Source organism: Anser cygnoides, chromosome 7, assembly GCF_040182565.1.
Source record: "Anser cygnoides isolate HZ-2024a breed goose chromosome 7, Taihu_goose_T2T_genome, whole genome shotgun sequence".
NCBI classification, from domain to species: Eukaryota; Metazoa; Chordata; class Aves; order Anseriformes; family Anatidae; genus Anser; species Anser cygnoides.
In genome coordinates this window covers 21,701,617-21,822,774 of record NC_089879.1, presented here as the reverse complement: position 1 = coordinate 21,822,774, position 121,158 = coordinate 21,701,617, and the positions used below count along the sequence as shown (strand labels likewise).

The 121,158-nt window shown below is 43.0% G+C and overlaps 2 protein-coding genes across 9 annotated transcripts; one reads left to right on the top strand and one right to left on the bottom strand.

Moving 5' to 3' along the window:
- Nucleotides 1–652: 652 nt before the first annotated feature.
- RNLS (renalase, FAD dependent amine oxidase) lies at nucleotides 653–105,818 on the bottom strand. 7 transcript variants are annotated; one of them, XM_067000336.1, is made up of 12 exons: nucleotides 105,678–105,816; nucleotides 105,480–105,585; nucleotides 104,233–104,375; nucleotides 102,909–103,067; nucleotides 44,325–44,498; nucleotides 30,424–30,599; nucleotides 26,211–26,289; nucleotides 24,408–25,349; nucleotides 23,134–23,341; nucleotides 19,688–21,401; nucleotides 18,094–18,241; nucleotides 653–17,847 (listed from the first exon to the last, which is right to left on the bottom strand). In XM_067000336.1, exons 1-8 carry the CDS (start codon nucleotides 105,787–105,789, stop codon nucleotides 25,252–25,254), a joined length of 1,047 nt encoding a protein of 348 aa, XP_066856437.1. In that variant the 5' UTR covers nucleotides 105,790–105,816; the 3' UTR covers nucleotides 653–17,847; nucleotides 18,094–18,241; nucleotides 19,688–21,401; nucleotides 23,134–23,341; nucleotides 24,408–25,251. The 7 variants fall into 7 exon arrangements, with proteins under 7 accessions (XP_066856437.1, XP_066856438.1, XP_066856439.1 ...); XM_067000337.1 differs by having other exon boundaries at nucleotides 653–15,801; XM_067000338.1 differs by having other exon boundaries at nucleotides 653–15,481.
- A 2-nt stretch (nucleotides 105,819–105,820) lies between these two features.
- Nucleotides 105,821–120,943, top strand: LOC106030180 (lipase member K-like). Of its 2 annotated transcripts, XM_067000344.1 has the most exons (10): nucleotides 105,821–110,036; nucleotides 111,780–111,894; nucleotides 112,058–112,176; nucleotides 113,864–114,062; nucleotides 114,585–114,694; nucleotides 115,321–115,457; nucleotides 115,965–116,102; nucleotides 116,221–116,292; nucleotides 118,360–118,428; nucleotides 119,184–120,942. In XM_067000344.1, exons 2-10 carry the CDS (start codon nucleotides 111,791–111,793, stop codon nucleotides 119,412–119,414), a joined length of 1,179 nt encoding a protein of 392 aa, XP_066856445.1. In that variant the 5' UTR covers nucleotides 105,821–110,036; nucleotides 111,780–111,790; the 3' UTR covers nucleotides 119,415–120,942. The 2 variants fall into 2 exon arrangements, with proteins under 2 accessions (XP_066856445.1, XP_066856444.1); XM_067000343.1 differs by lacking the exons at nucleotides 105,821–110,036; nucleotides 111,780–111,894 and having other exon boundaries at nucleotides 112,005–112,176; nucleotides 119,184–120,943.
- Nucleotides 120,944–121,158: the final 215 nt, after the last annotated feature.

Here is a 121,158-nt window from a genome sequence, read left to right as displayed (position 1 = left end):
GGATAGAGTTGCTCCTGCACTGGGGTAAGCATTTGGTGAGAGTTTTTCCCACCCCAGGTTGTACTCCCCTTTCTAGTAAATTGTACTGGTGCTTGCCAGGCACAGCAATGTTTGTTGTTTTTTGTTTGTTTGTTTGTTTTGTTTTGTTCTTGTTTTTGTTTTTCAGGTAGGCAGGCAAGGTGAACTGCACTAGGGGTCAGCACCCACGTTTTCAGGTGTGTGGGAGCATCCACCCACCCATCCACACACCCAGGGCATGCAGTAATATAGTGCTTAAAGACAATGGCAGGGGACCAGCTGGGGTAGTGGATCACAGAGATAAGGAAAGTTTTTTTTTTTTTTTTCTCTTTATTCTTTCTTTATTAAAAAAAAATACTGAAAAGAGCAGAAAACAAAAGAATTAACAAGTGGTGAAGATATAAGAACAACACATTCCCAGTGATTCTTCCCACCTTCAGACATCTTGGAAACATTTTCCTTTTAAATTGCAATTTACAAATCATACTCTTTATTGGTCGATAAGGTGACAGCATCGGATCTTGCCCTTTAGATCCTGCTTAAAGAATATCTCTTTCCATTTGCTGCAAAAGCTTTGGGTCAGGTCAAACCTTAGAGCCTCAAAAGTCCAGTGGCAAATAGAATAAAACACTCCTTTTTTTTTTTTTTTTTTATGTGAGTTTAATTAAAATTTTAAAATAGAAAACATATTTCTGTATTTATTTTCTAAATTTATTTTACCTATCCCATGTATGAAGCTTTGTACCTTGAGTTGGGATATGGTCATGCTTGAATTGTGCTGATATGCAGCACAGAAGATGAGCAGGATGGGCAGAGTATTGTGCATTTTACACTGAAGACCTAGTAAGAAAGCATGTGCAATATTAAATTCCCATCTCACAACTCATTCCACATCTACAGCAAGATCAGAATTCCTGGACAGAAAAAAAAAAAAAATAATAATCTCTAACATTTTACTTTATTTTTTTTATTTTATTTTATTTTATTTTACTTTATTTTACTTTATTTTACTTTATTTTATTTCAGTATGTAACAATATATTTATTTAAGACAACATTTTAAAACACGTTCTCCTCTCTAAATCATTCTATAGAGTGGTGACCACTGTAGGAATCTGCTCTTATCATTGAATTAAAACTCAGTTATTAACAACATAAGCATTGTAATAAATAATATTATTTGGAAAAAATAATACTAATTGAAGTGTCCTGAGGAGGAGGTCCAGTGTGCAGCTTGCAGAATAAACAGTTCCTTTGCAGCCCTCTTTCCCGATGCCTCCTTCCCTCCTGGAGTCAGCCTCCCAGTGCATCCCCATGGCTAAATGCCCAGGGAAGACAGCAGCTCCGGGGCGGATTCTTCCATTGCTGCAGGAGAGTGCAGGATTCATGTCCATGAAGTACACCAGCAGGCCTGAGGTGTCTGAATTACTTTATTAAACCTGTATCTTATCTCCATCCAAGCCATCAGACCCATAGAAACAATCCTCAATGTTCGCACCAGCGGAAGAAGGCAACAGAAGGAAATATTTAGCAGCTTCTTGTCATTAGCAAAAGGCTGATGCTGTCCATACCTTCATAGAATCACAGAACGGTTTGGATTGGAAGGGACCATAAAGGTCATCCATCCAATTCCATCCCCCCTGCAATGGGCAGGGACACCTCCCACCAGCGCAGGCTGCCCCCAGCCCCATCCAGCCTGGCCTTGGGCACTGCCAGGGATGGGGCACCCACAGCTCCTCGGGGCAGCCTGGGACAGGGCCTCACCATCCTTGATCTCACTGCCCATGTCACAGACAAATACATTAAACAGTGCCAGCCCCAATACTGACCCCTGAGGAACATCACCTGTCACTGGTCTCCACCTGGACATTGAGGTGTTGACCACAACTCAAAAAAACAAACACTATCTTATGCAAACAGATGAACTTCAATGGGGAACAGCCTTGGCACTTCCATGTTGTTTTACATTTTTAAAGAGTAAGGTTAATCAAGAAATCCCTGTAACAGTTCTTTGAAGTGTACACAGCCAGGCTGAATCCTTCCTTCCCTTCAGCTGTACAAGCACCCACAGCAGGACAGGTGGGACTGGAGGCTGGGGAAAGAGGATGTCACAAAATGGATGGGAGCCCCAGCAAAGGGAACAGCATTTGCTGGGCTGGCACACATGGCTGGCAGCCATCCTGCCAGAGGAGGCAGGTGAATCCGTGCTGAAACTGCTGGAGACCTCAGGAAGTCCTGGGAGCAAGAACTGTTTACTATGGCTGAAGATGGACAGGTTTTCTTGTGTTGCATTTGCTTTTTCTTGGGATTTCAAAAAGGCTCTTTGCTAAAATGTCTTCTGTTAAATATGAAGCAGTGGCTAACAAATGAAGTACTAGGATTTCAGTTTCCATTTGCTGAACTTCAACATATTCTCAGCCATGTTTCCAGAAAAGCACAATAATAGAGAGGTTAAACCCATATACTCTACTATAAATGTCTCACTGCCCAATATTGGATACGAGGATGTATCTGTTTCAGCATGCTAGCTATAAAATACTGGTCTAATCTCCCCGGGCTGATATTGCCTCAGTTTAGTTCTAACAGGTTTATCGCCACCTGAGGAATGGAGACCAAACACATGGGCTCCTTAATCCAGGAAGAATGAAGTGTCCAAACTCAGCATGACCTAACAGGTAGAAGTTTCCAACTGCCATTGCAGTTGAATAATTGTTAGGAATGTTCATAAAAAAAGGCTTGGACAAGGACATGTCCCTGGCTTAAAGGGGTCTAGGAGATGCTGGGGCCAGACCCTGCTCCCAGAGGCACTGAAAGAGCACTGGAGGCACTAGCACAAGCTGCAACACAGAAATCAGTCGTTATTAGGATCCAGGCTTTTCAAAAGTCATTAGCAACCTGGAAGAGAAGAATTTTGCTGCTGATGCTCTGTTTTGCATGATACCAATGCTGGAGGACAAGGGTGAAGGACTGTAGATCCAACAAGGAGGTGCAAAGTGATGCACACAGGAAAAATAACCTGAATGCCACATACGAGATAACAGGGTCTAGCAGATTATTGGCATTCCAGAATGAGATCCCAGTGCTTTTATAGATGGTCCTGTGAAAACACCAGTAGCATCAGAAAAGCCAACAAAGCTTAGGAAATCACCAGGAAAGGAAAAAATAATATGACACTGCACCATAAATCCTCCATGCTCCTACGTCTTGGATGCTGGGTAAGGTTTTGGTCTTCCCCATCTCAGAAGGGGTAAAACAGAACTGGAAAAGCTTCAGGGAGGATGAAGGATGTGGAATGGTTTCTGTAGGAGTGACTGCATATGCCAGTTCTGTTTGTCGTACGTGTCGTACATGATCTCTCCTGCCATAAAAATTAGAGAGCATCAGATGATGCTGACTTCAACTGATAGTAGGTTCAGACCAGAAAAGAGGAGTGGTTCCTCTCCAGACTCATGATTCCCCTGCAGGGTTCCTTGATGCAGAGTTTTAAGAATGTGATAAGTTTTTGTGAATATAAGGGGGGGTGGGTATATATATATATATATATACCTGTATATATATATATATATATATATACCTGGTACCCTGAGCTAGTGGAAGGGGATGGGGAGCAGGATGTGGCCCTCACTATCCATGAGGAAATGGTTGGCGACCTGCTACAGCACTTGGATGTACGCAAGTCGATGGGGCCGGATGGGATCCACCCGAGGGTACTGAGAGAACTGGCGGAGGAGCTGGCCAAGCCGCTTTCCATTATTTATCGGCAGTCCTGGCTATCAGGGGAGGTCCCAGTCAACTGGCGGCTAGCAAATGTGACGCCCATCTACAAGAAGGGCCGGAGGGTAGACCCGGGGAACTATAGGCCTGTTAGCTTGACCTCAGTGCCAGGGAAGCTCATGGAGCAGATTATCTTGAGTGTCATCACACGGCACTTGCAGGGCAACCAGGCGATCAGGCCCAGTCAGCATGGGTTTATGAAAGGTAGGTCCTGCTTGACGAACCTGATCTCCTTCTATGACCAAGTGACGCGCTTGGTAGATGAGGGGAAGGCTGTGGATGTGGTCTACCTTGACTTCAGTAGGGCTTTTGACACCGTTCCCCACAACATTCTCCTCAAGAAACTGGCTGCTCGTGGCTTGGACTGGCGTACGCTTCGCTGGGTTAAAAACTGGCTGGATGGCCGGGCCCAAAGAGTTGTGGTAAATGGAGCCAAATCCATTTGGAGGCCGGTTACCAGTGGAGTCCCCCAGGGCTCAGTGCTGGGGCCGGTCCTCTTTAATATCTTTATCAATGACCTGGATGAGGGGATTGAGTGCACCCTCAGTAAGTTTGCAGATGACACCAAGTTAGGTGCATGTGTCGATCTGCTCGAGGGAAGGAAGGCTCTGCAGGAGGATCTGGATAGGCTGGACCAATGGGCTGAGGTCAACTGTATGAAGTTCAACAAGGCCAAGTGCCGGGTCCTGCACCTGGGGCGTAACAACCCCAAGCAGCACTACAGGCTGGGAGAAGAGTGGTTGGAAAGCTGCCTGGCGGAGAAGGACCTGGGAGTATTGGTTGATAGGCAGCTGAATATGAGCCAGCAGTGTGCTCAGGTGGCCAAGAAGGCCAACAGCATCCTGGCTTGCATAAGAAGCAGTGTGGCCAGCAGGTCTAGGGAAGTGATTGTCCCTTGTACTTGGCTCTGGTGAGGCCGCACCTCGAGTACTGTGTTCAGTTTTGGGCCCCTCGCTACAAGAAGGACATGGAGGTGCTCGAGAGAGTCCAGAGAAGGGCAACTAAGCTGGTGAGGGGTCTGGAGAACAAGTCTTACGAGGAGCGGCTGAGGGAGCTGGGGTTGTTTAGCCTCGAGAAGAGGAGGCTCAGGGGAGACCTCATCGCTCTCTATAGGTACCTTAAAGGAGGCTGTAGAGAGGTGGGGGTTGGTCTGTTCTCCCACGTGCCTGGTGACAGGACGAGGGGGAATGGGCTAAAGTTGCGCCAGGGGAGGTTTAGGTTGGATGTTAGGACAAATTTCTTTACTGAAAGGGTTGTTAGGCGTTGGAATGGGCTGCCCAGGGAGGTGGTTGAGTCACCATCCCTGGAGGTCTTTAAAAGACGTTTAGATGTAGCCCTTAGTGATATGGTTTAGTGTAGGACTTGTTAGTGTTAGGGCTGAGGCTGGACTAGATGATCTTGGAGGTCTCTTCCAACCTAGACGATTCTGTGATTCTGTGATTCTGTGGGGGGTGGGAGGGGTGAGCAAGTTCATGGATGAGGAATTTGCTGAAGGATACTGATCATTCTTCAAATGACCTATTTCATAAAATCCCTGAACATCAAAGTACCAGAAGCTGTGAGAGCACCCTGTGCTCTTCCATGGGGAAAATCCCCTGTGTGCTTTTCTTATTCTTATGCTCTTCCCCATATTTTTGGCCACAGTTCAAGACAGTATCCTGGGTTTAGTGGATTTGAGCCAATACAGCCATTTTCATGTTCTTCTGACACAGGAAATCAAAGAGACGTTCCCTTGTGAAGACGGATGTAATGAGCAAGGCATTGTGCATGAGTGATTTCTGTTTTACATCCTGATTCAAGCTAAACATTTAAAGATGAAGCCCAGAGTTCAAAGACTGAAGGATGGAAAAATTAATTGTGTGGAAGTGTAAGTAAAGTATAAGTAAGCACTACGTTTCAGAAAACTTGTGTTATTAGGTTTCTCAGTAAAGAAAAAAAAAAAAGGATATCTCACATCCAATCATTTATGAACTGAATCAGTAAGCAATACTGACAAGACAAAAGCCACTTGCACCAAAATGCTGAATAAGCAAAGAAACGCATGCAATTTTGTAGTGTGTTCACAGCATATTTTGCCAGCAGAAAAGGGTCTCAGTCTTCTGGGTGATTCACTTGCTGCAATTTGGCTTCACTTCAGGGGTGAGGGTTTCAGAATTACTCACAGCCATGCTAACGAATCGGAAGTCGTGTAACGCTATTGAAATATGTTGCAGCTTTGCCCCCTTTGAACCCACAGACATTCTGAGCAGATGACTTAAAAACGAGACCTTGCCACTATTTTTTTTCCAGCTTGATTCAAGTTTCATTCCAGTTTCGCACTAGTCCTTACTTTAAACTTATTTGTTTGCTCATGGCTGATATGAACGATGACTCAATAAAACAATCTCAGTGCTTCACTGTGAAGAGACAAGTGGGCTTTAATTATTGATGATACAGTGCTCTTAGTCACTACCCAAGCCTTGCCAGCAGCCACAGAGATTTTTCCGTAATACCTTAATGCAGAGTGTTGGGGGCATGGCCTGAATGGGACACAGCAGAGCAAACCAGAGGGAAGCATTTTCTCTAGATCAGTGCTGCTCAAACTTCTAACAGGTGTAACTCCCTGACGCATTTGGATAATGCTCTCAGACACATGGTCCGTTTTTTTTTGGGTGGTCCTTTGGGAATCAGGAGTTGAACTCAATGGTCCTTGTGGGTCCCTTCCAACGCGGGATATTCTATGATTCCCATTTGAGTCTACAGATGCTTTTCCCTCCCTAACTTGACTTCCTACCTAAGGAAGAGGTACGGTAAATGAGAAGGACATGTATTTGTTGGTAAGAGATGGGAAAAAGTGATGGTCCTGTCCTGAACTGCCTGGCTGGTGTGAACACTTGCAGCTGGAAACTTCTCACTGCTTTGCTGCAGAGGAGTTTGGTTGCTGGCCAAACCCAAGAGTACTAGAAACACATCTCCAAGAGATCTTACTCTCAAGGGAACATCATCATCAAGGTCATCATTGTTGCAGTGGGAGAAAACAGTGGAAAACCATTCCATTAAATTTGCTCTAACTGTACAGAAATGCGTTCCTCAATGTGCTTTTAGTTCATCTTTTCCTTATATACTTAGCTAGCTCTGACTTTTACAGTCCTGAGACAACTACAGAGAGCCAAGTGGTGCTACTTTTCTTATGATCTTGAGTGTTTTCAGTACAAGCTCAATGCACATTTGTTGTTAGAACTACATATATATGTGTGGAAGCATACTGCCTTTCCTGAAACTAGACTCTAACACAAGAAAGCAGAAAAACAAAACAAAACAAAATAAACAAAAAAGCCCTCAGGCAGTCTGTATATCTAAAACACTTATGAAAGGAAGGATTTTAGAGCCAAATTCAATTAATTTTAAAACCCCTGAATGTGTTCTTTTTCCTTCCACACCTCTGTCATTAAACAGCTACTATGCAGCCTGCATAGAGATGGACAGTTTCCTAAAGGAGTAAAATCTTTGCCCACCAAATCCTCCAGCAGAAGCTGGAGAGGTCAAAGGAGAGACTGCCTACACTATGGTAGGGATCCTATTGGCGTAGTTGCCTCAGTCTTGCAGGGCTGGGACCTGTGGTAGGAAATACCTGCTGGGATCTAGTTCAGTGCAGATGGGCTTGCAGGATAACTGTAGCTATGAAGCCACACAAAGCTTCTCTGCCTCACCAAATTCTGCTTCCAGGGGTAGAGGCTGAGCCCCAGGGCATATCACATGAAGTCACCAGCCTGGTGCATCTCTCCTGCAATGGGAAGGTGTGGTGACAGCAAAGCAGCCATGTAAGGTTTCCTCCTGTAAGGTTTCCTCCAACTGACTTATGCTTCACTATAAGTGAAATGGAAACGAGGCTTTAGGATGGGCTGAAAAAGGTTGCCGCTCCCCTGTACCTGCCAATTCCGAGGCACTGCTTCCAGATCGCAGCACAGATGTCACATCTTCATGCTGCCTTCATGGATGGTGCCTCCTCATTAGATCTGGCTAGAGCTCTGCAGGCACCAAGGCCTCATTTTTGTGAGGCTCCTCATTTGTGAGGCTCATTTTTGCTGTGGGTTGTTTTTCTCAGCATTGCAGTCATCTCTTTGTGGGTACTGAGGAGGAAGAGCAGCTCTTGCATGGGAATGTAGTTTTCTCCTTGTCCCTCACAGGACCACTAGTGACAGCCTCTCAAGTCCTCATGTTTTCTGAGATGGGGAGGCTTGGCATATTTTTCTCCAGTTTTCAACTACATGACCACCTTTGTTTGTTCCATGGAGCCTCCTTGGCCAAACAAATATTTTTATTAATACTCATCAGCAAAAATATAAACAGATACTGAATTATGTCCACAGGCTCTGTTCTGATTATTTGACCTTTAGTTTCTATTGACAACAGCAAAGTAAACAATATCTGTAGTGTCTCAATGCTGATTTCAGCCAGGAAAAAACAAGAACACAAAATGCATACAGTGAGCTATAAGCTATTAAACCAGAGACCTAAAGCCATCAAAACTGGCAGCTGCACTAAAAGTATTGATGCCAAGGGAGCAATGATTGTCCCTTGCAAAACGCTGCTCTTTGCTCATCCAGGAGGCAGGGATGGGATTGACTAGCATGGATCTACCTAGTGGTTATAGACTTGAAACATTTTTTAAAAGTGCTAAACTGAACTTGAGACAAGCATCTTCCCTCCTGTCCATCAGGTCAGGTTTTCAGATGAACTCGGGAGCCAGCAGTTACTTTTAGGAGAGTAAATGGGAAGTGAAGCCTGTGAATGCGCCTTCTGGGTATCTACATAGATGAGTATCTTCATCTGAACACTTGGGCAGACCTCTTGGGCTCTGAGGCTGTCATCTACAATCTCTGAGGGCAAGACAACACTGTTAAATGTGTACAGTCGATTCACTGATGTCCCAGCACTAGCACTATAGTCACACGAGGTCAGGCTCTGTCCCTGGGTCTCCCCAGCATGCCCAAAGACAAGTGGTGATCCCAGGCTAAGAGCTGAAGACACAGCCTAACCAATGATCAGAGAACCTCTAACAGGATAAATCAGAAGGTGCAAAGCTAATTTTCCAAAAACGTTTGTTGTGGAGGATCGCTTTGACAGACCAGAGGTTGAATGTTAATGGAAGTTGGGGCTCTGATAAAATAAAATAAAACAAAACAAAATAAAATAAAATAAAATAAAATAACCTTGTTAAGAAAAATGACCTGTGATTGAACTAAAACAGGATGACAAAAAGTATGAAGGCCTTTGTTATAGCTGCAATAAAGTAGCCAGCAATTTATTGGAATGTTTTGATTTCACCATTGTGAATGTTTTTTTTAAGAAACTGATGTCTGTTGCTGATCAGATTTAGCTCTGCTTTGGGCAACAGGTTGGACTAGAGACCTCCAGAGGCCATCTAGCATTAAATGATGATTATTAGGCAAGTGTTTTGCCTACAGGACTGGGCTGGCCCACAGAGGACTACAGACTCAGCAACTGCTCTCTGCCACCTTGTTTAGTTACATATCATAATTTAGGGAACTTGAAGCTACAGCTTTTCATAGAATCACAGAATCATTAAGGTTGGAAAAGATCTCCAAAATCATCTGGTCCAACCATCCCCCTACCACCAATGTCACCCACTAAACCATGTCCCTGGGCACCACGTCCAACCTTTCCTTAAACACCCCCAGGGATGGTGACTCAACCACCTCCCTGGGCAACCTGTCCCCTGACTACTCTTTCTGAGAAGAAATGTCTCTTAATTTCCAACCTGAACCTCCCCTGGCGTAACTTGAGGCCATTCCCTCTAGTCCTATCACTAGTTACCTCTGAGAAGAGGCTGACCCCCAGCTCCCCACAGCTTCCTTTCAGGTAGCTGGAGAGAGCAATAAGATCTCCCCTGAGCCTCCTCTTCTCCAGACTAAACAACCCCAGTGCCCTCAGCCGCTCCTCACAGGACTTGTGTGCCAGGCCCTTCACCAGCTTCGTAGCCCTTCTCTGGACACGCTCCAGGGCCTCGATGGCCTTCTTGTACTGAGGGGCCCAAAGCTGAACACAGCACTCGAGGTGCGGCCTCACCAGAGCAGAGTACAGGAGGACGATCACCTCCCTGGTCCTGCTGGCTGCACTAGTCCTGACACAAGCCAGGATGCCGTTGGCCTTCTTGGCCACCTGGGCACACTGCCGGCTCATGTTCAGGTGAGCATCGACCAACACCCCCAGGTCCTTTTCCTCTGCACAGCTTTCCAGCCACCCTGCCCCAAGCCTGTAGTGTTGCATGGGGTTGTTGTGACTGAAGTGCAGGACCCGGCACTTAGCCGTGTTGAACATCATCCCCTTGGCCTCTGTCCATCGACCCATCCTGTCCAGGTCCCTCTGCAGGGCCTCCCTACCCTCTGGCAGACTGACACTTCCCCCCAACTTGGTGTTCTCTGCAAACTCATTGAGGGTGCACTCAATTCCCTCGTTTCCCAATGTTGAGCTTCTTGAGTGAAGTGCTGTATGCCTGCCATAGAATTTATGGGAGAGAGCTGTCTTTGGCTGTTGCTCTGAAGAAACCACAGCTCCAAATTCAGCTCCTTCAGTGGATAAATGCAGAGCTTGTCAAAATACCAAGTGAGTGACCATCCTTGTGCTGGCTGGTTATGGTGGTCCACTGAACTCATACAGCACTTCCGAGTTTACAGTAAGAGTCTATGCCTCGGGTCTTGTTTAATTTTCTGACATCTCAAGACAGCAATGTTTGCAATACTTCACAGTTTTGCTACAATAAACAGACACTTCTAATGCTGGAATGAGAAAAAAGACTTGTGGGAGGTGAGGGTTGGAAGCCCAGAGCTCATCTGCCAGCACCACCCATGGAGAGCTCATTGTGTAGGAGCCGTAATCCTCTCAACCAACTGGTCCTCGAAGGAGCTAGGCCAGTAATGGACTGAAGTGGGATGACCAAGAAACAAGCTGGGGCCTTCTTTGCGCCGCAGAGTGGCCTCTCCAAAAACACTCTGTCCACAGAGACATTACTCAGGATCTCCCTACCAGGAGACCTTTGAGGCAGGATGGTATAACCTCCTCCTGATGGCCAGCTCCTGAGGAAATCACCCCTCCTGTGTCTGAAATGAAGGGTGCTCCAGCACCTGATTACACCCACCTTCCTGAAATGCAGCATTCAAGGTCTGTGCCCCAAGCTGGGCCAAAGATTCCCTGTGATTCTTGTGAGCTGCCTGAGGAAAAAAAAAATACTTTTTGGTTGGGTCAAAGTGGCCAGTTTTCACTCGTGGCATCATAAGCACAGGCCACTCTACTCTTTCTTTTTGAAATGAAATAACCAATATTAGTTTTTAAAGAGTAATTGTTAAGGTTGATATGCTGTCTTGCTGCACATGCATTGCTTTCTGAGTTCATGTTCCCCAGGAGTTTGTTCCATATATTTTTTTCCTCTGCCTTTTCAGGCCTTTGTGTCAAGCAGAGGCAAAATAAGCAGAGTTGGGTTTCAGGGTATTCTTTAGAGCTGATCAGAAATTTTCCAGTAGAAGCAATTTCCATGCAATAAATAAATATATGTCTATTTGATAAACTTGAAAAAATTTTCAGAGGGTAAGTCCCAATGGATCTTGCACTGGAGCAGTGGCTGGCTGCCCAACCACCCCAGCAGGTGGGTTTCCACCAGAACTCCCCAAATTCCCTTCAGCCCCTGGGACCCAATTGGGCAAGAAGGACCTCAGTCCCCAGTTTTGGAGCAAAGCCAAGGGAATCAGTGATCCAAGAGGCTGGGGAAGGAGCTGGGATGGCAGCTGGGAAATAAGTTCTTGACTGCTCCGGGGTGGACAGCCAAGGTGTTACCCACTGCAGGCAGTAGCCCCAGGGGATCTTGGGGTGCATATTTCACAACATGCTTCAGGGTTTCAGAAGGGAGCTATTTCAGGATTTCTGCTCTGAAAAAAAGAAAAATTAAAGAATTAAACAAAACAATCGGTAGTTTTGACTTTTCTACCTAATTGCAAGTCCAGCTGTGTGTTTCAAAATACTGTTGGTGGGTATCCAACAATGTCTGTGCTGAGACTGAGCAGAATTCATCTCACCTTGATGGTTTTGGTGGAGCCATGTTTTCCTGAGGCTGCTGCAATCAGCCTTGATTGATGCAGAACAACAGTAAGTGCCTCAGGTTGTTATACGTTTTGATGCAGATGTTTCTTAGGAATAAGTCTTGGGGCACTACATATTTGCAGACTCCTCTGTCCAAATCCCACTCTAAACATTCACACAAAGATTTGCTGGCATTTCCCAAAAGCCCTTAGCAGGGAGCTGAGGGATCCACAGGTTTGAAGGTGCTGTTAGATAAATAAATGTCTCCTGAGAGCCTTCACCTTCCCCCAAACCCACCCACCATATGTCTTGGGTGAGACTGCTGTGTCCCAGGCATTTTCCCCCATGGAGGGGTTATTTGAAAGAGGAATGTGGGCAAAGGATGTTTGTGCCTCTGAAAGCCAAGGTCTGTCGTGGTACATGTTATACGCATCTCCAAGAAGAGCTGCCCAAACCAAGAGGAACAGCCCTCGCCATGTCTCACAACCTGGAAAGGGCAGCGGCAAAACTCAGTGTTCTGTGTCAGAGGTTTGTACTGCATTTCAAGAAATGGCTTGGATTGGTTTTAGTAGTATTTTAGCCTGCTTGGACAGTGTTACCTCTTTCTCTGGGCTTTCTTCCTCTCTGTGTGGGAAACTTTTCTGCTTTCACTCCCACCTAACCTGTCTCACATCTCTCCTTAAAACACACCTCTGTGACTGCATGCAGAGCAGGGAGGTAGAATTCCAGATCCCATTGCTTTATAACCAGGGAGAATAATAATTCACAGCTAGTCCAAAGAACCCTCAAATGCCAAAGAACCCACAACTAAAGTGAATATCTTTGAAGACTGTGCAAAGAGCCCTGATTTTATTATAATGATTCCTATTATCAAAGAATAATATGCACATCTCAGTTAAATGTTCCTATCTGAACCAGGGAAGACTAATTAACAGGCAACTCCATGGCTGATATAGTCGGAGGGTTACGGTAGCTGCCTGTGCCGCACTGACCTTTTGGTAGATGTGAACTGGCTGGCTCTCCCGTCCCTCCCCCACAGGCTGGGACAGCTGTAAACATCCCCATAATAATGAGACAATTGTAATATCCTATTTATTTTCCATTAAGAACCAGCTCAGTGCAGACCTAAATGGCCTGAGGGGCTGGGCAAGCGGAGCCTGTCCCTGCCCTCCTGCCACCACCCACTGCTGCTTACCCTGGGACTGGAGACACCCTGGGGTGGAGATCTCCTGTCCAAGCCCCTTCCCAAAGCCCAGCCGACACCACAGCTCCTCGGGGCTGTGTCCCAGCACACTGGGGCTATTCCTGAAGACAGAGATTCCCAGCCCACATGGGAAATGCTGTTTCCTCAGGGCCGTGTCCTGTGTTGCAGCTTGTGCTGGTGCCTCCAGTGCTCTCGCTGTGCCCCTGGGAGCAGGGTCTGGCCCCAGCATCTCCAAGACCCCTTCTGCACCATATTGCCTCTTTGCCTCTCACTAGCTTTTCCCATCCAGATTTTCCCCTGGGCACAGGAGCAAAGTGTGGGGAGGAGGACAGGAAGATGCTGACGCGTGTGGTTGGATTTCAGTTTGGACACAATCCAGAAAGGAGCACCAAATATTAGTAAACAGTGAAGGAAACATTTCCGTGTTTGGTGATAACTCCACTTCTCTATGGCAGCAAGCTTCAGTGGTTTTTCCACTAGAGAAAAAGACCTGCTCAGTTGCTCTGCTTAAACTGGAGCAGCTCAGAGCCTGAACCCCTTCAGATCCCGGCCATCAAACTCATTTCTCTCTCCCTTGGGACACATCAGCAACTCCTGATGATGTGCAGGGAGCCAAGTCCTGCAGAGCAGAGGGTGCATGCTCTCGTCCAGGGGCTTACAGGACCCTGCAGCTGTCTCCAGCATCACTATAATGATCCAGGCTGAAAAGGAAAGGGTTGGCCTATTTTGTTTCTTGAAAGAAGATTATGAAGCAGTTTTCTTGCCATGTGCTAAAGAGGGAATTATTGCATGCCAATGAGATCTTTAAAGCAATGAAAAAGGGCCTAACTAGTCCTGGAGGTTCAAGCTACACCACCTGTAAGGTTAGAAACGAGACCAAGGAGTGATTCAAGCACTGAAACAGGCAACTGAATGATGTTTCACAATTTCTCAACATTCTCAGGTCAACCCTGGAAGCCTTTCTGAGAAGAATAGCCACTAATCTTGCAAAAACTAGAGGAAGTATAATGGCAAATGATTTTGGAGAACTGAATTGATGGCTCTTTCTAGCACAGAGAAGTAAACCCTATGTTTCTACACTCTTCACTGACTTCCCCTCAACAAGATCAAATTTAGGTCAGTGGATGGTACGGGGTCCTTGGTGGTACACGTTCACAGACCAGTTTTGGAAGACCTCAGCTGGACACATGTCCCACACAGGCCCTGATGGATGTTGATGGGATGGAGGTGTCCCCAGCATCAAGAAGAGCAAAACTGAGAGGATGAAGCTCAAAATGAGACTTGAAAACAATTTTTGATGAGACAGCCTCTATACTGGACAAAATGTTTGCCTGACCAACAACGAACTGCAAATATAAATGACCAGAAGGAAGAAGCAGCAGGATTTGCCTGATTTAATGCTAAAGTTTATGAGATGGTGTGAGAAACCATATGACATAATAGTCTTTCTTGACTTGAAATGTCTCATCTTAGCATAGCTTATTAGTATGTCTATGGCTTAGCATCGCTAACTCTGTAATTTCAATGTGTTCTCCAAATAGCTGATTTGTATAGCACTTAATATGCTGACAGGAACTGGTTTGAGTCAGAGAAGTGACATTCAAGGTAAAAATTCTTATTTAGGCAAATTGTGAGAGCTGGACCACTCTGGTTGTCCAACCATGTGGCTGCTTGTCCACACATCAGCTTGCGGATTTAAGGCCAGAGAGCAGCAAAGTGGCATGTTCCACAGGTAAAGCTGTACTCGGCTACCAGCTCAGAGCAGTACAGAAGATTGGGAAGGTAAAAAACACACTAGTAAAACATCATCAATGAAATCTGCAATAATAATTATCAAATGCTAATGTACCCTACCTCTTACACTAATTTGCTTTACGTGATGCCTTATCCAGCTTTTTACCCAATAGTGTATATTATGAAAAACTAAAGACACACATTGAGTTGCTCTTCATCTTTCTCAGATATTTCCAAGTTAGAGCAGATAAGAATGAGAAGGGAGGGCAGCATGGCATGATGCTGATGAAGCAGGGAGAGTTTATGCTGGGCAAGCTCTCCTGGTCCTCTCTTAAGCATGCTACATCCTGTTAGGATTAGGGTTAAGATTAGGGTAAGCAATGCTTTCATAGTATGACAGGTAGATTTACTCTAGATGGGACCTATGGAGGTCTCAAGTCCAGCTCCTGGTCAGATCAGGGCTAAATCCAAAGTTAGCCCAGAGTGAGGTTGCTTTGTAAATTGTCCAGCTGAGCTTGTCTTCACTTCTGTTTTAAATGTTCCTTTTCATTTTACAGGTTGAATGTCTTGCTTGCAGCTGTGATCTGAAAGAGCAACAGGGGGTGTTGTGGCCATATTTCATTTCATTTCATGTGGCTTTCCGAGTCTTGTCAGGAGTCCTGTCCATGCGAGAGAGCAGCTAGGGAAAGGAAGAAGATGACTGAATGTTTTCTGGTTAAATGAGTCCTACAAGTCAGGAGGGAGATGACAGCAAACGACGTTGTCTTGCAAGGAATTAGGTTAGTGAAATAAACATCTGACCTTATCCAAAAATGAGGCAAAAGCCAAACATCATCTTGTGGTGGAGAAGATGAGTGGCAATTCTGAGTGCTACTTGGCAGTGAAGAAGTTACTGGATCTTTTTGGAGAACTGTCCTGAGACTACTGAAGTTCCTGGAAGGCCTTCTATTATCCCAGCAATTGAAGATGCTTCCTTCTTTTTGATTGTAAGCATTTCACCTAGCAGTGCAGTTACAGTGGAAAGCCTTGGTAAGTGGAAACCAGTAGTATGCTTGTAGATGGACCCACCCAGATGAACCCATGCTAGTCCTAGGAAGGACCTTTGCAACATAAGTAACCTGGCGGAGGCATATAGGCCAGCAGGAGCCTTGTTCAGCAGGTTAGGGAAGGTTTCAACCCTTCTTGTTTCTCCATAGTGGGTTTAGATGACCAAAGTCATCAGGAAGGGGTTCAACTCACGAGGTGGAAGGTAGAAGCTTACTGGGCTATGGAGCTAGGCTTCTTCAGGAGAGGAATCACCTCAAATATACACTACATCTCTGGTGATGCTAAACAATATGCATGTGAGGTCCTCACTGACCCATCAGTGTTAGCTGTTTTGGTTCCTGTGGATTATCCACCTGTTGGGTCAACCACACTGATACACTGGCCATGATGCAATTGTCAACAGTCGTTAATAGTAATTACTCCACTGTTATTGTTACTACTAATAGTGATAATAGTAATAACAGTAGCAATAATGGCACACTGCCATTATTAAAGGTGCTACTGACAGCCACCTTTGTGGCTGTTGCACGTATGGCTCCTGAGAGACCTCTGGGCTGGAGAGAGGGATTGTTTTGCCCAGTGATGAACAACATAAAAAGGATAAAGCACACAGCTTCCAAAAGAAAGGGCTCAGCTCTGTATGGATGGGCGGCTGAGATGTCTGGAAGAAAGACTTCAAACTGACACACATGGTATCTATCAGCAGGATGGAAGGATTTTTCCTTTGCAGTTATTGCTCCATCTCTACATGCGCTGTCAATACGAACAAGTCTGGGGTGGTATACATGTGAGCTCTGCTTGCTTGCTGACAGTTACACTTTTCTCCATCCAGGATGTATTCAGGTGTGTTATCAGACAGTTTTACCCCAGGCTGCTGGACTGGGTTGCATTTCATTTTTCAAGAAGGAGGGAAGGGAGCTACTGAATCTATTTGCAAGCCAAAAAAATTGTACATCGGCTATTAAGGACAAAGTACACCACTGGGACCCACAATGTGCCTCTCTCCGATGTTTACCACCAGGTGTATAAGATTAGTGATGGTTTAGAAGATGCCACCAATGCTGCTAACAAATGACACGTCCCTTTGGGAACTACTGTCTCCAGTGAGATGACATCACACAAATCACCTCCAGCTTTTGCCATTTGAACCTCCTTCCTACACCCTTGTCCTACCTTTTCTGGTTTATACAGATAAGGGGCTTTGGGTACAGAGAAACTGCTAGAATAGCAGCTCTCCCCCACCCCACCTCCCAAAAATACAGCTCCTTCCTACTCCTTCGGAGGCTGGCTCCATCCCGTAGGATGCCTTCACAGAGTGTGGGACTGCCAGAGCCCCTGCAGCTGCCTGGTTCGCCTTATACTTCAGCTGGGTCGATGCATCTGGATGCCTTTTTATGCCTTTCCCTAATGTCGATGGTTTTGCTTTTTTATAAATCACAAATAAAGAGGAGTGTGGCACCTGAAGTCTCAGCAGTGCCCGAGGTGACACTTCTCTGTGGTTTTATTTCAACAGCCTGCACGCTGCTGTCAACGTGACCACCACCAAGGTGGAATTAGATGAAATACTGCAATATAGCAATTAACGGACAGAGGCCCATTACCTCTGGGTCTGGGTTGGCCAAGTGGGGCAGGACCCATGCCATGGGTCAGGGTGCTCTGAGTCACCCTCCAAACTGCAGCTGGAGTGCCGCAGAGTGAAAGAGATGGATGCAATTTGGGGTCCGGCACCTTATCAGTTTGCATGGGTGGGCAGAGCACAAACAGCATCACCTGGAAGTAGCAGCCTAAGTAGATTAAGAACAATTCACACGTGTAATGGGTTAGACTCCCAGTTTCCCTTCTGTGGCTTTTTGTAATGCAAGAAATACCTGCAGGCTGTCTTAGCCCTTAGTGTGTTCTGGTTCAAGTATGTTTTGTTTGCTGTCCTCACTTGGTTGGCGTTGGGAGATATTGATGTTGGGAGGTGGAAACACCTTCTCATCCTGGGCATCCTTCATCCTAGGAGCAAGGGATTTTGAGTGTGCAAGCTGGCTGCCCTGAAGGATGTCCGCAGGACTGTTTTTATCATAAAACACCAAAAATCAACCCAGAACGTGTGGACTGGTTGGGGAGAGAAAAGCCGTGCTGACCACCCCACTCTGGATGGGTCCAAGCAGGGTTTTGGGAAGGAGACAGAAAACACAGCGCCCACAAGGGAGTAAATCCAGAAAGGAAATGTGGCTTCCAGAAGCTGGCCCTACTCACCAATCCAGAGACACGGAGCTAACACAGCCAGAGGAAATTCCTCACACAGCCTCCCCACAGCTGCGGCTGGCCAGGGAAGCCGATGCTTGGATTTACAGAGCTTTGCTGTTCGCAGATTCCTCTTTCACAGAGCTCACCTCTGGTTCACCTGGCAGAAGAAGATAAGTTTGCCAGTGCATTTCAATGAGGTTTGCATATAGTTTTTACCCATCTGCTCTGCTTGTTGGGCTTAAACGCAGCTAACAAAAATGCGCTAAGGCATAGATGGAGCCTGGCTCTTTTGCTAGCAATGGTCAACTGGGAATAAGAGCTACTTCTTTATAGCAGATGTGTAGCTCAAAGTTCACCATAAGTGCATTCATATTGAGAGCACAGCGCACATTGTTCTGCAAGAAAACTAGGCTTAGCCCTTCAAGAGACTACAGAACAACTGATTTCATTATTCAAAGAATAAAGTGAGTGACAGCAAGCCAAAATTAACCCTCTGGTCACCCTCCTAGTGGGGATTTGTTTAACACCCTTGGGTTTTGGATGTATGTTTTGCTCATCTGTACTCACAAAGGGGCGTGGAAAATCTGGGCATGCCATCCAGTGTCCCGTCTCTGCTTTTCTCACTAGTACATGAGCTAAGTATCACATTCCTTCAAAAGTCACTCATTGTGCTAAGGCCAGGTGGAGCACCACGCTCCACCACCAAGTCCTCTGTGTTTATGCTGCATCAGTGCATGAGGCTGGGGGTTTTCATCTACAAATAGGACCTCCAGGGAAAACCAAAGCAACAAATCATGCTTTTTTTTTTTTTTTTTCTTTTTTAAATTACCCATGCAGGAATGAATCATTTTCATAGACCAAATTAAGAAGTAATACTTGGAGGCAAGTAGAGCAAGAGAAGTACCATGAGAAACAGGTATTCTTAGATGTCTTTGAGGAAAGAAAAGAAATATAAGACATGGATTACTTTCCTACAACTGCTAGCAAACAAAACACTTCAACTCGTAGCTCTCTGCTGATTGTTTGGTCCCAAAGCATGGCAGCTGCTCCCAGGACTGTGAGAGCAGACGAGGCTGAACACCCTGGTGTTTAACAGTACCAGTGACTGGGAGGAAGGGGGTTTGGCTCCTGTGGGGATGAATGCACGCACCTCCATAGTATGGGCCTTGCAGGATGAGGCCCACCTGGCTTCATCTTGCTGGCTAGCCATGGCACTGCGATGCCAGCAACAACACTGGTAAGCCACGGTCCCTCCTGTATGCAGCCATGCACCTCCACTCGGGGTGAACAGTGGGGGCAGGTACCTTTGCAGCACAGGAGGGGTGCAGGGAGCAGACAGGTCCCTTGCATTTGCTGTCACTGTTTGCAGCACATGGTCCTGGAGATGCAAGTGCAAGAAGCCCTTTTGTATGGCAAAACATCCGGAAGTCACCTCCAGCCAAGTTCTGGTTAGAAAACCTGATTTTCTCCCTAACCCAGAGCTGTTACATTCTACAACCCCTCCCCCTCCGCCCCCCCCCCCCCCCCCCCCCCCCCAAATCCTCCAGCCAGGGGACACTGCCTTAAATCCTGGATCATGATACATTAAGGGTTTTGTTTATACCTGCTCCAGTCCTTTGTGGTTCACTTTTCCAAGCTGATCTCCAAAACTGTCTTTTACATAAAAGGAGAGCAGGCTTTGCAGTGCCCAGGTGTGCTAAGAGAGACAGAAAGGGTGCAGGGTGCTGACACGCCGTGTTTTGGACCAGAGTTGCTCCACCAGCTCCGTAGAAATAGCACTTATAATGCACAGCCTTTAACACATCTGTGAGTAGCTTGAGAACAAAAATCCAGCAGTAGATCTCTTTGTACCAGTGATGAAACTCAGTGAGACCCAGTTTCTTCTGCAATGGGGAACAGCCACACACACATTTACCGCTCACCCAGTGGCAAACTGAGAGTCTACGTTTCACTAGGTTTTGGGGAGCTGGGCTGGGATTTTCTGTGCACTGACAAGCTGGTGAATGAGGGCTGATCTCATCCCCTTCCCCTCTGCCGCAGTGAGGGAAGCATCTGCCAGGGCAGAGGCTGTGACCTATATTCTGGTGCTGATCATCACTTGTCAGCACTTCTTTTTTTTGGGCTGAAAAAGGCAGAGGATGGCCAAATTTGCACAGAGCTCCATGCATGTGTTGTGAGCATCAATCCCACGACCCAAAATGCACCGGGGAAATGAGACCTCAGCCCTTGCAGCAAAGCGTGCTTTGCTTTAAAGATCTTGACGTGTGTGATCTCCTGGAGGAGAGATCTGAGCGGCGATAGTGCTGAGAAAGGAAGGATGTTTCGGCACTGGCACAGGTGAGGGAGGAGGTGCCATTCGGTTCAGCAGGAACCCTGTGCCGAAAAGATAATTTCAAGCTGAGCTGTGGTTTACCGCAGTGTCCTCGTGACTGGCGGGGTGCTCGGTGGCCGGCACAGCAGGGAACAGGCTCACTTTCCCACAGCCAGGGTGCGAGCAGGCACACGCATGCCCAAGTGATTCTCGCCTGCGCAGCTCCACCGGATCCCCCAGCTCTTTGGAGCCATCAGAGAGGAGGGTGAAAGCCACAAGTTGCTCAATGCACGAGGCTTTTCCTTGCTGGGTTTCCATTTATTTTCTTCCATGTGAGGAACATTTCTCAGCCCTTTCTGAAATGAAATCTGGACCCACCTTGGGCTGGATTCAGAGTTCTGTCCTGCAATGGCTGCATCCCAAGCTGCCCTCATGGGGGTCATGCTTGGCAAGGACCCATTTGCTGTCCTGTGGCTGCACTGGGAAACACACCAGCAGTATCACCACCGCCTGGCCTGGAAGGTGCAACCTAAATATCAGAGTTAAGCAAAATACTGACGTGGCTCATACTGAGGCCACGTGGTGAGACAGGCGGAGTGGCAGCAGGCGGCTCTGGGATTTGGGGGTTTCAGCTCTGCCTTGCAAAGCAGCTTACAAACAGCATGTCCAAGCTGGAGCGTGGATTAGAGGCAAAAACCATCTCTGTCCCCGCAGAATCTTGGCATGCCGGATCAACGCGCTCACTTGTCAGATCAGAAAGTGCCCTTGTCCCACCAAGAGCTCCAGGGCTCCTGACCCCTGCATCAGCCTCCTGGTTGTGCTGCATTTTGCAGCATGGAACAGCCAAGCAAAATATCCCAAGGGCAGGAAGACCATGAGCAAATCCCGGCCTCCAGGAAAGCAGGTCTTGCTCCAGTGACTTTGGCTGAAGGGATGTTTCACAGCTCAGCGCCATGGGAACCCACCAGGTATGTTCATCTGGGAAGTGCCTCCCATCTGCAGTCACCTTTTAAAAATAAAACAACAAAAACCACAAAGAAACAACAACTAAAACAACCAACCAAAAAATCCTAAGTCAACCTCAATTTATTTTCATATGCTTGCACAAAAAATACAGCCTGGTTCATTAGAGACATGCAGTTTGTGAACCAAGGAGCTGGGCACCTATCACCTCTTCCTAGCTCTTTTTAGAAATGGGCTACGTTCCTACAGACTGCATCCATCACAGCATCTTTATATCTTCCCCAGGGGTGCGCAGTGTGTTTTACAGATCTGGGAGAATTATTCTAACTAACAGCCACCTCTGTTAGGTGCAGGCACAGTCACAAGAAGACATTTACTTTTCAGCCTGGCAGAGGCAGCCCTGGACAGAGCAGCTGGGATAGAGTTGCCCCCGCAGTGAGCAAGGTGTGGGGACATATCCACTGGCCATGGCAGAGTCCTGGCCTTCAGGAGGTCTTCAGAAGGGGCTTACAGGCTTGGGCTACTGAACACATCCACAGCTTCTCCCCTGAGAACTAGTCCAGCCTAGAGCTGAATATTTTGCCCCCAGGCTCACCTCTTCCCACCACAACTCCTATGGTGGGGGCTATCTGCTCCCATCATCTACCCACTCATGGGACACCAGACAAGCAGATCTGTCCTTACTGGAACTGCAGATGTAAAGCTGGGAGCAATGGAAGCTCTTTAAGCATGCCATTAACACCACTTTTTGGGGACAGGCTTTGTGGCACTGGTGGGCTCAGCCAAGTGATGTTTGCTGGGTGGAACTTAAAGCAACTGTGAGTTAAAAGGCTTCAAGCATTTATGACCCAGTCTTTCCCTGTGATGAGGAAGACAATAAAGCTGAAATCCTTTAATTCAGCTGAAGTATTTGGGCTACTGGAAGGATACGTTTTGATAGATTGGCACGCTATTGGGAATGCTGGGAGCAATTAGCCTTTGCTGCTCATCATGATTCAAGTTCTGTCAGGATTCTGGCCTTAAAATCTCTGAATCTGTGATTTGTTTATTATTGGATATTTTGAAGTCTAATAATGACCAAAGCTGTAAGATTGCTGAAAGGATGCGGTCAGAAACATCTCCACTTATCTGTCATTTGTGGTATTTAAGTCCGCCTCTGTTACCAGAGCACTGTGAATGCATCGTTACTCCTTGAAGCATGCCTCTTTATGAGGCAGCTAGAGGAACAATGCAGCAGTGGGTCAAAGATGGCTTATTTTCTGTTTTCTGCATGTCACACACTTTTCAGGATTGATCTTTATTTGGATTTTCAGTAGTTTGGATCAATTCCATTCAAAATTGAAGGAGGGGAAGGAAGTGCAAGTTTAGTGTGGCTTAATGCAAAATCTCTGTGTATTAAGGCTTGGATGAAAGGATATTGGTGGGATGGGTCCCCACAAACCATCACCATCGTCACCACCAGCAACAGCTGGCCCCACTGTCATGGTGGCACCTTCCAGAGGAACTGTGTACCCAGTGGTAAACCCTCTTGTATGTTCCAGCACCACAGAATAAATGTTTTTCCTTTGGCAACCAGTTCCTGGAGGATGCCTAGGCCTGGATGGAAGCTGAGGAGCAAATCTGAAAAATGTGGCTTGGTTGCTTTTGTACGCCATCCTCAGTGAGCTATGGTTCATTAATTAAGGTTTTCCAGCACTGCAATATCAAACTTATTCAGCTTGGACTTTGGTTGCTTCTGAGCTCTCACTAGATCAAGGCAATACTAAATTCCTCACCTGATTAGATTTATTCCATGACCATGTGGCTCTTCTTGGCTACCTTCATCCTTGCAAGACAGGAGTTCATGTGTTCTTGTAAAAAATTTGTGCACATAAATGCTCACCACTCTTTCCTGTTTCTGAGCAACATGCAGTGATGGAAACCTAAGGGTTTGGAGTTGATTGATGCCTACACAATAATAAAATGTAGTTTTAAACTTGGGTTCTGCAAGGAAAGAAGAAATAAATCAATGAAACCAGCTGGTGTCATGAAATATCCTTCAAAGATATTTTTAAAATTAACTTAAACCTTAAACTTTGGTGTCACTTAAAATACTCTATTAGAAATGGTCAAATGCAGCAGTAAAGTACTGTGTTCAGCTGCCAAGAATGCAGGATGTTAGATTTTTGTGAAATGTGGGGATTTAAGAAAGAGAGGCTTAACTGTACTTCTTTAGTGGATGCAGGGTTAAAATTTTGCCTGCTGTAAATAATATTTTGATAATTTTAGTGCTGGAGTACAAAGAGGTGCTGAACTTGTGACGCATGACTGATGAGGAAGGGCAAGTTAAAATCAAATTTAGAATAAATGATTTGTTAATTTCTAAGCACTTTCAAAATTAATTTCCCAGAAACACCGTTTCGCAGCTTAGAAATACTTGAAACTGTGACAGATAGTATTTTCAACACAATTACACTTGCTGTTTATTATTATAGGATTTCAAATCAAATTCCTTGTTCATTCATTCACACGTGTATTTATGTACTTCCCTAGATCTGCCTCTGTATTTCTACACCAGTTTCACAAAAAAAAAGTAAAAAAAAAAGTAAAAAAAAAAAAGTATAGAGCTTCTAGAATTCACCTTGCTTTCAAACCATTTACTTCAAGTGAGTTTTTATGAAGGCAATGATTTAACTCTAAGCCGGAAATGTCCGCAGTTTTCTTATTAACATGCTGCCATGGAATACACGTCAATTACCTCTCCTCCTCCTCCTCCTTTGCCAGAGAAAGCAGCTAACCCACCTTCCACCTTGGCAGCTCCTACCTGACTGCTCACTCACCTGGAGGGAGGAAAAAGCTGCTCCTCATGCAAGGCAGCCGTAATACACTAGTGACTCTCCAACCTGGCAAATACTGAACTATTTAAAGTGCATCTCTTTTCTTGGCTGGCGTGCTTTACTCTGTTAAACTCGTGTTACGGTCCAGATGTCAAGGTAAGTCCCAAGATGCCTTTGGTACAGCAGCCCTATTTCTATGAGAGCATTAGAAACACGGACAGTGTCTATTTCACCTTTTCTCCATCCTTTCTTCTTCCAGCACTGCTGGGCTGATGTTGCTTGGACCACAGCCAACACAGATACCATCGTTTCAGTGGCACATCATTTCCAGCAGCAGCATCAAGCTGTTGAAATAAATGAGCTCTTCCACCACCCTGCAAATGGGGCTCCAGAACACTGTAGGTTAAGAGAGCTGGGTGGCAGAGAACTACAATCCCTCACTTAAAGTTTCCCATACTTGGAGAAATAGACTTTGAGTAGATGTTAGACTTTGTGTAGGCCATCCAATTTGAGAAGCATAGCAAGGCATGCCCCATCACTGATTCATCATGGCCACACCTGTGACCACTGCTGATCTGCACTGACAGAAATGACCACGTGTCTATGACACCTCTGTGATCAATCACACGTGTTCCTTCTTGTCATGTCCAGAGCTCCAAATACTCAGAACAGCTGTGAACTTTGTAGCTCCATGGGTTTTTATGCTCCTTTAGGTTGGGCTTTTCTCCTTGACATAATTTTCATATGCTGTAAAAGCATCAGGAGATCTGACAAGGCTGCTGGAACTTAGTGGCTCTGACTGGGGATTTCAAGCAAAGCAACCACTCATAAAGCACAGATCCTAGAAAATTCAATTAAGTTCCATTCCAAGAATTATTACAATATACCAATAAATCTTCCTTTATTACTTTATTAATTTCTGCAAGATAGAGGCTAGTGGTGTTAATACTAAACTAGAATGCAATCCATCATAGTTAAATCCATCATAAATCTAGACTATGTTTAGCAGATAACTGAAATTGTTATAAATGAGACTTCACAGCCTCTGCAAGACTCATGGCAGAATCTATGCAGCCATCAAAGTTGGAACAAGTAAATCCATCGCCCCCACAAATCAGGAGAGGTTGAGTATGAAGAATCATGTGTCCTGGACAATTGGGCACAGATTTTGTAACCTGAAAAAGAAAAGCATATAGGAGATGGAAAAGAAAGTCATTTTATTTACCTGAATTCCATGCCAGAAAGAACAGTATTACAGAGAAACGAGCCTTCATATGAAGCACTCCTTCCATCCAGATCTTAGTTTCTAGCTTTAACAATCGAAGTGCTGTAGTAAAATATTTATCTCGTGGATTTAAATAATTAGAATAAAGCTTTCCTGCATATGGAAATTTTACAGCCCTGTCCTGTCTTATTCTGAATCTGTTGTAGAAGAAATAAAGCCTGATCCTGGACAGAGGAAGTGTGGAGATCTCTAAGCCAAAAACAATGATGGTTACTTCCGACTTATCAATCAATTCCACTCTTGACCAAGATCTTGACCTGCTGGCCTCATGGCCTGAACTGTTGTTAGCACACATAAAATCAATACACTGAGTAAACAGAAATTCTGGGGGATTTGACTACTATGTTTCTATAGATGTTGGCTTTATTTGCTTTCTCTCAAGTTGAACTAACCGGGGTTTTGCTGTCCTTCATCATCTGAGAATACAGCTGCAAGAAAATGTGCAACTGTTAATACAGCAAAGACATTTAATCCAAATAAACCAAGTCCTCTGCTCTCTAAACTCACAAAAAGGGCAAGCACAGGAACCAGGCACTAACAGCACCACGTTGGAAATCCGGCCAAGCACGTGGGCCAAATCTTGTGGTCCTACAAGAGCCACCACTCACGACACAGCAGCACAGAAAAGTCAGTGTATTTTTATATTATTCCAGGGAGCTCCCTTGATTTAGGATCCCCGTGATGCCATGCCGTGACTTAATGGACAGCAGGTCAGTAACAATGAACCACAGAGAAGCCAACAGAGACTCACATAATCTGCCTCTGTTCCTTTTCCCTATGTATTTACTCTCTGTTGGTTCTTCTGAGATCCATCGGGTGGGATGGCAGGGCTGGAGAAGGAAGAGGAGCCTGCCATTTCTGAGAGAGCCTGCAATGCAATCAGCTTGACCAGATGACCTTCCCAGATGGGAAGTGAGGAATGACTGTCATGATGACCTGTATGTGCTCCATGCATACATCTTGGGACTACCCACGTGGACTCTAGCTCTCCTGTGTTGATCTCCTCTTTTATCAGAGTGGAGTAGCACAAAAGCTTTTTAGATATCACCAGAGATACAATCAACACTTTGTAAATAACACGATGACAAGTTCTGAACAAGGTTGCTTTGATAAATATTTAATGTCATTCTCAATGCATGAACCGTATTTATTTAAAAAATAATATTCCAGGCACTATACCCTTGATTAAACTTGTATTTGTGGAGTGGCTTTTCTAAAATTTAACAGACTTCACTTTACCAATATCTATTAACCTGAAGCTACATCTAACTCATGGAGAAAAGATCTCTTTTCAGTATTGTACTTTATGACAAATTTCAATGTATGTCAAACAGCAGAGTAAATGCACAAAGCACTTGTGTTTTAACCATGCTTTGCTGTGTCACATGTCATTCTCAACTGTTTCAAACCTATGTACAAAGACCGAATGTCCACACTGTACCAAGTCAGTACATCCTAGAGCAGCACTGATGTATCCCAGAAAGGAGGTAAGTAGCAGGAGCAGCACTGGTAAGCATGACACCAAAGCAGGGTCAGTCAGAGAAAAAAAAGGATGAGAAGATGACGGAGAGCTTGATGATGTAGTGATAAGGGAAGGAAGGTGGGAATTATGACAAAAGGAATGACAAAACAAGACCCATAAGGATGAAATGTTGAAATAGAAGAAAAATATCTAGAATGACAGAGAGAGAGGGAAAAAAGAAGCACAACAATAGAGTAGAAACAGAGATCAAACCACAGAGATCATATAGCATGATATGGAGAACGCAATTTTCTTTCCATCACGCCTTTATTTTCTGCCTTATTTTTGGTCCAAAGATATGTTTTGGATTCCTGTGCAGTAAACCGTTACTGTGTCCCATTGTCCAAGCATTAGCTCCAGTGAACAAGATCTGGAGTCCAAGATATCTTGTTGAGCCTAGGGGATTTTTCCATTGACTCACATGCAGATTACCATTGGCAAGAAAAAGACCCATAGCCTGAGAGCTGCCATGGAGATCAGTGCAGTACCAAAAATGATTCTCACTAAAAAAGCATTAGTTTTAGCCTGCACACATATGCATATGTAGAGAGGAAACGTGAGACGTAATGCACAGGTGTACGTTGCCAACAGCAGACACTGTGAGTCTAGCCAAGTCTAACCAAAAATTCCCAGACAGTCATAAATGCAGGGGAACAAGAAGCCAGCAGAATGGATCCACTCTCCCAGCAGCAGAAGGGTCACAAACATGGACAAGGAAGACATGCAGCATTACAGGAACTGAAAGTAGCAGGGGGCTGAATTCTAGCCACTGCCATGCTTCTAGTTGCCTTTTCCAAGAACACATCATCTGCCAAACACCCACATTTATGTTACTGGCTGTACTGTGTGTTACCAGACTGTTAGCATCTTCTTTAAAGGATGAAAGTACCTGAAATGAATTTGTAGCCAGTTGTGATCCACTCATTCATCTATTACTCAAGTTGATGGAGGAGTCTAGCTGTGTACTGTCAATCTGGCAAGAGATCTTCTTTCTCTAACTTTACATCAGCAGCTAATTTATGCCTACAATTTTCTAATAGATCGAGGGCACAGAGCACAAACAATGAAGAAAGGTTTAGCAGAAAAAGGCTTCTGGAGTGTTCTTCCGTCTTTAATACCCAATGCTTTCTCAATGCTGGCTGTACTAAACAGTTTCTGATTTGTCATATTGATCAAAGGATCAATACTTTGACATCTCAGACTGCATCTCTTTGCCTGTGTGGCAAGACTATGCTCAATATAGTAATATTATACAATAATAGTAATATAGGAGTAATCATAGATAGAGTGACTGGGAAGAGGAATGATTCTGTCCCTTCTTCGAGTTCCTCTAAAGGTGCTGTCCAAAATGAATTCCAAATTACCTTCAGCTAAATGGCCCAGCCTGTTCCATCTCCAACCTTGGAAGACTTCAAGGCTCAGCTGGACGAAGCCACGGTGGAGCTTGATCCAGTGTTGACAACAGTTCTGCTTTGAGCAAAAGGTTGGACTAGAGACCTGAAGAGATCCTTTTGGAGGTCTTCTCTAAAGAGGTCCAATTTCTGTGATTCAGTGCTCTGCCAACCTCACTTATACATATAAAGTGACTCTGTCAAAGGAACATGGTGGCTGGAAAGCTGCTGGCTCTGAATGCTAATAGTGTCTTATTGCAATTAAAGCAGGGGATACAGAATTGCAGCTGTGCTGCTAAGTAGTGTCAGTAGATGTTTGGAAGTCCTAATCCCTCATCTGCCATGGATAATTGTAGTGTCTGTGCTTTAATCCCAGGATTGTGTTTGGTGATGTGAAGGATGCTACAGATGGATTTAATTAACAAGCAGGATAAATCCAGTCTGAAAGAGTCAGGGGAAAGATGCACTCATCAGTTCCCTTTGCTTCCGTGGAAACATCTTATTATAATTGAAAGTACAGATAGCTTTAAGAGAAAAAGGGAGCTCTGTCTCAGATATTTAATTTAGGCAGGGATTATTTTATAGGGTCCCCACCTGGCGATAGAGATCTCTTGTTGAGATAACTGATCTGACCTATGCTAACTTATTTGCAACTTAAGATATGTCCACATTCATCCACTGAGTTAAAGATTGGTGATAATTCTTCCTGTGACACAGACATAAAACACAAGCAGATGCTGAAATAGGTGATTTTGATTAGTAGCAGCATAGTATAGTAGGCAACAATGGCAGAAGAAAGTGGGAAGAACTGTAAGTTGTACAGTGTTTTGGTCTTTGAGAAAATAACAGATAATTGTCCAGTAATATGATGTCTGAATCTAATTTTTAAATAGGGGAACCAGGATGCATACGTAGTGATTTAGAAAGATGATAAATTTGAAGCAATTGTGGAAAATAAGAGTTCATTCCTGTTCCAACTACCTCTAAAAGATGAAGCAATAGGTATAAATTTATAATAAATGTTCTCTGACCATAAGGAAAGAAATTAATTTGCTATGATTCAGGAAGCATAGGTCTTTGATGAAATATCATTTTAATATGAGGAATCTAAAACATGAAATTATACATTAAGATCATCTTTATACGTCAACTGATAACAAATACTATGTACTGAGAAGTGATTTGCAAACTACCAATACCTAACTCACAGAAAAATAAACTTTGTGCTAACGAGACCAGGTTCTTAGATTGGACGGAGATCAAGGGCTATGAGCAGACTTCACAGCAGTCATCTAGAGTAACTTTTCCAGACTTCATAAAATGAAAAATTTTTAGGGAACTGCTTTATGTAAATATTTTGCATCAACTTCCACATTCAATTTCACCAGTGTAATTTAACTTAAGAGGCTTTGGGTAAACATGTAGATATACTCCAATACTTGAGGAAATTGCCAACAATTTCCTTGGATTTTTAAGAGAAGTCTGTAAAATATAAACATTTTGCTATTATTACCCTTAGGTAGTTTACTTTAGAATACTTATTGTATAGCATACTGTTAAATTGAACTGGGCCAAATAAAATAATAACAAATTTGGAGTATGTCCAAACACAAGAACTTCTGCTACTCTGTGGTAGGGTGGGAATTTTGCTAATAATATCACATATTTTCGGATGCAGAAGAGACAGACTTAGTCATATTTTTAAATACCAACAAAAATCCCAGTGAAGCATGTGGGATTTACTTCCTTCCTGTGCACTGCTCCCATTCCTATTTATCAGGAGTGTTGCATAACTTACCACTAAGCCAGGTCCACTATGTGAAAAGATTACTAGAAATGGTCTGGCTGTACCTGGCCAGCCTTGAATGCTGCTCAAGGCTACGTGGAGGAATGCAATAAGGATATCGAATGACTATATCCTTTCTTCTTGCTCCCTGAGGATGAAAACCACCGGACTGTAGGATCTCCTGTTTCTTGTGATGCCCTCTAAGTCTGTACTACGGCATTACCCAGGTGGCACCCTCCCAGCTGCTTGTTTGCCCATGGGTTACCTGTGAGTATCTCCATTTCTGACACTTGACACTAGCTGGTTTGGGCAGGGATGGCACAATGCTTTCCAGGTGGCTGAGAATTAACTGCTGTACCTCTGCAGGGTCTGAATCCAGGTGCTCACTCCCAAATGTCACAGTTGTGTGAACTACAACTGAAGGTCCAATTTCAGGAGACTCTGGAATAAAGAAGAGAGATACTTTTGAAAGATTACTCATTAATATTCGCCTTCCCTTGGTACTGCCCATTGTGCCTCTAGCCTAGAAGTCACTAAGAATCTTCAGCACCACCCTGTTCTTCCAGCTGCAAAAACACAAGGAATAACACCACAAGTTGTTCACGAGAAGTACAACTAAGAAGTCCAGGCTTTTTGAAGAATTTGCAGTGGTTTCCTCATTGCAGTAATCCTGTATGTTCCTAGAGGAACCCCAAGGTATTCCCACACCCCACAGCTAGCAGCTGGAGGAAGCAGTGTATGCAGTGAATACACTGGAAGCAAACTCTTCCTTTCCCCCATAGGTCTGACATTGGCATAAAGGCTTAAAAGACATCAGGGTGGCAAGGAAGAGACAGTGACAATAGGACAGAGAGTCAGCATGACTGTATGCCCTTGCAAATACCATGAAGTGGCTGCCAAGAACTCGGGAGATCCAGCTGGCAAGCTGGCCGAATCCTGGCCTGGCTTCAAACCAGTCTGGCAAACAAAGTGCCACCGGACTCCTGCTGTAAACTGGGCTTGAAGCTCAGCAACAAATTAAGGCACTGGATGATGTTTTGTTTTTGTTTTGTTTTGTTTTGAGATGAAAATGAAACTCGCAAATGACAATTTGAAATTTTATCTCAGAATTTTGATTTTTTAAACATTTCCTTTAAAAGGGTGCAAATGGGCAGGAGAAGGTGCGCCATGCTCCGAGTGCTGCCATGTCGCTGCCCACTTTCCTGCTCTACTCCCTACCAGCCAGCAGCAGCCGCACAACTCAATTTTCACCAGGAGACTTCCAACCTGCCTGCAATTAAGCTTTGTGATGGAGCCAATGCATAAACAACTGAAAGCCTGTTGGTACAGTCCCACCACTTGTGCATGACCCATTCCCCTGTGTGCTCTGCTCTTGCCCCATGCCTTGCTCCTCTTGGGTCTGCTGCAGGTCATGGGAGCAATCAGGGCCAGCAGGTGAGGACAACAATGCTGCAGGAGACCAAGGCATTACATGGGGCAAATGCCAGCATCATCTCTTTTGCCACTCAGCACAATCAAGTCGCACAGAAAGTATCTTGTAAACAGCAGTTAGATAGATCTGCAGTTACCAGGACACAGAGGAAGCAACCATTCATGAACAACAATGAAGAAATTATCTTAGACACCTTTAATGGGACAATCTCTACAAGACAGATATACTAGAGTCGTGCACATGGAATCATCAGGAGATGAAAATGATCCTTAAGGCAAAGGACAAAAAAAAAGAAGTGTTTGTTGCATTATTGTGAAAAACATCTGCTCACTCCATAATTGGTTGCATATTAGCCATGCAACACAATTTACATAGTTGAAAGGCTACAATAAAGCTAATACTTTACTTTCAGGGATGGGGAGAGGGGAAACAGAAGCCAGGGCAGGTTGGCTTGATAAAACAGTGCTTCCTCTTGGCCTGCCCACATGAACCCAATTTTAGTTTTGTTGCTCTAGCAACTTCCAGGACATCAGCATGTGGTCTACAAGCAAGCATGTCTACATGCAAGTTTTGGGGAGCATTAAAGCTTCAACACAACTTCTCTCCTCGGGCAAATATGTGCAAGTGAGCAAAAGTCAAAGAAAGTAATTTCTCCCTTAATAATACGCCTAGCTGCAGCACAGGGGGAAGAAGCAAAGGCAGTTCAAGTGCTATTGCTAATCCCAGCAGACCTGGAGATAGCTGGGATTAGCAATAGCTTCTTTATCGCTGGGGTAGGTAGTTTATGGGTTCTCTGTAGCGAGCTACTTCTGTCCACACCAGAGTGTTGGCTTGTCACCTTGCAGACTTGCTCATTCATGCTACAGTCCCTGTATCTTCCCTTTTTCATGGATGTCCTTTATAAGATCCAGACAGATACCTCCTGCACCGTGAGCAGAGTGGGAACATGATGTCAGTCATGGCCATGACTGCATGTGGCTTCCTCTAGTCGAAACTCCTTGATATTTAAAAACATGTCAATCATCTATCTTTCCACCAATAAAATCGAATAAAAATAACACAAGGGCATGAGGACAGCCAATAAGAGAATTTCCCTATAATATGGGATTTTAAGGCTCGGTGATTTCCCTGTGCCAAGGCACTATGAAGACCCAGCAGATCCTTGTGTTAGTCCTTCCTGCTGGGACTGTTCCACTTTGAATGAGCCAGATGCATTTGGAGGAGCAAGGGCATGACCTGGATTCTGCTGTATTTCAGCTGAGGGACTGAATTCACAAAGCTGGTAGTTAAATTAAGTGATTCCCTCTCACCCCATTAACCAGAAACACCCTCCTTTGGAAAGCAGAAAGCCTTTTCCAGCTAAACCTTTGTTTGAACTACCATATATTCTTAGAAAATATATTTGTTTCAGCAAACGAGCATTTTCTGACCAAAGAATCCACATTGGAAGAGGCAGTTGAACACTTTCCAACCAGTTCTGGCCATTGCATATCAGGCTTGATCAAAATCTTTATGTTTAATTTGTCAGTGAGGATATAGAGGCCTCCTCCTTCAAGAAGACAGCATATTCCAGCTTTTAAAAGCAACATAAATTTCCTTCTCTGGAAAACTTTGGGCTGATCATTTCAGATTACACTACTGAGGCACAGCAGGACCAAGTCCCAGCATCACAGCATGAATGAAAGTGATGGCTTTCGCTTCAACTGGAAGGATCCCTTCATTAAGTCTCTTTCTTGGGTGGGCCAGCTCAGCCAACGCTTACTCTTGAGAAGTGGGAAAATGTGGAAAAATGGGTAGGGAGCTGTTTCCTGGTTGTGGTCAGGAACGCACTGTGAGGCCACACCTGAAAGCACCAAGCCATGGTGCTGCCTTTTCTTAACATTCTCTTTTTCCAAGTGAGGCACTTGTAAGAGCAGATCACTTCCTCAATTCGGCTTACAGGCTCTACTTTCAGCAAGTACAACATCTCTTTTCCTGGGTGGTTTCCTGAAGCGTCCAGAGACTTTTAGTTTGTTTCCTATTTTAATAGAAAAAATAACTTAAATAAGTCTTAGCCATTGGGGGTGAAAAGGCCCATGATCTCCACAGGAAATGGATTTGGGATGAGGCAGAGCAGATCTGGGGACTGAGACTGTATAGTGAAACAAGGTCTACCCTTGCCTAGAAGCAGAGACTCAACCGAAGAAAGCATCTTCTTCCCCAAGCTCTGATGAACTGATTGCCTGAGTCTAACATCCAGCCTTAGGCTCGTCTTCCAGAGATTCCTCCTGCCGCCCCCAAGCCTGATTTCGTAGGCTAGAACAGGACATACTTCTGTTCACATCAGCTTTTCCAAATGTCTGGAAAATCCACGGGAATGCTACTCAGTCTGTCCTTCTCATTTTCAGATGGAGAACAGGTATTCTAAATCTGACATTTCTACGCAGAGACTGTCAGGGACAGAAGACCAAGTGGGGAAGCCTATGGGGTACCTTGGGATTTATTAGAGTGCACATGGTATTTGGCAAATTCTTCCACGCAAACTTGGTAAAAAGGCTCATTAAAAGATGTCTAAGCATTTTAATAACATAAATATTCATTGCTTGCTGTGACTTGTTGTAGCCAATGATTCTTGGACAGGGCCTGCTTCTTCCAAATCTCTCATCTCTTCCATAGCATGTACAAAACAAGTTTCAGGAGAACAGGCAGTTCGCTGAGTTTTTAATTCCTCCTTCAAGCTACTCATAGCTTGGAGAGCTTCCAGAGGCCACTGAGTCACAGCCTTCCAGTATTGAAATACGCAGACTGCAGGGATCAAGTTTAGCCTCAAGCCCTTTTCTTTTCTTTCTTTCCTTTTTTTCTTTTTTTTTTTTCCTACAAAAATGCTGGCCAACAGAAAAGTTTAAAATAGATTTTTCCCTGAAAGCAATGGGGGTATCTCAGTGTTGATACCTTAGAGCTCTCACATCAGGTATGAATGACTGTTCATCTGTCGCAGGAGTAAAACTGGCACTTTCCTCCCAGTGTGTTTAGATCAGGCTGCAACAGCTAGCTAAAAAACCAAGGTTTCTGGCAGGACTTTTCCATGAGATTTTAATTTTCTTTATTTGTGGCAAGATGCGAGCAGTCTATGGCCATGCTAGCAGATGATGAAGTAGCATGCGAGATGTAGCAAGCCAGAGAACTCTCAGCAAAGTGAGGGGTAATGATCTGAAGGCAAATGGAAGCAGCATAAAAGCTTTCATCTGCTCCCAGTTCTCCCCCCTCTCATCCCAGCTGCAAAGCAATTAATCCGATCAGTTGATGTGGTGGAAGGCATAAGACACTGGGTAGATCAGAGCGAGAGTGAGACAGCGGAGTTGGCTGGAGCTTATGCCTACTTAACTAGCAAGCAGCCGCTCAGCCAGTGTTGGCAGAGTCCTCGCCATCCGGAGTTGCTGAGGGATCCCACCAAAAACTCAGCTGCAGCAAGCTTGTGCCTGGTGCTCCTTCGTCTGCTGCACGGTCAGCCCAACGGGGTGTGCGCCTGCCCCAGCCACTCTGGCCTGCCTCCACTCGCTCACAGCAGGAGGAAAGGGACTTTATTTGCACAGACCCCCCTGAGGTCGCAGTCAGGGAGGGAAGTGCTGGCAACATCTCGTGCAGCTGCAGCGACTTGTGCCCCAAGTTCAGACTCTCCTCTTCCCTATGGCATGTGGAAGATGGAGCGCAAATACTGCAGGTTTTCTTTGTTTTGGTGTTGGTTTTCTTCTTTTCCGCGTGAATTTCTTTTGCTCTGCTGCATCACACAGGACCAACACCAAGAGATGAAAAGTGAAGAACATAAGGATAAACACTTTCATGCTTCCATGTAAACAGAAAAGCACTGTGTGATCTTTGGCATATTGCCCTATCCAGCCAGCGTCCTGTCTGTGACAGTGAAATTGTCACAGAAGTGACTACGTCCCTGCCTGGCCCCGCAGCAATGCTGGGGCTGTGTGGAACTTGCAGATTCTGAAGCTGCTGGCTCATGGGGATGAGGAGAGGGGCAGAGCCAGCCTCTGATGTGGGATCCAGATTTAACAAAACCTTCCTCCTTGGGATATCCTGGCCACCACGTTTTGGCTGCCATCACAGCCTACCTGCAGTCATTCTGAGCAGCCTGCAGGGCTGAACAGAGTAGTAGGAATGAAGAACAGTTCTCTTTTTTTTGTCTCAAAGTCAAAATATGAAGCTCCACCAGTCCCCCAGAAGTCAAAGACATTAGGGGAGACACTGAAGCACTTGTGACCAAAATACAGCTGCACTATCAGCCTGACTAGCAGTATTTTCTCCTCTTAGCAAGTCTGAAACCATATCTATGGAAAAGGAGAAGGGATGAATTGAAAAGAAAAGAAAGGAGATGAAAAAATAAGTGAGGAATTGAAAAGTGAGGATCTATCTACATCTTCCACATCCTAAAGGGAAGGTTACAGAGAAGACAGAGACAGACTTTCTTTAGAAGTCCAAAGCAAAAGGACATGAGCCAATGGGCACAACTGCAACAAGAGAAAATCCCAACAGGACATGAGGAAGCAGCACTTCCCCGTGTGAGTGGGACTTCCCTGGCCTCAGGCAGCATGGGGTCTCCATCCTGAGGGACAGCCCTGACTCACCTCAACATGGCCCTAAGCAACCAGGGGAGTAGAAGACTGCTGAGCCTGGTGGGATTGTGAAATCTCTGAAACCAGATGAGGAAGGGCACCAACATGTAGCAGTGTGAAGTACAAACTGCCACAGGTAGAGGACGTATCAGCTATCTGGAAGGGGTGTCAAGGACAGGAAGCGTGAAAGAAATTAAAGCTCATCATCCACTGCATTTCAGCCAGTTGTAACAGTGAATTAAGCACTAGCAGTCTGTCCGTTTTGAACTCTCTGAGGGAAGCTGGTGTTCCTCCACAACCTGGAGATGAGGGGACGGGTATTTGTTTGGCTAGCAAGCAGGAGAGGAAGGCCATCAGCTTCTTGATATTTTTGGACTGTCTCCACACTCTTCATCAATTCCCAGCTGGAGAAAACAACGGCTATGGAAAGAAAAAGAAGAACCGACTGCTGACAGAGAGAATTTATGCAGTATTAAGCCTGCTAGGAGTATAATCATCCAGAAAAACATTGGGGCTAATAAAAGATGCTCTGGAGAAGAGGACAGAAAACAGAGCCCAGTGCCATTCCCCCAGTACAGTGCTTGTGGCTTGTGGGTCAAGAACATCTGGGGTTAGAAAGGTGGCTTCTAGATTTGAATAACACAGTTAATGCAGAACGATAAGATGGAAGAGCACAGTATCCTGGGTGAAGCTGCTCAGCAAAGCTGCTCAGGCTAGAAGCATAGCTGTCACTATTATGATAGGATAAAAGACTTGTGGGCCAAGCCCCTGCACTCACTCTGTACTGCAGGATGGTGACAATACGAATAGCCTGTGGTGCCAAGTCCTCCCACCTAGACCTTGTTCTGCCCTGGGAAACATTCACGTGATATTAAGGGCATCAAGTCAGCTCCTGCAGTGGCCATATCCTCCTTACCATCAGTGTCAGGGAAGGAAGGGGTTTAAGATTAAAAGGGACACAGATTAAAAGATTGCTGAGAAAAACAAAACAAAACAAAACAAAAAACAAAACAAAACATAAACATCCCAATAAAACAAAGCCACACAACTTCTCAGAGAAAACCCAGTGTGGATTATGTTGTCCACCAAAATCTTCTCCCTTGCAAAATACAAAAGCTACTTCTGTGCTGTGTACTTAGTGAATCCATGCCTAAGTCAGGGCTCAGAGTCCCTAAATTCAAAAGACATTTTAGAGATACAGTGCAATTAGCTGTGATCCCTTGGATCAACAGAGGCCTGAAGCTGAATGTTTCTTTAGCTTAGAGAACATTCTCACAGCCTGAAAGTTGTAGGATCCACTTGGCAAATGGTCAGCACAGCTATGTACATTGTTCTGGGAGTGTGATGGGTCAATAAGCAACCACCGTAGGGGAGGATTCAGTGGGTAACACAGATTTCAAGGTTTCAGGAAGAGGGCAGAGCACAGTGCTCCTGGGACTATTTTAATGGTAGGAGGTAACTTGAGAAGCATCTGTCTGCCCTTGAGACCAGCAGTGGAGACTTGGCACAGACGGAGAGCAGCAGATACCACTTCTCTTGCCATCTCCTAAGAAAGCAGGAGCCAACTGCATTTGTCCAAACAACAAAATTCCAGGAGTGAAAATCATGTCTGCAGGCCATCAGGGAGCATGTCTCACAGCTACTGAGCTAAAAGACTTTGAAGCAAGAAACTCTGAACCATAATGGACGCAGCCGCTCTCAGTATCCAGCAAGGTGCCAAGGACGGGGCGCTCCGAGAGGCTGACCAGCCTCATGCCTAGAAGTGGTTGGGCTAGCCTGGGACCAAAGCACACTTGAGAGCGTGAGGCAGCATGTGCTGCAGTTGGTTGGACTTGCATCCCAGTTAATGTATCGGTATGTTCAGTAAATAATCACCAGAACACTGTCTGCCTCAGAACCACAGGATTTAGGTAGGGAGGGACCTCTGGAGGTCTCTAGCCCAACCTCTTGCTGAAAACATGGCCAGCTTCAAAGTCATACTGTATTGCTACAGTTCCAGGGCTCAGCTGAATGGCTGGGAACTCTTCCAGCACTGGCATGAACAGCACATTGCTCCTTCCTAGGGGATCTACACATGTCGGTTTACAACCTAGTCTGCAGAAGAGATCTGTGTATGGATGCGATAGGCACACGTCTTCCACAGGAATGCTTTCTTCCTTCCTAGAGGAACAGTGTCAAGTATTTTTCTCATGTTCCTGCCCAGTGACGCAAAACCTAGTCAGAACAGATATCAATAAAAAACAAAACTTGTTTGCTTCCTGCCCCTAAGGAATTTTTAATTTGCCTGGGGGGATGTGCTTTGCTATCCAAAATCCATTCTGATTCTATATAACATGAGGGGAAGGGAAAGGGTTTTATCACTGCCCTGTCAAACAAACCCTAAAAGCTAGGCTGTGAAAAAGTGCATGGAAATATTGTTGGTCAGTGCAGAGAGCAGCAGACAAGCTGGGCTCCTCCAGACAGGCCGGAGTGGTATCCCTGCTCGCTGGGAGGGACCAGCAGGATGAGTTTCTCTGACGGAAGAGAAGTCTACACGCAAGCCTCATAAAACTAGAACCAAAATGAAAAAAGAATAGTGAATAATTTCAGCACACCTAGAAAATAAGCAAGAGAGATGGAGATTTCCTTTCAAAATGTCACACTGTTGTTTTGCAAAAGAGAGAGATTCCTGAGTTATCCTTAGCACTTTTCATGGTTTGTATGGCCACTTATTCTCCATGGAGTAGAATCTGCTGTAATTCGCAAGGCACAGTTTGGAAGACTTCCTGTAAAGAACAGCATATATTATATTCAGAAATTCAGCATTTCATTAGACTTACAGATCGTTTCTGATTAGTTTTCTAAAAACAAGCAGGGTAGGCAGGGGATTACAAAGCAATTGGCCATGTAATGAGGGTAAAAACCTAAATAACTCTTTAACTCTACCAAACTCATATTTTGGTACTGAGAAGATAAAGGAATCTTTATTTTAAATTTAAAAAGGATACTCAGGAATTACACTGATCCTGAAAACCTATAAAATAAATCTTCTCTCTAAATTATATGACCTCACAATCCTTATGCAAAAGAAGTAAAGGAACTGCTTCCATTTTTGTGTGTCATCTATCTTTAGTCCTTCAAATGTAAAGAGATGCAAAGACTGCAGTATTACAGAAATGAGGCTTGAAATAATTTATACTGAAGAATTCCCACCGTCCCCCCGACCAGTTATAAATATTGATGGAGTGTTTAAAGCAGCCAATCACACATATTTAATATTCATACATACTGCACAGGGAATTCAACATACACTTCTTGTAGGCTCTTCCTTACGCAACTTTTGAGCACATTACATCTGTGGATGGAGACACAGTTTTACGATCAGCTGCTGAGATCCTCAGCTGATACAAAAAGCCTTCCTTCTCAGAGGCCTGGTAATGGCTTATAATGCTCCAAATTACACTGGTAATGGCAGCATCAGAGAAACAGCTTTGTTACTGATTCCTCTGCATAAACTGGGAAGAAAACAGATGTCACCCACAGCTATCAGTAAGGAACTAGTCAGGGTCACGACAAAGCCAACTGATGGCAGCACTCAAACTGCAGCCACCTCTGAAAGACAGGCGCAGCCATCCTGCAAAGCCAGCCCTGGTGCTCTCTGTGCTGCAGGGAAGAAAGGCAGGGGAAGGGCTTGTATTTCTGGAGAATTACAGACCTGCTACTCTGCCCAGCCATTTGAAACTCACCACCTCTGGTAACAAACTGATCTTGCTGAGGATGTGCCACACTACCCTGTATGCTGAGGATGTACTCTTGATAAGCACTGCAGTCACATCGGATGTGCAGCAAAGCTAATTTTCATCTTAAGACTGAAGCAATGGAGGGAGGGATGCAGGCAGGCACATAAGAAATACACACCACTGAATATACAGGGACATTCATGCATTAAGGTGCTGGCTCTTTAGGAAGGATCACTGTCCCAAAAAAGCTCAGCTGCTTCACCCAGGACACTGAACTCCAATGTAAATCTTAGTCTGAGCATTTCTGATTTCTCTTGCTAACACTGACACTTTCATTGTTACCATCATCTTCCTCAGATGAATCAAGGTTGAAGAATGGAGGAATGGGGTAATGACGAGTGAGTGGAACATTGTGCTAAAAGATCAGCAATGGCACTGAAAAAACAGTGAGTGAAAAAAGTTGTTGCTGTTCCTCTTATTGAAATGTTCTGGAGGTCAGTCAGAAGCATGGAAAGAAAAAAAAAAAGATGCAAAATACTTGTGTATGTGCTAAAACAGACCTTAAGGAACTTTACATTCAAGTTGTCTGGCTGAAGCACTCCATACGAATAAGTAAATTTCATGTTCAGCACCCCTTGCCCAAGTTGTCTAATAGTGTTTGAGTGCCTGAGTCTGTGTATTTCCATTAAGAGCAGAGCCGTGCATATGTTTGAAGAAAAGTGAATCATTTGGTGACCGCTCTTGCTTCTTCTCTTGATTGCTGCATTTCTGTATCTCAGCATATCCTTACTGAGCATGATACAGGCATGCTTTCCAATCCTCCTGTGCTCAGCTGAAACGCTCACAGCCACAAATACTGCTCCAGCTAACATGCACTGCTCTCTCACCCTAGTACTACTTTTCCTGGAACAAAGTTCAGATCTGCAAAAAGCAAGTTCACTAAGAAAGACAGTACAGTCAAGGCGTCTGGTTGACTGTTTATATATCACAAGGAGGAGGGCCTTACGGGAGAGAAATCATCTTCAGTTGCTGGCCCCAGTTTGTTCCAATTTGCTCTTCTTGGAAAAATTCACTTGTATAAACAGATCTCTCCCATGATACGAGGGAAATCTCAGTGAGAAAGGTATGTGTCAACACTGATGTTCTAGTAGTTTCTAGGTAGTTGCTAGTGATATGTCCCAAATACTCTGGTTTAATTTCCTTTGGAACCATCAAAGATACTGCAGATAGCTATTTGATAATTTAATTACAATTACATATTCATTGCTCTCAGTGCTGGTGCTTTGAACCCACAGAATTGATCAGGTGAGGAAAGGATGGGTGATTTTCTCCCTTGGGCTGTGTCCTCCTCTTCTGAATCAGGTAGCTGGGATGTACAATACCTGTAAGTGTTATTAACCATCAGGTACTTCCCATTAAACACAACAGTGGAGATATTATCTTAGATGTAAGAAAATCTCCAGCTGCACATTGTCAGTAACACGGAGACAATGCCAGAGAAAAAATCACTTTGCATCTGGCTTTTCTTACTCTCTTTTTTATGTGTTCACTATTGGCCCTTGCAGGAAGAAGCATATCAGAATGGATGCATCTTTGTTTTGGCCACTTCAGACATTTCTTCATTTTCCGTCTTTTCAGACCAATAGGCTAAATTCTTTGTAGAAACAATAAAAGCAGGCTTTCACAGTGGTGAGTTTATTCATCTCTGCAACAACTTTGCTCCCAGCATAAACTGCTGTTTCTGGAGGCACTTCAGGAGCTACTGGCACCCATCTGCAAAGAGGGGCACATCTGGAAGAGCTGATTTGAACCACACTATCACCACAACGCGGAGGAGCACAAGGTCCTGTGTCTGTCAAAAGACAGCCCCATGCAACAAACCATTCTGAAAAGATTCTTCTACAAGTTATGGTGGATCCACCATTGTATTTAAGCCACCAACGATGGCGAATCACATCATGAGAAGCACAGCCAGCAGATCTCAATTATTCATCAACCCTCTCTACTTGGCACCCACAGAGATGTACCTGCAGTGCTGTGTCCAAATATTCCCTATCCCCTGCAGTGGATGAGGATGTGGAGCACTGAAAAAAAAACAAAACGTGAAGAGCTCCCAAGGGCTGGAGCATGCAGCCTAGAAGGAGATTTGATGAAGGGAGCTGGGCTTGTTGGACCTGGTTGGGGGAGGCTGCGGGAGCAAGGGATCTAAGAGCAGCTGCATTGGGTTTACGTGGGGAGGGTTTGGTAGCAGGAGGGCTGCAGGGGTGGCCTTTGTGAGAATAGACAAGGAGATCTCCATGTTAGAGAAGAACCAGCTCCACCCATCTTCAAAATGGACCCATCACTGGCCAGAGCTGTGCCACTGAGCGACGTTGGTTGTGCCTCTGGGAGAGCAGATTAAAGGCTTAAAAACATTGTGCAATAGCACAATGCTGGGAGGGACGAGTGAGAAAATGTGAGAGAAACAGCCCTGCAGACACCAAGGTCAGTGCAAAAAGATGGCAGGAGATGCTCCAAGCACGAGAGCAGCAGTTCCCCTGTGGCCTGTGGAGAGGCCTCTGGTGGAGCAGGCTGTCCCCCTGCAGCCCACGGGTCCCATGGCAGAGCAGATCTCCACGCTGCAGCCTGTGAGGGAGCCCACAGTGGAGCAGGTTTGTGGCCAGAGCTGCATCCCATGGGGGACCTATGCTGGAGCAGTCCTGTGCTGAAGGGTTGCACCCTGTGGTACAGGCCCGTACTGGAACAGTTCAGGAAGGACTGCATCCAGTGGAGGGACCCTACAGTGGAGCATGAAGTTTAACAAAGGAAAATGTGAAGCCCTGCAACTGAAAGGGGGCTGGCCCATGCAACACTATATGCTGAGACTAAGGGAACAGAAAGCAGCTCTGCAGACAAGGACTTGTTGTCCACATGGTTCAGAAGTCATCAGCGTGCCTCTGCAGTAGTAGTACTGCAGCCTCACTACATCTCCATCCCTGAAGCTATTCAAAGGCCAGGGCCTTGAGCAACATAATCTAACCTTGCAGTTGGATCTAACTTCAAACCTTGAGGGGAGGTAGGACCAGACAATCTCCAGTGGATCCTTCCAACGTGAATCACTGCAATTCTGACTGGCAGGGGCAATCGACACAAGCTGCAATATCCACAGGCTGGCCCTTGGGAAGTTTAGACTGCAGATGAAGAAACACCTCTTTCCCCAGTGGAGGTGCAGCCCTGGGAAAGGTGCCCAGAGATGTGGGGTATCTGCATACTGCTTTTTAAAAAAAAAACTCAGCTAGACGAGGTGCAGCTGCTCTGACGTTGTGTTGGCATGGTCCTGCTCTGACTGGGAGAAGAGATTGCTCTCATCATGTGTACCCAACGCCTGAAACAGTGCGCATGTTTGGATATAAGGGTGACAGGCAAGGTTTGCAGTGCCCTGCCAACAGGTACTAACACCACTGGTGTTTATGAACTACAGTGAATCCTGACTGAACAAGGAAGACTAGAAACAGAAGTTTCCTAGGTCTTACTTGAAACATGCTTTAGCAGAGTGAATTTCATAATGTGTAAAAACTATCCCTTGTATTAAGCAGCATAAGATTATGGAAATCTTTCCTTAGTCTGTGGCAGTGCATCACAGTACTTCTTACGTCACTCCAAAGGTGGAGAGATTTTCACCCCCACTTCACTGATGTGGCTAAACTTGGTAATCATCACAATGTGAGCAAGTAATAGAATTGGGAAGAATTTTAAGTTCCTACCTTACTTGATTAAACTCAAATGCTAGCAGATATTCCTGAGATACTCTATGCCAACACACTTACCAGACTGTTTAGTATATGAAATACGTTTAATAAATAAAACATATAGCTATTTCACTGCCATCTTCCAGAAACAGATGAGAAGTGTCTGAGTTGTGGGATGTTCTCCAAGCTTTACCGAGCAGCTGTACAACATTCAGCCATTTCAAGGATTTTCCGTCATTATAAAAGCAAACTAGCTAACTGTGAATTAGAGCGAACAGCCTCAATTATATAACTTGTTACTACTTCCAAACATGCTTAGTGGAAAGAACAGGAGTTGTAAAGTAATGGATGACGGGAGATAAATTGGCATGTGTGTGAATCAATGTTTAAACAAAGGAACTCCAGTTCTTTCTTGGAATAGCAACATTTTGATGTTTTGAATCCCCTGACACTGGTTTCATAAATGCAGTAACGTAAACCATGTGCTGGGTGGTGATTTTCTGAGGACCTTCCCCTTTTCATTGTGTATTTTATTACAGGCCAAATGTGACATTAATTGCTATCCACTGCAGCTTGGAGTTAAATACTTGCTCTGTTCAGAATAGCAACACTCAATTAAACAGCATTTTTCATGATCTACACCCTCTATTGTCACTGTCTTTAAGGGAAATAATGGGAGCACTGACCTATATTGCGTTTCTTATTATCAATGGAGATGAAGCGTATGCAGGGATTATCGGTGATGTACTTTGCAGCCCAGGGGACATCAATACACACACCAGCTTCATAAAAAAGTCCCAGAGCGTAGCGGGAGGAGTAGCTCGTAGCTTCCAGTTGTTGCTTTTGCCTTTCATTAATTACTGTGGAAAAAACAAAACAAATCAAAAAAAACACAAATCAGACAATTCCTTTTCTCTCAGAATGTTAAATGTATGAATCCTGTGGTTAAGCTTACTCCTTCCTGAAAATGTCCAGGCTGCTAAAACAAAGAATCTAATACTAAGCCTAGTGTTTTGCAATACTTTTTCTGGGACACCTCTTCATGAAGTTTTAATGGCACATTATGTAACGTAGCCCCTTCACGTGCAACCCTCCCCCGTCTGTTGGCGGTTGGTTGGTTGGTTGGTGGAATCTCTCCACTAGTCACCTCTGATTAGAAACTTTGATGATAGGTGACTTTTTCTCAAGTCTTTCCTCAAAAGGTGAATAAATATTTCTTCGTGGGAGTAAGAGGTCACAGTTTGCCCCTAGTACATAAAGTGAATGATTGTACGATTTCACATATCAAAAAAAATCATAGAATCATAGAATATCCCGAGTTGGAAGGGACCCATAAGGATCATCGAGTCCAACTCCTGGCACCACACAGGTCTGCACAAAACTTTAGACCATGTGACTAAGTGCACAGTCCAATATCTTCTTAAATTCAGACAGGCTTGGTGCAGTGACTACTTCACTGGGGAGCCTGTTCCAGTGTGTGACCACCCTCTCAGTGAAGAACCTCTTCCTGATGTCTAGCCTAAACCTCCCCTGCCTCAGCTTGACACCATTCCCGCGGGTCCTGTCACTGGTGACTACGGAGAATAAATCAGCACCTTCCCCTCCACTCCCCCTCGTGAGGAAGCTGTAGACCACGATGAGGTCTCCCCTCAGCCTCCTCTTTTCCAGGCTGAACAGAACATAGGAACTCTTGAATTTCTGGAAAAAATAGTCACCCTGCAATTTCTATGTTGCAATTCAAATGGATGAAAAAATCTCTACAGCATAGCACTTTAGCACTATATTCTTGGATTATAGTGAAATATCCAGACTATTAGCATATTAGTGATTGAAAACAAGTGAAGAATTTATCCTAAATACATATATATATTTAACACAGTATCTATCAGTGGGGACAACCTGAGAAACTCTCAGAAAGGAGAAGACCTCACAAAGGGTTCAAAGCGAAGTCCAGTTACTTCAGCTGAAAGCATTTTAAGGTAGTTAAGAAAATTTCAGAGCAATTATGAATCCATTTCTTCATGTAATTAACTCTCCTATCTTCTAATTACAGTAAGATATGCTTTTTGCCTCAATTTTCTAATCTCCATAAAACACTGCCCAGAGTAGTTTTAGCCCCACTGTGCATTCAAATACCCTTTTATTTCATGCCGAAGAAGAACACATCAGTTTGACCAATCGTGGATTTAGGTACCACATCTCTCTTTGTACTACAACATGGATGGCCAAAGCATCTGAGAGCTGGAATAGCAGAGGCAAGGACAACATCATGGAGGTCTCATACTCATATATGCAACTACAAACCCTATCGGCTTGTATAGAGTCAATATCGAGAAGCAAAAGAACACCAATCAAGGTGCTTAATTTGATGTGAAATTTAGCCAAGCCTGACATGATGAATGTGTTGTATGATGAAATTAGCAGCTGATGGGTATATCCACTGGTGCACTTCTGACAGGCAGCAGACCACGTATGGAATGCATCAGGGATCAGCCCTATCGTCGTGATCAGGGCTCTCGTGAAAACGTCTGTACTCCCGAACAACGGCTACGTGCGTTGAGGCCCTGCTTCAAGGACGCGGTCAAGCATTGCTTGTTGGTGGGAAGTAGAGAGTAATTTCTTTCCTCTGTGCTTCCAGATGGCCTTTGCTTTTTCCTTTTTCCTTTTTTTTCCTGTTTCCACTTTCCCTTTAGTTAAATTATTTAATTAATAATAATAATGTTCTCTTAATAATTATTTTTCCCTTAATTAAATTATCCTTATCTCAACCTGTGAGTTGTTTCTTTCCTTTTCTTCTTCCCCTCCTTTTCTGAGGAGGGGGAGTGAGAGAGCAGTTGTGGTGGAGTTTAGCTGCCTAGCAAGGTAAAACCATCACACCTGGAGAAAAGGAGGCTGCTCAGGGAAGCAGTTGAGTCACCATCCCTGGAGATATTCAAAAGACATGTAGATATGGTGCTTAGGGACAGGGGTTAGTGGTAGACTTGACAGTGCTAGGTTAACAGTTGGACTTGATGATCTTAGAGGTCTTTTCCAACCTAAATGATTCTATGATTCTGAAGTCCCATGCTGGGTAACTAACATGGTCCTCCAGGGGGACTCCATCCTTGGGTACTGCTGCAACTTGCCAGCACCTTGAGCAACCAGCTGGGGCTGCAAGGGTGGCCATGCTGTGAGCAAGTTGGCCTGGAGACCCCCACCCTGGAGCTTCCAGCTGGAGCCTGGTGTGACTGCATATCTTGCCCATGCCACAGGCACCTCCGTGTGACAACAACTGACACGCATCAAAGAAAAATACTGGCATGACTGACCTTGCTGTCATGACTAATTCTGCTGCTCAAAACTTGTAACTGGGAAAGCTCCATCGCATACTACGCCAGCACGTTTTTTCTCTGGAAACTGATACTTCCTGCTGTGCCAAGGTGAGACTCTAGGAACCACAGCCATAAATCAAACCTCTGCGTTTGGAGCCGTAACATAGGGGCTCCTGAGTCATGCCATGCCTGCCAGGGGCAGGCGTCCAACAATGCTGGCATAGTGTTTTCCTGTGGGATGCACATCTGAGAATACATTCATTCACATTGAGAAGTCCTTGCAACAACTGCCACTGAATTTAAAGCCTAGACACCACTGGTCTGCATCAAGGTCCATTCCCACTGCTACTGGTGTGCTCGCTTCTCAAGCAGCATCAAGGCTGCCTGGGTCTGGACTCTTTACTACTGTAGAAAACATGGCAGGGGTCTGGCTGCTGTTTTAACATGCAGGGGCTGTGTTTATACGAGTAAATATTAAGATACTGTTCTCCAGCACCAGATAGCAAACTCAAGGGTGCAGCCATCTCAAACTGGGATGGCCACATCCCAGCTTCAAGTTTGCTGGCACAGACACTTGAACAGAGCATATCATAGAATCACAGAATCATAGAGTCATAGTCATAGAATGGCTTGGGTTGAAAGGGACCTCAAAGTCCACCTGGTTCCAACCCCCTGCCATAGGCAGAGACGCCACCCACTAGATCAGGTTGCTCATCTAACCTGGCCTAAAACACCTCCAGGGATGGGGCATCCACAACCTCTCCGGGCAACCTGTGCCAGTGCCTCACCACCCTCTGAGGGAAGAATTTCCTCCCAACCTCTAATCTAAATCTCCCCTCTTTTAGTTTAAAACCATTCCCCCTTGTCCTGTCATTATCTGCCCGAGCAAAAAATTGCTCTCCGCCTTTTTTATAAGCCTCCTTTAAGTATTGAAAAGCTGCAGTGAGGTCACCCCAAAGCCTTCTCTTCTGGCTGAACAGCCCCAGCTCTCTCAGCCTTTCCTCATAGGAGAGGTGCTCCAGCCCCTTGATCAAGGCCTCCCCTGGACCCACATCCTTCTTGTGCTGGGGGCCCCAGACCTGGACGCAGCTCTCCAGGTGGGGCATCATGAGGGCAGAGCAGAGGGGGACAATCACCTCCCTCCCCTGCTGGCCACTCCTCTGGTGATGTAGCCCAGGATGCAGTTGCCCTTCTGGCTGCAAGCATGCACTGCTGGCTCACGTCAAGCTTTTTGTCCTCTAAAACTCCTAACTCTTTCTCTACAGGGCTGCTCTCAGTGAGTTCTTCTCCCAGTCTGTACTCATGTCCAGGATTGCCCCAACCCAGGTGCAGCACCTTGCACTTGTTGAACCTCATTCAGTTCACGTGGGCCCACTTCTCAAGCTTGTTCAGGTCCCTTTGGATGGCATCCCTTCCTTCTGTTGTATCGACTGCACCACTCAGCTGGGTGTCATCTGCAAACTTGCTGAGGGTGCATTTGATTCCATTGGCTATGTCATTGATACAGATGTTAAACAGCACTGGTCCCAGGACAGACCCCCGGGGGACACCACTTGTCACTGGCCTCCACCTGGACATGGAGCCATTGACCACCACTCTCTGGGTGTGACCTTCAAGCCAACTCCTTATCCACTGAATGGTCCACCCATCAAATCCGTCTCTCTCCAATTTGGAGATCAGGATGTCATGTGGGACCATGGGGGTATCTGCTCCCTCCCTGTGTTTCTCTAGCTGTTATTTTTTTCTGTAATGTCTCCACTCTATTCCTCTCCACATCACTAAGATGACTAACCCAAGAGGCAGCTTTCTGCTCTCTCTCTTGATGTGACCTTATGTCAGAGTGCTGCTGATCCTAACTCGGGTTCCTGGCTAGTCTCCCCAACCCCATCACCACCTCTGCACCCACAAAGGCTTTACCTAACCACCAGCACGCCAGAGGATCGTAAGTCAGATGCCATCCCAAATCCCTTCTGAAATAAACCTTGAAATAACCCCCAAAAACCTGCAGACTTCTCGTTTCATGAATTTTAACATAAATACTTTTGGGGACAGAGAAACATGGGGAGCAGATAAAAGCAATGATCCACCCATGAAAGCCGGGGAGGGGAAAGGAGGAGAAATAAGGCATGTGGCACCAGAGGTGGTGGTAGAGTTGCCAGAGGAAGCCAGAAGACAGGCCTGCTCCAGGAGACAAGCCTAGCTGAGCAAAATGGGCTTTGAAGAAACCACTTTTCCTTCTCCAGTTCAATGCCCCCCTCTGAGTAGGTGTGGAGACATCTGCTCCTGGACTTGGATCTTTCCAAGGAGGATCCATTCACAGAATCATGGAATCACCAAATAGTTTGGGTTGTGAGGGACCTTAAAGATCATCTAATTCCAACCCCCCTGCCATGGGCAGGGACACCTCCCACTAGACCATTCCGCCTCATGGACCTCAAGAACTGCCTTGAACAGGCTTCTGCAGCATACACAAACACACACACTGTCCAAGGAAGAATGACCCCATACAACACACTCCAGAAAGAACAAGAAAGTGGCTGTTGCAGGACCTGCTCTTCAAAGACATTTCTTCTCACTTGACCTTGATCATGTCCTAGTTGAGGAACCATGGTGTGGACTTCTCAGCTGCACATGCTGCCTGGATCGTCAGTGCTGAAAGCCCTGTATGCAACCTGCCCTTCCACAGTGCATTCTGCCTTCCTCCAGGCCAGCTGCTCCCCTAGGACCCAGCACACTGACACCTCCTGGCTGTGCAGGGACTCCATGCCAAACCTCCAGTGCAGCCTGGTAGAGCAGCCACCCTGGGCTGCAGCAGAACACTGGCTCCCATCCCAGCTTTTTACGCCATTTAAAGCTTTTACATTCACCCGGACACTGGCAGCTGCGTGCTTGCAGCCCTTGGCTGCTGGGTGCCAGGCTTCCTTAGTGCTGTAAGTCTCCCACAGGCTGTCATCTCCTTCTTCTTCCATCCTTCCCCTCTTCCACAGCTTTCTTTCAGCTCCTGCAGCCCCCAGGAATGGAATTTTTTGCGTTTGGCACAGCCTGCAATGAGGAGGGGATTACACATGGATATAGGGCTTGCTGGAGGACTGTTCCAGAGAAAAGGATGCCAACATGGCAGGGCCTTGAACGTCCTGCCCTAGAGGAAATGTTCCCTGGCCTGTGCTAACTCCCCTCTCAAGCTGTGATTTCAGCAGTACAGGCACTTGGTGCCAGCATCCAGGAACTGTCTGGGGGGGCTCTTCATTGCCAAGTCCCAACAGCAACGTTATCAAATTCAGCAGTGGTTTGTCCCAGTTCCTCCTGGCAGACCACAAGAGCCCAGACAGGGAACAGGGCAGCAGCTAAACACACAACGCACAACGGAAGGCACAGTCAAGTGCTTGGGACATGTGTTAGTCATTTCTGTCCTATTGTAAGTTCAGAAGTGAGGGCTCCAAGGGCATGGCTGAACTCAGTGGCCCAGCAGAGCCCCTCTGGCTGTTGGGCATGGAGCAGCTATGGAGGCAAATGAAATAAGGGAAGGGCCCGTAATGCTTCCACCAAACTCTGTGCTTTGATGTCTACTTCCCTCTGCATCGTTGGGTGGCATCCTCTTTCAGCCTGCCACTGTTTGCTCAGCATTCAGCCTTTCTGTCTGCCCAAGATGTACTTGGATGTCTCTTTTTTTTTTCAGGTAAGGACTCTGCACAGCTAGGTTTTGAGGAGTCCATCACCACCAGGCCCCTTTCTTCAAGCTATAGTAAACAGAATCATAGAATCATTTAGGTTGGAAAAGACCTCTAAGATCACCCAGTCCAACCTTTAAGTAGTCACAATGCATTACGTATTCTTGCTGTGCTTCAGAAGAATATAAAAGTCCTATAAATGAGCAAATAAATACAAAGCTGTAATATCCCACCGAAAGCATTGCTCTTTGGCCAGGTCAGTAACTTATTTCTCCTTGGGAGAACAAAATAAACAAAACCTCCTTCAATCTGAGAAGCAAATTCCCATAGCAAAGCTCAGCACACAGAAACCTTTGCACTGTGGGAACGCATCTGAGATAGATGTGAACTGCCTGGCCTGGGGACTGCATGGCCCAACAGGAGCTGAGAGCTGCCATGATCCATATCCCACCCCTGGTCAGCAGCACATCTTCGCTGCTGCATAGGAACATACCTGTGGGCTAAAATTTGCTTGTGCATGGTTTGTCACATGGAGCACTTCAGCAGGTACAACACAACCTTCACAACCTAAGTATTGCCAAAGCTTGGCCAGCCAGTCGACTCTAAGTAACTCATTTAAGATTCAATGCCACTTTATGGACCTGTCTTCACAGGCTATGAAGTTGCAGAAGTCACTGGGGATGGATGCTGAACACCAGTGCAGTCATCAAAGATAAGGAACAATTCCATTGACCTTAAGTACATATGTGCATGTGGAGCTTGGCAGGGGAATGCTGGTGTAAGCAGATGAAGGAAGGTAACAAACCCAGCTGAGCAAGCTCCCAACTGAGGGAAGAAGAGGGAGGGCAGGCAGTTTTGAGAGTGTGGGCACCAACCACAGTCATGGAGCAGTGACTTGACAGACCACAGGGCTCTGAACAGCTAGGATGGCTTATTCACAGCAAGGGAAGGAACAGATTTTGGAATAAGTCACTTTTCAAAGTCATGGGGTGATGGAACAGTTCATAGGCTTTCAGGGACAGTGGTAGCAAGTCGCTGGTCATGGACAAAAATGAACCACAGACTGAGTTCTCCAGACTCGGTTCTGCTCTATGGGACAGGCTGAACAGGACAAGTTGTTTGACGCTCAGTGTGGTGGGGCCTGACCCCACAGACAAGCCAGAGACTGAAGGGAACCAGTCCCACGAAATGGGATGGAAACAAAGAGGCGGTGCTGCAACATCACCCACCCACCCTCTACCTCACACAAGAAGCACACTACACCTCTTTCCTCTCTCCACTTCCACAAACAAGCTTTTGCAGTCCTGGCCAGTATCAATCTGCATTGTGCACATTCAGGCGCACTGTGTCTAAATGTGCATGGAGTCACAGCTGAACTCAGGCCTGTGGCAACTCCCAGGCTGCTTGGGTTGTGCCAGTGCCTCCGGTGCTGCTCGCTGTGCCCCTGGGAGCAGGCTCTGGTCCAGGCATCTCCGGGACCCCTTTGGGGCGGGGGAGATACCTGCGGGGAATTCCCCAGTGCCTCCTTGCCAAAGACACATTGTCCGAAGCATGCAGCTTTATAACATGAAATTAAAAAATTTATTAATTCATTTGCTGATGTATGTTTGCTAACCGATTCACTTAATTATTGCTTAGTTTAAAAAAAAAAAAGCCCGTAGTTCACTGGATTCTAAACTCCTGCAAATTTACAGGGAAGAGGAATCTTACATAGCTTGAGAAGACAGGCAACAAAGTGACGTCAAGTTTGAAATCAAACAACAAAAAACCTGAACTGGTTTGTAAGACTGATGTTTCTTGCTTGTTTCATCCTTTTTATGTTTTAACAAGGACAACAAGTTGATCTAAGGACATGAACAGAGCTTTCATTTTGAATTTCCGTACTTTTATTGGTTTAAATGAAAACCAGACTGTTGTTTTAATGTTGTGTATGAAACCACAAAATAACTATTAATTTTTCCCATTCCAACAAAAATGGTTAAGATGATTTTAATAACACTTTGGAAAAAAAAACAGCTTTCAGACCACGGAATTGTCCAGCATACAAAAGTCAGCCATAGTGATATTTTTAAAGCAATGCATAAAGACATGAAAATTGTACATTTTCCACTGAAAAACTCAGCTACAGCTGCACTGGGAATGCCACTGAAGTAAATGTCCTCTGGAGATTTCATCACATCAAAGCAAGGGGTATGTATACTTTATTTGCTGTTTCTCTAGATGCTGACAGCAGAGTGGGTTACTTATCTATAGCACTCCATAAATATAGCCAGAGCCTTTTATCTGCTGTTCCAGTACTTTACTGTCACCTCGCTGCCTCACTCGTACTGTGGGAAGGAGAGGACCCAGAGATCCCATTAGAGCCAACAAGAAAGAGGAGAGCCAAGGCTTCTGCTGGCAGGCAAGGAGTACAGGCACCATGCCATTCAGGAGTCCAGGACTGAGCCCAGCCTCCCATCACTGAAGCCAGGGAAGCAAAAATAAACCCATCTGTTCTGGTGGCCAAGAATTGATGATGATGACCATGGTGTCACTCTGGATGTTCAGACATTTGCCAGAAAATAGAGGAGGGATTAAAATACGCACCTTTACCTGAAGAAAGGCACTGAAGAAGTGAGGTAACACCTGAACCACTCGCCACCAGAATGTGGCAGGTATCACAGGCTCTGGCAAGGACTGGACTTGCAACTGCAATTTTAAGCAAGCAGAGATGGGAAAGAGAAACGATGGGAGGGCAAAGGTTTCAGGTCAGTATGGTGACATCAGCAGACAGTTCTCATGAAGTTTCATGTACCTGTTGCTGTAGGTCACAGCTGCTGGGGACAGGGAGAACTGCAGGGAAAAACAGATGGTAAGATGAGATGCATTGAAAAAAGGCATGTTTTGGAAAGTTTCGCTATTTCTAATTCATTAATTGTAAAAGCCTGTGTATTTTTATCTCCCAGTCACGCTACCATGTGACTTCAGAGCTCAGATGGGATGCTTGCATCCAGCTCTTGCATGCGCATAAGGGTGTGCAGGCAAACTTGGGTAAACAATTTGAGATCTGGTTTGAAATACTTCCAGGGATGAGAAGGAAAATGCTCTATTTTGTTTCACTGTCCGGTTTTGTTTGGTGGCACAGAGGATGCTGCGGCCTGACGACTAACATCTCTGAATAAGATGACAAGCAGCCAGATATAGATTCAGCTTTGTCACTTTTCCAGTGTCCTCCCAACTCTGTGCAACTCCTGCTCCACATGGGCCTCCTTTCCGTGCTTAAGGCATTCCCACAAGCAGGTGTGTTCTACGGCACCCGTGGTTTCTGCTCAGCAGAGCAATCCTGCTGGGGCTGTAACAAACCAGGAAAAATGAAAATACTCTGAAGGACACTGATTTGTGTCAAGGGATGAAACAACCCCCAGCATCCATCCCCAAGAATCACAAGAGGCAAAAGGCACTTTTACAGCCACCTTTTACTCCTCTCTGCTTAAGTTTTAGTGAGCAAAATTTCAGCTGAAGCTTTGCCAGCAACTGTGGTTACACAGTGTCTCCGCACTGATTCCCACTTCAAAGTATTTGCGAAGAAATGTCCCCTTCATCTCCTGAAAGGCTCAGCATCAAGGATGGATAGCATGATGCCCCCGTGTCCCAGGAGGAAGCCACCTAGCTTTCGTCACAGACCTGTCACTGACCCCCAGCTTTCGGAACCTGAGCTTTCCCTTCGTGAAGCATAGCCAGTCCTGCACAACCTCTGGTCCCCACCTGTGGCTGGATGGCAGAAACAGAAATAAAAATGCTCTGCCACTGTTGATCTCTCTGCCACCTTCTGGAAAAATTTGCCAGACATATAGATTTAAGAAGAGCTGCCTAATTTATAGATAATTTTGGTAGGTTTCACATGTTTTCCAGCAGATGGATTAACTGAAAATTGAACCTTTTACGTGGAAAGGAGCCCTGAAATCCCCTCATTCTCAATTTGGCCCTTGAACATGAAGGCTTCTTCCAACCTTCATATTTTCTATACCTCATTTCTATGAGCATACGCTCTTCTCACAGCTTTGTTCTCGATAACCCCGCAACTGATGCTATCCCCCTACAGGTTTTATTATTTCCTTGCTTGCTCAAGGTTTTATTTGCAGCATCTGACTTACCGATTTGCTGACACAAATCTAAATACATCAATCAGATTTCATCAGTGACACAAATATTTTTAATTGGCTAGTGATCATCACTAGTTAGAAAGTTTAAAAGGAAACACTGTGGTTAAACGGTAACATATATTTTTAACCTGGGCATCTTGTTAACAGATTTTAATAGGAGGCTCACAGGCAGCTCAGCTAAGTACCTGGAGATACACCATTCCTTGTCACAGCTGACAAAGCGCTACCGTATCTCTGTTTGGGATATGCATTATTCAGAACGGCATGTTACCATACTCTGCACACAGTGAAGCCTTTTTGGCTGGCAACCCCTTTTCCTCAGCAGGCTTACAGAGACCTTGTACACGGCTCTCCAGAGCACAAAGGTGCTGCTCTGAGATCCCAGCTGAGTGGGGACAAAGGGCAGACTTCTCAGACAATCCCCCACTGCATGGTCATCGATGCTGGCACCACGCCATGCCACTGGCCCTCCACCATCGCACTGACCATTTCAAGAAGCAGGCTGTTCCTGCTTTTGCGTTTGCATAGGAGGGAGCAGAGGTTATGAGAAAGACTCTGTTCTCAAGTTCAGCTGCCTTATCAAACAGCTTGAGATTTTAAACAATGCATCCTAACGGTTAAATGCAACCATGTCTGCATTTACATCAAATTAATGAACAGTTACATGTTGCAATACAGTTTCCATTTTCTTACTATGCTCAGCTTCTGCTAGAATAATCCCGTTTGGATACAGTGCAATGCTTCGTCCTGCAGGCACACTGTGTCCAGACTCAGGATAACAACTTAAATCATTATTTCAAATCACTGCAGACCTGACTGATGTGACAGAAAGCTGCTTTATCTAAAGCTTGGGGCACATGAAAGAAACACAAAGGTGTACTTTGAATGATTATTGAGCGGAAAAGAAAAATGCTGAAAAAAGAGATGGTATAACTTTTTATGAAGTCTCTAATGATTTTGAGAAGAACTAAGAGCTGTCCACCAGCTGCTCTGGACAAGATGATTAGCAACTCACTCATTATTAAACTAAAACCTCCATCAATTTGCATAAGAAACATTTACATTCATTTCCTACAGTGCCACACGTTGCAATTGAGTCAACTTTTGCTACAAACAGTGAAGCAGAACTGTATCACTTTTAGAACAGTGGACAAGGCTGGCCCAAGGGCAGGTGGCCAGGCGCTGCTGTCACCTGGAGGATAGGCAGGTGGCAGAGGAGAAGGGATGTGGAGATCGTCCGCGGGACATTTGCTGAGGGAAGGGCAGTATTGCTCCAGGAGCTGATGCGCAGGGGCGTGCGCACAGCCCCAGCTGCAAGATCCTGCCTTTCGGTGCTGCAGGAGACCCCAGCAGCTTGCTGCAAAACTGTGTTTGCTCCCCCTCCCCTTAACTCGATCCCCGATTTGATGCCTAGGTCATACTTTCTCTGAAAAATCCCTGACTCAAATCACAAATCTTTTTTGTTCCTTTTAATATAATTCATTTTTTAAATTTAACAATCTTGCATCCTCCTGCCCCAGTTTGGTAGCTCGTTCTCAACCTGAAGGCTGCACACACAACTGAGGAGCTGTGCGCTGTTCTCATCAGCCGGTATGCACAGGGTCTAATTTACAGGATTTAAAGCCTTTGCTGACATTAGATTCATTATTTTTTTCATTTGTATTAGTATTTTTGCATTTGTATTAACTTTGTAGACTTATTCTTTCAATGACTGGTTTGTGAGTGGAGAAGATGATTCTTAACCAATAATTTACACATCTCCTTAGCAGTGCCATGGTAAGCAATACAGGCCCTGAAGATATATATACAACGATGCCATATGCCATTTTAGTCTCATGAAACCGCAGTGTATGTGATGTCCACACACAACATATCGTGGAAATGCTACTCACTGCCGTTTATTTTATCTATGGTCTTGATTCATTGTGAAACCACAGTGTTTTGCAAAATTAATCACATCTTAGTTTATAATATTAACATCTGTCTAAGATTCCACCCTAGGAAGAACAGGATGTGATATTTATAAGCTATAAAATAAAGTAAAAATGAGGGGGGAGACGATAACTGACTTCACAACCAAACTACTTATGGTTGTATCACCACATACCTGGGGGATGAAAGACAGTCTTGTTCAAAAATTCAAAATGGTTCAAAATTAGCATGTTTTAGCTAGGAAACTTCTTCCAGATTTTCCTGGAAGGGAGCAGAGAGAAATACCTCTACAGAGCCATCATGACAGACTGACTCCTTCTAAAAGGAAACAGGATACTTGGGATTTTCCAGGAGACCAGACTTACTTGCAAATTTGAGTCATTTACAAAGAATTCCAAGAAATTAGGCAATAAAGGCCAAATAAAATATAAATAACACACGCATATTGTAAATATATATGTAATACACACCTACATATACTACACATATGCACACTCCTGCTTCTACTTTCTAATCATTTATAGGTAGTAGAATACATAAGCTATACCATCATATAACTCTCATGAGCATGTCTGCAAACACCGTTTTCATACTATAGGCAGAGCAATACTTACTACGTGGTGTTCTGGCAAAGTCCGCTAGTTTCTGTGACTGACACTGAAGTTGACAGAAGACGTCTTTGAGAAAATCCGTCTTATTTTATTCAGTTACCTCACTATAGATTTAAGATCTTATCTTCGGGCTAAGAGACTTGGAAAAGTTTAGCTAAAAAATATAAAATAAAGCTCATTGTCACAATTTGTCTGGATTAATTTACACATTAATCCAGATTCATCTTCCTGTTGTTCCATGTCATTATAGAGGACTCAGAAGAGCTTTCTTCGTACATCATTACAAAGTAGTACACACAGTTCTTTTACTCTCCTGTGCCAAAATGTAAAAGCTCATTACTTACATAATTTTAATCATAAAACATTTAGCAAATAACTTATGCACCTATTGTACGCTGCATTGAGCTGCATAATAAAGTGAGAGGATTTATTTTCTCGGAGTACGACACTAGTTGCTGAAATAGCATTAAAAGCTTTTCAGGGCAACAAAGAAAAATGTTGGCTTACTGCTCTGTGTTTTGACTCGGATGGAATAAACACATAAATAAATTGAATTAGATCTGCCTGATGTTTGCGGCTTCTGTGCTGCAGCTCCCCGCTGACTACAGTGGAAGACCCTAATGGCGTGCAAAGCTGAAACACAGCAAGTAGAGGCTCATCCACAAGATCTTAGTTCAGACTGAGTCCCTGCAACGCGTTCCTATTACTAACCTCAAGTCAATACCTGTAATACAATATCAGACAGTGGTAATGCATGCTCACAGAATCATAATGCAGCTTTACAATAATGGACAACAAAGATATTTCAATTTAAATAAATACTGGATAAAATCCTTTCAGGCATTAATTATTAAGGAAGAATTCAGCCAGCCACTGGAAAGTGACTTAAGATTAAAAAAAAAAAACTTTTTTTCCTCTCCTTTTCAAGCAGACAAGCATGTCTAGTTTATTACCAGGAGGACATAAAAGGAAAGAATACAGGCAGAGTTGGTGCACCTCAAAAAAAACAAGAATAGTGTTCAGCTTACAAACATCCCCCTGGGTGAGTTTTGAGGGGATTTCTCCCCCATTCAGGCCAGACTCGTAAGTTCCAACAGTACCCCTGTTTAGAACTTTCCTCTTTTTATTTTCTGTATCAGTGCAAACAGCTTTATTGGACTTAAGTTTGTGTACTGGAAGAGAGGTTTATACTTCCAGAGACTGCTAATACTACGCAGCTGTCTCTTCCAGGCTGAAGAATCCCAGTTTATTTAGTGATCCCTTGCAGGGAAGCTGCTCCAAGCCTCTGGTCATCGATCCCTGTGGGCATCGATCTCTGAACCTTTCTGAATGATGAAAACACAGCTGCACTCAATACTGAAGATGCAGGCACATTGGAGATGTATATAGCAGCATCATTACATCCCCTTCTGTTCTCTATTTAATTCACGTTTAACATTCACACACTCCTTGGGAGAAGCGAGCTTATATTTTCATTGGGCCTCAGGCTCTCAATCAAGTTTGATGATGCTGAGATCAGGTCTCTGCATCTCCATACATTTTCCAGGTGAGGAAACACCATCAGAAGAAACTTGGCCTTATGAAATATGAACAGGAACCTGAGCAGACAGTTCTGGTCTACTTCCTTGCCTTTGTCACTAACCTGCAATGTGGCCTTAGGAAAGGCACGTAACCTTCCCATACACGGGTTTTCTAGTACTAAAACTAAAATAATAATGATCTTTCTCATAATGTTGTAGAAATTAATTAATCACTTGCATCTGGGGTCCTCTGAAGGCATGATGTCTAGTTTTCTGCAATTGCAGGCAACCATGCATTAAATGTTAGCGCCAGTGTGGTTAGCTGAACTTGCCTGAGTTATGTGACACATTATAAAGAAAAAGATTACTGTTTTTAGGCTAAGCTAAATTCCTTCCTAAATAGTATCTGTAGTAGAACTGAAGTAGAAGATGTACTCAGGAAGTGGTCTGCTGCCATCCCTTCCTCTTGTGATAGTGGAGCTATAGTTTCCGTATATTTTCTACTGCTAAGAAAAGTGTGTGTTAACTACTAGACCATCTGTCTGCTGCTTTAACTATTTAAGAAAATTGTCTGCTGGGGAACTTAACGACCTTACTCTTCTGTAGGAAATTTTGGTCATCTATTCTACTGTTAATTCTCAATATAATAGCTTTGTTTACTCATTTCATCATAAACAGTTTCTTTTCATTACTATTATGACCATAAATTTCTATCTGCAACATAGTCAAGCTTAAATGTTTCCATTCTTCCAGCTGATTAGCTTGGCCTGAAGTTGTCTATGTATTTTATCATCGAATAGGTTACCTAACAGCTCTGCTGGTTTCCACTCTCTTCTACTGAAGTAAACCTGGACCTATTAATGAGGAACACAATGCATACTGATACATCTCTTGGAAAGGAGATTTTTAAGCTTTTTTGGATCTGGTGAGAGCAGTGTTCTCCTAAAATGACTCTCCTGATGCATGCCAGGCATATCTGCAATCACACTGACCTTGTAAACCACTTCACTGAAGAAACAAACTACGCTGTATTCAATGATTTTGCAAAACCTTGAAGTAAGTTGGACACCTGAGGGATATAAGTCATGATGGTACAGTCAAACGTTTATATGGATACAAACATGATTTAGGATGTGTTATTTTTTAATCTGCAAAGAATTATTCCATTAAGGAGAGGATGGTAATCAGCTGTCTAATCTATTCTGCTTCCAACAAAGCAAGGCAGGGACCAGTATTTAGGCAAACAAAACATAGCAAACAAGTCCTCAAATGAAAAGGGATTCTGAAATGAGCCTTAGTACGAAGAGTCCTGAAATCACCCAAGAAAGGCAGATTTGCTGCAAGGACATGTTTTTCCCCGTTTGATAAAGTACTGCCCTCTCCTGTGGTTTAGTAAGCTGGAACCCCAAGAAATAACAAATCATATTGTTCATGTCATCGCATGCTAAGGAAGGTGTCTACTAATTAAAAGGAAAAGGGATTGTCATCAGAAAGCTGCTGGTGAGAAGCAGAGGAATGGCACTGGCACAGAGACAGTATCGAGGTGCTAGAAAATTCATGACAAATCACACAAATATTTGTAGAAAAAAGGGCTAAATTATATTCAGAGAAAGTCTGTGATTTTCTACTGTTGGGAGAAATCTTCTCATCATGAGCTTAAACACTGAATACATTTAAATGTAATTTAAACTCCCAATGAGGCTTTCAAGTCAATGTTTTCAAAGGCTTACAAATTATTTTAGAGGATAGGCTCATATTCCAATAAGCAAAGACTGAGAGAACTGTGCTAGCCTTGTCAATATGCTTGCTTATAGAACAAGTACTAGGACGATGCAATAGGTTTCAGATGGAAGACAGGAAGACGTAAGGCAGAAAGTGTGAAAGATTCAGAAGGATGATACAAGGCAAAGACACTATTTTCTCACCTTATTATCAGAGAACACAAATACTTGCTAAATGTAATCCATCACAAATATGTATGTGTAAATGCAATGCCCATACGAGGGCCTATGCTAGCACTAGCAGCTTTCTGATTATTGGCACTTTGCCTAATTACATCTAATTGCTACTAGTCTCAGAGGAAGGCTGTAATTCACCCCAAATACTTATGACAGGCAGTCAGTAAAAGTACCTACCTGCCTCATCAGTATTTTAGGGGATCGTAGGTAAGGAAACAAAACTGTAACATTTATTCTTTCAGGAAGAAAATACTAAAACTTGCTCTTTAGAGAAGTTATTTTATATAACATACTATCTGATGGGAAAGTTTGTTTTTAGAAGCTGTCTACATTGTAATAATTAGTTCAATAAAATTTGGGACACAAAGTTTCAGGAATCCATATCCTGAGATAAAACTATATAGCATTAGAGCATCACGAGTGATGCTTTTTGTAATCACATCATAAACATCTACAGATGAAAATTTGGATGTAATTTACAGCTTAATATTAACAATATTATGTACAAAATGTAAAGAATCCCAGTACATTTGTTTTCATTTCAGAAATATTCAAAAAGCTTTGAAAAATAATGTTAATTCACTTGCTAGGGAGGAAGAGTCTATTGGACAATGGGAAATGCCAAGACTTCACAACTACCAGCCTGGACAGACATTTCCTGCACTAATAATTTCTCATTCACCACAGCTTTCAGAACTCATTCCTCCTGTCTTCTCTAAAACTTTCCCTAGATAAACCATTTTCTTTTAATCTCACATCAACTTACATTGCCTTTAATCCCATCCATGAGAACTGTGAAATATACAATAAACCCCTTCACATAAGTGAAAAGATGCAGGATGTGAAATGTCACTTAGAACTACATATGCTACACTTACACCATCCATGTGAGATTTACACTTTTTTAAACAAATATTTTGTGGCTATATTTCTTTTTTTCTTTCTTTCTTTTTTTTTGTGTTGTTCCTATTTTTCCCTGCAACTGAATTAGTTGTAGACTTCATGGGGCTTTCCTCCCAGGAGTTCTAATACAGCAGAGACTGGAAAAGCTGAAACAAACAATTTTATCCTTTTACTATTTTTAGAAGCATATTTGAATTCCTAAGTGCATATTTTTGTAACTAAAAAGATGGGGGAGAGAAGAAAACATACTTTCCGATATATTCCAGCACTGCAAACATAAGAATCTGATGTGGGGGATGGAAAGGGATAGGAAGGAGAGAGAAGGGAAGAACCCATAACTGAATAAAGAAATGCAAGCGAGAGAAGTAGAAGAGATGAAAATCCAAGTACCAGGAGGTATGTACAGGAGGAAGACAACATGTATTTACAAGGCAATAGGGAAGGAGGAAAAGACAATGTAAAACATGGTAGAGATAACAGATTTACAAAGGAGAAAGTTTAAGGAAAGTCACTTTTCCAAAAAAGTAAGGGATGAATTGAGAAAAATGTGAACTAAAAGAGGAAAACAGAACTGAAATAAGACAGAGGCAGAGCAGAATAAAGGCTCACAACTAAGATTAACAGATACTTTTGTGCATTTCCATAGCAGATGTTCTGTCTCCCTAAATTTAGAAGAGACAATGGGATGAATCCTTTTACTGAATTGGCAGGGTACTTTATTTTCAATTATGTGGTTTAATAATTAAAGTTGCCTTGGCTGTTGCTAAATGTCTGAAAGCCTGTACCATATTCTGGTACCTTCACTCTGAGTACTGTGGTTTTTGGAGATAATGCTTAAGCTAAAAGCATTTTTTACTTTCTTCGACTGTCCTAGGTTTTACAGCAGATGCTGGTTTGAGGGTCTGTGCATTTTCTTAAGGTCCAAACTACAGTCACATACCTAGGCAGGCTCTTCAGTTCCTGGTGTTTTCATACTAAAATTTAAACAAATATTTCATATTGAAGTAAGGGACACAAAAATGTGCTGGTAGAACAGATCTAGTTTGTTGGATACTGCTTGTTGGACATTGTTACTGACAGGAGTCCATCTAAATACAGATATTTACGTAAGGTTCACAGATGTCACAGTGAACTTAAGAAAATGGACAACTAACTTATTTTGTTTCTGCATTTAGCTTAGCCTAAAAACAGTAATCTTTGTCTTTATAATGTGTCACATAACTCGGGCAAGTTCAGCTAACCACACTGACCCTAACATTTAATGCATGGTTGCCTGCAATTGCAGAAAACTAGACATCATGCCCTCAGAGGACCCCAGCAGCCCATGCTGCTACTGCTAGCACAGGTGTATCTGGAAAATACTGCTCTACTTCCCCAAGGATATTCTACAGGCAGCTTTTGCTTACACATGTTGCTCCTCACTAGCTCTGTATTTGGAACTCAAGTGAGAAGTAAGTTCAGAGGGTTTATACTGGATGCCTCCCATTATCAACCAGAGGTTAGCAGACCAGCTGTGTCTGTCATCTTCACAGCTGAGGGTTACAAATGGTAATTGCTTGAGCTTCAGTAAAGTGCTTGTATCCACAGCCTTTGGATTTCCTTGAAAGTTTACAACAGTAAGTAGTGACATTTAATTTGTTAAGATTTTTTTGAAGTACTCTCTGTAACTTCACATTTGATAATAAAATATAAATTAAACAGAGAAATGATGTCACTCCCTCCCATCCCCCTCAAAAATAAAATAAAATAAAATAAAATACAGGGAATACCTAAGGCTCTAGGAGATATTGTCTGAACTTAAAAAAGAGTCTTTAAAGATTTCCATTGTAACTGAAGAAAAGACTAATCTAGGGAGCTGTTTTTCTTCTCCCTGTGAATATACTACGTGAGTTGTGATTTACTCTTCCAAAGCACAGGACCACATCAGAGCAGATCTCTTTCTCCTAAAGTATCTTAAAAAATATTATATTCTGTAATTGAATGGGCAGTACCACCACCAGTCCCAAACAAGTTTTGACTTCATTCTACATTTGCACAAAACATACCAAAAGGCCAAGACAATAAATGAATAAGCCTTAACAGTGATTTAGGCTCACCAGCAGATGCAATTGTAAACATATTAAAAATGCAATGAATGCATAAATGTTCATTTGTATTATTGTCCAAATATAGAACAAAAGGAAGAGGACTTGTATCACATAAAGATGGACAACAGAGCACCTTCAAATACAGAAATACAGTACAGAAAAAGCTCTTACTATTTATAAAGACTTGACCAGGAACAAATAATAGGTAGTTTCCATTTGAAACTACAAAAGCAGCTGGCTGATCTCTGTGTGGCCCCTTTGATGTAGACTTTTTAACATGTCTTGGAATTCTAGGGAAATTACAGAGATGTGAAAGGGTTTGAATATTGTGCCAAAAGGAAAAATAAAAGTGACTCAGGTAGGGAAAGGAAGGAAGATTGGCCTGACATCAGTCCCCAGGCATAGTGAGTGAGATCTGATGTAGAGCTCACTCAGTAAAACAGGCAGAATTAATGACAACAACGTGACTCCAAAATAGGTCTTCCTGAACAAATCTAACCTCTCTTCAGAGTAACTGTCAATTTAGTTGACAAAAGCAACTACATATTGGCAATATGTGAATCTTTGTATGGCATGTAACTTAGCCCTCTATGCTTAAAAGAGAGCATAAATGACACCGAACACTGGCAAAACGTATGTCAAATGGGTTAGGGAACTGGTGGGCTGTCAGCTCTTGAACTGCAGCTGTTGGTGGGTATTTCTAGCAGATCTCTGCAGAGACCAATAAGAAGCTTAGAAGTATACAAACAATTTAATTGCTGAAAAATTAATGGCAATGAAAGTCACTAATGGCAAAGTCTATCTGAGCAGGCAGCCTTGTATAATCTGTATCACTATGCAGGAAGCTAGAGTAGGAAGAGCAGGAGGAAAGCTTAAATTTGTGTACTATATTTATCAGATGGATAGTGAAAAGCTGTGTTAAACTCTACCCTCTGACACCAATCCAGATTTCAATGAGTTAGAAGCCATTTCATGCTTACTCACCTAGGCATACCCTGCTCCTTACTGACTGAGCAGAAATTATGGGATGGAGAGTTTTCGAATGTTGGCTTTCACAGAATAGTTTGGGTTGGAAAGAACCTCAAAGATCGTATAATTCCACCCCCCCTTCCATGGGCAAGGACACCTTCCACCAGACCAGGTTGCTCAAAGACCCAACCAACCTGGCCTTGAGCACTGCCAGGGATGGGGTATCCACAGCTTCGCTGGGCAGCCTGTTACAGTGCCTCACCACCCTCTGAGTGAAGAATTTCTTTCTAATGTCTAATCTACATCTACCCTCTTTCAGTTTAAAACCATTACCCCTAGTTTTATCACTAAACTCTTTGATGAAGAGTCCCTCCCCAGCTTTCCTGTAGGCCCCCTATTAGGCACTGGAAGGCCGCTATAAGGTCTCCCTGGAGCCATCTCTTCTCGAGTCTGAACACCCTCAGCTCCCTCAGCCTGTCTTCACAGGAGAGGTGATGCAGCCCTTTGATCATCCTCGTGGCCCTCCTCTGGACTTGTTCTAATAGGTCCACGTCCTCCTTATATTGGGGGCCCCAGAGCTGAATGCAGTACTTGAAGTGCAGCCTCACCAGAGCAGAGTACAGGCTGACAATCACTTCCCCAGTTCTGCTGACCACACTATTCCTGATACAAGCCAGGATGCTGTTGGCCTTCTTGGCCACCTGAGCACACTGCTGGCTCATATTCAGCTGACTATCAACCAATACCCCCAGGTCCCTTTCCGCTGGGCAGCTTTCCAGTCGCTCTGCCCCCAGCTGTAGTGCTGCTTGGGGTTGTTGTGCCCCAAGTGCAGGACCCAGCACTTTGCCTTGCTGAACCTCATACAGCTGGCCTCAGCCCATCGGTTCAGCCTATCCAGATCCTCCTGCAGAGCCCTCCTACCCTCGAGCAGATCAACAGTCCCGCCCAACTTGGTGCCATCTGCCAGCTTACTGAGGGTGCACTCAATCCCCTTATCCAGATAATTGATAAAGACATCACAGAGAACTGTCCCCAGTACCGAGCCCTGGAGGACACCTCTAGTGACTGGCCTCCAGCTGGATTAACTCCATTCACCACGACTCCTTGGGCCTAGCTACCCAGCCAGTTCTTAACCCAACGAAGCGTACACCCATCCAGGCCTTGAGCAGCCAGCTTCTTCATGAGAATGCTGTGGGAAAGTGTCAAGTGCCCTACTCAAGTCTAGGTAGAACACATCCACAGACGGTCCCTCGTTCACTGAGCACGTCACCTTGTCATAGAAGGAGATCAGATTTTTCAAGTGGGACCTGCCTTTGATAAGCCCATGCTGACAGGGCCCAATCACCGGGTTGTCCTGTAAGTGCTGCATGATGGCACCCAAAATAATCTGTTCCATGAGCTTCTCCAGCACCAATGTCAGACTGACAAGCCTGTAGTTCTCTGGATCTTCCTTCCGGCTTCTCATAGTTGGGCATCACATTTGCTTGCCACCAGTCAACTGGAACCACCCCGATAGCCAGGACTGCTGATAAAAGGCTTGGTTGATTCATGCACCGGGAACACGTAGACCATGCTCTCATAAGGAAAAGGAGTTCGGAGGAGGAACACAGAGTTTGCTGCACTGACGTTTACAGCTGTACCTCTAGACAGGAGCTGTGAAGAAGCAGATGCTGCACCCTCCCACCCTCAGCCTACTGGACCAGTCCATATGACCTACATAAGTCAAGAGAAAAACACGACTTCCCCGCATATAACAAAAGACCTAGTATCTAAGCTAGAAAAGGGATGCTCTATTATCTCTCTCTCAGTGATTCTGGTTCTTCACACTGTACACAGTTTGTCAGAGGAAACACAGTACTCAATTACTGACTAGACACTAGGCCATATAGATAAAATAGCTGCTATTATTTAACAAAACAGCTGTCAACAACAGCTACCAAACAACCTCTCTTTTAAAAAGAATAACTGTCTGGTGTTAGCAAATAACTCTTAAGAAATGGGCAGGCCAAGGAAGTTCCCATTTTGGCAGTGGAGCCATAGTTAAAAAGAAATCTTGTTTATACAAATTTTGAAAGAGAGAGAGAAAAAAGAGAGGAGAAAATAACTTTTATTTCAAAATAAAATATTCAGTGTATCCCAGGTTGCGTAGTTGGTATGGAAATGTGTTGGCAGCAAGCTTCAGGGTGTGAAGAAAGGATGTGAACAGCGAACAGCCTCAATGTATCGTGGCAATGTCACCTACTTGAACTTGACCCTCTGGAATTAGTGCAGTCAGGTACCACGGATAGCTTGTTCTTCTTCTTCTCCACAGAACGGATTCACACAGCCTTTCTGCCCTACCACTCACAGCTTGGCTGACTGGCTAAGGGGAAGACGGGAGCCCACAAGCAGCTACGCATCTGAGTTCAAAAACCATGATGCCCAGATCTGTTCATGCATCAGTGCACAGACCTGCACAAAGCACTGGTAGCACTGCCATCTGCTGCAAGCGAACTGAATGTCAGCCAAATGCAGCACAAACACAACTCACAGAACAAAATCACCTTCAGTTCTCAGTCATGGGTAATCACACAGAAAGCTATTAAGGGCAACTAACTGTCTTTGCTGTGCGAAGCACTATGTTGTTAATGTCATCACTAAACTTCAGTGTCCCCAACTCCTGGCCAGGCTTTGAAAATAGGTGTAGGGCTCTGTCTATTTGCCTTCTCACTTGATTGTTTTCTTTCTTTCACACTTTAAAACTTCGCTCACCAGTTACACAAAGTGTAAAAGTACTTTTTCAAACATGATCAAAGCAGCTTAGAATTTAAGATGACTCTTTAAACCTGGATTTAAAAAATACACTCAAACCAAACCCACCATATGTTGCAGAATAAAAAACGGATACCGCTATAACCACATGAAAAATACTATCATGATTCCTGCAAAAATGGTATTTCTATCTGAATAGCTGTCTGGCACAATCAAAGCTCTCTAGCAAAATATTGCCAGAGAAAACTCTCACAGCCCCATAATAGCAGACAAACCTGTGACAGGAAAAGAAAAAGTAAAGGATTATAGTAGAATTATGTCAGCAGATTAAAAATCTTCTGTGGAGTAATATTACATTAAAAAAGACCAAGTTCTTGAATAAGCACTATAAAATTGGGACCAAATATCTTTGATTCATAGCAGAAATCCCCTCAATACTGTGGGAAGTCTGTCCCTGATGAACTGTTTACTGAAAAAACATCTAGGTTGCAAAGTAACTGCACCACTTCATTGGAAAAGATGATACCGATCACTTCCTCAATAACATTCAACTCTGCCCTTTTATTATGTGCTGTATCATTGTTAATTCATATCTAAGAAGGAAAGTAAGCTTCAAAAGATTTAAAATGAACACACTGAAAGCTGACCAGAAGTGCCACCATGTCTTAAAGTTACTGTTCAGAAGATTCACTCTCAATCACTGGGAAATGACTTATTTTAGACAAATCCCTTCATTCTGTAGAAGCTGAACTTGTCACAAAGGCAGCAGAAACCCATTAAGTGAGTGGTCCAGGCTTCTCAGACAATCATTTCACTTCCTTGGATCAACTCGTGTTATGTTTAAATAAAATCCAGAATAAGCAACTAAATGTTATCACGTTAACAGTAAGTTAACAGCATTGCTTTTCAACTTAAATAGATAACCCAAAGTAGCAAAATTCTTTTGAAGGAATAAAAACCCACAGAAAATCACATTCTGTGATTCTGTGAAAATCTTGTTACATTGCAGACCATTCTGCTGGAAACCTACCGGCACAGTTCCTTATCCTAAAAGAATCTCAGAATGATCAGTTACTGAAAGGAAAATCAACTACAGCTCAGTCTGCTCTACACGAAATCAAGTCATCTACCTAAAAACAAGCCCAGCTATCTTCAGTTTGGGAAAAACGTGCCTTTACATCACATGCAGAATCCTAAAATTAAGCAATGGGCACACATCTTCTGCAAGTCAGACACAAGTGTAAAGAAACTGGTATGATTTCCAGTGAGACCACTGCTAACTTCAAGGAAGCCATTCCCCTTTAAAGCCAGCTTTGCAGCTAACAGATTTGCTCACCTGACTCACCAGAAGTCAGGAAAAAACAAACATCCTGAAACAAAGAAAACAAAGAAAAGCAATTCTTTCTAAAAATCATATCCTGGACCTTCACAGAAGGTCTCCTTTTTTTAGTTCACACATAATGCACCTACCTCACTAAAACACATTTTTCTAAGTTTCCTACTTCCACATCTGCCTAAAAACAAAACTGAGCAAGTGTATCATAGCCACATGTAAGGGTTAAGCATTGCCACCACACTCCTTTGCTTGGCCTAACCTATGTCCCTTTCTGCCCTTCTCTGTTGTGATTTACGGAATAGGTATAAGAGAACAGGAACTCTCTCTTCTTGGGTTTGAACTTGATCTAGCACACCATGTTCCAATCCTACATGAGACTTTTCATCCCATCAAACAAACAATAAAGACACTTCAGTATTCACATGACATATGATAACCATAATGGATATATCATGGTTAAAAATATCCTGAGCAACACAGTCAATGCTTGCCACTTAAATCTGCATTGTTTATTAGACTGAAATGTTTTATTTTTATTTAAAAAAAAAAAAAAGCTTATACCTATATGATTGAAGAAAGACTTCTTTGCAGCCATACTTACAAAAGAAAAAGCTTTTCAAATTAAGAAAACACTGTAAGGTTGAAGCTTTCCTAGTCCAAGTCTCAGCCTGCAGCAAATTTTGCTGTTGAGTAATAAACCCTTTTAAAATACGGTTTATTATGGAAATACTGTCAGAGCCTTAATTAAAGTAGGCGCCACAACACTGGAGCTGCTTACACAACACATGGATTCTGCAGAGAACATCAGGCACTCACTGACCTCTGCATTAAGTGCTTTTATTTCACCCTACCATTTCAAACAGCATTGTCAATAAAGTCACCTGAATGAGATCACTTCTATATCCCACAGCACAGCCCATGGAGCGCTCGACAGAATGAGAGTGATTAACCAGCAGCTAATGTCACCAGCAGCGGTCTGAAACCATGAATGTGCATATGTCTCCCACAACAGACCAAAGAATCATTGTTGTCTGTGAAATGAAAAAGGACCTTTAAACCAGACTTTCAGGTCTGAGATTTAATTCAGCTTTGGCTCAAATCTGCTGCAATCACAAAGAATTACACTCTCATGTCAACAATACCTATGTCTCATCAAATTTTAATACAGGGTGAAATGCTGGCCTCATTGAAGTCACAGAAAATTCTGCCAATGGCTCAGAGCCCAAGTTTTACCCAACGTGAATTAGAGAATCACCTGCTCTTCAGGTGATTACAGCCTCTACAGAGGCTGATAAATACAAAAATAATCTTAATATCCTTCTGTCAAAGAACTCAGAGACCGCGTGTAAAACACATTTACGCCAATCAGCACCAGAAGCCAAGTACTCTGGTTTGCCTCTCCCAAGCAGGAATGTTCCCAGCACCCAGTGCCTCCCATCGTACTCCAGCCTTCATTTCGGCATGCGCACCATGTGTCTAGGCTTAATCCCACAGTTCCTTATCCTGAGGCAAACAGGATTCTTTCCCAGTCAATTATGTTAATTGCAAAAGAACTTGTCTCTCCCTAGGGAAACTGTGGGAAGATGGCTACATCATCATGCCAGAGATTCTGGCCACATCCTCAACGCCACTGCAAAGCTGCAGGGGAGGACGAAAAAGAAGGGCCGTTTGCCTCCAGGTTTAACTAACACTGTCAGCTGTGCGAGCAAGCTGCTCTAAGGAGGAAAGAAGCAGGATGGTGAATGTTGTCTGAACAGACAGTGTCTCTGAACACTATTTTGAAGGTTTTGTTGTGTTTTTGTTTGTTTGTTTTCCAGGCATATTCTCCTCTCAGTTCCTGCAATTGTTATCTGTGCATTAGCAAATGTCCCCACTGCTAACTTTCTCTTGTATTTGGTCTTTTCAAAAGCATTTAAAGAGTGCTGGACACCAGACACTTTGTGACAAGAAAACCAGTGGTATAAAGTATGTCTTGACATTCATGTTTATTCAGTGAAACAAAAGCAGAGTTAGCACATGCAACAAACCCTGTTCAGGAACATATGAAGACAAAGGATTGGAAAACGTCTTCTAATGAAAAGCTCCCAAATAGAAGGCCAAGGAACAAGCGAATTGCTCTGGGATTGCATATTTATGGGAAACAAACATTTGATAGCTTTCTGCTTTGGCAGACACAAGTCTAATGAGATCAAATGGCTAGCTAAGGCTAGACTGATTTAAAGGCCTGACATTTCTAACAGTGAGAGAAACAAATCATTCAAGGGAAAGGAATGGAATACCCCCTGTTCTTCCCAAAAACCTAACATCAAGAACCAGAGCAAACCCCACTAACATACCAAGAATTGTTTGGATCATTCAACATTGAAGATATATATGCCAAGATCGGGTATTTTTTACTTGACTGACCCCAATTAAAACAGTCTTCTGGCCTGCAGGGTACTGTTTTATCTGGTCATAGTGGTCCCTCTGGGCTTTCCAATCTATAATCTAATTTTCAATCACAGAACTGGACTGCTACATACCCTCCTTGGTTCCATCCTTGGAAGTGTCATGCAGTACAGGATGTGGTAAATGAACGCACATAAAACTTATTTTTAAAGCTGGATGGGTTGAGATAGGGAGGAAAGACTATTTGTGGGTCATTCAAATGAATGTACTATATTTAATTCATGGCATTCATCAGATGACACAGAAAGAGGCACATAACAAGGATCAAACAATTAAGATTTACTGAGAAAATGCAGTAATTCTACTTATTTGGAATGAGTAAAGATGGCCTGCTCCCTCAGCCAGCCACTAGATTTTTCTTTTCCATTCATTGGTTCCCCCCAAAAGCCTGGGAGTGAAACACATACCTACTGTGTCGGGTTTAGTGACATCATATTTAAGGACAGACATAATTGAATGCAGGTCTCTGTCTCCCACTGACAAATTCTGGTGTTTAAAATGGGGACAGAACTGAAAATTAACATGTCTGAGTGTGGTCTCTACATTCAGCATTTAACCAGCTCCAGTTTGCTTCTGATCATTTGTAATTTTTTTTATGTATTTGCCAGAGTGGAGGTGGCCAAATGGCTCTTCTACCTGCCTAACACTGCTGGGCTGTTCATGATTTCAACAAACTTCAGAGTTGGCAGAATGGGCTAGGTCTTCTGAAAGTTAGGGCAGACTTTTATATAAAATAATAAATTTATCTGGCCAAAAACCACATTCTTTCAGGAGTGTCCAAGTCTATGTCCAATTCACCACATGATTAACAGACAAGAGATGCTTTTACCTTGCACATTTCTTTGAAAAGAACGTCTATGATCTAAAAGAAATTTAACTACCGATAAAAAGTTATCTCATTGGAAAACTGCAGGAATTGTGAAATGATCAACTTAATTCATAAAGACAGACACAAAAAAGTAAACATTTGCTCATCGTTTTCCAATGTGGCTTCAGAAAATAAATAGCAAAGAACATTTTAATAGTATGTTTCACAGTGAAGATGAAAACTATATGAAAAAACTAACGCCAAATCTTGGGCAACTTATCTGTAAAAAAGTTTTTAATTCACATTCTGAATATAAATGAAAGTACTGCTGTGAAATCAACAGTCTCTTACTTTTTATATGATAAGCAGACCTCTGTTTATTAAATATGAAGCAGCCAATTTTCATTCCACAAGAGCTGTATGTGTAATTACTTTAAGTTTTTCTGGAAGGCAGCACTGCAGTGCTCTGGACAGACAGTCATTCTTTTAATCCATTGATGTCTGTACTTTATGAGCTTATGAGTGGGAGCTCCTTTAAAATTAACAGGAACGAACTATACACACAAAAAGAGCATACTTACAGCCAGACAAACAAGAAATAGCTCAATGAGGTCAGAGTGTGATATTACAGCAAAAACTTGTCTAGCATGTGTGCATGTTATTTAAAAGTTCAAAAAGTCACATACATTTTTAACAAACCAAGAACACATATTATGTCTTTATTACTGTCGAAATTTTAGAGCAGTAGCTTAGCAGATGGGAATAAAAACCAAAGTAGAAGTTTACAATGCCCCATGTCTTTTTCTGCATGACAGATTTAAGCCCCATGCAGCTCTGTAACCAGACAACAATTCCCACTCTTCACTCATTCAATCTGGGATTCCCATAAACTACAAACTTCCTTTACTATAACTAAGAGAAACTAAAAACAAAAATTATGCAAATCACTGCCCAAAACACATATCTGTCTGTATCAGAAAGGAAAATGAAAATAATGAATCTACTGCAGTTTAAATTATACATAATTATTTTCTCTCACTTCAGTTAGCGTAAGAGGAACAGAAGCCCGTCTGCTTTGTGGTTAAGTCACAATGCATTTCACAAATTTACAGAGTTCCTGCAGTAGATTTAAGGCTCATGAGCTCTGTTCATGTTAAATTAGAAATTCCACAGTTTCGAAGAAATTAGTAACTCCTCAAAACAGAGAAGTACAAATGTAGCTGTTTAACCACCCTACAAACCTGTTTAAAATAAATCCAGTTCGTTAAGTAAGGAAAGGAAGTAAAAATGTCAGCATCACCCCTACCACGTTTCCTCCAGAGTGGTGCATGTGGGGAGCACGTCAACATGAAAAGCATGCAGTGTCGTCAGCCCACAGAGAGAACTGTGGTTATCTGCATCTCTGAAACGGCTGGGCCTGTGATCAGTGCAGGTCCTGCTGTCCCCAGCTCCCGATTTGAAAAGGAAATTTCTCTGCCAGATTGTAGTATTTGAGAAAGGCCCTGGAGGGGGATTCCATGGTAAGGGCCCAACTATGCTAAAACGCTGAACAAATTCCCAGGGGAAACTCAGCTGCCACTGGGTCAGAGCTCATTCTAGCTCTCTGTCTCACAGACTTTACATTTCTGGGATATGTAAGAGTAACCTCCACAACAGAATCTTACTGTTGGCCTCATTTCCCCTTATACTGTTGCATATCTTGTGTAAGGAACAAGGAACAAGGCTACAAAGTCAGCTCACAAATTTTAAACTGATAGTGTTGCCAGCTCCAAACGAAGCTATTAATTCCCCAAAGAAAAACAAAATGGCTGTTAAATTGCATAAAATCACTGTGGCAGCAGAAGAACCTGTTAATAATCTGTGTGGTATCCTTCATTTTACCAGTGGAAGTTACAGCGATTTTCATTTCCAATGAACAGTTCCCTCTTACCCTACTCTGTACCTGAAACTACAAGTGCCTTTGCCACCTGCCTGGTTGTTTGACTTGCAGCTGGTGAGTCCCCTTGTAGCAGCACAGAAGCAGCTGTGAAACACTAGCATGCCTCTACTTACTTTACTTACTTTGGCAAGTTTCTGCCAATACCAGCGGGTCCTGGCAGCTGCTCAGGGATGTCTTAGTCTCTCCAGCAGCCATTTCAGCCTGAAAGGCCTGCAGAGGGCTGTCAGAACAAGCCCCAGTTTTTTTTATAAAAGCTTGTACTGGGGTTACATTTGAGAAAAGATTTCATGCATTCATATTAATCAGTAACTCAAACATGAATATTTATGGCAATCCTTTTATTTTTAATTCTTATGAACTGAAGATACAGCTTTTTAGCCTGACTGCAAGCAAGACTACAAAAGCACAAAACCTGACAACTGGGGAAGTGATTCAGGCTACCTGAAACACCGCAGGCTTCCCCAGGCAGCCCTCTGCATGCAACCCACAGTACTACTGCCAAATTAAAATTAAGACTAAGGCCGACACTCACAGATAACATCACTGCATCTCAGCTTTGGCACCATCAGACTGAGCATGCCAGCTGGCAATTTTTCATCTGGAAGATTGTGCACATCACAGACAATTTTCAAGTTAACGTGGATCTGTGTACACATGATGGAGGGAAGAGCGAAGCCGTTCAAAGTTCTTTTTACTTGCCTAAACAGGCCCGTGTTTAAAGGCAACATGAATAAATCTGATGCTGATCTACGTGCAGTGGTTAGCTTATTCTAAAATGAAATCTCTATCCTGATGTGATCTGATCACTGTATTGTTTATCCAGTCATACTGGATTCACTCCAAAATTTCAGATTGTCTGTTCAAAATTACCTGAGTTGAAGCTTGCTATTATCACATCTGGTTTACCCTACAGCTGTGTCTTACCAACCTGATTAAAAGAATTAAAACAAAGCCCCAGTACAAACTGAAGTCACAAGTAGACCTCATCTTCAAAATACTGAGCCAGATTTGCCCCTCCCACAGTTCTTGTGCAGCCCAACTGGAGTCACTAGTATTTCTCATGGTCATAAGGGTGGACCTAAAGGGAGGACTTCATTTAAAACAGTCTGCAAGTGATAAGCAATAGCTAATTAGTGTCCAACTGATCTGCTTAACAGAAAAACCTAAACAGCTCATCGTACTTGAGGGTTAAAGACACTCAAAGTCCCTGTTGTAAAAAAAGCACGATTAGATCCCACATTAAAACAGGATTAAAATCACTTCTAGCATGCTCTATGTTTTGGGCTTGGCAGAACCTAATTTATCAAAGAGTATGCAAGATTTCCCCTTGCAATTCCCCACTTATTAAAAAACTATGTAAATTCAATTTAAAAAAACAAAACAAAAAACCTTTACATAAGAGATTTTGGTTTACTGCGCAGTCAGAGCCCTGTTTGTTTTAATTTGGTTGCCACAAACCTGAACTTCTCCCTCTCATCTTGTGGCTTATATCCTGCAAATACGTTCCACTGGCAACCTTGAATCCCACCTAAAAGGGGTTAATTTACTTCTGTTCTCCTTGGAATCAGTGCAGAGAAGAGACTGAAACAGACGAGATATACTGAATAACAGAAAAGGAGAGAGGAAGCTATATAACATGATTTGTGAGGAACTTTTCATGGACAATATTCCTATGAGGAACTATTGGCATTCCAGATGTTTCTGTTCAAAACTGTAAGACTGTTAACAGGCAATCTTCAAATATCACATGCACACTTAGCCAACCTTGGGAAATTCTCCAATGAACTAGTGAGTCTTGCAATTTCAAATTTCATATATACAGAGATATGTGCATTTGTTTATATATGGACACATATACAATGTGTATATATACGCATATATAAAAACACATACACACATTATATATATACTTTTAAAAACTGTGCAAACCTAAAGAACCCCCAAAGCTAGTGGAAATTCACCAGGCTCTCTCCAAGTCTTTCCACAAGTAGTCATCAGGGCTCAGGTGCTTTCAAAGAAACCTTTTACAGAATTAGCCTGCTAAGCTGCATCAGATCACTTCATACGGAAGCAGACTGAAAACTGAAACAAAGGCTTTCTCTGAAATGGCCAGCACACTCCATTTTGCAGGGGTCATTCCTAATGCTCCAAAACTGTGGTTTCCAACAGTCTGAACAGCAAACCTCAGCAGGTAGCTTTTCATCTAGATTGCTGAAGTGCACAACTCTAAGGCTCAAGGAATGTCTGAAGAGGGTGAGAGAAACCAGAGGTGTCTGCTCCCATGCTCAAACGTAACAGCTTTTAGAGCACTGCTCCATTCCTGTGCTAAATGCAAACTGTCATACCGGCCACCTGCACTGTACAAAACCCCTACACAATACAGCCCAGACACAAGTACGTTTGAATGATCTATAAAACAAGAATATGCCAGAAAATTACCCACGAACTTGTTTTTGCTCTAGTTTCCAGAATGCATAATCCCCCGTTATGTTTGTGCATATGAAAAATATGCAACACTGTCTTCATCGTTCTGAAAATATGTAGAGGAACATCTAGCAAACATCTTCAAATCTTGCGTAAGATTTGTAATCCTAATAAAATTGATGACTCATGATTTGTAGCCTCAATAAGTGAAACTGCTGACATCAAAATCATTGCCAACAGTGAGCTGGCATGATAATTATGCCCATTTATTGTTAGCTAGCCACCTGCCTCCCAAAAATAGAACCAGAGATACAACGTCTAATTAGAAGTGCCTGAATTATCAGGGTTCCTATATGAAAAAACTGATGAGAATTCAGCAGAAGGTTTCCACTGCAATATAAGAATTCAGTAAAATATTATTTCTGCAGTATTCAGAGTATTAAAACCTTAATTTAATGACTGGCCCCATGAAAAACTTACTACTTGCAAGTTTTGTCCTTTGATTTACAGATGATTCTTTCCATTTTGTGTGAGGGTGTTTTAGGCACCCTGAAATGTAAACGCATCTCAAAAAGGATCACAGCCATCAGGAATTTGTAAAGAGAAGATAAATGTTATAAACTGCATTGAGAGTTTCTCAAGTAAAATCCAGTGTAAATCTCAACAGTCAATGAACAGTTAATTAGTGTGCATTCCTAAAAACATCTGCAAGTTAAGGAAGGTCAGATTGTACCTAACTATTTGTAATGAAAACATGCCTACCACATCAGTGCAGTACTGGTTTACTTCCTGCTTTGTTAGAAAGCATCTCAAGAAACTGCAGAATTGTACATGACCTCAGAGGCCGTATCTGAGGCACCTTCTAAGTCAACGCAAGTCCAAACTAATTCCTTCAGCAAGGACCTGATGTCCCGTTCTGTCCCAGCCAGTTGTGAAGGAGCGATGGGTTCCTTAATGAAAACCTGCATTGCCTGCTTTTAAAGAGTTTAAGCATCTATTTTGTAGAGCCTTCTGAATTAAAGATGCTGAATTTTTTGTCTAACATTCTGTTACATCCCCAGCACTCCTGTTTAAGAGTCCTTTTGCCATTGTCCTTCTGACTCTGACAATAATTACAATCACCAACTGTAAGCTGTCCCTTTCAGTGTTTTTTTGTAGCCTCTCCTGTCTCTGTGACTGGTCTCCTTTTGCACACTGTCTCCTGCAAGTGAAGGCAGCTCTCCTGTTCTCAACCTGCAAGGTGAGAACACACCAGCAGGTCAGCACTTACCATAAATTTAATAGGGAGATTTGTCCTAAGAAGAACAGAGCAGCCTGGATGAACAGTGTCGTAACAGGATGACCACAGCTTGGAATACATCATACAGGGAAGCTTGAGATATTGCTTGCTGTCTGAGTGGGACAAAGGTCTTCTAACTCTCTCACTCCAGCCTTTGGTGCCTCTCTTTGTGGTCTGTTCCCATGTTCTGCTTGTTCTACCTCCATGTCCCCACACTGCTCATGGTACCATGTTCCACATCACATATTCCCACCAGGCTTATTTCTCTGACTCTCTCCCACACTTCTGCCAATTGTGCTACCATACTTCCCATAGCTCTTCAAGCAGAGCTAGCATATAGTGAAAGGACTTTCAGACATCTCCCAGAAGTAAAACATGGCACTGGGGATTACACAGAGGAATGAAAGCCTGGCAAGTGGCTGGGATGCAGAACAAAGTCTGGCTTCACACAGGAGAATCAATGCTTCACTCTTACATGTGGGCAGGATTTATTTCTCTGCCATTTAGACACAGCAGAAGACGAACCGCCACCAAAGCAACAAACCCAGAGAGCTGAAACTCGCAGCACGAGCATATCTTTGTACAACATACCCAACCCACCTTCCTGGAGTTGTTCTGTGATGTACCACGGCATCTTAGCAGAGAGACAGCAGCCAGCACGGACAGTTTAATGACAGTTAAAGCACAGGGTGCACTCTCAGTGGGGCTGCCATTGTCATGAACATGGGATTCCTTCTAACCATTAAAATTCTCCCACAATGGCTACTGAAATCATCAGGCTAGATTAGTACAGACTTACTTTTACTGGAGGTTCTCCCCCTGCCAAACCCTGCCATATATTGAAGTGCAAAAGGTGATAGATGAGAATGTAATCACATTATAACACATTTTGAGATAAGAAAGGATCTGACTCTCCTAGACTGTGATACCATAGCTATTCCTTTTCATGCTACTGCAGAGTTGATGAAACAGACGTAACTCACACACACACAGAGCACAATCAGTGTGTCCTGCTTGCCAACCTACCAGCAACTTCCGTATCTAAGTTCTGATAACACTAATGTCCACACACAAATCCACCACTGAATCTTCTGATGATTAGACTTGCTTTCACATGTGGATGGGAACAGAACGTTCTTGTATGACAGCAACTGAGGGTCTAGGGAACTGGTCTGGAGGCTGTGCGGTTCATTTCCCAGGCAAACTATAAAAATCATGAAGATGAGAGCAGTAAAAACTGTTAGTCAGCACGACAGCCTTCAAGAACACTGCCTCTCTCAGAAATGAGGTTCTTATTAAAGCAGAAACAGCTGGTAAACCATCCAGGACTCATCCTGCAGACACCTGTAAGCACAACTTCATTTTATACGCAGGGAGTAGACATTGTAAGGGAAGAACAAAACCTATCATTTCCTAAAGGTACTTGTTTTGAAGCCACTACAAAATTCAGCAAAGTTTTTCAGGTACTCCAACCCACAATGGAGCCATTTGATTTAACATTTCCTTACAGATCACTATTTTCTACAGCATAAAATACTACCATTGAAAAACTTTACATAAAGTACTAAAACCTAGTCAAGCCACAGAACACATTACTTGCACCACCCCAAAAGGAACATTTATGAATACCAAAATGAAGCCAATTTTGGTACCAACTGTTCCTACATAAAAGGAACACTCACTCTGATTTCCCCAAACAGAAAAAAAAATTAGGAAAGACATTTTTAGATCATACAAAAATACAAAGAACTGATATAACCAACAAGGAAGTGTGGCTTGTGTGTGACACTATTAATCTATCTTGACTGAACAACTACATATATATATTTCACTGTTCCACCTCCCCTTTTTGTTTGCTGTTGAGGACAGATAAGTGTTACTCACAATATCTTGGCACAGGACTTTCACTAAGCACTAGGTACTGCAATAGCAAAATCCCAGTCCCTCAGGTTTTGTAGAATTTTACCTCAGGCCTATTTGACTGAAAGCTCTCAGCTCCAGATACATGTTAGAAAAACACCTGCTTGGAGAACTAATGTTTTCTCTGTAGAAAGTGCCAGCTTGGTCAAACAAGGTATTTTTAAAATTCTGACAAAATCCCACAAGCTTCTGCCAACCATATACTAGGAGGGCAGACATGAACTGAGACAAAGAACACCACTTCTGGAACGTGCAGGGTATTTAAAATCAGAAGCACGACTGGTTAGGCGAGGCACATCTCTTGTGGGCAACAGAGACAAAAGGACCACAAGAAAGTTAAAAGTGCTGGTGCTGGGGACTGCTTACTAACTGGAAATAGGAAGTAATTTTTATACAAGCAAGCATTCAGGAGAAACACATCCAGCACAGAGCCAGAAACACAAACTAGAATTTTGACACCGAGCAACTTGTAGCTTGTAAGCAGCAAAAGTGGATTCAACTTTCTAGCAATGAAATTATTGTTTGTCCTTCTCTAGTGATGGCGTAAAAGCTACCAGAGGACACAAAGAGCTTTACTAAAAGTAAGATCATAGTTAATGATTAACTTGCCATGAAGTTGACCAGAGTCCATTTCTGAAGGATGAACCTCAAAGGGATTCAGCAATGAATGCGAACTTTTCTAAATAATATTTTATTGAATGCTGTAATAGACTCAACAGTTGTACAGGCTATTGCAAAATTTATTTAAGTTCTGTATCTGTGGAAATAATGACTGTACTTTAAGCTTCAGTCTCAAAATAGATGGGCATAGAAGGGCTCGAGCACCTTTATTGATGCAAGACCTAACTTCAGTCAAGAAGAGATCTCCTCCACCAACCTCTCCAAAAACAGGGCTGACAGCACAGAGAACCAAGCACGATTCAACCCAAAATGTCAGAAATATGCCTTGTTGCACACAACTTGGTCACCTTGCTCACACCTCCGTGGAACAGCTAGTCAGCAAGCTGAACCAAAGCCCTCAGCGTGCACAGCAGAGTTCATGGCGACTCCATCTCTTCAAGCCAAGATGATGGTGTCAGAGATGACAAAGAGTGGAACAAGTGGCATACCATGGTGGCAAGAGCTGGGAGAGCAATGCTCAGTCAGAGCAGTGTTTCTAACATTGCCAGCGGTAGACAGAAGAGCAGGTGAAAGTCCCCGAGCATTTTGCAGATGTAAAGTCAGAGTGGTTCAGCACTTACGACATCAAAATAACCTGTGAGAAGAGAGTGCTTTAACTATCATCCTGTGGTAGACTGATCCTGGAGGACACACAGATGGCTTGACCTCACGTGGCTCGACTTTTGACCAAACCCCCGACTGGAGAGGTGTCCACGAAAGCCAGCCTGACACCTAGACGGGTGTTTGAGGTAGCTTCAAGGGCCTAGGAAGACTCAGTCAAATGTAGCATTCCGTAAAGGCAAGAAGAAGATGGACATTTGCTGGAGATGGTTTAGTCAGTCTTCCCTGGGGCAACGATGCACTGGAGATCTAGGAGGGATTGTGGACAGAGACTGAGATTACAGAGTGGACAGGAAGATCTTTCCTTATTGATGTGAAAATAAAAAGCTAGTCATCAGCATCTAACACATTAGAAATTTTCATACGGAGAGAGACAGAAGGGACTTGTTCTTTCTGATAAATACTCAGAATTATTAAGTTTTCTTTTTAAGGGACTTTTTTTTTTTTTTTTTTTCAAAATTGGCTCACAGCTGTGTCACCTTTTATGCCATTTTGTCAGGTTTACTAAATTAACTTTTTATTTACTCCAAAGTGTCTTTTTAGAGAAGACTTAAAACTGTGCCAGGAAATACAAGTGCTAATTTTTTTAGATGTGAAGTTATCTTAAATAACTATGTTGCTGTGCCTTTGATCATTTATGGGTGTAAGTGAGGTACATGCTGTTGAGAGAAGTCATACCCTCTGTTAGTTCAGCAGATACAGCACAGAAAAAAACAGACATGCTTTCAGGCTCACTAACCTTCTCTGTCTTTTTCAAGTCTGAAATAGAAGCCATAATTGGCAAGCTAAGTACTAATTGAGAGCAATTGCTCTGACTGTAACTTGATTATGTTAATCAAGTAACAGTTTAGAAAAAAAAGGATGATGGTTGATAGTAATTATCTTTCTGTTCTGCAATACTAACACATTTATCATCCTCCTCTTTGCTAACATCCTTTTACTAGACAGGCATCAACTACCTTGTCTTTCAAATTGTTTGACTGAAATACAGCTGTACCTTCCATAGGCAGGGTGTTATGCAAGCAACATTCAGATTTGGTTTTAATTTTGCTAGTGTCCTTTCTCCCTGTAACAAACCCAACTGAGTCCTTCAAGGCAGAGCAGGGATTTCAGACCTTCTTTCCATGAATCCTATAAATTGTACCGAGTCTCAATCACACCTGAATATGAGGACACAGACTCTGAACTATAATTCAGCTACTTGTTTCACAGGAAAATCAACACCTTCTTTCTCTCCCACCCTCAGCTGGATTTATTTATTCCCTTACCATTCCCAGTACTTCTGCAAAATTAATTTCCTTCTTCGGAACATACAGGTCTTCATGTTTTGAATTTCTTGAAAAAGAAGAGTCAATTGCATCCTTCAACACTTGGTATGATTGAAGAATGCTCTCAGTGAAACCTAGTTATGCTAAAAGAGCCAGTGGGGACTCTGCTATCAACTCCGTGCAGGATGACATAAACAAAATTTGGAATACAACATCCTCTTTCGTTGGTGATGATTAATTTGTAACAGTACTATTTTAACAATAGGTTGTTTTTTTTTTTTTTTTTTTGCTATATACTATTCCAGGATTCTCCTACTCCTGCTTTATTATGTTTCTGAGAAAGCATACATTACTGCATACTCACACAAATATCCAGCATAAACTGGTAAAATGCCTTTTTTCATTGTTTGCTTTTTTAAGATGCTCAACATTTTCCATCAACTCTAAGACCCATAATTTCTTCTGCTGACTTCTCTCACTTCTTCCTTCTATTCCTGAGTTCATGGATTCCATAATTTATTTCCTCTTTTTCTTTCATTGGGACTTATTTTTGTATGGGCAGTTCCTTATTTTATTTTATTTTTTTTTCATTTAACAAAGTTTTCCCCAAGATAACTACCTAAAATTAGAAATCCACAGTTACTCAACCTGTGTTGTGTCCTACCAACTTGATGTCAGATGCTTGCTGCACAATTAAGACAGACTGATTTAGAATTATTTTTGAGTGAAACAAATACATGTACCTAAACTGCAACTAAACATGCACAAAAACTGCAATGTCTTTTTTCAGTGAAGGACATGCTATGATACGTGCAGAAGTGACAGAGAGATAAGCTCAAAATACTTTCCCATAGGAAGAAACATGTCAACTCTATTGCAGTCCAAAAGACCCTGCACCTTTTGATTCAAAGACAATCAGCTTAGACTGTCAGTATCACAGAACTAAATAACAGAGGACCCAGCACAAATTCTTACTAGAACAAGCTAATAACATTAATGGGGAGAGAAAAAAAAACAACACCACCCTCAAGTAGGGCAGTAGATTTTCCTACAGCTAAGAATATAAAACTATAAGGCTGCAAGTAGTGATTGTAACAAAACATGATGTGTCAAAAGTTTCAAGAAGAAACTCGTAAGGTCTTCAAGACCCCGTTAATAAGTTCTAAGTGAGTAATTTTTAATCTGTTCTTCTTCATGCAGAGAATAGGTTGACTCAATTGATTTGAATGTAAAACTAAATATAAGGTTTTATTACACTACAGGCTTCCTCCCCCTCACTCCCCTGATTTCAAGGCCATTCAGCAGGTGCAATTTCTCTACAAGCTCCGTTACTGTTAGGGACAAGGATTTAACTGATCACAGCATCACGCAAATTTCATGACCCTGCAATCCAGTTGCTAGCATCAGTCAACATTATGCTCTTTAAAAACAAAGTTTGGACTCCACAGCTTTTAAGTGGAACAGATGCCAAGTCCCCCATCCCACTGTTCTTTTGTGCAAAAGTAAGGTGGCACCCAGAGCATTCTTTCTTTTATTTTTTTTTTTTTTCATTTCTGCCCTTTTTCACAGTATCACAATTACACACTCTTCTAATGTATAATGATTTTCATTGACTTTAATTCTAGGCAATATAAAAATTTTTAGCTGTATTGTAAAAGATTTAATTTTTTTTGGCACATGATGGCTTCATGAATATTACAACATCTATCTTATACCACCTTTTTCATGGTTCGTATCCTATTACTATAACACACTACTGGCTGCATCCCTCAAATATGAGTTGTCAATGATTTGTTAGCTGCATTTCAAAGCAATGAAATAGAGAATTATGCACTACAAAAATAGCAATTTATTATTACTCATCACCTTGGGAGATGATATGCTTTGGACTTGTGAAAGCTGATCATTGTCTTCCGCTTCCCTCTTTCATAAAAGAGATTTGTGTGAAATGCTCAAAAACATGCAGACTGCTGACAGTCAATAACATTGCCGCAACTGAAAGGGAGAACCCTAATAACAGAGCTCAGGGAAAATGCGTGCACGAGCAAGCATGCCAGATCATATTACAACTCTAGGTTTAAGAAAAAAAAGAGAAGCAAGTACAGGGGAGAACTTCAAAGTCAAAACTGGAACTAGAAACAAAGTGTACTGACTTTTTTTTTGTAGCTGTCTGTTGTTCTAGAGTGTGACTCAGCTGAACAAAGGCTTTTGTCTTCATTTAGAAACAGTCCATATTGCACAGGAAGTGGCAAAATCTGCTCTCTGGAATGTGCCCATAGTTAAATTTGTTTTCATGGGAATATAACATAGAAAGTCGAAGTCTCCAGCTTTATATAGACAGTAAATCACAATCCTGTTTCACAGAAGCTGATGAGACAAGGGTAAGATGCTGGTTCACTTCAGAATGAGAAGGCATTCAAATAGAAAAACTGAAATTTGTAGTGAAAAAATGAGTGAAACAGTTGACAGCATTTGATTTTTTACTTGTGTTTAAGGAATCTGTAAATACTTGTATTTATAAGTTAAAATAGAAAGAACAACCTGAGAAGCACAGGAGTATGTCACAGTCTGTGCTACCACTATTAATCCAAAACTGCGTAACAGTCACCACAAAAAGTACCACCAGGTTTAATACTAGCATCTACATTTGAAATATCTGTATTTCCCTTTTTATATCATACCTGCTACAGAGTGCTGAAAATGGAACATAAATATCAAACAGTTTCTAAATAATCTATTTTTAAAAATCTGTTTTAACAGTACTGAGAGATATTAAGCACTTGGATGTGACCAGACCAAGAGGCTGCAGTTTATCAGCATTTTTAAGTTAAACATCACATAGAACACAAAGAAGCACAAAGAAGCAACACGTTCATTTAAGGACAGATTTTCCTGTTCATTCGGGCACTTCAGTACCTGTGTTTGGACTAGTTCCTGTCACTCTCTTATTCTCCAAATATTCCCACATCATCAGTCATCATCAGTGAATTTTCTGATGGAAATTCACCATTATTCTACATACAGAGATCTCTCAGGAATTACCTGCTCTCATGCAAAGAAACATATTTTCCATCAAGAAGTATATGTTTTTTCTACCATACAAAAAAAAAATCATTTACCTTAGTGAAATAACATTTTTCCTCAATTTAATAAACTAGTGCCACCTACTTTCATGCTTTTTTTCCCTATAAAAACATGAGCACACACATCAGAAGTTTTTGCTTGCTTGCAGAGTGAATGAGAGGGAGTGTGCTGCACAAGTAAGTCCTGTCTACGTATGCCACAATCATGAAACGTGTTATAAATAAAACCGTATGAGAGAGAATATCATCATTCTCCTTTTGCTGTATGCTGAAGGAAGCGTTGGGGGTAGATACCAATACAGGAGTGAGAGCCTGCACACACACGTTTATTAAATGCAGAGAAACAGACACAAAATGGAATAGTTTCTCTCATTGTTGGGCAGGCTGAGTGCATGAGACATTTCACATTAACAAGAATTATAAGATCTGGTTTCCTTTCCCATTTTCTCACTTGAAACAGTTGTGAATTTGTGTCAACCAGTACCTGCAGCATATGTCTGATGTTTTCATGCCTGTCTAATACTTCAGTGATAATCAGAGCACATACCTGAAGATGAGGAGGCAAAAAAAAGAGATCCATTTTGCTAGTAAAAATAACTCAATAACAAATGTAGTCTAGAGTCGGTTAGAAAGTGCTGCAGTTTGACCTACCAGTTAAAGCCCTTAATGATACACCGTGCAGTATCAGTTCAGAGAAGCTATGAAACCACCAAACCATGTTGTTTATACACAGCAGTGTTCTGTAAAACATGTCTCTGACACACAGTGCTAACAGTTTCTTTTACTGAAGCCATGTTCTTCTTTTTCCTTCCTTATCTTCTTTTAAAATATGTGCTTTGGTGACAAAGGAAGACTAACACAAAACATGGTGAAGAAAGATAAACTACCTCATTTTCCTCTTGTACCACGACTTCTTTTAGTGATCTAAAACATACCAAAGAGAAAATGACATAACTCTTCTTAATGTAATATGCATCTATTTTATTTCCAGTTCTAAGTTATGCGATGATCTCTCCTGTGAACACTGTTCTTTGCTTCACAGGTACTAGATAATGAGCAGAGATGTAAGGCTGACTATATATTGCCATCATGGTATTGTTCTACCCTTGTGTATCCCGCCTTTTATTAAGGTTGCCCTTAATGAAAGTGCAAAACAAAAGCAATACTTTCTAATGCTGCAGTTCTGCAATGATGGAAAAATTCATATTGAGAAAGCAAGTCAGCAAGCCTAAGATGTCAGAATATTATTCAAATGCTTGGAAAAGATAGTGATGTTCCTCAGGGGTCAGTACTGGGACCGACACTGTTTAACATCTTTTTCAGTGATACAAACAGCAGGATTCGGTGCACCCTCAGCAAGTCTGTGGGTGGCACCAAGCTGTGTGGTGCAGTCGACATGCTGGAGGGAAGGGATGCCATCCAGAGGTACCGCAGAAGGACCTGGGCAGGCTTGAGAAGGCCCTTGCGAACCTCATGAGGTTCAACAAGGCCAAGCGTAAGGTCCTGCACTTGGGCCTGGCCTTCTCCAGGTGGAGAACAGATTAAGAGCAGCCCTGGGGAATACCTAGGAATAGGAGGAGTACCTAGGGGTATTGGTGGATGAGAAGCTCAACAAGAGCCGGTAATGTCCGCATGCAGCACAGAAAGCCAACCGTACCCTGGGCTGCACAAACAGCAGTGTGGGCAGCAGGGTGAGGGAGGAGATTGTCCCCCTTTGCTCTTGTCAGACCCCACCCAGAGTCCTGTGTTCAGCTCTGGGGCCCCAGCACAAGAAGGACACGCATGGACCTATTAGAGCGAGTCCAGAGGGCAGCAACAAAGATTATCAGAGTGCTGGAGCACCTCTCCTGTTAAGACAGGCTGAGGGAGCTGGGGGTTCAGCCTCAAGAAGAAAAGGCTCCAGGGGGACCTGACAGCAGCTGAAAACAGGGTAGATTTAGACTGGATATTAGAAGAAATTTTCACTGTGAGGGTGGTTGAGGCACTGGCACAGGCTGCCCAGAGAAGCTGCGGATGCTCCATCCCTGGCAGTGCTCAAGACCAGGCTGGATGGTTTTTTTTGCAGCTTAGTGTATTGGGAGGTGTCCCTGCCAACAGCAGGGGGCTGGAACCAGATGAGCTTTAAGGTCCCTTCCAATCCAATACCATTTTGCGATTCTGTGATTCTATAAAAACTCCTCAGAGACTGTGAAAACATAAATGGCCACAGTGTTACACAGGGAAAAGTGTTTCTTTAGATTAATTCAAACATATGTAGTAACTTTTGTGAATTTTACTAAAGGTTATGCTACATCACCATGTATCTAGAAATCGGCTGGTTTGTAGAGCAAGAATGCAGAGAAAGCACCAGATAGGCTTTCTTGTCTCAAAATCTAGTCCTAATTGAACTTAACCTCAGTAAGTATCTGCATGGTAAGCGTTAACTTCCATTTGTACAGGTTGAAATACCAATAAAGAGAAGTTAAGCTTCCCTCAAAGCTGAAACAGCATGGGCATACGAATCACATTCACAGTACAACAGTTGTTGTTAGACTACTTTTCCATTAATAACAGGGTTTTTCCTTCAGACAATTTCCTTGCCTGATATTTGGATATATCTAAAATATAAACCATGAACAGAAAAAAAGCCTGTAATGGCTAAAAAATTAAAGCAACATACATTTGTTATGCCTCATCCACAATCATTTAGTTCCTTCATATAGCTTCAACTGTATCACGTGCTCTGGATGTCTTGCCTATTTACTTGCTTTTGTTTTACCACATATTCTTTCAGTTTGCATGTCTAAATCCTTTAGAAAGTCTGATATGAGAGATGGGGTGCAACCAAATCTGCATGTGTTATGAAAGCACAGATAAATTAAGCAAATTGTGCATAACTACAAATGGCCTCTCTATGCCATGATTTATCCAACTTTCATAAATGAGAACATGCATATCATGCACATGATTTTAGACACACAATCAGGTATATAATGTAAAAACCCGTTTTCCCACATTTTCTTTTGTTTTTGTATGTTTTTTTTTTGTTTTACTTTTAAGAAAGTAAGCCTCCACTGCATATTATCAGTATTCAAAATGCAACACAAAAAAAAATTCCTTGAAAGTTATTGACAGATCAGCTACAACCTAGCAGAGGATGAAAAAATACCAGATGGAGCAGAAGGAAGAATTCCTTGACATTAGTACATGATACCAAATGCTGTACTTAAAAGCCAAACTCTCCCCTCCCCCGGCACAACAAACCCTTCCTTGGAAAACTGTTTTTCAGCTATTGATGGTGACTATTGTCAGAGTTTGCTATTTTAGTCAAAGGCAAAAATAGTAGAAGTTCTGATCTCATAAAATGCTGCTCAGACTTGCTTATCTGCCTTGAAAGTGCCACTTAAAAGAAAGAAAAGGCAGGTACTCACTGAAAATTGAAACCTAAACCCCATGAACCATTATAATACTTAGTATTTTGACATTTGACTTTACAGAAAACTGTAAGCACTGACAGGGTGATGCAGAAAAAAAACAAACACGCAACACAGGGAGATATTTACAGCTAAAGGAAACATGACAGAAAAGAATAAACATGCATTTAAAAGAAACCAGGTATCTATGTATCTCATTGCCTGTAAACACATACATATCAGCAGCAGTTTCACTGACAGATTTATGAGAGCTTAAGAAAAAATCCAAAGCCAAAAACTTAAAAATAGTATTGATATGAAATCCACGCTAGTAAGTCATCTGAAAATCCTGCTTAGGTTGTTTCCACAGCCCCATGCTACCATAGCATTTTTAAGCATGTAGGAGATGTGAAAGTTAACCATTTTCTCTTACGAACCTTAACTGAAGCTGTCCACAAGGAACTGTCAGACTTTTTCCCCCATGGGATTACTATGGCATTCTATCTCCTCCTAAAAGTTAAAGAAAAAGAACTGAAGCGTTATATTTCCCTTCTAAAGATCTGACTGTGTTTCTACTTCTTGCAGCATATGGGAAGCAGAAAGTATGGCACTGTGACTGCTATTGTTAGCGTTCATGAAGACACATAATCCACAAAGTGATTATATGAAGGTGCTTTATTAGGCGCCGGAAGTTAGGGGCGTGCCTGCCCAAATCTAACTTCGTCTGATTTGTTCTCTTAGTTCTCTTTTATCTCCTAAGATATTACATATGCATTAGGTTTCACAACTCATCTATGCATATTCATTTCCTAGCTCCGCCTAGCCTCGCTTTGTATGCTAATTATCTTATCAGTCCTTCTGCGCTTGCGTACTACTCTCTGGTGGTCGTCGGGATGAAGTAAGACGTCTTCATCAGAGGTGAACTTTTTAACCTTTCCTTCTCACGCATGCTCTCTGAGCCCTTGGTCTCAGTCCAAAGCGCAAGGTTGGTTTGATCCAGTTCCCAGGGTCCAAGAAGCCCCAGTTATCTAGATGTCTTGCAAATTGAGCATTTTTTTAATCCTCCTTACTCCTCATCATGAATCGGTGCATTCTCTCATGCTACCCTTGCACATATATTTTGTATCTTCCAAGCGCAGCCTCGGAACAGTCCATCGTAAATGTAACATATTAAGCAATATTGTATTATTTCTTCTTCTATTACTAAAACTATCATAGAGGAGAGCTAGAAAAAAAACACATACTCCTGAAGAATGAAGGGGCAAAAACCTTGAGGAGTTGAAGTTAAAAAAAAAAAAGCTACCACCTTTGCTTGCCAAAATTATGACCTTTCACAGGATTTTAAGCAATACACAAATTAAGAGTAGAATGCCTTCCTGGAAGTATTCTGACAGCATCAGGGAGCATTTATTAGTATACCTTTTTTCCAGGAAAACAAGTGCTCCTCTTGCCAAGGTCCTGTAGCACAGGCATGACACAAACAGACTTACTTTTATCTAAAGATATCCATTATGTGATGCCTTAAGAAAGTATTTGGGAAACACTAGCAACCTATGAAGTGCTAACAACACAGATGAAGAAATGTCAAAATTCACAACTTATACACGCAGGAGACAATTTCCATTCTCTCTCAACCTTGAGACTCTGTTTAAGATTCCATGCCATACTGTGAAGGGATGATATGTTTCTGTAAATGCAAAGGAACACTAACATACAAAATATTAAAAGTTATGAGAAATCTGTTTGTTTTTTTCTCCCCCAATTTAAACAAGCATTTACTTCGTAAATCACATTGCTTAAATGCATGTATGAGAAAGGACACTGAGGCGCCTGGAATTTTGATTCAGTCAGTATTTAATTATTCCAATAGTTCTTTGCAGATAAACATAAAACAAACATTCAAAACCCAAACTTGAAGAAACTCTCCTCGTTTTGTTAAGAATTGCATGGCATTTTCTTCAGAGCGCAAAATTAAGCTAGTTTTGGTAACTGCATCTTATGGAAGCAAGGAACCTTTTTACCTGGTCAGTCACAAATTCTAGTAGTAGTTCAGCTATTTAAAAACAAGTGTTCATTTCAAAGGTTTTGGTTTTTTTTTTTGCCTGCTTCCAACTTGTCTTTGAGTATAACATGTTATAAAATGGGAATGTTGGTTTTGAGCTTATTTTTGAAACAAACATTCCTAAATTCAAAATAAATGAGTGCTTTTGATGAATATACTTCCTATTGTGCTGGTGAGAAAAGAACATGCAAACAGCCAGAAAAGGCTATTTCTTTTATGCTTCGTAAAAAACATACATTGCTTTCTTGTTCTGCAGTCACTTAACAGTCTGCAAGACACTTAAACCACGTGCTGTCTGCACATTGTACACTTAAAATTTGCCTCCCTGTGTTTCCATAGGTAGCTAATCTGTTCAGCCTTTAGCTCATGCGCTGTTCGTTGTCGTTCCCTTTCGACCACTGCTTTTGCAAACACAATGCAGCAGCGACTTTGCTGCCATATGCGGCTTAGAAATACTATGTTCAGCTATATTTCAGGGTTTGCTTATTCTGTACAAGGCAGACACTGAATTTGAAACAAATCATTTTATGACTGCAGTTACTGTATATCTAAGCGACCAAGAGCTCAGGTCATGTAGTCATAAGATGTTGAAGTCCGTGCATACGTTTTGTTTTGAGTCACTGTCCAAAAGCTAGAAATAGTCACAGAATTATTTATTTAAAGTCTTTTAGCTATCATTAAAATAAAACAGAAGCATCTCCTATAAAGCACAAATCAATGAGAAAAATCAATAAATCCTTCTTTACGTACAGGTATACACTTTCTTCTTATATCTATCTCAGAGAAGCACCAATCAGACATTTCAGCCCAGTTTTTATTTTTAAACCGTTACTTCTGGGAATAGACTAAGAGGCTACTGGTGCAACAGAACTGACTCCAGACAGCCTTATTTGCATATCCCTTGTTCTTCTGAATAAATTAAGTAAAAGGATAGCTTTAATCCCTTTAAATAAGATAAGGTGTTCTTTACATTTTATTAATTTGTAGCAACTGATTTTGTTGATGAAGCTCCCTATGTTACAGCAAAGTCAAAGTCAACCAATCATGTCACCTTTTCTCACCTAGCCTATTCCATTTCCTATATTAATTAAGTGTTGGGATTGTGAGACTGCCTGCTTACCCTGTTAAACAACAGTGGATTGGGAAGACTACGATGCAAATGGTGCTTCCTAATCTGTATTTGAAATGTAACCAACATTCAAGCCCACCTTGATCACCCTACAGCAAGTCTTGACCAGCAAGATCCACGTACACCCACCTGACAACTGCTAATAAGCTACAAACTTGTGTTTTAAATTTTCTTGCCATCGAATTCTACACACATGATGTCTTCTCATTTGGAGCAAAGTAATTCATAATTTCAAAGATCAAAATTTCAGTAGTCAATCAATAAAATCAGGCACAGAAACAAAGCCCAAAACAACCTTGGCGCAAACAGGAAACATTTGAAGCTTACAACATTCAACTGCTATGCTACTATTAGCTAGTCCAACCATTATGAATGATAGGAATTAAAAAGTGAAGCAATACTTAGAGTTGTTCTGCCAACCACATCTGAAATAAAGTTCTCAACCCCTCAAAACATCCATAGATGAAGAACTCATGGCAGATGCTAGAACAGTTACTAAAGAAAATAGAAATTATGATAAATGAACAAGACCTGAAGGGCTTTGGGAAGTCTCACATCTGATTTTTATTATGAAGCTCTAACACTATTTACATTCTTCAAACAAACTATTAAGGTATATGACAAATGAAAGACTTTACCTCCAGGCACACTACTTTAAGAAGCGTGGTCATTAGCACAAACTTCAACCTCCATTCCCTGTCATCTGATTTACGAATCAGTCTGGTGACCACTGATGGTCATCCGCTAGCTTTCAGGAAACTCATGTGGGTCAGAACAGTGGGCTTGGTCTTGTAATTAGAAGTCCTGGAACAGAGTTCATTCTCACAAACATACCATGGACATGAACAAAGTTTTGAAAAAAAATCATGCTACAATGAAATTGAAGTAAACCTGAAGAACACAGTATCATCAGTAATTTCTGAAACACTGGGTAAGGAAGCCAGATTCTGTCTTCAAATGAGGTGAGAACTACACTAGTCTGAACAAAGTTAATCTTTTTTTTTTAAAACGGAACACAGTCACAGGAGACCCTCACAGTGCTTTGAGTGTCTCTGGAAAGGTGGAATTCAAATAAGGCTAGTGCCAATGCAGCCAAAAGTAAATGTGGGCTTATAATGCACTGCAGCTAAAATACTATCAGATTATAATATTCTGGATTGAAATTACAGAAGAAAGAAGCCATTGTTCAAGAAGCAAAGAACAGGGTGTAAGAAGGGGTACAAAGGAAACGCACCTTTATCCTGAAGTTTCAGCTTCAGCTGTCCTGACTGCAGATTTCTCACCACAGAGGGCATTCCCATCTCTCTCGGGTTGCTCAGCTCTAGAGCTCACACAACCACCGACTAAATCGGACCGACTTGCTGAGGCAAGCACAAACCTTTTTTTGTTATGGGATGTTTCCCCTAGTGCTAGTTTTCAGCCACATCAGTGAGCTGACCCATCAGACACATTCAAGACCAACAATATTCACTGCAATACTTTTGCAAAATAAAGGTTTACAGATGTTATCAGTGTGAGGTAAAGAGAATCTTTATAAAAAACAGTCTCAATTACAGTGGTGAGAGTAAACATCAGCTATTAAAATTCCCTAGAATCCATGAAAACCCATCTAGTCTAGGGGCACTGCACATAGCATTAAAAAAAAAGTGTTCCAGTGAAGACTTCCATCTGCCTATCTGATTGTAACGCAATTATGGGATAATGTGATTTTTTGGTAAAAAAATAAAAATGCAACACACACAATTAAGACTACTGCAAACATACATTAGACTTAAAAAAATTTTCAACTCCATAAAACATTCAAGTTTTAGGTTTCATTTCAAAATGATGGCTATAAAATCCTCAGAGGCAGCCTAGGGTCACCTTAGCCCACTTCTCTCCCATATATGCCTAGCAGGTATGGTCTGTATGGTATGGTATAGCCTATAGCAGACAAGGAGATAGATCTTCTCTAAACGTGTTTCCACACAAGTTTAACCACTCCCCCCACCTAAAGATGAGCAAAATTTCAAACAAAAAGACTTCACTCAAAGTGAGAGGTGAAGAACTACATTATCACTGACTCCCAAAAATCAACTGTAAAGAAATTTACATTAAGGATTTAAAAATTTAAGTCTAATATAAATCCCTTGGCTAGACTTACTGAAGAGCAAGTTCTCAGTAGCACATCCAGGCTTCTTATAACACAGAAACCATCAGCTCATTAAACACATGTACCATGAAACACGAATGAAGAAGTTTCAGAACCGTTCGGTTTGTTCACATTTTGTGGCAGGGAAACTTCTTTTCTTTAGGCTCACAGCTTTGGAAAGATTTCTCTGTCTAAACACAATCCCTGGACAGTACCAAAGACTGTCTGTTGGGAAAAACTGAGAGGTATCTGTTTATTGTTCAGATAAACAAATTTCAGAGCATTTATTTCTTCTGTTCCAAATACGTCCTGTGTTCAAATACCATCACCTTTATTATTTAGAAAAAAGCTAACATGTGCATATACACATGGGCTCATGTTTAGCTGATCTGATATTCCTGGGGTGCCAATTCTCCGTTTGGAGATATACTACTGGAGCAACATAAAGTTGCTAAACAGGCATTAAATAAAGTTTCCATGATTACGTCCCCTGGTGTCTGGTGTTGCAGCATTCTGCCAAGCAGCACAGACAGTAAGGGCAGGAAGAGAAGCGTGTTCAGGTTACAATACTTACAGATAGCCAGAGCATGATAAACTACATGTTTCAACACAGAAAAGCACCATTGCCTCACATGTCAGAAGTAATTTTTTTAAAGCAATTCAGCTAAATCAGCACAATCTGCTGCCTGTTTAAGGTGCAGGTGCTCTGAATCTCTCCTGGGACTACACAGGAAACCTAAGCTTAGAATACAAACCACAGATTCATGAGCATTTCTTTGCCTATATGGCTCAATCAGTTGCACAGATCCTGTGCTGCTCTCCTCCCCTTGCTCAAAGTGCATATTGTGCCAGTGAGTCTGCGGACCACATGGTGAACTGAAGATCTCACACACAATCCTGCTAAAAATAACTTTTTGGGGCAAGGGCAGGGGGGGAAGCTACCTTATTGTGGTCCCACAGACAGTTGTGCTGATAAAACTGCCTTGCTGGAGGAAGGGTAGAACAAGTAATAGAAGACTGCTGAAGGAAACGTTTCTGTAACGTTACAAGGCACCAAAGAGATGCTCTGATGGTGTGTGACCCCTCTGCAGGCTTCCTATTAGGAGCTGTTATCCTTGTCGGGCCAAAGGAAACTGGAGGCTCCCCTGGAGTGGGAAGCAGCTGCCCCACTCCCTTCCACTCTGAAGACAAAGGCAGCAGGCTTTTCTTTTCCAGCACTGTATCCTTGTAAAAAATCCACTGTATTGGATTTTTTTCCCCCTCCAGATTTGAGATCTGTCAAATCAAAGTTACAGCTTTTTACTAGACAAAATTGTGGCAATGTTAACTGACAATAAAATGCAAAGTAGTCCTTTATCTAATACTACGCTATTTCATTCTCCTTTGCAAACCTCTCGTGCTCACAAACATCTGGCTCAATCCTCAGACTTCTCAGATGAAGAGGATCACTGGAATCAGTGTGGCAGCCTGTTTGACTTTTGATAGGCTTTTAATGTGTTCTATTAACAACTGTGGGAAAAAGAAGTCTTATTATAATCACTCTGTATTTAAAAAAAAAAAAAAACTAAAAATAGGCTAGGTAAGTTAAGCACTCACTTAAGAGCATGCATGGCATACTGTGATTTTTCCTGACATTGTGATTTCAGCTTCAGTAGGTTTTTGTTTGTTTGTTTTTAAGGTATTCCCTAAGCAGGAAGGCTATATCTGAGCTGCAGAAGGCAGAGAGCATTTAACAGCTTAGCCTGCTTTAAAGCCAATGTTGTGGTTCCTAACTCCTCAACCCAACAAAAACAATCTCATGTGCACATATATAGATATACTTCCTGGATTGGCAGGTCAAATCTACCTACAGGAGGGAACAAATTGCTGCAGCGGATGGTAAGCACCAGAGCTGGCACCAGCAGAGGGAGGTAGGGACGGGACCTTCACTGAATGATCGGTAAAATTCAACAGCCAGAAACCAAACACACTGTAAGAGGGATGTTACAGCTAAGGAGAGCTGTCCTGTATCCTGGCGCATCATTCCAACAGCTCTCCCTTGGGCAAGGGCAGAGGGTTTCACGTCAGAGTAAGACATCGTGCATTTCTGCCAGAGCACTAAGAATCCCAACAGCCACTGTCACGTCTCCATCAGTGACAGCAGTTTTATCCTATTTTACCAACACTGATCCTTCCATTATGACAACCTCAGTCAGAACTGGGATGCACCCATTTCAAATGAATGATGTGTTTTTAAAAGACCACATTAATATCAACAACTACCCTCACGCAAAATTAGTAACTACTTGTATTTCCAGAAAGCACAAATATTTGCACTGTGTGACCTCAGTTCCTAGGGCCCAATAAGTAACTAACAATTCAGTGTACACGTTTACATTAGACATTTTAGATGTTAGGTAATGAGAGTAAACTCAAGGTCTGGATAAGCCCTGCTAAGATTGCTTGAAACTGGAATTACAAAACGAAGAATTTATCATCCTATCCAAAAATAAACACATACACAGAAAGTGCTCAGCAAGAACTTGAGACTCATGAAAAGTTATCAAAGTTTTGCATTCGTAATTCACATTTTAAAGCCTCCCTGTGTAAAGGTAGTCCTATTTTATTCATATATTCTCATCAGCTTGTATTATTTAAAACATGTGGGACATTTACACTGATGAAAAAACAGGTCAGGCTTAAAACAAAAGCAACAGCGCTTCTTTTTATTAGCAGATTAAACACGCAGAACTGTAATTTTAAATTCCAAGTAAAGCAACTTAACACAAACATTCCGAACACACAAATATTCCAAACACACAAATAAAAGCTACTTGAGATCTTTAATTGCAAACCTCTTACTAAAAACAGAGCTGAAAGATAAGTTTGTTGATCTCATTTGAAAATGCGCAAAATTGTGACTATTGATTGATTCTTCTAACATCAGCAGCCAATAAAACAGCCCAGCATGTCTGAAATACTATTAGATAAGTATTTGTAAAATCTAGACCTTTCAAAGATTCTGCTTTTAAGCACGTTTATTTTTCTTTTGACGTTGAATTTACATTACAAAACTCAAACACATTTATCCATCTTTAACTTCCACATAACCACAATAATTACTACCAAAATATGCAAAGTCCAAATACATGTAAGCCCAGTAGATACAGTCATGCAAACGGAATGTCCTAAACATTATTTGATTGCTGCCACCTACTGTTGTTCCAAACATGTTGCAAGAAGCTAACCATTTTCCCCTTCTGCCTCAACCTAATACTAGAACTAAACTATTTAGAAAGCTTTGAAAGTCACCAACTCTTGCCATACCACGTTATGTAAAGAAAAGAAAGCAAAGGAAAATGAACACACTGCAAAAAGATTTTTTTTTGTTTTGATTACTTTTGTTTGGCAATTCTACTGTAATTTCAAATAAAGACAGAACACATACAATTTCTGAATCGAAACCAACCAAAGCAAACCAGTGAATGGTAATTTCATCAGATATCAGTACACCAAAGAGCCCTAACAATGCCCATTTCACAGCCTACCAACTCAAGAGACTTTATGACTTACAGCAGCACTAGTATTACTTCTCTCTCTGCTATTTCTAAACATGCAACTGGTATGTCCATCTAGGCACGATGGTTGTAGAAGAAATGAACAGAGATTGAAAATGAAGATGAACAAAGATGAATAAGTCTAAAAAGACTGACCATAGCAAGTCACTTTCTTCACTTAAAAATTGATAAATGCTGGCCCATTTCCAAGAATACAAACAGAAGAATACAACAGAAAAAAAAATATTTTTATATATACACACACACAAATATATATATTTTTTATATATATACATATATATACACAAAATAAGAGATTTGTATACCACACACACACTTCTCCATTTATCAGACTAAGTTTTGGCATGACACCCATAAAAGAAGGAACTCTGGAAGAGCAATTTCTCACACAGACCATTGTAAATGGTAATTCTAGGTTGCCAAAGGCCACCTATGTTTGTCTCCTCCTAAATGTTTATAGCTTCACAATGACAATGTTCAATCTCATCTAAAAGGTTAAAAACCAGGGAAAAGACCCAAACTAATATACCAACCTAACAAAAGATTCTGTCTGCAGAGCTCTAAGTATTAAAATGGAAACTTTGCCACTGAACATAAAATTGGGGATGGGAAGGATGCATCTCCCACCATTTCAAAATCTTAATTCTCTGAGTATCACATGAATAAAAGACAGTGATTTTTAGGACTTGGGATGGGAAAGAATGCCTCCCTGAAGTAGGTGTGGTTTTCCCTACTGCTTGCCTTCATTTCTGAAGCCAGAACACAAATGCAAGAACTAGTAAGTCATCTCACTAAGGGTAAAATTTTGCTGTTTCAAATTTATAAACCTGATCTCATTCATTTTCTGCAACAGAATACTGAAGATGTCTAAAATAATAACCAAGGAAAACATTCGCCAGTCTAAGCCCGGATCAGTCACCAGACCCAAAGGCACCTACGTTAAGGTTAAGCCGATTGCCAGGTCCCAGCTGTTCAGCCCAGTCACGCGCAGCAGCTCTGCCAGGGAGAGGAACCCACGATGTGCACCTGTAGGATGCTTTTGTTGAAGCACTTATCTACAAATACAGAGGCCTAATTTTCAGGACACATCTCTGAAAGCATTGCCATAGGTGCCCAAACTATTTTGTTACTAAAGAAACATACTACACATTTAAGGCAAGCATTTATGGGACCACTGTTTAAAAATACAATATTGAAACACTTAAATGTTCTCAAGCAGGGGAGAGTACTACTGTGACAGTTAAGCTCCAGACTTACACAGCAAAAGGGTGAATTTCTGCGAGGGGTGACTTTCCACTTCTGATTAGCCATCTGAACACTCCAACTTGGGTTCTTAAACGCAGGTGTATCAAAGGTTAATTCCAGTGCTTGCTAGTGGATCAAAGCATCACCTATTCCACACAGCTGTTCCCATGCACCATCACTTATTTTATAGCCTTTATCTTTACATTAATGCTAACAACTCCTCAATCAAAATACATTTAAAACTTAATTTATCTGTGAATTGAAAGATCCAATTATACCTAAGTAGCCAAAATGGAATCTGTCATGGGTCCATGGGGAGCACTTGAGTCTCCAGCATGCAGCAAAACTGATGTGAAAAGACTTCTCTAAGGGCAACCTCACAGAGCAAGTGGTGGAGGAGAACAGTCAAGGATACTAAAGATCTTTGAAGTAGCTGCCGCCAATTAAGAAATTGTCAAAACAGGGATGGCAACACCAAGGCAAAGCAGAGTATGTAGTGAAGGCTGGTTGTAACACGGCCTACAATCACTGCTGGGGTAATGGCCAAAGCGCTCTCTGTTGACACCGCTCATCGCAACCAGAACAGTGGCAGAGTTAACATCACCCCAAGTTTGCCAGTCTATGTCTTTAATTTAGCCTCAGTGTCTGTCTTCTATATAATAAAGGTCTCAGGATCAACAGTTAAGGTAGAGTTACTCCTAAATCCCCCCTTCGCTTTAATCCCATTGCCTGCAGTCTCAGGGCAGTTGCACTTGCCATCTGAGCAGACCCGACAGGCTGCTGTTGCTAGAAGCAGAAAGTCGCCCCCTCCCTCCGGCTGGATGTATCTGAGGCACCTCCTGCTGCAGCTGTGGCAGAGCGCAGTGAGAAGTGAAGTGATTCCTCCCACCATGAGTGACAGCAAGGGGGAAGTCTGCAATGAGAAGCAGGAACCTCCCCTTCCAGGAGGAGCTGCAATTGCCAGTTCGTACATTGCAAATGTACAAATATGTTTCTCGTTAGAAGAGCAACATCTTTTCTCCGCTCTCGGAACATCAGATCACACAAGGGACTGTCCTCCTCTCCTTGCAAGGAGGCAGGTTCAGAAGATGTGCAGGCTAACAACACTAGCAAGCAGGCAGACACTCATCAAGTCAGGTCAACTCATACAGTCAAGTGAAAAACAGTGCATTTTACACTGTCACAGTCAGCTCAGGGTCAGAACAGGGAGCAGATCTGACTCGCAGTGTGACACCCACTCACTAATGCTGACAGAGGCAGCAAAAGCAGGACAACGTCAGCACAAAGAGAAGAGGACTATTCTTTTCTGCAGCTGTCCAGTTACACCAGCCTGAACTCACCATGAAACTGCGTGTTAACTCTCAAGTGAGACAGATCCAGGAAACCCTAATTCTCTGTCACCAAAACTCAGCTCTTTGACACACAGTCGATATAAGGCTGAGATCTGGAGATACAGTAATGCACCCTGACTCTTTGGAAGTCAAGAAGGATCCGATACCATGACCTTGTTCAGGCACTGGAACATCTCCCTTATATTCTCCTGATTATTTTCCCCTCACTTCTTAGCCTATACAAACAGTAGCACAGAAGCCAAGAGATCTAATGCTGGGGAACTCCAGGGTATGGGGAGTCAGCCCTGCTCCTTGAGATGAAAAATTAACGGTTGGGAATCTCTATTTGGCAAAGAAACTAGTCCCACACAGAGTAAAGGCAGAGAGAGAAAAAGAACTGGGGAGAAAGGGAGGAGAAGACAAGACTTGCTGGGTTCCCGTGGGTAGAAGTTAATCCTGCAGTTATACAGAAGATAAAGATGTTTTTCACAACATCTGACAGTTCCAGCACCAGAGCAGGTGAAATGAACCGTTCGCCTTAACTACGTCTTCTGAAGGGGACTTGCCTTCTTTTTGGACATGAAAGGATTCAATTTTCAAAACCAATTGCCCTAACAATGTTTTCAAAAGGCGGCAGGAATGCACAGTTGGTACATACTTGAAGGTTTTCTGCTTTCAGTGGTTTCTGGAAAATTTTATCATTTTTTTCTTTATATTACCATTATTTCAAAATGTTTTAAAGCATTCTCAACCAATGTAAGAGCCCCAGAGTGCCCACAAAGTCATATGATGTACATATGCCACAGATACTTAATCATCACTCAGTCCCCATCCACTGAAATTGCATGGTAATTGTGTATTAAATCCAGTTTATTCCAGAATACTCATCTTTTACATGGTCATGTAAATTGGAAATTATTTTCAAGATGCCAGGGAATATACACCTAACTCCACTAAATCTGCTCCCACATTTTCACTTGCTGCTTTAACAAAGTGAAGAACGCAGTCAATACCCGAGCACGTTCCTCTAGACACTGCTCTCAAAGTGACATTGAGCAAGTAGGGTACCAAGTACGTGAGTTTCATGAAGCAATACATTTTTACCTTAGTATATTATCAGACAGTACTACTAGTTACTCTGTTCCATTCCCAGGACATTCACTATCAATCCCTGTTGGAAGGGACGCTGGACAGAGCCACCACAGTGCATCGTTTGCCCTTTTAATCGCACCACCAAGCAAACTGCTACCTTCTTAGGCCTGTCCCAATACATTTGTAGAGTCTGGACTGTTGAGGTGCTTGAAGCCCTGACACACTGTGAGCTGACCTAACTGAACTGGAGTAGCTTGAGAGTTAGCCATGATGGCAAACACCTCCAAAGCACACATGTATTTAAACGCATTAAAAAGATACAGCACAACACAAGGAGCCAAGGTCAGCTCTTCATCTTTAGAGTGCTGGCAGAGCTGCTACAAACCAGAGAGTGGAAAACCCACAAATTTTAAAGTGTCTACTTCAGGATCTGGCAGCAAAGAAGCAACGAGCCCTGTCAGACCAGAACTGACTCAAAACAGAGTCATGTGGCTGCCCCACACTGCAGCCAGCACACTCAGTTCAACGAGAGTTTATGAGCCAGATGCAGCATGTCCTTGGTACAACACTGCAGCTGAGGTGATAAATCCACCTATCCACCAATAAATGAAGCCCAGTGCACTTCATATGGCTTTGCCAGAGCCAGCGCAGGCCTGGCTATGCCTCCTGGCCTCTGCTCAGCATCAACCGTAAGAGCTGCATTGAGATTCCTCTCCTGGAAATCCTCATGAGGCCCTTCTGCAAGGACTCCTTAATGTGGATCAGGTCTGTGGTAACTGCAACAAATCTGCTCCCCTGCAGGGCGGCACCTCATGCTGCAGGGAGCATGCTGTGGACAGGCACTGACCAGCACAGTGCCAACATGGCTGAGCAGGGCTCACCAGCTGAATTTCAGAGAAAAGCTGGCGCTGCAAGCCACAGGCCAAGATAACACACCTAAGCTGGGAAAGCTGTCCAGACTGGAACTTACATTCCTTTCTCAGCACAAAGCTGCTCTTTCTAAGCCTCCGTGGCACTGTTAAACACATTTACCCCAATTAAGCATCAAAGGTTAATTGAGACTTAATCATGTTTGGGAAATACAACCCCCAAGGGGACAGCCAGAAACAGCAAACAAGCTGGAGGGTCTGAGAGGCTTTCATCTCCTAGACTACAGATCAAAGAGCCCTGCTCCCAGCTTTTTTGTCCCCTGAAGGCCATATGATTTTAGTCCCACTGAATGCCCCAGGGATTTTCCCTGCAGTGCATACGTTATTCAAGTCTTAGTCCCTGGGTCATCCCAAGTGCAAACATACCAAGGGCAGCAGTGAAAAAAAATTAAAAAAATCAGACTTCCACAAAGAGGTAGCAACAAGGAAACAATCACGTGCAGACTAGCTGAGGATCTTGTCCATTTTGGTAACTATTTTCAAGTTACAAAAAGACTATCCTGTTTTGGAAGCCCCCCCCAGAATTAAAGCTCAGATGAAAAAGTGACTCAGCAAAAATTTGCAGAGATTTTTTTCCATCTAGAATTACTGCTCATGCACAACACATATAGCCTCACAACTACCCATCTCCTATCAGTTTGAGATTTATCATGTTCTGGCAGAAATTAACAGGCAGCTCAGACTGTTGAGGGCTTTTTTTACTATACTTGAAGCTCAATTACCATTTCAGGCTCAATACCTGCAGTTCTGAGGTACAAACTTACTGTTTACAATGTCACCTTGTAGCTGAAGAACTTGTGGAACAGGCATTGTGAGAATAACTATATCAAACAGTTCTGGTGGTCCCATTTTCCTGGAGACTTCCCATTTCCCATCTCGAAGAGAGATGTGAGTTACGTGGTATCCATAGAAGACCTCTGCACCTGGTTCAAAAAAGAAGAGTTAAATACATGTAACTGGATTCCATGGAGAAATACACAGTAGTTTCCCTTAGTAAGTGGATGGCTTGCAAACAGCAAAGCACACAGATGATCTTTGGGCAAAGTTTCACAAATTAGGTTGCTGAATTTAACAGCCACCATAGGACATTTAAAGAAGAGATCCTCATTGGTTGAAAAATTCTTGTAACTCTCTTCTGTTAGGGCTGGCATTCATCCGACTCCTTACTGACATGATTCAGCTCAGTAAGCAGGTGGAAAACTATCAGCTGCTCTCTGACAGGTTCGCTTCCTGTGGCTTTAGTGAGCTGAACTGCCTCAGCATGAAATCGGACGAGCACAGGACATGGCACAGGGTAAGGGACCAAAGCATACATCCAGGAGCTGAAAGAGAGAACTGTCCCCCTTAGCACATCCCACATACAGGAAGACAGGAGCATAATTACTTGAAAGATTAGGGACTAAAAGAACAGCTAATTAAAAAAGTCCCATGAAACGTGCAAAGCTTGACTGCTCATAAAACTAACATTCTTCAAACCAGAGATAAATTAGTTCACTAAGCAGTATATTGTGGTTCTGCCACATTCCACCTACTGTGGTAGTTACAGTTTAAACTAGCAGATATTCTTCTCTTCAAGTCTTTTCTGAAGAGCTTTCAACACAATAGGTTTACATACTAAGTGCTCATTTCTTCAAAACACAGGATGTAACCCACCACTGTGCTCCCAGCTGCTTGTGGAAAAAAAACACTCACTTTATTCAAGTTGTATGCAGCTTAAATATCTTCTCAATCACCTGTGCAAACAGTGTCATCTTACTCCCACTACATTATTTCTGTCCTAACTGCATAGGACTTGCTAACCACACAGGATAAATATAATCTTGGCTATTGGTCCTACAGTTCTTACATCTGTAGACATTTTTCATATGCCTGCAGTGCAGCTGAAGTCAGTGAAGTGCCTGCAGGACTTGGAAATTTCCAAAGTTCACAGACACGTTTAACTACTTAAGTAACTTCAAGACATATATAAACAAATAAGGAACTTGAACAATTTTTCAAATTTAAATCTCCAACTAGAACATTCAAGAATGCCATCAAAAACATCGTAATTAAAAACTTTAATTTCAAACAAAGGCATCTAAAAATTACCTGACTGTTTTAAATAATACTTGACAACTGAGGAGATGCCCTGAGGTGCCATGTAATTGCAAGAGCCTTCCTTCTCTACCATTCCTTCAATGGGTGCAGTCAGTGGTTTCAAGATGCCATGAGACAGAAGTTCATCGTAGAAGCTTAAAAAGAGCAAATGACAGAGATGAAAACTCACTGCATGAAAACCAACACCAGCTGCCATTACTTTTTGCAATTAAAGATGAGAAGCCCAACTTTCAAATCAATAAAAACTGTTCTGCAGTCTCCCTGTTTTTCGGGCCGACTATGCACAACCAGGAACCTCAAGTATAAAGACAAATGATATTGCTGTTTTACTGGGGGCTAGCCTCTTGTAAGACAGCAACACTACCTACTGTGCCTGTAATACAAACTGCTAGAGAGCCGTCTGACCAGAAAGTTTCACGACTGATTGAAACACGCAATACAGGGCTCTTATTAAAGCTTTGAACATCAGTACAAAATGAACTGCCATCTGTTCACTGTGGGGTGCAGGAATGCTCCAGGAGCTGTATGTGGACGCCTGAAACACGCGTGATTTTTCCCGGGTTCTGGTACAAACGCCCCACTTTGCTGACAGCTTCCCATCGTTACATCACTGCTCCCCTCCCAAGCCTACCGGGCACAGCCCCGTGCCACGAGCAAGCCCCAGCAGGCCTCCGATCCCAACGGACGCCATCTCTCCCTATCCCCGCAGTCAGTGACAGCTTTTCTTAGAGGTGGAGACTTCACAGCCCCAAGAAGCTAGGCACAAAACACAAGGATCCCCGCTTCTGCTTTCACACCTCGCTTTTCTCCGGCACCTAAAGCCTTTTTCATGAGGTCTAGGGGACTCCGACGTACGTCAGCCCTCGGCAAAAAACGCCCCTGTGCGCAGAGGGGCACCGGGCCGCCCCCGCCATAGGCGTGCCTGCGGTGGGCACACCCGGCCCCGCGCAGCAGGTGCGACGGCGACCCACGGGTGCCGTCCCGAGGAAGGTCACTTCGCCCCCGAGCCCGCCTGGCCCGCGGCGACCTCCCGCTCCGCCCGCTCTGCCCCCGACTCCCTCAGCACCACCTTCACCTCCCCAACCGCCGCCAACAGAGAAAAGCCTCCGCCCGGCCACCGCCGCGGCCCCAGAGGCACCGCCAAGAGCGGAGGGGCGCAGGCAGGGGCCGCGGAGAGGCACGGGGCGCTCGCTCCGCCCGCTCCCTCGGGGGCCGGGGCCGGGGCCGGGGCCGCTCACCTGCCGCGCGGCCCGGCGCGCCCCGCCCGCGGGCTGACGTACTGCGCTCCCAGGTCGGCGCTGCAGGCGGCGTCCCCCTCGCTGCGGCTCGTGCTCATGCGGCCCCCTGCAAGCAACGCCCGCTCGGCTCGGCTCGGCTCGGCCCGGCTCGGCCCAACCCCGCCCGCCCCAGCCCCAGCCCCAGCCCGCCGGGCCCACCTGCGCCGCGCGCCTTGTCCCACACGACGACGCGACCCCGCACCGCCCCCCGCAGCAGCGCCGCGCAGGCGCCGCCGGTCAGCCCCGCGCCCACCACCAGCACCCCCGCCATCGCCCGCCCCGCCCCGCCCCGCCCCGCCGCCGGGAGGCACCGCCCCCCTCCGCTCCCCTCCCCGCTGCGGCCCTGCCCGGCCTCAGGGCCCGCGGCAGCCCCGCGCCTTGCCTGGCGAGGCCGCGTTGTGTTTAGTTTGCTTGTTTTTGAGTTCTTGGGTTTTGTGCAGTTGGTGACGCGTGGCGTTTGAGCCAGGGGAGGCAGTACTCTGTGATGGGGAGCGTGGGTGGGATGTGTGCTGGGGCTCATCCACGCAGCTCGGCCTGCCATGGGAAACTGTCCCACAGCATTCAGCCCGGAAAGCGGAGCGTGACAATGTAGAAGGCTGCGAGTTCGTGAAGGATAAGACGCATGCTAAGCCAGCCCTGCACCAGTTGTCCGGGAATGCTCGGGGCTTCATCCACCCTGATGAAGATCAGCTTCTAAAGTAATCAAAACCTGCCCACCTGGAGGTGCTACCCAGCAAGAATTACTCAAGGGTCTGACAGCTTCCAGAAAGTGCTGATGGGCCATCTCCAGCACCTAAAGTTTTCCTATAACTGTACCTGGCAGTAGCTTGAAGTTTGCAAGAAGCTATGGCTTGATGTTAGGAAAGAGGGATCCCAATGTACTGAGAGTGGAGTAGATAATGCTGAGGGGTGGTGGCAGGTATGCACCCGGAGAAGGATGAAATTTTCTCAACGATGGTCATAGCACACTAGCGGATACCAGCAGGCGACAACCAGCATTTTCTAAATTTATTAGGTTGCTGCTGTGGCTTCTTGGAGCCCACAGGCAGAAGCTGAAGGAACTTCACCTCACCTGTTGTCTTTGCAGAGCTGCCCCTCCACCTTTAACACACTGTCAACAGTTTGCCTCGTGGCCACAATTCAGGAAAACACATTCCTATCCTGCCAGCCTGGAGAGTGGGTGACAGTGAAATGGTTGGATTACCATCCTTACTGAGCTGCGTAGGTGAGGGAAGAAGTGCCAGAGAACTGCAGATAGGATCATGGGAGCATGGGAGACACTATAACCTGGTGCTTCAGCACACGTGTCTTGCAACAGATTGATGTAAAACCCCTTATGTGGAGCTCATTGCATCTAAAGGACTGCGTTTGCCTGCTGAGGGTGTTGATGGTACTCACTTTGAATGGGAGCTCAGAGTTGGCCTCGAGGCAGATGTTTAATAGGCACTTCTTTGAGAGAGTTTGGAGCCCCTGTCACCCTTTGCCGTCTGAGTTGTGGCGTGGTGCTGTTGAGTCTAGGGCTTCCTCAACTTTGTTTTTTTTTTTCAAAAGGAAATTGACCACTCAGCTGACCCTCCAACATGTAAGTTTCAGGCTGTGAATTCAGACTGCTGAGAGGTTTCCTCTTCTTGATACCATTGCCTACACCATTCCGTGCTGGAGGATGTGTCCCTCTCCACAGCACCTCCTGCAGGGAGCACAGGCCAGCACCGTGCTCTGCACTCCGCCTGCTGTGGGTGCCCTCCATCTCTTGGTGCACTGTGCAGAAAGCTCAGGAAGCACTTCACAGCTGTGCCTTTCTTTTTGGTACTGGACATAGCTGTGGCAAAGCTGTAGTCCCCTGTGGTCCTTGGGCTCAGGGTGCTGCTGAGCTTTGCATGCAGCCTTGCTTAGAGGCATGAGAGGTCCTGAATGGAAATTGATTGTAGCTGCTTTCCTCTAAAAAAATATGTTGGATCATGCGATTATATCTCTGCCGGTGGGCTGACCAGTGGTTTGTTGCTTGTTTATTCAGGAAAATGAGATTTCTCAAACCTCATAAACGTTTTGTGTAAGACCAAATGACCAAATACATTAAGTTTGCTTGGGAATGGTTTATTTTACTGAAGGTTTGTCTGGATTCTCACTGGCAGCTTAATTTGTGAGAAAGTTAAGTTGAGTTTCTTGGTAAAGAAAGTCTACATCGGTAGAGTTTCTTGGTGCATTTTCTTGGTAAATTGTGTCCTGGTGGAGGCAAATAAGAAGGTATGGACGAGAGAAGAGGATTAAGAGAACCGAAACAGAAATATTAAGGATCAAGACAGAACCTTTGGCAGTGATTTTATAGAAAAAGATTATTAAACTTGAGTGTGATAGGTGGTGAAAGCACCTAAACAAGAATAGTACAGAGCACTCTGTGCTCACTTGGTGACCATTATGGACTGTTAGCAGAGAGAGTAAAAGTGTTGCAAGAAAAAGCTCCATGAAGTGGGTGAGGACTCTTGGATGTGTGACATCTTTCTGTTTCAGGACCAAACACCTAACTTAAGTATGTGTGGGTGATAGGAAGCCCTGGATGAGGGCAGGGCATGATAACACACTCATTAGGAGCTGTGGCATAACAGCCTTTCTGGAAGGGACCTGGGAGTGGTGGTGGATGTCAAACTGTGTATGAGCCAACTGTGCTGCAAAGACAGAGAACTTCAGACTAGGCTGCAGGAGTGGAAACATGGCCACCTGATCTCAGTCAGTTATCTCTGGCACAAGGGAGGTCACACCTGGATGCCAGGTCCAGTTCTGTCTAGTGGGACACTGCATAAAGATCTCTGAAGATCCATTCCCACCAACACTTCTTTGATGCCATGATTATGTGATCATTCTCAAGGGCCTCTCCTTGATGTTTAGCAAGAGCTGTATATGAGATTTGAGAGGCCTAAGTATCTTGCAAGACTTGTGATAATGTTATCACTTTTCAGGTGCCGTGGGACTCTTGGCTATGAATGAAACCTTAGCCTTACATCCTTCAGGGAGGACAGTGCCTCTAGATGAGCCCAACCAGAATTGCCCTGCCATTGCCCCAGAGTACAGACTTCCATGATCAGTTTCCTCAGAAGGTGAAAGACAAAGGTGTCTTACTCCTGGAAGTGTGGCTTCTGTACTGTAAAAGTAAGACGCAAGAAGCAACCTCCAAGTCTCTAAATGATGAGCATTTTTTTTTTTACTATGGCTATGTTTAAAGAGCGGACCCATTACCACATCTTGTAACGTGCCTTGGACACATACCAGGTCCGCTCCAGTTTGACGGTCAGGACCCATCTTTCCCCATTGATCCTGCACTGTGATTTCAAGGCAAATCAATCCTTGAATGTGGGGCAGAAGACAGCCACAGCCCTGACACGGATGATGGGGAAGGATAAATGTGAAGAGATGCACCTGCCTACCGCGTGTACGTACGGTAGAGCTTAGGTGCTCTTTGTGCTTTCCCGTACGGGTGTGAAGAACATGGATGTTGCAGTGGGTCAGCCCTGGCCAACAGCTAAGCACCCACACAGCTGCTCACCCGCTCCGCTCCCTCTGCCCCCAGAGTGGGACAGGTGGAGAAAACAGGAAAGGCGAAATGACGGGAAGAGAATATAAACAAGCGATGCAAAGACAATCACACACCACTTCCTGCGAGCAGACCAATGCTCAGTCTCTGAGCAATGGCTGCCTTGGGGAACAGCCGCCCTTCCCCATTTTTTATTGCTGAGCATGACATTATATGGTATGGAGTATCATTTTCGCCATCAGCTGCCCTAGCTTTGTCCCATCTCTGCGCTATGAAGAAAGTTAATGCTGCCCCAGCCAGTCCAACTACAGATCTTTTTAAATGGTTGCCTGGGATTTAATCTTAAATTCACATTCACCAGCTCTGTCCATACTGTTATAAAACAGAGGGTTGTAGAGCTCTGTCTGGCATATCATCGTTTCTTAAATACGGTATCTGCTATCAGAAAGCCATTTCAGATGCCAGTTGTCCCTTGCAAGAACTTAACAATTTCTCTTGTAATAAATAAGTAAAATGGTCATTGGAATGTGAAGCTGGGAACTTTCTTCAGGCTTATCAATTAAATCACTTTATTGATGGAAATCACCTTTAAATTTACATAATTATTTGCTGCCTAAACAATATTTAATAGGCCGGCATAAACAAATTCTGGGCAACCATACTTTCTGAAGTATGGTATTGCCTAATGATTTATGTTTAACATCTCAATGTGTTTACATTTACTCTTCTCTGTTCTTGCTACCCCACCCTTGAGATGGTTCAAATAGAGTTGTCTTAAGAGAGGTGACAAGTGCTGTGCAGCACACCAGCGTGGAGTGGGGATTGGTCCCCAGCTGCCGCTGTGTGCCACATCTTCATCTCCTGCCGACTCAGCGTGCCCGGCATTGCTTTCGTGTACTGCCCGTCCATCAGAGGGACTGACATCTCACTGGCTCCTTTCACGGGAGCTGTGCGACCCTTCAGCCAGGCTGGTAGCCTTCACTTTTCTAGAGGTGGGTCTGGGAAAAATACTTGTACAGCTGGGCTTCTGTCTAAGCATGCATGTGTATGTGAATGGTGCTTATGGCTCTGGCTGAAGGAAAACGGCTGCAACCCAACTGTCTGTGTTTGGCTGATGAGAGGGGAGTGAAGCCTGGTCTTCTGGGTCAAATCAGAGATTGGTCTACCCCAGCTTTCTCTGCCTAGTACAGGTGAAACGACAGACTACCCAGGGGAAGCACAGGGGAAGAAGTTCCCATTTGCTTTCATCACTCCTTGTGGAAGGTTAAATTTCCAGTGCACAAAGTATTTTTAAACGGTTTTCAACCAGTCTCCTACCAGTATTATTGACTCCTAGATGCACTGGAAGGTATGTTGATCCCAAGTACGGTGATACAATTCACATACAGATTGGCACTTACAAGTGTCCTTTTCTAAATGAAATGTAATTAATTTTGTCATTTTCACTATAATCGAGGAGAAGAGCAAGTGACTAGAGGCTTTCTTTTCATTATTTCTGTTTAGGGAGTGAATATGATGTTGGCTCTTAAAAGATTAATCAAAATCAACCTGCTGTCCTTACTCTGCCTCCTGGGTAGACCTGGACAGTTGACTTAATAGGTGATGCAAACAGCATTGCAATGTTACAAAGCTCTCCCTGGCAGAGCAGCAGCTCAGTTTTACCATTTCCTGTAACGCAGTTGGGAACAGATAAGGAGAAGTGGCTTGCAATATGTCATAACTTCTATGACAAATAGACCCCTACATCCTTTGTGTGCTTATTAAAGAAGGTCTGGCTCAGAGTCTGAGAACTGGGAAACAACCTAAAACACATTTTAATTACATAAGGGAGACAGTCTTTCATTAGATGTTGTAGTGGCTATATGATAACTGTATCATCCTGGCACCAAGCTGGGCTGTACTCGCTGCTGGACGCTGGTCAAAATCAGAAACTCACTGACAGAAGTGAAGAACTTAGAACAGAACAGAAGAACTTAGATTGAAGGCACCCTGGTGGTTCCCTGTCCAACCCAGTATCTTGGAACCTAAGACACTGTAGTGGCTCATTTTTAAAGCCATGACTAAACACTTAGCAAGTATATATTTGACATGTCTTGCGCTGTACTCCTGAAATTTGTGTAGAAAGAGCCAAACATCCCTTGATCCCCACCATGTCAGGGTCTTTGCATGACAGGCTGGGGCCCAAAGGTGTCTTCTGGTTTCTATTGAGTGGAAGAGATACTTTAATCAAAAATAACAGGAAAAAGATCAGGCATGTGATGCTGTATTTTAACACACTTGCAATTTCCACTGGTCTGTAGAGACTACAAGGATTGTTCCCTTGCCCCTTACTAGAACTCCTGAAATCCCATTCCACCTCCCTGAGAATATCCCAATTAGCAAGTGTTTCCTGAGCCACTGCACACACATTAATGCTTTAAGACCATCTAAACCAACATAATAAGTCTGAGTCCCTCATTGAGGTATTTTCCTGCCCATGTCTCTCCTTTCACTGCTGTAAATCACCTGTTGATGGCTTACAATGAAAGCACAGGTAGTACTTTACCGTGTGTGTGTTTGTCTGTGTGTGTCTGTGTGTGTGTGTTGGTGTCTCCTGAGCTTTGGTCAGTGAGCAGTGTTTCTCTCTGACACTCAAGCGAGCATCTAGGTGGTATGAAATCAAAGCTGTTAGTGCAGGCGTGTTATGAGGCTCCCTTGCTTCTGATAGCAGTGACACAGTGAATATGTTGTTCTAGGCAAACCGAGGATGTGGCTGGCTCTAGCTCTGATGTCCTTGGCCCATGGGATGGTATCTGGGCAGCAGCTCTTTGATTTTCTATTTTCTAAGAATCCAGAAGCACATATGAACATTGTAAGTATGACAGAGATGGAATAGAGGCAGTAGTTGTGTGGGAACAGTCATATAAATTATCAGTAGTTAAATACTAATTTAACTTTTTTTAAACTTTTTAACTTTTTACTTATGGATTACATTGATGGCGAGCACCACTATACTTTGCTTTTTTCACTTACAAAGTGAAATGGTCTCCTTCTGGGGATACCCCAGTGAGGAGTATGATGTGGTGACTGAAGATGGATATATCCTTCAGATTAACAGAATTCCTTATGGGAGAGGAAATGCTGGAAACAAAGGTAAAATTAATCTGTGCTATACTGGAAAAGCCATACCTTAAGCTGTTGCCTTCTGACTGGAATACTGGGGCTTGTGCAGGAGGTTTTTCAAGATCCCAAGGACATGCCATGACTTTGGTATCTGTAATGTCTCTTTTGATCAACAAGACTTGGTAGGGAGAGTGGATCCCTTGCAGTGATGTTTTCTCCCCTGTGTGGAGACCTGAGAGTGGGTGATGCTCCATGCACACAGCAGGTTGCAGTCCTGGCAGTGAAGAGTGGACCATCCATCTTAACTACCAGTGCCCCATGCACACCTTGGGTTTTCTTTGTGAGCCTCTCTCCTAGTATGTGGTCCTGCAGCTGTGTGGCAGATTGGCAGAGCAGTTTGATACTCCTTGAACATCTGCCATGGGGCCCTGTTGTCCTATGAGGAGTGACAATGAGGGGAGAGCAGAAGTCACCGTACCTGAGGGAGATCCCTTTGCTCACAGGGAGCAAGGAGAGGGGAAAGAAAGGATGAAAGATTAGGGAAACGAGGACAAAGAGACTTGAGCAAAACTGGGAGACTCTAGATCCAAAATTTCAACTGAAAAGGGATGTCACAGAAATACAGAATCACAGAATGGCCAAGGTAGGAAGGGACCTCTGAAGATCATCCAGTCCAACCCCCATACTGAGCAGGATCACCTAGAGCACATTGCGCAGGATGGCATCCAGGCGGGTTTTGAATATCTCCAAAGGAGACTGCACAACCTCTCTGGGCAACCTGTTCCAGTGCTCTGTCACCCTCACAGTAAAGCATTGGCTTCTCATATTCAGCCAGAACCTCCTGTTCTTATCCTCTCACCTCTCCAGGCACCTCCGTGTTTGCCTACAAAGTTACCTGGGTACCCAAGTTCTACTAATGCTCCCAGCAAAACAACTCTGCCAGAAGCCTGCTGAGATGCAGAGCATAGGTACCAATCTGCTTGCATCTCTGAAAATACTTGACCCAATTGTGCTCTTGGAGATTGGAGACAAAAGAAGGTGCTATGAGATGTCTCTGAAAAGGCAGCACCAGCTGCTTTTATCTAGAGTAGGGAGAGTAATGGTATCTATTGCTCCTATAATAGTAATCACAAATTATGTGTTATACATATTTATGATAGTAATTAGGGACCTGCCACAGGGTGTGGGAGACAAGGGTTTCTCTTCCCTGCCTCTGGGTGTTCATCCTCCCAGCCCTTGGAATGTGTCCAAAATAAAGATAGGCCAGACAGGAAAACTTATTCTGCCTCCTTCTGAAATTCATCATGACAGCAAAGAGCTCACAAGCACATCTTTGTAGCTCTGAGAGCAGAGATCTGCCAGCATTGTTTAGGGGGTTAGAGAAAATAAGGAGAATGGGAAAACTGTTTTGTTTTGTTTTGTTTCTTTGTATACTATCCCCCAGCTCTAGATGTTGACTTACCTAGTGATAGGTTAGCTACAGAGAAGATGAGAAAGGACGTTGGGGAATAAAGGGCAAAGCGCTTTGAGGTATAGTGCACTTGGTGCATCTACTACCTAACGAACTTGTTTTACTGAAATCAAGGGAAGCAGAACTGCAAACTTCTGTACACTTAAAAAGTAAAAGAATTCCCGAGCTGTCTCAAATGTTGTCAGACAGCATTGGGGGAAAAAAAGAAAAAGAAAAAAAAAAGTTGTCATGATGCCTGTCTTTCAGGTCCAAGGCCTGTTGTATTTCTGCAGCATGGTTTATTTGCAGAAGGCAGCATGTGGGTTACCAATTTGCCTAACAACAGTCTGGGCTTCATTCTTGCGGATGCTGGCTATGATGTTTGGATAGGAAACAGCAGAGGGAACACTTGGTGCAAGCGACATCAGGTCCTCTCTCCCGAACGAAAGGAATTCTGGGCTTTCAGGTAAACAGCGGTACTTTGAGGAACTGAGATACAAATGGCTTCTTTTGTTTTCAAGTGATGCTGTTCTAGCCTGGGGAGGAATGAATCAGGCTGAACTGAAGAGTGTCCTCTTATTTTAGGTGCATAATACACAGTTTTCAGCAATGGTGAAAAACCATGTGCAGTTCAATGTCTTTAATACCCTCAGAAGTCAGACCCTTGCTCCATTGGCCTGCAGTTCCCATACCCACACCTGAAAAGATTGTCTTACTGGACCTTCTTGTCTCTTGCAAAATAATACATTTAATTGGCAAGGGGAAGACAAGTGTTTTACCCAAAATGTTAGGAGTGGTCTCAGAATGGACACAAAATACATCTCACGGGCAGTATTTTTCCATGTGTTTACCAAAGGACATACTAAGTAGCATGGAGACAGTTGTGGGGTTGTCCTGCCCTCCCCATTGGTTTTGTGCTTTGTTGATGACTGTCATTTAGATGTAGGTAATCCACATACAAGTAAGACAGCAACTGTTCCTTCTGCAGCTTTGATGAAATGGCTAAACATGACCTCCCAGCAATTATAGACATTATTGAACAGAAAACAGGACAAAAGCAGTTATATTACATTGGTCATTCACAAGGCACCACTATAGGTAAGTTGGTGGGGAACAGCTTTCTGCTATACAACATTTCTAGTTTTAACTAGATATGCCATACTCTCTTTTTGTTTGTTTTTCATTGCGCTGGAAACTGAATACGGATATAAGCCCATCATCAATAAAGTGGTACATGCTCTGCATTGCTCACAGAAATTTCAGAACAATTCCTGTTGCTAGCCAGATCAGGGTTTTGGCCAATACAGTTAGAAAAATAATTAACTCTTGGAATGAGCAGATGGCATTTCAGCACCCACTCTTGGACCTGTGATCAGGAAGGTTTTAAGCCTGATGCTTTCCAACTAGTAAAGGTTCCCAGGCAGCCTTTTGTGAAGCAATGCCAACAGCAAATTTTCCTGCAAGAAAGGATTGGTCTGCAAATGTCATCTTGACCCAGCTATTGAGCAACAGGAACACATGAAAGTTGGGCTGGATCACAGCCCACCCTGGGATGATGAGACAAAAGTTCAGCAGGAGTAGTCTTGTTGACTGACCCTATGGCAATGTAGGATGTCTCTGTTATCTTTGGGATCTGTAAAGCAGTTCTTACTAAAGTTAAACTATGTACCTGAATGCCTTGACAGAGTAAGCCACTTTTTTTCTTTGTTTTTTTCTTTTTTCAGCTTTTATAGCCTTTTCCACTATACCTCACCTGGCTCAGAAAATTAAAATGCACTTTGCTTTAGCACCTGTGGCCACAGTCGCATTTATTCAAAGTCCATTTAAAAAGCTAGCATTCTTTTCTGACTATGGTCTCAAGGTACGTTGGTCCTTTGCACAGACTGTATTCCACATAGCCATAATGAATGTATTTTTTCATAGGGATTCTGAAATGACCTACATAGCAAATTTCAAATCATTTACAGAGAGATGAACTTTTTGCTCTGTCTGTTTTCATAATGAAGGGGATCATATGTATCAGTCCAGAATCTTTCTGTCCTGTCCTAAATTTTGTCTCCACAATATTCTGTCAGAATTAGAGCCTAGAGGGTTGAGGTTATGGGCAGATGTGCAAGCAGCAAGTACCAAAATGTTGGACAATAAGACTAATGTGGAGACTCTGATCTGTGTCCTGTGTTTTACTGCAAAAGTACAATGAATGTAAAAGGTCATGAATGTAAAATCATGAAACAGAAACTTTTAACAATCTGCAAAGAAAGGTCCACACATGGGCAACACAGGTAAAATAGAAGCTATGAAGTAGTAGTGCTTTGAGGAAAAGTGTGGTGAATCTTCATGTTTTATTAGCGTGCTTGCAATTTTGCAGGAAATGTTTGGCACCAAAGAGTTTCTACCACACACTATCTTGGGTGAGCTGGTCCTTTCGAAATTCTGTACCCATTCAAAGACCTGCAGGAACTTCTTGTCCATGCTCTTTGGGTTTAACTGGAAGAATGTAAATATGGTATGTAGGAACAAATCTATAAAGTGCTTTTGGTATCCTTTTGAAAGAGAAAGCCTTGCCTGCCCTGTTTCATGGAGCCAAGTGAAACCTGTTGTGAAATGTGTTTGACACCTTTCAGAGCCGAATAGATGTGTATGCAGCACACGCCCCAGCGGGAACATCAGTACAAAATCTAATCCACTGGTTGCAGGTAAACTTCCCCAGCTACTTCCCTGTGCAAAACAGTATGGGTTATCGTAATAGTCCTTTGTGGTCAGTCTCTTGTATTGGTCTGCTGCAATGTATTAGTGATATCTTTGTTGGTTTGTTTTCACTCCATCATAAAATGCTACGTGGATTCTTGAGTTACCTGTTTATCAACAAGTGGGCCAGAAGCACTGGAGCTGCAGGGAGAAACATTTGGAGCTGAGGACCCTGCATGCCCAGCAGGCACATTTCAGGGATCTTATTTCAGACCAGCTCTAGTCTTGCCCTGCAGCCTGAGTGCCATTAGAGGTCAGACTGCAGCAGAGATTCTCCTGGACATCATCTGCAGATTTACTGGGTAGGTCAAAATGTAGGGATAATCAGGCTATCAAAAGGTAACAGTCCTTCACCCTGTAGATCCAGGTAAGGTAAAGACAGCAGCCAGAAAGATTGGGTAGTACTAGGATCTATTGGATTGTGAATCAAATACTCTCACACGAACTATTACCTGCTACAGAAAGAAGGGGAAAAATACCTGTTGGATGCTGACTTGTTCTGAGCACTAACGCTGTGCAGGAAAACAATTGTCAAGGATGGACCAATTTTGCCCTTAAAGGAAAGTATGACAATACCACAGCCTCCTTTGGGACTCAATTTCTATATTTCCCTGTGCTTGTAATTAGAAATGTTTTTTATAATATATAACACAGATTCTCTTACTGCCAATTAAACTGATTATTTCTCATCCTTCCCATTGTGGACATGGACAACAGTCACTACCAGAGCCTGTATGACACTGAAATTCTGCTATGTTGCCCTCATCCTCTCTTTCCTAGGTTAAATTCACCCAATTGTTTGTACGTTTCTTTGTAGAACATGGATCAAAAAAGCCTCTTCTTCATCTCTTCTGGTTCCTCACCAATTCGTACATCTTTGTAGTGTGTCCCACAGACTGTATGTAGAGCACAGTTTGTTGCTAACATGCTACTGCTGTTCAGAGACCCAAAAATATCTTTGTGGTTTCTGTAACACACTCCATTTTCTAAAGTGGTGTGGCTCATCCACATTAGTCTGCATTCTCTGTATGACCATTGGTTTTGCTTTTCTTGATGTATGAAGTTTTACATGACATATTACTGAATTTCAGCTTAACTGATGAATAGTGGCAAGGAGAAAAACTAGGAGTGATGGGGACAAATTTCAGCTCAAGGGGTTCTGGTTGAAAGTGAGAAAACCTGTATTCCCTGGAGCAGGGAGCAGCCCTGGGGCAGATCCCCAGAGCAGGTCTCTGTCTCAGGGGATTGTTCAGGGCTTGGCTGGGCCACCCTGACTTTGTGTTGCTGATAGTCCTGTTCCAGAAGTGGGAAGTTAGTTTAGAGATATTCAAAGGCTCCTTCCAACCAACATGTCTTTGGTCATTTCAGACCAATTCTTCAGTTTACAAGCAATATTTTGAATTCTAATCCTATTTTCATATTTTCATTTCCTCCCATCCTGGTGTTAATCACAAACTATATAAACATAATCTGTGTTCATTTATCCAAAATAATGATAGTAATTAATTGTACTGGACCTATGGCAGACATGTGAGATACACTTTAAAAATCTTACCAGCTCAATGATGAAAACTAACTTTTCAGTTTCCTCTTTTGAATTGATTGCACCCCCACAGAACTGTAATTTCATTTAGACCATGCTCCCATGTTTGCCCCTGAAAATTTAATGTGCAACCCACTCCTAAATTTGTTAAGCCAAAGATGTCCCTTTCTCTTTATTCCATACCACTGCAAGGAAGTAGAAAAGAAACCAAAATGTCATAATCAGAACAAAATTTGGCACTCAGTGCTTGTGATCAATATTTCTTTTCTGAAAGAACCACAGACGAATCCTTTCGTCTTTGGGAATCTGTCTTTGCTGTCTGTCTTCATGCTGTTCTTCAATTCACTTGAAAAGAGAGGAAAAATTTATTTCCAAATCTCAAAAAAAGACTAATATTGACAAATAATTCAGGAGCTTACTTTTCCATGATTGCTCTGACCGTTTAAAACATTTCCTTCTGAATCTGCTGCAGGGAGTTCGAAGTGGTGCATTGAGAGCTTATGATGGGGGAAGCATCTATAACAGTCTTCGCTATAGGCAGGTGAGCTGCTTCAAATGGTTAAAGTTGTGGTCCTCCTTTATACGTACATTCACACTTGTGTGCATTAGTCACATACGATTCCACTGAATTTATTGTCCTTTATTGACAAAGGAAATTGGGCATGCAAGCAGCAAGTCAGCAGGATCACCTCTTGGAACAACAGTATTTTCTATTTTAAACTTTACTTTACAAATATCTTCTAAATGGAATAAAGTATTAGATACTTTCCACTTAACCAGCTGGGATTTTTTTTCATTTTTTTTTCTGGAGGCTATAATCTGACATGTAAAAGCAACAGTGACCATGTGACCAGTTACTGTCTGAAATTTGTGAAACTGAAGTCTGTATCCAGATTGTAATTTCTCTCTAGCCATGACAGAAAGCAAGGTGCTGGCACCCTGATCTAATGTTGCAAGACAAATGGTGAGCAGTTAAATCTGTGTCCTGTGGGAGCTTGGGCAGTTCTTGTTCTATGGCTAGAAGAATATCAGAGGTAGAGCATGATTAAGAAAAAAACCTGTTGCTTCCTTAAGCAAGAAAAATCAAATTGTTCAGAAACTAACATGGTTTTTAACTGGAAGAATCATACTGTAGGTGAGGAGGTATGGTGCTGAAAAATCACCTGATGGCAAGACTCTGCAGTGTTGAGCTAAAGCAACACTCCAGATATGTCTTGTCTTCACTAACTTGCTTCCAAGCACTTTCCTGTTATTACTTTCTGTCTTCTGTGAAACTGTCCTTTTCCATTCATTCAGATGGGTCCACCGCTCTACAATGTGAAAAACATGACAGTGCCGACTGCCATCTGGAGTGGCGGAGCTGACTGCCTGGCTGATCCTCGCGACGTTGCCCTCCTGCTCCCACAGATAGCTAACCTAGTTCACTACAGGGCAATTCCCGAGTGGAACCATATGGATTTCTTACTGGGTCTTGATGCAACAGAGATTTTGTATCACAAAATAGTCCATATGATGAAGAATCCATAAAGCTGCAGTTTTGAGGCTACAGTTTTGACACATTTTTGCTGATATGTCTTGTAAGATTAACATTATGTTTGAAGTATTTTGAAATTTTTGACTATTTGGACCACCTAAATGTAGTAGACTAAAATATTTTGCCTTTAACTAGAGCAGTGATGGGAGTGAGGAGAGGAGGCTGACTGCTGAGGCCGACATCCGGGTAGGCACTTCATTTCCCTTCCCTTTCCCTTTCCCTTTCCCTTTCCCTTTCCCTTTCCCTTTCCCTTTCCCTTTCCCTTTCCCTTTCCCTTTCCCTTTCCTTTCCCTTTCCCTTTCCCTTTCCCTTTCCCTTTCCCTTTCCCTTTCCCTTTCCCTTTCCCTTTCCCTTTCCCTTTCCCTTTCCCTTTCCCTTTCCCTTTCCCTTTTCCCTTTTATTTTCATCAGACATGTTTCATTCACAAGGTACAGAAAGGTAGAGGAAGCATAGTTAAGGAATCTGGGGTTTCAGACACTTCTATTTAGTCTAGAGTCACAACTATGTTTCCTCTGAGACACAATGAATCTCATGTAGCCTTTCCTGTGTGGTATGCTTTAAAGTGCTTGCAATTCCCCTACAAGACTTACGAAACTGGGAATCTGGACTCCGTTATAAATGAATTTATTCCTGGCTTCAGCAGGGACAAAAAATTCAATATTGCTGTCTCAGGACTGATACTGTTACCCCGGACCTTTAAGACTACCAGCATGGGTCAATGAGAGCTTACAGGTCTGTGATGAAAAAAACACTACATCTCCTGAGAAGCATTATGGTTCTAGTGGCTTTAAAATTCAATAAAAATTGCAATTAATCACATTTTGAATGTGTTTTTGTTGTTGTTGTTGTTGTTTGTTTTTTTTTTTCTCCCAACAACTAAGAAGCCAGAGAGGATGAATTGAGAAAAATATATTCTGAAAAGCAATTACAAGACAGACAGTCCAACAGTCCTGTGATTCTGACATGCAAAGGAAAAAGGGCTTAAGGAATGTACACAGTGCCTATGTCTTAGTCTTTTTCTGAGATATTTTGGTAATAAGATTGAGTTATTTATTTTGAGTTCCATATTTTCTGACTAAAGAGCTTTCTTCAAATCCAGTATGTATACATGTGACAGACCAAGCAGTGCCACAGAAATCATCCCTGATAGTGCATCATCTATACATGCATGCTGGTAGTTGCCAAATGGCAGAGGGTTCAGTCTACATTTCAGTGAGTATTACTGTCAATATCAGTAATTCATAAACAAGATAAAGTCAGTCTACATTAAGAAATGGGTCATGTCTTGACAGGTTTGGGACAAGTTGTATTAAATTCATCTCAGCCAGCTTGCTAGGTTCTGAGCATTTGTGCTGAACAAAACGATGTCAACATTTCTTTGTGTGGGCAAACACCTTAGGAAAAGTTTCTTCATTCCAGGCTCCCTACTTACATGGAAAAATAGTAGCACTCCCATCCTCACAAGCCAGCTGTGATACTATATATTACTCTGTGATGGATGTTGCAAGTCTTTGTCCACTAGCTTTATGAATCCATGTAAAATTTTAGCATTTGCGGCATCCTTCGGAGGGAAGCTTCACAGAGTACCTCCTAGTGAAAAACACAAGAGCACACCATATATTTATGCTGTGACACAATGATGCTCTGTGCTTTATCATCTGCTGCTTTCTTCCTGTCCTAAGTCTTTCTTCTGTGAAGAACAAAGTAAGTCAGCAGAAATGAAAATGTAATGAAAGT

What these genes read in the sequence shown, in the direction of transcription:
- RNLS (XM_067000336.1), bottom strand. Translation starts at nt 105,789, where the DNA reads ATGGCGGGGGTGCTGGTGGTGGGCGCGGGGCTGACCGGCGGCGCCTGC. An exon ending in GGACAAGGCGCGCGGCGCAG is followed by an intron (nt 105,586 to 105,677) that starts GTGGGCCCGGCG and finishes CGTTGCTTGCAG; the next exon opens with GGGGCCGCATGAGCACGAGC. An exon ending in GTATTATTTAAAACAGTCAG is followed by an intron (nt 103,068 to 104,232) that starts GTAATTTTTAGA and finishes TTTTTGAACCAG; the next exon opens with GTGCAGAGGTCTTCTATGGA.
- LOC106030180 (XM_067000344.1), top strand. Translation starts at nt 111,791, where the DNA reads ATGTGGCTGGCTCTAGCTCTGATGTCCTTGGCCCATGGGATGGTATCT. An exon ending in TTTCTGACTATGGTCTCAAG is followed by an intron (nt 115,458 to 115,964) that starts GTACGTTGGTCC and finishes GCAATTTTGCAG; the next exon opens with GAAATGTTTGGCACCAAAGA. An exon ending in ACAGTCTTCGCTATAGGCAG is followed by an intron (nt 118,429 to 119,183) that starts GTGAGCTGCTTC and finishes CCATTCATTCAG; the next exon opens with ATGGGTCCACCGCTCTACAA.